This window comes from Phocoena phocoena, chromosome 4, assembly GCF_963924675.1.
Source record: "Phocoena phocoena chromosome 4, mPhoPho1.1, whole genome shotgun sequence".
Lineage (NCBI taxonomy): Eukaryota > Metazoa > Chordata > Mammalia > Artiodactyla > Phocoenidae > Phocoena > Phocoena phocoena.
This window is the reverse complement of record NC_089222.1, coordinates 78,677,752-78,821,930: the sequence shown is the minus strand read 5'-3', so window position 1 is coordinate 78,821,930 and position 144,179 is coordinate 78,677,752. Positions and strand designations below refer to the sequence as shown.

The 144,179-nt window shown below is 37.0% G+C and overlaps 2 protein-coding genes and 1 pseudogene across 3 annotated transcripts; 1 reads left to right on the top strand and 2 right to left on the bottom strand.

Moving 5' to 3' along the window:
• Positions 1 to 30,275: 30,275 nt before the first annotated feature.
• IQCB1 (IQ motif containing B1) lies at positions 30,276 to 75,013 on the bottom strand. Of its 2 annotated transcripts, XM_065876323.1 has the most exons (14): positions 74,932 to 75,013; positions 70,358 to 70,469; positions 69,964 to 70,126; positions 67,729 to 67,858; positions 57,267 to 57,360; positions 52,578 to 52,677; positions 49,426 to 49,604; positions 47,336 to 47,445; positions 46,618 to 46,727; positions 42,835 to 42,977; positions 41,057 to 41,205; positions 33,334 to 33,465; positions 31,698 to 31,854; positions 30,276 to 30,845 (listed from the first exon to the last, which is right to left on the bottom strand). In XM_065876323.1, the coding sequence occupies exons 2-14, from the start codon at positions 70,455 to 70,457 to the stop codon at positions 30,616 to 30,618; spliced, it is 1,797 nt and encodes a 598-aa protein (XP_065732395.1). In that variant the 5' UTR covers positions 70,458 to 70,469; positions 74,932 to 75,013; the 3' UTR covers positions 30,276 to 30,615. The 2 variants fall into 2 exon arrangements, with proteins under 2 accessions (XP_065732395.1, XP_065732396.1); XM_065876324.1 differs by lacking the exons at positions 46,618 to 46,727; positions 47,336 to 47,445; positions 49,426 to 49,604; positions 74,932 to 75,013 and having other exon boundaries at positions 30,616 to 30,845; positions 70,358 to 70,457.
• LOC136122809 (pirin-like) lies at positions 36,622 to 40,726 on the bottom strand (annotated as a pseudogene).
• Positions 75,014 to 75,707: 694 nt separating the features above from the next.
• Positions 75,708 to 139,097, top strand: EAF2 (ELL associated factor 2). Its single transcript, XM_065876546.1, has 6 exons — positions 75,708 to 75,907; positions 90,081 to 90,175; positions 97,466 to 97,602; positions 99,581 to 99,726; positions 123,998 to 124,258; positions 138,657 to 139,097. The coding sequence occupies exons 1-6, from the start codon at positions 75,799 to 75,801 to the stop codon at positions 138,701 to 138,703; spliced, it is 795 nt and encodes a 264-aa protein (XP_065732618.1). The 5' UTR covers positions 75,708 to 75,798; the 3' UTR covers positions 138,704 to 139,097.
• The last annotated feature ends 5,082 nt before the right edge of the window (positions 139,098 to 144,179 follow it).

The following is a 144,179-nucleotide window of genomic DNA, read 5'->3' as shown; positions in this document are numbered from 1 at the left end:
ACAATATACAATTATATGCCAAAAAATTGGATAACCTTGAAGAAATGGATAAATTTCTAGAAACACACAACCTACCAAGACTCATTCATGAAGAAACAGAAAATCTGAAGAGACCAATAACAGTAAGAAACGGTAATCAAAAACCTCTTAACTAAGAAATGTCCAGGACCTGGTGGCTTCACTGGTGAATTCTACCAAATGTTTAAAGAAGAATTAATGCCAATCCTTTTCAAACTCTTCCCAAAAATCAAAGAGGAGGGAACACTTTCAAATTCATCTTACAAGACTAGCGTTACCTGATAATGAATCCATACAAGGACACTACAGGAAGAGAAAATTACAGCCCTATGTCCCTGATGAACATAGATGCAAAAATTCTCAACAAAATACTAACAGATCAAATTCAGCTTCACACTAGCAGGACCATACACCATGATCACGTAGAATTTATTCCTTGGATACAAGGATGGTTCAACATCCACAAATCAATTAATGTGATACACCACATCAACAAAATGATGGATAAATATCATAAAATCATCTGAATAGATGCAGGAAAAGCATTTGACAAAATCCAACACTCTTTCATGATAAAAACTGAACAAATTAGATACAGATGGGATGTACCTCAACATAATAAGTTTATATACGACAAGACCACAGCTAACATCATACTCAATGGTGAAAAGCTGAAAGCTTTTCCTCTAAGATCAGAAACAAGACAAGGATGCCTATTCTCACCACTTCTACTCTGTACAGTACTGGAATTCCTAGGGAGAGTAATTAGGCAATAAAAATAAATAAAAGCCATCCAAATCAGAATGAAAGAAGTAAAATTGTCTCTGCAGAAGACATGATCTTACAAAGAGAAAACTCTAAAGAATCCACGAAAAGGCTGTTAAAACTAATAAATGAACTCAGTAAAGTCAAAGGATACAAAATCAGTATACAAAAGTTATTGTTTTTATACACTAACAATGAGCTAGCCAAAAAAATAATAAATTAAGAAAACAACCCCATGTTTAATAGCACCAAAAATAATAATAAAGTACTTAGGAATAAATTTAACGAAGGAGGTGAAAGATCTGTGCACTGAAAACTATAAAACATTGGTGAAAGAGATTAAAGACACAAATAAATGCAAAGATATCCTGTGTTCATGGATTAGAAGAGTTAATATTGTTAAAATGTACCTACCACTCAAAGCAATGTACGGAGTCAGCACAATCCTTATCAAAACTCCACTGGCTTTTTTCACAGAAATAGAAAAAAAAATCCTAAAATCATATAGAACCACAAAAGACCCTGAAAGGCCAAAGCAAGGAAGATCAATTCATCATCAAAGAAGGTGCCAAGTATAGACAACGAGTAAAGGACAGTCTATTCAATAAATGGTATTGGGAAAACTGTATATCCACATGCAGAAGAATAAAATTGGACCCTTATCTGACACCACATACAAAAATTAACTCCAACTTGGTTAAAAACTTGAACATAAGACCTGAACTGTAAAACTAGTAGAAGAAACACAGAAAAAAGGCTTCTCGACATTCGTGTGGGCAATTATTTCTTGGCTATGCTCCCAAAAGTGCAGACAACAAAAGCAAAAATAGAAAAATGAGATTCCATCAAACTAAAAAGCTTCTGCATAGCAAAGGAAACAATGAAGAGAATGAAGAGACAAACTATGGAATGGAAGAAAATATTTGGAAACCACACACCTGATAAAGGATTAATATCCAAAATATATAAGTAACTCTAACAACTTAATAGCAAGAAAACAAATAACCCAATTTTTTAAATGGGCAAAGGATTTAGATAGACACTTCTCAAAAGAAGACATACAAATGGTCAACAGGTATATGATAAATGCTCAACATCACTAATCATCAAGAGAATGCAAATCAAAATCACAACATCACCTCACACCTGTTAGAAAGGCTATTATCAAAAAGACGAAAGATAAGAAGTGTTGGCCAGGATGTGGAGAAAAAGGCATGCTTGAACTCTGTTGGTGGGAAGGTAAATTGGCATGGCCATTATGAAAAACATATGGAGGTTCTACAAAAAACTAAAAATAGAACTACCATCTGATCCAGCAATTCCACTTCTGGGTATATACCTAAAGGAAATGAAATTAGTATCTTGAGGAGATATCTGCACTCCCATGTTCACTGCAGCATTATTCACAACAGCTAAATTACAGAATCAACCTAAGTGTCCACTGACAGATGAATGGATAAAGAAAATGTATACAGTATATACACACAATGGAATATTATTCAGTCCTAAAAAAATAAGGAAATCCTGCCATTTGTGAAAACATAGATGAACCTAGAGGACATTACGCGGAGTGAAATAAGCCAGGTACAGAAAGACAAGTACTGCATGATCTCATCTATATATGGAATCTAAAAAAGTCAAACTCAAGGAAGCAGAGAGTAGAATAATGATTGCCAGGTAGTAGAGGGTAGGGGAAATGGGGAGATATTTGTTAAAGGGTACAAAATTTCAATTATGCCAGATGAATAATGTCTGGGAATCTAATGTACAGCATGGTGACTACAGGCAGTTTGCTAAGAGAGTAGATTTTAAATATTCTCACCTCCAAAAAAAAATAAAAAGGTAACTACATAAGATGATAAATATATTAATTAGCTTGACTGTGGTAATCATTTAACAATGTATACATATATCAATACATCACTAACACCTTAAATGTATACATTTTTGTCAATTACACCTCAAAGAAGCTTAAAAAAATGACTAATATCTACTTCCAATATTGACACCTACTTAACAAAAATTAACAGGTAAGTATTAATTGCTAAATGAATGTAGAGCACCTAACAGTACAGCAGAGCACAAACAGTAGGTATATGACAGAAATGTATATCATATTTACTTTTACAAAAGAAAAATTAAACTTTGATATTCTTACCATTTTCTATGATGCAAACTTTGGTGAACACACACACACAGGTATATATGTGATTTCTTCATATGAATTAAAACAAATAAATTTATCAATTATCCCCCAACAAAAATAGAAAAACCCAGAAATGAAGCAGAAACACAAGAAATAATTTAAAATTAAAAAAATATTTTGGAAATAAAGATGAAACTAAAGGGAATAAGTATATGAATAATCACAACAAAGTTGCCTTAAAAAAAAAGAAAGTTGAAATGAAGGATAATTTTAAAAATCAAAAAGAAATTCGCCATAAATTAAACACGTAACTACTTTGTGACCCAGTAATTTTACTCCTAGGCATTTATCTCAGAGCAATGAAAACTTAAATTCACCCATAAACCTATACATGAATGTTTTTAGCAGCTTTAGTTTTAAGCACCCCAAACTGGAATCAGCAAGGATGTCCTTCAACAAGTAAACGGTTAAATAAACTATGGTACAGGCATAGCTCGTTTTATTGAGCTTTGCTTTATTGTACTTTGCAGATATTGATTGCATTTTTTACAAATTGAAGGTTTGTGGCAACTCTGTGTTGAGCCAGTCTACTGGTACCATTTTTCCTATAGCACTTGCTCACTTCATATCTCTCTGTGTCACATTTTGTTAACTCTCGCACTATTTCAAGCCTTTTCACTATTCTTATATTTATGGTGGTCTGTGATCTTTGATGTTACTATTGTAATTGTTGTGGGGCACCATGAACCACACCCTTATCAGGTGGTGAACTTAATCAATAAATGCTGTATGTGTCCTAACTGCTCCACCCACCAGCCGTTCCTGCCTCTCCCTCTCCTTGGGCTTCCCTATTCCCCGAGACACAACAGTATGGAAATTAGGCCAATTAATAATCCTACAATGGCCTCTAAGTGTTCAAGTGAAAGGAGGAGTCACACGTCTCTCACTTTCAATCAAAAGCTAGGAGTGATTAAGCTTAGTGAGGAAGGGAGGTCAAAAGCCGAGAGAGGACGAAAGGCCTCTTGCACTAAACAGCCATGTTGTCATTGCAAAGGAAAATTTCTTGAAGGAAATTAAAAGTGCTACTCCAGCGAACTCACAATGATAATAAAGCAAAAGAGCCTTATTGCTGATGTGGAGAAAGTTTCAGTGGTCTAGATAGAAGATCAAATCAGCTACAACATTCCCTTAAGCCAAACCCTAACCCAGAGCAAGGCCCTAACTCCCTTCAATTCTGTGAAGGCTGAGAGAGGTGAGGAATCTGCAGAAGAAAAGTTTGAAGTTAGCAGAGGTTGGTTCATGAGGTTGAAACAAGGTGAAACAGCAAGTGCTGATGTAGAAGCTGTAGCAAGTTATCTAGAAGATCTAGCTAAGATAATTAGTGAAGGTGGCTACACTAAACAACAGATTCTCAGCGTAGACAAAACAGCCTCCTATTGGAAGAAGATGCCATCTAGGATTTTCATAGCTAGCAAGAAGTTAAGGCCTGGCTTCAAAGCTCAAAGGACAGTCTGACTCTTTTGTTAGGGGTTAATGCAGCTGGAGACTAAGTTGAAGCCAATACTCATTTACCATCCCGAAAATCCTAGGGCTCTTAAGAATGATGTTAAATCTACTCTGCCTGTGCTCTATAAATGGAAAAACAAAGCCTGGATAACAGCACGTCTGTTTACAACATGGTTTACTGAATATTTAAGCCCACTGTTGAGACCTACTGCTCAGAAAAAAAGATTCCTTTCAAATTATTGCTGCTCATTAACAATGCACCTGGTTATCCAAGAGCTCTCATGGAAATGTATAATGAGATTAATGTTGTTTTCATGCCTGCTAACAAAACATCCATTCTGCAACCCAAATTCTTTTTGAAATTACCCAGGAGTAATTTCAACTCTCAAGTCTTATTATTTAAGAAATACATTCCCTAAGGCTATAGCTGTCATAGATTCCTCTGATGGATTTGGGCAAAGTAAACTGAAAACCTTCTGGAAAGGACTGACCATTCTAGATTCTGCTAAGAACATTCATGCTTCACTAAAAAAGGTAAAAATATTAACATTAACAGGAGTTTGGGAGAAGTCAAGCCCAACCCTCACTGATTACCTCTGAGAAGTTCAAGACTTTGGTGGAAGAAGTAACTGCAGATGTGGTGGAAACAGCAAGAGAACTAGAATTAAAAGTAGAGGCTGAAGATGTGACTGAATTGCTGCAATCTAAGGATAAATCTTTAAAGGATGAGCAGTTACTCCTTCTAGATGAACAAAGAAAGTGGTTTCTTGAAATGGAATCTACTCCTGGTGAAGATGCTACAAAGACTGTTGAAATGACAGCAAAGCATTTAGAATATTACATAAACTTACTTAACAGAGTAGCAGCAGGTTTGAGAGGATCAACTCCAATTTTCAAAGAAATTCTACTGTGGTAAAATGCTATCAAACAGCACTGCATGTTACAGAGAATTTGTTCATGAAAGGAAGAGTTAATCGATGCAGCAAACTTCAATGTTGTCTTATTTTTAAAAACTGCCACAACCATTCCAACTTTCAGCAACTACCACCCTGATCAGTCAGCAGCCATGAACATCAAGGCAAGATCCTGTATCTACCAGCAAAAAGATTACAACTTGCTGAAGGCTCAGATGGTAGCATTTTTCATGATAAAGCACTTTTTAATTAAGGTATGTATATTTTTTAGACATAATGCTATTTCACATTTAAAAGACTACAATATAGTGTAAATGTAATTTTTATATGCACTGGGAAACCAAAAAATTTGTGTGACTCACTTTATTGTGATATTAGCTTTATTGCAGTGGTCTGGAACTGAACCCACAATATCTCCAAGGTATGCCTGTACATACATACCATGGCATACTACATAGCAATAAACAAGAACAAGCTACTGATATACCTAACAATTTAGATGAATGAATCTCCAGGAAATTATGCTGAATGAAAAAGAAAAAGCCAGTTCCAAAAGGTTACATGCTATATAATTCCACATTTACAGAATATTTTGAAATGACAAAATTTTAGAAATGGAAGACAGATGAATGGTTACCAGTGCTTAGGGAGAAGCTGAAGGTGAGAGGGTAGGAGGTGGTTATAATTATAAAACGGCAACACAAGGTATCCTTCTGGTGTTAGAACTGTTCATTATCTTAATTATGGTGGTGGATACAGGAACCTACACATAGGTGATAAAATTTTATAGAACTTAACATACATGTATACAAATAAAATTGGGGAATGTATTATCAGCATCCTGGTTGTGACATTATACAATAGTTTTCTAAAATGTTACCACTGAAGGAAACTGAACAACGCATACAAGGTTTCTCTCTGTATTATTTATTAGAATTGCATGTGAATCCACAGTTATCTCAATTTAAAAAATAAAAAGATTAAACTAAATGTGATATCTTATGATAATACCGTGGAACAGAAAAAGGACATCAATGGAGAAATGAGTAAAATCCAAAGTATGGAGTTTAGTTAACAGTAATGCATCAGTGTTGATTTCTTAGTTTTGACAAATGCACTTTTCTACTGTAACATGCTAACATTAGAGAATACTGGGTGAGAGATATACTGAATTCTGAACTATCTTTGCATATTTTCTATAGTAAATTTAATATTGTTCCTAATGCTTTGTTTCTCTTAAAAAATTCAAAGAAATAAATAGTAAAGAAGGAATCAAGAGAAAGTGATAAATATTGCAGATAAGCAATGAGGATAATAGGATCCCCGAAAAAGAAAACCAAAGCAAAGGTACAGAACAAACGCAAAAAACAAAAGCCAAGAGCACTTATCTGAAATTTTAAAAGATCTGAAGTTACATATTGAAAGAGGCCACCAGATACCTGAGAATATCAACCCAGAATGACCAACAAGACATTCTAGTAAAATTAATGGACTTAAAAGAATTCTTTGAGGTTTAGGCTGAAATGTGACTTACAAGCAAAAAAAAAAAAGACTATGGTCAGACTTTTCAACAGCAATGTTTTTGCCAGAAAAAAAAATGGAGTTACAGACTTGAGATATTTAAGGAAAGAAAATGTGAGCTAAGGATTTTATTTTCAGAAAATATGACCTTCAGATATAAAGAGCACAGACAGAATGTTACAAACTTGCAAGAAAATTAATGAAAAATTTTCCCAGGAGCCTTTCCTAAGGCATCTATTAGAGAAAAAGCTTGAGATAACCAAAATGAGTAAAGAAACATCATCATAAGGACTGGTGTGAGCACTAAATATGTTACTCATAGTAAGACTGGGATGGGGAGACAGCATAGAATTTAATCATTATATGCTCTGACAACATATAGGGCTCCAATTTTTTAAAAATGGGGAAAATGTAAATAGCATATACAAAAAAAAACTTATAAAAATTTTAACAACCAAAATTGGCAGTGTTCATTATCAGTATTATTATTCCTTGACTATTGTATGTGCCCTGTGGAATTAAATGAGTAATTAAGGGCATAGTAATTCTATCATACAGTCATTATGAAAAAAGGAGATAGACATATAACACAAAAGAAATTAAGAACCCCAAAATAAAAACTAATCTTGAATTTGAATCAAAAGTACCAGTATGAACCTATAAGGTATTTTACCTTAGTATATATATTTTCCTAGCTCTGTGCATTGAAAAAAACTATGACAAACTGAGAAGCAATAAGTATTTCTAGTCTTGAAATACTATTCCCCGTTAAAAAAAAATTTTTTTTAATAGGAGGGCTTCTTAGAGAAATGGCTGATTTCAATTCTGAAGCAGGAAATGGTACAAAATGAGCCTGAAACATTTTTTCATACAAAATAGCAAGGAAGCTATCAAAGACTAACATAGAGTCGTGTCAAAAGAATCCAGGAGACAAACTGAAGAAGTTCCCACAGGCCAAAGGAACAACTGAATTTCTAATAAGATTATGAATTAAATTGCAACAGATATTTAAATCCACCAAAAATGTTTAAATTCACAAGTTCATAATAATAAACTGGTCATCATCTGAACTAAGTATCATGAAAACTAGGTAAGTACAAGGATTTATGTTGTCTTTTCTATTTGGACTTTGCCTTATGACTCCATGACGCAAGAGTGATTTCTATAGCTGTTGACATTAAAGGAATAACATGGAAGTGTAAAAGGATGGGCACCTCAGGCACAGTTAGGGTCTTTAGGTAGCTCAGAGGTTGGGAACCTGAGGGCAAGAGAGCCACTAAGTAGCCATGCTTAAGCTAAACGAAGAAAGATGGATCTCTGCCTCTGAAAGGCTCACTGTAGGATAGAAATGGGCAAATGCACATATAAAAATTAGTAAAGGGGAAAACATATAGTAATAAATTAATGTAAGGAATATCTGTGACTACTGGACAAGCAATGCTCTTGCTGTTGTTTTATAACGCACCAGAATCATGAATAGCAATTTGGGAAAAGAATAAAATAAAGAGCTTCATGCCAAGGTCAGGGTTCAATAAAACATTCAGGCAAATAAAACAATCCCTCAGAGTCAATGCTGGCCACACCTTCTATAAATTCTGCCACAGGATCTCAACACGTCTGTGTTGAGGTGGCATTTAGAATTTCATGAGTCTTATTTTCTCAGTATTCACTGCTAATTATTTTCAAAATATCTACTTGGTGTGGAGCATTATGCTAAGAACCACAAAAATATAAAAAGAAATATAAGGCATGCCCCAACCACAGGGAACCTAGTACAAAATGCATGGGAAAATAAAGTAACTGAAGACAGTGAGCACATGCCTATGACTACATGCATACGCACCACTTGCTTTGGAATTTAAATCACATTTTCCCACAGAAACAACAACACAGAAAATGGTTGTATTTCCATATCAGTCCTCAAACTCACTCAATGCATGTTTAGCTGAGCCTCAGTAGTTTTCCTTAATTCTAAGTGATCCTCAACCAGTTTGAGAAGCTGATAGGAAATGGTGCTATATAGCTGGGAAAAGCATATGCAATACTATGATATAATTTTACAATTAGAAAATGGAAAACTAGTTTTCATAACACAAAAAAACTTGTTTTTATTAAACACATTTAGCAGTAAACGGTAGCTATAACTTATATACACAGTACTATGTACTAAATACTACTCCAATTGCTTTACATATAATAACTTATTTATCCTCATCATTTTACTCATTTTATTTTTAAAACAACTCCAAGGAGGAGTTCTATCAATATCCCTAGTATTAAAGTGTGTAAGGCATAGGGAAGTTAAGTAATCTTCCCAGTCACAGAGCTCGACAAAGCTTCTTTACTGGTAGAGATTCAGAAGATAACCTATTTTCTGAGCAACCTCATCACCCAACATTCTTCACTGGGGCTGAAAATAGTGCTGGAGGCATGAGGGCACTCGTATACTTGTATATACTTACAGTTATATAACCACTAGACTAAAATGAAATGACTCACAGTAGTAGGGCTCTAAAGAATTCCGTATTGTTTATACCATAGATAGGCTCATTCAAGGGAACAAAGGATATTTGCACATGGATATTCACTACAGCAGTGGTTTTTGTTTGTTTGTTTTTAAGAGAGTTTATTTTTACTTTAAAAAATTTTTGGCCTCGCAGCATGCAGGATCTTAGCTCCTGGACCAGGGATCAAACCCGTGCCCCCTGCAGTCGAAGCACAGAGTCTTAACCACTGGACTGCCGGGGAAGTCCCTACAGCAGTGTTTGTGATGACTAATGACTGAAAACAATATCAATGTCCATCAGTAGGGGACAGGCTAAATACATTTTGATATTTCTACAGGGGAATGCTGTACAGCCTTTTAAAAGAATGGGATAGTTTATACTTATGGATATGGAAAAAATACTTTATAGTATAAAGTGGAAAAAAAAAGGTGTAGAATAGCAGGTATATTATGATTCAACTTGTGTGAGAGAGAAAAGGAAAGGGATATATATTATACATGTGCTTGAATATGGTCAGAAATTTTCTTAAGAATAAATAAATTATTTACAGTGCTTACTTCTGGGAAATAGGGAATGGGGAAAAGGATCAGTACATAGAGGAGAAAGAGATTTTTGTTTTTATATTATATCCTTTTGTATTGAATTTACTTTTACCAAAAGCACATACTGCTGATTTTAAATTAGCTTAATTAAAAATGGAGTATTGTAGAGCTTAACATCCTTTCATATAGTGGTTCCTAACAATATACTAGTAGGTAATGATCAGTGATGAGATGTGTCCCAAATAATTTATTTCTAATAGTAGTTAAGCTAGAGAAGTTTATGAATGATTTTTTATAAACAAGAATAAAATCAACATTCTTTTAATTAATCCACTAATGTAACGGGGAAAAAAAGAGAGACTTTAATATTCAAGCAGAGGGAAAAGAGAGTTATATCCTAAAGATGATTATTTTTAGAAGAGGCTGCATCTCAGAGGAATGGAGGTCCTCAATAATAATAATAATAATAAATTAAAATAAAAAGGATTCCCCCAATCTGGAAGTCCTCAGAGATGCAAACACCTTTCTTAAAAAATAAAGAAACATCTTTATGTGATCTCCAGACTGGGGTGGGAGTGTCCCAGAAAACGGGCAAGAATTTGTTTTCATCCTTTTAAATATGTATGTTTTTGTATATTTTATAAGTAATATATTTACAGTGTTATTCATAATTTATAATTAAATATACAGTATTTAGAGGATGGTTGCTCAAAAAAAAGTTTTATTGATAGGGCAAGCAATTAAAACTGTTTGGAAACTACTGATGTAGTCCAACAAATTTAATGCAGTGAAAAGGAAAGCATTAAATGGCCATTCCATGGTCAAAGGATGAAAAGTAAAAGCTGTGAAACAGTCAGTGTACAACGTCTGCAATTTTTTGACCATTCACAATTATTCTGACCATCCAAATTTAATTACTTCATTCTTCTGAAAAGGCCTCCAGCCTTTCTGCGGAGAGTTCTCCACTGCCATCTTGCACAGAACTGTGAGAGTCTTTAAAAGCTCAGAAAGCTTCCAACTACTTCCAAAAGTGAAAGTACTTATCCAGTGATTTTTAAATATCTCTGCCCCACTCTTAAACTGTCCTCTCCGCACCGACCAACTGGAACTCTTTGAGTAAGTCAGACAAATATATTCCTCATTTGTCGAGGGGCTCATCCTCTGCTTCACACTCCTACGCACCACTCCTGTTACGCAGAATAAACATCCTCCACACCACCAAATCAAGTTCTTTTTCCTCCAGAACTCTATTAAGGGTTCCCTTTCCTCTAACTGCCTGACCACCTCTGATTCCTGGGACTTTAGTGTTGATGGGATCGCAAGGATCTTCCCTCTCTCCGAATCTCTCCAGCAACTCATTAGCAGGATCATTCGTCAGGCCCTCGTTTGAGTTACTGTCGCCAATGTTTCTGCGATCTCTGCCCTCAAGACTTTTGGTTTGTCTGGGTCCCGCCTCCCCTTCCCGACACTAAGTTTGTTTAGGGTCTGAGCGCAGGGGCCTGGCAGGTTCTCTCCGACGTCAGCTGTTGCGTACACAGGTTAGCCTGAGGAGGCCGCTCAGGGAACAAGGCCGTCCTGACAGGACCGACCGGAGCGCCTTTCTCCGTCGCTCCCGGAGGAGAAACGTCCTGGGGATGGGGTAAAGAGTGCATATGTGCCTAGAGGCCGCACAGGGCGACCCCGAAGCCATCCGGCGGGGCCAGCTGGCGGGTGGACGATTAGAACTAGGCCTGGTAGGTGAAGGGAGGCGGACTGAACAGCCGGATCCGGGACTGAATCAGGACGGGGAGGGAATCCGAGTGTGGCTGCTTTGGCAGCCCCGCGGGTCCTGTGGCGGGGGTGACCGTTACAAGGCTCAAGGAGGCGAAGAGTTGGGGAGCGTCCCCCACTCACCTGGAAGAGGCTGTCGCCGGAGGCTCCAACTGCCCCCCTCCCAAATTTAAGCCACGTCAGCTCGGGAATCCCGTACGCGACACCTACCGCTGCAGCGCCCCGCCAAGGGACTCAACCACTGGCAGTTGGGACAGAAAAGGGGATTAGGCTATGGACCAATCAGGACTTAGCAGCCGGGCGTTACCAGGGAGACCAGGCACGCCTTGTTTGTAACTAACCCATCAACAATGACAGAGACCAATCAACGTCGGGATGTGCTCCGCTTCCTCAAAGAAACAGCCAATGGACTCTGAAGAGTGGGGGAGGGGCGGAGTCAGACGGGAGCAAGGGTTCCGGAAGAAAATCTAGGGAAGAGCCGGAAATGCCGGGAGGGCGGGCGTTCTGGTAAGGTCAGGTGTTGATGGGACGGCCGATTTCTTCTAATTCTTCCGCGGGACTGGCGGTGCCTGACCCAGCTTAGGGCTTGGGCTTTTTGCTGAGACACTGCACCCCGGGAAACCAGCTGCCGTTAGGATTGTTGAATGAGCTGTGAAGGGAGTGGGGATGTGGGTTTTGCTCGTAGAGACATAAAATATTAGAGCCAGAAGGTAGGTGGTCTAATATGACTTTTTCATTTTACTGATGAAAAATGAGAACCAGTTTAAAGTGACTTGCCCAAAGACAAACAGCAACTTACTGATGGAACTCGGACAAGAACGTGGCGTTTGTATGAAAGGATCAGAGATGTTTCTAAGGACGTGAATGAGAGAGAGAATAGTGAACACTAGGAAATGCGTTTTAGGAAGTGGAGCTTGAACTGGCCCTTAAACAGAGGTTGAGGGTTGAGGGCTTGGGTCCTGGAATGGGAGTCAGTGACTAAGGAAAGGGGGGAAAGTAGCTTACTGTGTACCAGGCACTCAGCCCACTATATGCATCCTCACCCTAGTGCTTACATAACCCATTGAGGTTCGAACATCAGTAAGGCCTTTGCTGGCTACCCATCTAAAACTGTAGTCCCCTGTAATCACCGTGTACTGTTCTTAGACCTGGAGATATAGCTGAGACCAAGAAACAAAAGTTCCTGCCCTTTTGAAAATAATAATTTAGTGAGGAGAGAGAAAATAAACAGTTGGCCCTTGAACCACACAAGTGTGAATTGCACGGGTCCACTTATACACTGATTTTTTTTTCAGTAATAAATACTACACTATCTGGCCTGGTTGAACCCGTGAACAGAACCACCTGTAAGGAAGAAACAGGTACAGGGAGAACCAACTCCCTAATTTATTCTGGGGTTTACGACTACAGAGGGTCAGTGCTCCTAATTCCCATGTTGTTCAAGGGTCAACTGTAATATAGTAGATGGCAAAACGCTTAGGAAAGATGCAAGCAGAGATGGAGTATAGTGGGTGCAGGGGACTGCAATTTTAGAAAAACTGAGACCAGGCATGCTGGCTTTTGCTTCATTCTCTTGTACTTCTTAAAACTTGGAATGTAAAGGGCAGCCCTTCCAGGGCCCAACATGAGCCAGGGCTTGCAGGGCTTATTCTGCAGGCTCTCCAAGAGATTTTATTTGCGGTCAGTGAGCAAGGGACTGTTGCTGTATATCAACTGCAGCTGTTTAGGGTTGAGGCACCCAGCTGACTGCATCAACAGCTGAAATTGCTCCCTGATGATGTGCAGACCTTTCATGTAGCTGGTCTCTGTGAGTTATATTTAAATACAGTCATTAAATAAAATCCTCACTAATCAGGATTCCCTAGTGGTAAAGAAGTCTAAATTATGAGATCTGGATTTTGTATGAAAGTATCTGTGTGTACTTGTCCACAGAGGTCTGGGTCTTTATCTATATTCCCCTAGGTCAGCAAAAATCCCAGAAGGATCCAGAGTGTACCAAATATCCAATACTCAAAGCCTAAGAAAAGACTGTTCTGAAATCCCTAGCCCTCATAAGTAGTAAGTCATGGGTCTCTCCTCTGGAAGTGCAGAGATGCCTGTGCATACTTTGGTGCCCATTTCTTGACTAGGGCCTGCCTACAGAATGCAGCCACAGTAGACGGGACTGGTGTCCCACCTACATTGAGGACAGAGGGACTGCCACTGTGTGAATTGTTTGGGCTTTGTTCTGGTGTCCCAAGGAGGCCAATATGACATGGGGTAGATTTCAGGCCATTTGTCTCCATGTCTCAGTTGGTAGTCATCCTTCATACCAATTAACTCCTAGAAACAGATGCCAGAGGAAGCTCTCTACAGGAATTGGGACTTTTGTTCTCCTGACTTTCCTCCTGGGAATGTCAGCACTCCTGATTAAGCACTAGACCCATGGAGAGACTGAGCTGACTTTAGGAAAACTGAGACCAGGCCTGATGACTTCCAGCTTCCTGCACTCCTTAAAACTTGAAATGTACAGCAGCCCTTGATGTGTTTTTTTCCAGCCCAGCTCCAGTTTTTGCTCTCCATGGGTCCCTGTAGATAGTCTATCTTTGACGATGGAAGAGATTAGGATTTGGGGGCTCTTCTGTCTGTGGAGCTGCAGGTGTCTCCTCGCCTCCTGCTGGATGAACTTTGGGATGGGGACCAAGGATGGCAGGTTGTTTCTTGAGAAGGCTATAAGTGTGGAATGAGTAGATGTCCTGATTCAGCTTCTCAGAGGCATCAGAGATGCCTGAGGGATACAGAAACTTGCTGATTTATGCTCTTATCTTGATATTAAGGCCCTGGTACCTGTCTTTCAGCTCTTGCTGGGCATCCTCAAGCAGCAGCGGTTTTGCCCAAAGGTGGGCAGGGCTAAGCAGGAACCCTGGCACATGGGAGAACAGGAGAGCTGAAGAGGCCAGGCATTCTTGCCTGGAAGATGGCAAGAGTTGTCTCCCAGCTCTTGCTAGGATCTACTCCTCTGACAGCTGAAGAAGAAACCACTGTTAAAACTCCCCCTGTGTCTTCAGGGGCTAGAGATGCTATAACTGTTTGACTCAAAGGCCTGGCATAATCCAGGCTCCAGGAGAATTGATTGAGCCCTCTTCTAACTTCAAGAGTCTTCCCCCACAGAATCAGCAGGCTCTAGATACTTCATGGAACATGTGGAGCCAGGCAGAAAATCTTGGCAGCCCTGGTGGGCAAAGGGTGGGAATGGCTGAAACAAGTGGGATTATTCTCTATAGGGGATGAAGCCACAGTAGTTTGTAGAGGAGAAGCAACATTTATGCCACAAGAACTCAGTTACTATTTCTATATGAATTGTTACTGAGCATTTACAATATATGAGGAAGTCATATGGGGAGCAGTGGTGACTTTCTCATCCTGAGGCACCTAGAGCCAAGGGCATGAGGAACCTGAAATCAAAGAGAAGAAAATTCCTAGGAGATGTAGCCATACAGCTCTTATTCAGCATTGATTCAACAAATACTTACTAAGCACAGACCATGTGTCAGGCACTTAATTTGGCTTATTTTTTATCTGGGATCTAAGAATAAATCTCGGGCCTTTTAAGCAGGCTTTGTGATGGAGACTTGTCTAGCCCATCAATTTGAAGAATGTTCTTATCATGTATCTTAGGGGATGTGGTAGGCCCCTTTTTTGGAGAACTCCCAAGTACTATAAAAGTCCCTCAGGATACAACTATATTTAATGATTAATATATTAGCACAAAGAGGTCACTAGGACTCAAGTTACATATCAAATTGGCATCTCTGATATGCTTCATAGGTACTTTCAAGGACTGTATCACTAAAGCCTACCCTCATCAATATTCCTAGTTTAGAATACCAAAAAGATTAACAAAGTTACCCCACTACTGCTGGTATAACTAATAAATTTGCATGTAGAGCAGATATTGTGAGAAAGTCTGTAGACCTCCTAAACATCTCTAAATTGTCCTAGGTGTGTCCTGCTCAATGAACTCGCCTTGATCTTTATTAGAAGATTTCTTTAACAATTAAGAGATTTTCTGCATTTATTACTTTAGAGTTCTGCACATGCTGTTTAGGAAGGTGTATTCAACCTAAAGTCAAAACTAAGATATTAATAGGTTTTGTATAACCAGCAGTTAACAGTCTCTCTTCTGATCTCTGAAGGAAGTGCAGCCCTAGCCTTTTTCTCCTGCTTCGTTCCTCTCAGCCCTCAAGATTACCAACCTTCTAATTTCCTTGGCTTACACACATTTTAATTAGGCTGACAGGCACAAGAAATACAGGCTGATTAATATGAGTGAAAGATTTGGCTGCATAATATATAGACCCAGTAATAAGACACCTTTTAGGACTCCTGTAGGGACACAGGTGTTGAGTCTCTGCTCCCTTGGAGACTCTTTTCCATTAAGATACATGACTTCTTTATGCCTGTGTAGTGCTGAGGGTTGCACATTCTAGAGACAGCCATCTAGGACCTTGCCTCAACTCGCTCTCTCTTTTTTCTGTAATATTTATTTATTTGGCTACGCCAGGTCTTAGTTGCAGCACACAGGATCTTCGCTGTGGTGTGCGAGATCTTTAGTTGCAGCATGCAGGATCTTTTACTTGTGGCATGAGGGATCTAGTTCCCTGACCAGGAATTGAGCCCGGGCCCCCTGCAATGGAAGGATGGTGTCTTAACCACTGGATCACCAAGAAAGTCCCTCAACTCTCTTGTCTTCTCTATGTCATATGGGCATCCTATGAAGCCAATTTATTCATTCCATATTTATTACTTTAACTTGATCTATTTTTTAATCTTTCTATTCTGCCTATTAGATATTTTTTGAGTGTATTACATGAGAATTCAAAGCACTTAAAATTGCTTGGGTCTCTTAATGGGAAGGCAAGACTGCTTTTCCATGTGTGCTAGCCAAATATTCACGCAACAAATAGTTACCAAGTGCCTTCTTCATAATACATTGGTTGAATAGATAAGCTGTTTTTTCATTCCCTCTTCATGGAACACTCCCCTTCTACTCCTTGAGCTGCCCAATTCATTCTTTTTTTAAATCATAAAATTCTATCCACTTTATGTTTTATTTCCTATATTTAAAAATTTTTTAATTTTATATTGGAGTATAGCCAATTAACAATATTGTGATAGTTTCAGGTACACAGTGAAGCAACTCAGCCATACATATACATGTATACATTCTCCCCCAAACTCCCCTCCCATCCAGGCTGCCACATAACATTGAGCAGAGTTCCCTGTGCTATACAGTAGGTCCTTGTTGGTTATCCATTTTAAATATAGCAGTGTGTACATGTCGATCCCAAACTCCCTAACTATCCCTTCCCCCCACCCTTCCCCCCAGTAACTGTAAGTTGTTCTATAGGTCGGTGAGTCTGTGTCTATTTTCCAAATAAGTTCACTTGTATCATACCTTTTTAGGTTCCACATATAAGGGATATCATATGATATTTCTCTTTCTCTATCTGACTTACTTCACACAGTATGACAGTCTCTAGTTCCATCCATGTTGCTGCAGATGGCATTATTTCATTCTTTTTAATGGCTGATAATATTCCATTGTATATATGTACCACATCCTCTTTATCCATTCCTCTGTCAGTGGACATTTAGGTTGCTTCCATGTCTTGGCTATTGTAAACAGTGCTGCAATGAACATTGGGGTGCATGTATCCTTTTGGACCATGTTTTTCTCTGGATATGTGCCCAGGAGTGGGATTGCAGGGTCATATGGTAGCTCTGTTTCTAGTTTTTTAATGAACTGTTCATACTGTTCTCCAAAGCGGCTGTACCAAGTTACATTCCCACCAGCAGTGTAGGAGGCGTCCCTTCTCTCCAAACCCTCTCCAGCATTTACTGTTTGTGGATTTTTTGATGATAGCCATTTTGACTGGTGTGAGGTGATATTTCATAGTTATTGCATTTCTCTAATAATTAGTGATGTTGAACATCTTTTCATGTGCCTCTTGGCAATCTGTATGTCTTCTTTGGAGAAATGTCTATTTAGGTCTTCTGTCCATTTTTTGATTGGGTTGTTTGTTTTGAGGATATTAAGCCTCATGAACTCTTTGTAAATTTTGGAGTCTAATCCCTTGGCAGTCACATCATTTGCAAGTATTTTCTCCCACTCTGTGGGTTGTCTTGTCGTTTTGTTTATGGTTTCCTTTGCTGTGCAAAAGCTTTTGAGTTTAATTATGTCCCATTTATTTATTTTTGTTTTTATTTCCATTATTCTGGGGGACAAATTGAAAAAAATATTGCTGCGATTTATGTCAGAGAGTGTTCTGCCTATGTTTTCCTCTAGGAGTTTTATAGTGTCTGGTCTCAAATTTAGGTCTTTAATCCATTTTGAGATTATTTTTGTGCATAGTGTTAAAGAATTATCTAATTTCATTTTTTTAGTGTAGCTGTCCAGTTTTCCCAGCTCCATTTGTTGAAGAGACTGTCTTTCCACCATTGTGTAGTCTTGCCTCCATTGTCATAGATTAATTGACCATAGGTGTGTGGGTTTATTTCTGGGCTTTCTATCCTGTTCCATTGATCTATGTTTCTATTTTTGTGCCAGTACCATACTGTTTTGACGACTATAGCTTTGTAGTATAGTCTGAGGCCAGGGAGTCTGGTTCCTCCAGCTCTGTTTTTCTCTCTCCAGGTTGCTTTGGCTATTCAGGGTCTTTTGTGTCTCCATACAAATTTTATGATTTTTTGTTCTACTTCTGTGAAAAATGCCATTGGTAATTTGATAGGAATTGCATTGAATCTGTAGATTGCCTTGGGTAGTATACTCATTTTGATAATATTGATTCTTCCAATCCAAGAACGTGGTATATTTTTCCATCTGTTTGTGTCTTCTTTGATTTCTTTCATCAGTGTCTTATAGTTTTCAGAGTACAGGTCTTTTGTCTCTGTAGGTAGGTTTATTCCTACGTATTTTACTCTTTTCAATGCGATGCTAAATGGGATTGTTTCTTGAATTTCTCTTTCTGATCTTTCATTGTTAGTGTATAGAAATGCAACAGATTTCTGTTTATTAATTTTGTAACCTGCAATGTTACCAAATTCATTGATGAGCTCTAGTAGTTTTCTGGTAGCATCTTTAGGATTTTCTATGTATAGTATCATGTCATCTGCAAACAGTGACAGTTTAACATCCTTTTCCAGTTTGGATTCCTTTTATTTATTTTTCTTCTCTGATTGCCATAGCTAGGACTTCCAAAACTATGTTGAATAAAAGTGGCAATTGGGCTTCCCTGGTGGCGCAGTGGTTGAGAGTCCACCTGCCAATGCAGGGGACACGGATTGGTGCCCTGGTCCGGGAAGATCCCACATGCCACGGAGTAGCTGGGCCCGTGAGCCATGGCCGCTGGGCCTGTGTGTCCGGAGCCTGTGCTCTGCAATGGGAGAGGCCACAACAGTGAGAGGCCTGCATACCACACACACAAAAAAAAAAAGTGGCAAGAATGGGCATTCTTGTCTTCTTCCTGATCTTAGAGGAAATGCTTTCAGCTTTTCACCATTGAGTATGATGTTAGCTGTAGGTTTGTTGTATATGACCTTTATTATGTTTAGGTATATTCCCCTCTATGTCCACTTACTGGAGAGTTTTTATCATAAATTGGTGCTGGATTTTGTCAAAAGCTTTTCTGCATCTGTTGAGATGATCATATGGTTTTTATTCTTCAATTTGTTGATGTGGGGTATCACACTGATTGATTTGTGGATATTGAAAAATCCTTTGATCCCTGGGATAAATCCCACTTGATCATAGTGTATGATTCTTATAATGTATTGTTGGATTCGGTTTGCTAGTATTTTGTTGAGAATTTTTGTGTCTGTGTTCATCAGTGGTATTGGCCTGTAATTTTCTTTTTTTGTGGTATCTTTGTCTGGTTTTGGTTTCAGGGTGATGGTGGCCTCATAGAATGAGTTTGGGAGTGTTTCTCCCTCTGCTATATTTTGGAGGAGTGTGAGAAGGATAGGTGTTAGCTCTTCTCTAAATGTTTGATAGAATTTGCCTCTGAAGCCATCAGGTCCTGGACTTTTGTTTGTTGGGGGTATTTTAATCACAGTTTCAATTTCAGTGCTTGTGATTAGTCTGTTCATATTTTCTATTTTTTCCAGCTTCAGTCTTGGGAGACTGTACATTTCTAAGAATTTGTCCATTTCTTCCAGGTTGTCATTTTATTGGCATATAGTTGCTTGTAGTAGTCTTTTATGATCCTTTGTATTTCTGTGGTGTCAGTTGTAACTTCTCCTTTTTCATTTCTAATTTTATTGATTTGAGTCCTTGCCCTTTTTTCTTGATGATTCTGGCTAAATGTTTATCAATTTTGTTTTTCTTTTCAAAGAACCAGCTTTTAGTTTCATTGATCTTTGCTATTGTTTTCTTTGTCTCTATTTCATTTATTTCTGCTCTGATCTTTATGATTTCTTTCCTTCTACTAACTTTGGGGTTTGTTCTTCTTTCCCTAGTTTCTTTAGGTGTAAGCTTAGGTTGTTTATTTGAGATTTTTCTTGTTTCCTGAGGTAAGATTTTATTGCTATAAACGTCCATCTTAGAACTGCTTTTGCTGCATCCCATAAGTTTTGGATCATTGTGCTTTCATTTTCATTTGTCTCTAGGTATTTTTTAATTTCTTCAGTGATCCATTGGTTGTTTAGTAGCATATTGTTTAGCCTCCATGTGTTTGTGTTTTTTATGGTTTTTTTTCTTGTAGTTTATTTGTAATCTCATAGTGTTGTGATCGGAAGAAATGCTTGATATGATTTCAGCCTTCTTAAATTTAAGGTTTGTCTTGTGGCCCAGCATATGGTCAATCCTGGAGAATGTTCCATGTGCACTTAAGAAGAATATGTATTCTGCTGCTTTGGGATGGAATGTTCTATCAATTAAGTCCATCTGGTCTAATGTGTCACCTAAGGCCTGTGTTGCCTTATTGATTTTCTGTCTGGATGATCTTTCCATTGATAAAAATGGCTTCTTAAAGTGCCCCACTATTATTGTGTTACTGTCAATTTCTCCCTTTATGGCTGTTAGTATCTGCCTTATGTATTGAGGTGCTCCTATGTTGGGTGCATATATATTTATAATTGTTATGTCTTCTTCTTGGATTGATCACTTGATCATTATGTAGTGTCCTTCTTTGTTTTTTATAACAGTCTTTATTTTAAAGTCTATTTTGTCTTATATGAGTATTGCTACTCCAGCTTTCTTTTGATTTCCATTTGTGTGGAATACCTTCTTCCATCCCCTCACTTTCAGCCTGTATGTGTTCCTAGATCTGAGGTGGGTCTGTGTTAGACAGCATATACACGGGTCTTGCTTTCGTATCCACTCAGCCAGTCTGTGTCTTTTGGTTGGTGCATTTAATCCATTTACATTTAAGGTAATTATCGATATATGTATTCCTATGGCCATTTTCTTAATTGTTTTGTGTTTGTTTTTGTAGGTCTTTTTTCTTCCCTTCCTCTTTTGTTCTCTTCTCTTGTAGTCTGATGAACATATGTAGTGTTGTGTTTGGGTTGCCTTGTCTTTTTCATGTGTGTATCTGTTGTAGTTTTTGGGCTTACTGTTCCCATGAGGTTTTGCTATAACAGTGTATATATGTACAAGGTGTTTTTTTAGTTGCTAGTCTCTTTCCCACCTAGAGGAGTTCCTTTAGCATTTGTTGCAAAGCTGGTCTGGTGGTGCTGAATTCTCTTAGCTTTTGCTTGTCTGTAAAGCTTTTGATTTCTCCATCATATCTGAATGAGAGACTTGCTGGGTAGAGTATTCTTGGTTGTAGGTTCTTCTGTTTCATCACTTTAAATATTTCCTTGCCACTCCCTTCTGGCTTGCAGAGTTTCTGCTGAGAAATCAGCTGATAATCTTATGGGGATTCCCTTGTATGTTATTTGTCATATTTCCCTTGTTGCTTTTAATATTTTTTTGTCTTCAATTTTTGTCAATTTTTTTACTATGTGTCTCAGTGTGTTCCTCCTTGGGTTTATCCTGCCTGGGACTCTCTGCCCTTCCTGAACTTGGTTGACTGTTTCCTTTCCCATGCTAGGGAAGTTTTCAGCTATTATCTCTTCAAATATTTTCTCAAGTCCTTTCTCTCTCTCTTCTCCTTCTGGGACCCCTATAATGTGAATGTTGGTTTATTTAATGTTGTCCCAGAGGTCTCTTAGGCTGTCTTCATTTCTTTTCATTCTTTTTTCTTTATTCTATTCCACGGCAGTGATTTCCACTATTCTGTCTTCCAGGTCACATATCCATTTTTCTGCCTTATTTATTCTGCTGTTGATTCCTTATAGTGTATTTTTCATTTCAGTGATTGTATTGTTAATCTCTTTTGTTCGTTAGTTCTTCTAGATCTTTGTTAAACATTTCTTGCATCTTCTCAGTCTTTGCCTCCATTCTTTTTCTGAGACCCTGGATCATCTTCACTATCATTATTCTGAACTCTTTTTCTGGACGGTTGCCTATCTCCACTTCATTTAGTTGTTTTTCTGGGGTTTTATCTTGTTCCTTCATCTGGGACATAATCCTCTGCCATTTCATTTCATCTAACTTTCTGTAATTCACTCAGTTCATTCTTTAGTTCATTTCTTTGAGGGGCTTCTTCTGGTCATCTCCCAGACTAAGTTAATGACTCTCATATACACATCATTTCCTGCAAAATAATAGTCATCACAGTTTAAATCATTTACTTGTTTAATGTTTATCTCTTCTATTGGAACATAAGCTTCATTAGCAGAGACTGTATGTGCCTTCTGCATCTAGCACAGCATCTTTTACATCATAGATGCTTATAGGTATTCATTGAATGAATAGTATCTTAGAGTTTAAAATCTCTGATGTAATAGACACTTTGTCAAACACTGAGAACTCAGTCTTCAACAATTATTATTTGAGCACCTCAAAGTGCATAAATAATAGTTGAGGGACTAAAAAAAATTATAGGGCACCATCCCAGCCCTCAAGAGATGTTCCATAAAGCAGATGGGCCATTTTCACGCAACGAATTAAATACCTACATAAATCTCAAGTACAAAAAGAGTGAGTGAATGAATAGATGATTAATTGAAATGAATAAGTAGTTCATTTTAGAGTTGTATAGACCTGGATTTAAACTTGGGCAAGTTAGTCAATGTCTCACAGCTTCAGTTTTCACATCTATAGAATGAAAATTATAAATGTTCCTATCTTGTAGGGTTCTTGTAAGAAATAAATGAAATAATGATCATAAAATACTTAGTAGAGTCAGGCACTTATCACACAATAAATGTCAGCTATTTATTGCAATAGTTGCAGTTAAACGCAACAGCAGCAGTTGTAGGAGAAAGAGTAGGAGTAGGATTAGGAGTAGGAGTAGTATAGTTAGGTTCCTGAAAAGAGGCAAGGTGGGATGATTTGATGAAGGGTCTATGAATAGCATATCCTTACATTCTCAGATAGACTAGGTAAGGAACAAACTGTTAAAGACTAACGCTGCAAGATTATCTTAGATCAGGAGTTCTTAAACTTTTGGGTTTCAGGACCACCTAATATACTTAAATTAATGATGACTCTGTATTAGCATTCTCTGGAAAAAACAGAACGAATACATCTTTTTATAGATATATAGTTATATATAAGAAGAGATTTAGTATAGAAATTGGCTCACTGGTTAAGGCAGATAAGTCCCACAATCTGCCTTCTGCAAACTGGAGAACCAGGAAAGCCAGTGGTATAATTTAGTCCCAGTACAAAGGCCTGAATACTAGGGGAGTCAGTGGTGTAACTCCCAGTCTCAGGCCAAAGGCTTGAGAACGGAGGGACTGCTGGTATAAGTCCCAGAGTCTGAAGGGCCTGAAAACCAGAAGCTACTATATCTGACATCCTAGCTCAGAAAGAGACAATAAGAATTCACTCTTCTTTCACCATTTTTGTTCTATTTGGGCCCTCAACAGATTGGATGATGCATGCCCCCATTGGTGAGGGCAGATTTTCTTTACTCAGTCTATTGATTCAAATGCTAATCTCTTCCAGAAACACAGACACACCCAGAAATAATGTTTTACCATCTGTCTTGGCATCCCTTAGCCTAGTCAAGTTGACACATAAAATTAACCATCACAGATCCCACTGAACTTTTGTTTAGGTAGATTATATCCAGTGATGTGCTGGTAAATGTTTAACAACTGGGGTAAATGTTTCTTCAAGGGCAAAATTTTAGACATGTACCATTTACTGATTTCTGTGGTATAGGCACACCCACCATGTCTGACTTCAAACTACTAATATATCATCACTGAATGTGCAGAAATGTTGAGAAACACACACACACACACACACGGTATTTCCCATATAGGGATACAGTAGATATAATACTTTCAAATATGATTTATTGAACTGTCAGTTTATGTAATTTTATTATTTTATTTTTTTGTAATTTTATTTTTAATAATACCTTTTAACTAAGTAATATTGGTATGTATTCAAATGTGAGTTCATATTAATATATAAAGTTGAAGTTTAATAAAATTAATTTTTACTCCTTTATCAAGAACATTCTTAAGTGAAGGTCATCTTTTGTTTTCAATACTGTGAATGCCTGGCTATGAAGAATGCAATGGTTACTGCTAACAGTCGGGTGCCTCTGCCTTGATTTGTGCCAGCAGTTTCACCACCATTGCTTTTGTACTATCATTGCAAATATTGACACAGTGTAAAAGGCAAATAACATCTTAGTATTCTGATGAAAATAGTTTTGACTCGTCAGTAAGTGAAGGGGTCTCAGGACAACCCCCTACAGGGATCCATAAGCACACATTGAAAATCATTGTTTTATACTGTAGACTCCTTAAGGGAAAAGGTTGACTTTAATTTTTAAAAAATTATATTGCTTATGTTATATAATTTGAAACTCATTAACCCAACTACAACATGCAGATGTACAACTCTCCGAACATTTTTTAGTCTTACAGACATTAGGTATTTATCAGTTAACGTTTGCCTACAGAACACAAGCTCTTCAGTTCCTCTATTTGCTGACCAAGAAACTGTAGAACCTCTCTTCAAAAAACCCATTGAAGAAGTAAAGTAGAATGTTTAAAATTTTATTGAGAAATAGGGAATATGTTTTTTTGGAAGTATAACTTTTAAGCCCTTTAATTCATATGAGTGTGTTAGAGTGGCTATGTAGATATAGTTTTGTTACCATGAATGTTCTCGACACTTTGGCAAAGAAGAAGTAGGCCTTTGAGAACATCATATTTTCCTCATTTCTTTGAGACATGGACAAACTCAAGTAAATACATTCAAAGTCAGAAATAGACATTTAAAAACAAACTGGCCTAATATTTCCATATGGTTGCTTTTATTTTAAATGTAGATGTGACCTATGAGAGTGAGTCCTATAAATGCTTTTTTTCCCCAGATCTTATTTTAAATGTAGAGCTTTTCTGTCATCCTTTGAGACTTTGCATATCCCCATTACTTATATGAATTATTTCACAACAGTCCTAAATAGGAAATGATTAAGAGTCTATGGAAAAACCACAGCCATGAATCCATGGTATGTTCACTGAATCATCCAAATGGTAGGGTTTCTATTTTCTCAGATGCTGTTGTCTTCAATCAGATGCCTGCCATCACCCAGATTCCTTAATCGAGATATTTATTTCTTCATACCAGCTTTGACTGTCTAATAACCTTTCATTGCACCCTGCAGGACTCTTAAAACATTTCTTGCCAGGCAGGTGTAGTGATAATCAACTTCCTCAGCTTTTATTAATCCGTGAATGTCTTAATTTCTCTCACACTCTTGAAGCACAGGCTCCGGACGCGCAGGCTCAGCAGCCATGGCTCACGTGCCCAGCCACTCCGCGGCATGTGGGATCTTCCTGGACCGGGACACAAACCCATGTCCCCTGCATCGGCAGGCGGACTCTCAACCACTGCGCCACCAGGGAACCCTGGGATTCTTGTTTGACAAGTTTTTTCTCTTAGCACATTGAATATATTGGCCCACTGCTTTCTGGCCTCCAACGTTTCTGATAACAAATCTGATATTTTATTGAGGATCCCTTGTATGTGACAAGTCACTTCTCTTTTGCTGCTTTTGAGATTCTCTTTGACAGTAAATTAACTTCTAAATTGATTAAAAATAAGAAAAAATCTTTTATATTTACTTAGTTTTTACAATTTCCCTCACTTCTTTTCTTTGTGTAGATCTAATTTCTATCTTGTATCCTGTTCCTTCTTTTAAAAAATCTTAGTTTTTCCTTTATGATCAGCTTTGTCTTAATCTTTATTTTGCCTTACTTTTATGAAAGATATTATTGCTGTATATGGAATTCTGGGTTGATAGTTTTTTCTATTAGCATTCTAAAGATGTCATTTTCATTGTCTTCAGGCTTGTATAGTTTCTGATGAGAAGTCTATTGAAACTCATATTTGGTCCTTGGTATAAAATTTTCCTTTTTCTCTGCTCTCATGATTTTCTATTTATCTTTGATTTGAAGCAATGTGACTATGATGTATTTAGGTGTGTTTTTACATTTGTAACATAATTTTTTTAATCCTGCTTGAGGTTCTCTGGGATTCTTGAATCTGTTTCATTAATTTTTCAAAAATCCTTGGCCATTTTTACTTCATCTATTTCTACCTCATTTCTCTTTCTTCTACTTCTGGGACTTCAATTACTTGCATGTCATATTGTTTGATATTGTGTCCTAGCTCTTGGAGGCTCTATTCTCCTTACTTCCCCTCCCCTCATTTTTTTCTTTTCTCTTGGTGTTTCTGTTTGGAAAATTTCTATTGATGTATTGGCAAAGTTACCTATTCTTTATTCAATTCTAGTCTGCTAATGAGCCTGTCAAAGAACTGCTAATAAACTTAACCTCTGATATTGTGCTTTTGCTAGCATTTCCACTAATCTATTTTAAAAGCTTCCATCTCTGTGAAATTCCCCATTTGTTTTTGCACGTTGTTTACTTTTACATTTTGTCTTTTATTAATCACAGTTATTAAGGTATTTTTTTGTGAGTTCCAATATCTGAGTCATCTCTGAATCTGGGTTTATCTCTTGACAAAAGTTTTTTTTTCCCAGCTTTTTAGTGTGTCTCAATTTTTGACTAAATGTCATACATGTATAGAACAGAAAAGACTAAGGTAGATACTGCTTATGCCCAGATATGGGTACATCTCTCTTTATATCAGACAGTTAATGTGGGGTTGTTGTACAGTAAGAATTTGTTCTTTGCCTCGAGTTCCTGGGATGGGGCTTCTAAACCCTTGGAATTTCCTGAGTGATAGGAGTGTCTTTAATCTTTGTGGTGGGCTCAAAGGGATTAGAGTTTTGAGGCTTCGAGCCACATGATATCAGCCTGACCTTCTGACCACTGGAGAGGTGTCAGGGGCTGGAGATTGCTTTCTGTCACATGGCCAGTGGTACAATTAATCATACCTATGTAATGAAACTCCAGTAAAAACTCTGAACGTTAAGGGTCATTTGAACTTCCTGGTTGGTGAGCACATCAGTGTGCCAAGACGGTGATGCATCCTGATTCCATGGGGAGAAGGCATGGAAGCTCCATGTTTGGGATCCTCCAAGACCTTGCCCTAAGTGTTCTTTACTTGGCTAAACCTTATTTGTATCATTACAGCAAAACTAGTCATAAGTATAATGTTTCCTGAGTTCTCTGGTTTATCCTAGAGAATTATCAAACCTGATAGGTTTGCGGGAACCCCCAAATTTGTGGTAAGTTGGTCAGAAGTGTGGGCAGTCTGGGTATATCTAAATTTATGAGGGAATTTTGTTGGGGACTATGACCTCAACTTTGGAGTTTGCATTAACTCCAGTGGATAATATTATATCACACACAGCCAAAAAGTACATGAAAAGGTACTCAGCATCACTAATCATCGGGGAAATGCAAATCAAAACCACTATGAGATATCACCTCACACCTGTTAAGATGTCTTTTATTAAAAAAAAAAACAAGATATAACAAGTGTTGGCAAGAATTGGAGAAAAGGAAACCCTTGTACACTGTTGGTTGGAGTGTAAATTGGTACAGCCATGATGGAAGAGTATAGAGGTTCCTAAAAAAAAAAAAAAAACAAAAACCAAAAATAGAACTACCATGTAATCCAGCAAGCCCCCTTCAGGGTAATGCAGGAAATGAAATCAGTATCTCAGAGACATCATTGCAGCATTATTCACAATCTCCAACATATGAAAACAATCTAAGTGTTAATGGATGAATAGATACAGAAGATGTCAGAAAATGTAAACATATAATACGATTTGGTCATGAGAAGAAAGGAAATCCTGCATTTGTGACAAGGATGAGCCTGGAGGATATTGTGCTAAGTGAAATAAGCCAGACAGAGAAAAACTATATGACATCACTTGTTATGTGGAATCTTAAAAAAAAAAAAAAAAAAAAAAGGTCAAACTCAGAAACATAAGGTAGAATGGTAGTTCCCAGGGGCTAGGTGGGGGAAATGGGGAGATGCTGGTTAAAGGGTACAAACTTTGTTATAAGATGAATAAAGTCTTCAATATTTAATCATTAAAGTTCAGTAGCAATCATTAGCATTAGCAGACATCTGCTTTGTATTGGTGTAGGATTTCGGGGCCCAAAATCATTTCCTGCCTCCCTCCCAGGAGAGAGGGTTTTTATTTCTATCCTGCCCTCAGCAACACTGGATCTCTACTTGTATCTGGGGCTAGACTGTTCGCTACCCCACACGCCCCCCCCCCCCCCCCCGCCCCCACACAGACAGCTAGGTTTTGTTTCTGTTCCTTCCTTAAGCGCAATGGAATTTTCTCTGAGCCTTGGAGGTAAGAGGGCTTGCTGCCCCTGCTCTAGCAGCTTAAGACTTTTAAGAGAAGGGTTTGGGAAAGCAGGTGAGTCTTTGGGCATGTCACCCAATAGCCGCCTATCACTTCATGTTTGCCTGTGCCACTAAAGGCATCTCTGCAGGTCTCCTGCCCTGCTCCCAAACTTTCTTGTTTGTGTTTGGTAAAGGTCTAACTTCTCCTTTGGAAGTCCCTAGATATTCTAAACTGACATGCTACCCACACTTGGCCTTTAAGAATGTTTTTTTGTTTTGCTTTTAAAACATGTATTTATTTGGTTGCACCAGGTCTTAGTTGCGGCAGGCGGGCTCCTTAGTTCTGGCTAGCCAGCTCCTTAGTTGCAGCACGTGGGCTCCTTAGTTGTGGCATGCAAGCTCTTAGTTGCGGCATGCACGTGGGATAAAGTTCCCTGACCAGGGATCGAACCCAGGCCCCCTGCACTGGAATTGCAGCCTTATCCACTGCACCACCTAGGACTCCTAAGAATTTGTTAACATTTTAGTTGATTTCTTCCTATCCAGCCATCTTTGACTCTTGTGCTCTACTAAAGATGAAATGGGGGACTTCCCTGGTGGTGTAGTGGTTAACAATCCGCCTGCCAATGAAAGGGACATGGGTTCGAGCCCTGGTACTGGAAGATCCCACATACGGTGGAGCAACAAAGCCCCTGTGCCACAACTGCTGAGCCCGCATGCCACAACTACTGAAGCCTGCGTGCCTAGAGCCCATGCTCGGCAACAAGAGAAGCCACTGAAATAAGAAGCCCATGCACCGCAACTAACAGTAGCCCCCGCTCGCCGCAACTAGAGAAAGCCCACGTGGAGCAATGAAGACCCAATGCAGTCAAAAAAAAAAAAAAAAAAAAAAGATGAAATGGTTTATTTCACAGATACTGAGTCCCATCAATTTACTTGGTTATCTTGAGGCCTCAACTATCTGATAGGCTCAAGAAAAATGATTTTTATAGATTACCTGGCATTTTTTTTGTTAAGATGGAAGAAACATTCTCATGGAGATTTTTACATTCTAAGTGAAATCAGAACTCTCATCTCCTTATTCTTACAAATGAATTTTATTCATTTTCAATTATGAATAACAATTACATTAGAATCTTGACTAGAATTTTACTAAACTAACTTTGGTGGGATGAACAACATTATAGTATTTGGTCTTCTTATCCAGAAATACTGGTTTTTCTACTCATTTATAGAAAAAGCACACTCCAGGTTCCTTATGACATAGAGTCAATGATTTAATTGATTTTAACTTAAATTCCATATTAGCACAAACATAGAGGTGGCTTCTGGTATTAAAACACAGTTAAAGATAAACAGGAAAATCAGAAATTATTAGATTGGAACCAAATAATCATGTAGGTATTGAGAATCGTAACAGAAAGTAAGCATTGTTTTAGCTCTGAGATTCCTAAGAGACAAATCAAAATGCAAATAGTGTGTTATATAGTTCTCTTAGTTTAATACAAAGAATGCAATTTTATCAGGAGAAATTTTTCTTGCACTGAATCCTAGGAGGACTTTTTAATGCAGTTCCTTTTAGAAATAACAAGATACAAATTGAGTTCAAACACTGTTTGGTCGAAAATAGTCAAATGTCTTTCAAATGACCACTTCTTTTCCTCACCATAATAAATGCCAAGAGCACATTTCCTATATTAATAGAAAAATCAATAAGTGTGAAAAGCTGAAGTAACCCTGACAAGTTTTTCAGAACAGTTGTTGAAAATATTTAGAAAACACCTTTAGTTGGAAAACAGCAGAAACAAAAATAGAAATATCACATTTCATATATGCAATAGAATACAATGCTGAGTTTAGTTCCATAATAAAAGTCATACCAATTTTTATGTGTGGCCAAGGATGGAAGTATGGATAAAGAAAAAGAACTGAAATCAAGGTAAAGATAACTCTGCTTACTGCCTTCAAGTCTTGTTTGGAGAGGAACCTCTGGAAAACCATGAGTTAGGATAATGCTAGTCTACTAGCATGTCAGAGGCAGAACCCTTATAATCTCTAGAAATATAATTTGTCATTCCTCCAGGTAACTCCCTTAAGGGGGTTTGGTTCCACCAATGAATAAAGTTCCTAATTCTATACTAAGTTCATCCTTTGGGACATCAATCTCATCTCTTGCCTCTTCCCCAAGCTTCTTCCACCAGGGTGCTTGTATATGCTTCAGGGTGGTAAGATGGGCCTGCTTGGCCTTGGCTGCCACAGGCCTGGATCTGCTTAGGAAGAGCTCAGGTTCTTTTCCTTCTGCCTCCTTCAGACTTGGTGCTTCTGTAGTAAACAGAAAATAAAAAGGTGAGTGGGAGAGTTCTGTACCAAACAAACAGGAACTTGGAAACTACAGTGTTGGAACTCTGCAATAGCAGGCAAAAACAAGGTTCCAACTCTGAGTCTATTATTATTGTCAGCTGTAGATGGCATGTGACTATTCACAAGTTGTAGCCCATGCTTCTGTGTTTAAAGGGAAAGAATAAAAGAAAGAGGTAGATTTTTTTAGATGGTTTATTTAAAAGAGCAGGAACTTTTAATATAATAGCAGAATCCTTACTGTAGGGATTCTGTACAGAGGCTCAGTTCCAGCCACCTATCCATTCAAAAACACAAAATTTGCAAGTAATGGCACTAAAGAGAGGACCCTGGCCCTTTTTGCTCCACAAATACTAAAAGTGTTTCAGAGGCCATTTGAGACACTGGCTTCATGGATGGGATCTTTCATTAAATGCACCAGTGGTTGTGAGAAGCAGATGAATTAATTTTTGTGAAAACACTTCATTAAAGTGCCACCATAACCACTCTCATCATCTACTTTTAAAATATGTTCAAAAAGCTTTTCATACTATATAACAGAATCTGGCTAGTAGGGCTCAGCATCTTTATAATTAATAACTTTTCTGAGTTGACACATATCAATGATCACAAGGCTGAGGGAAGCAGTCAAGAAGGTTATGGGGTCTGCATCATTTGAAATCATTGTGTGGTGATATGATCTAGAAGGAGAAATTTCTGAGGATAGGAGATGGGTTAATAGACCACTAAATGGTGTTTTCCTTCTGAAGATCTAGATGTCACAAAATCTTACATAGGCTGTTCCTTTTAGGAAGCAAAAATGGAATGAGCACATACTCATCAACTGTTCGATGTTGGTGCTGATCCGAGCCATCAGTGCCTCCCTGTGCTGTTGGGCTCTCTCTTCTAGAGCCCTGCCCATGAAGTAGTGTTGCAGTCGTTCTTGTGCTTGGGAATGGAGCTCCCTGCTGATCACATCTGATACCTCAGAGCCCTGGGAACAAAGGACAAAAAAAGTGTCACATGAAGGACACATATATCAAAGTATGTTTCACTTAACCACTTAGTAGAGGTTCTAGAATGCTTAGCTGTCTCTCATCAATTGAATGTTATGGTTGATATCTACCTTGTACTCTTGAACAAGCATTAAATAGCCTCTTAAAAGCAGCTTTAAATGAAAATGCAGGTGGGCCAGATTCTTTTTGGTATGCTCCTATACCTCACTTCCTCACATAGTATGGTATTCTGGGAGAAGAGATAAGATTGAGAAATCATAGTGAAAATTACAAATGGTTTGGTAAAGATACTGGCCTGGAAGAGGAGTAACAAGACCAATCCTTTTGTTCTAGCCCCACCTGGTAAGACTACCTAACTTCTTGTCCTATCCCCACTCCCAAACTTATCTAAGCCATAATGTTATAATGGCTTCTAATTTCACAGAACAAGGGACAAAATCATTCAAAGGACCATATTCTTTTGGCTAGTCAGCTACTTTAAAAGGAACTTACCTAATTAGTTTGGACAAGGATGAAATAATCTCAACATTGAAGCTGACAGAGCTTCTGACACCCCAGCTTTCTCAAATATTCCAGTTCATGGATCTTGGATACAGCCCTGTTCCAGCTAACACCTTACTTTTCAGCCACAGAGTATCAGGTGTACTAGAGTATGGCTAAAGCAGCACTTCTTTTTTTAACAGGAGAATGCATCACAATCACACACAGTGCATTAAAAAAAAATAGAGATCAAAGACCTAAACATAAGGACTAAAACTATAAAACCCTTAGAAGAAAAGACAGAGGAAAAGCTTCATGATATTAGATTTGGCAATGATTTCTTAAATATGACACTGAAGGCACAGACAACAAAAAACCAGACAAACTGTACTTCATCAAAATGAAAAAGTTTTGTGTATCAAAGGACACTATCAACAGTAAAAAGGCAGCCCACAGAATGGAAAAAAATGTTTGTAAATCATACATCTGATAAGGGATTAATATCCAGAATATACAGAGAACTTCTAAAACTCAACAACACAAAAACAAACGACCTGATTAAAAAATGAGCAAAGGACTTGAATTGAAATTTCTCCAAAAGAGATATACAAATAGCCAATAAACATATGAAAAGATGTTCAAAATCACTAATTATTAGAGAATGCAAATCCAAATCACAATACCATTTCACATTCATTAGGATGTGAAAATAATAAATGTTGGTGAGGATGTGAAGAAGTCTTGCTGATGCAGTACGGAAAACCACTAATTTGAAGTGAAGTCTCCTTTACTATTGACTTTACTTATATGGTCCACGTAATTATAAGAAGACGCCAAATCCATTGACTACGGTAAAGCAACTGCATTACCTTATGCCAAAAATAAATGTACATATACAGCTGAGACACTTATTTGTTGGTGAATATCACCCACTGCAATAATGTAACACTAGTACCATGGCACAAAAGCCTACATACTGGATGTCTTCTGATATAGTCATCCACTTGTTGCTTCAGTTCAACTCTGCGTGCATCAGTGAGTTCTCTGTGTTCTTGCCAAGGAGCAAATAGTTTCTTTTTCTTACGGCACTTTGCTAGGAATTTAAGAGTCTGGGACGAAAAAAAAAGATTTGTGATTTTTTTTCTTCCCTAACAGAACTATTTCCTTCCTACAAAAACATATGATAGTGACAACAGCTGTTAACCCTCTTATGTATGGGGAGAAAGATAGGATTGTGACTGGGGTGACAGAGGACAATAACTTTATCGTTATATTCTTCTGTAGTGTTTTAATATTTTACAAGGATATATTCATGTATTATTTGTACAGAAGGCAATAAAGGAAAAAAAAGGGAAATCAGCTTTGGGTTCTAGTCTTAATTCTAGTCCCTTATAAAACTGTTTGATTTGGGGCAAGTCATTCAATCTCTATAGGATAGGTTCTATGTCTACAGAAAACAGGGATCCCAATTGTACTTAGCCAAAGGATTGTAAAGATCAAGGAGAAGGTATACAAGAAAAAGCTTGGTAAATGAATGTGCTTTCTCCTGTCCTTCAGAATGAATTCCTGGTAAGAAATCTTTTAACAGGCAAGATGTGGAGACACATCTGAAATTATTCTGCCCAATTTTTTTTCACTCTTCTCCCTTCTTTGTAGTTTTTATTTTCATCAAAGTTATATGTTCACATTGCTTAAGGCAATGGTTGGCAAATTATGGCCCACAGGTCAATCCAGCCTGCTGCCTGTTTTTGAACAGCTGAAAAATGGTTTTTTACATTTTATATGATTACAAAGTTCAAAAGGAAAAGAATTAATTCATGACATGTGAAAATTATGTGAAATTCAAAATTCAGTGTCTACAAATGTTTATTGAAACAAGAGTCATGCTCATTTGTTTACATACTATCCACAGCTTCCTTTGGGCTACAACTGTAGAGTCGAATAGTTCCAAGAAACTGTATGACCTGCAAAACCTAAAATATTTTACTATTTGATGCTTTCCAAAAAGTTTGTTGATATAACTATTGTTTAAAGTGTCAGTTTTAGAAGAATTGTTAAAAACCTCTCCCCCAAAGACAGCAACTTTAGTTCTTTCAGGTTTTTCTTCTGATGTTTATCTCCATCTACATTTTTGTGATTTTTTTCAGTGATAGGTATTATCTATTGACTTTCTTGTATGAAAGATAAGGACTTAGCTCTCTTTCACACATACTTTCTATATCTCCAAATATCCAATATTATTAAATCATAATTTTAGTTAATGTTCAGTGTTACATTATTATGACTACATAAAGGCTATTCATTTTTCAACCATGTAGTGATGATTACTTTTTCTTCCTTGCATATTTTTATTTTCACTGGAATTAATAACTATTATTTTCCTGTGCTTATTTTTCTATATATTTATTACTGATTATCACAATTTCTGCCCTAACTGTTCATACATTAAAACACATCAGGCAATCTATCAAATTAATTTCCTTAGATACACATATTCTGGAGCTTTCTGACTTGTTCCAATCTGGATAGATTATTCCCTATGCTTGGTGCATAGCTGCCATCCCGAGATCTCCCATTCCCCATCATCTTGGTGACTCTTTTCATCTTTCCTTTGTGTTTCCTGGATTCCATGTTGTCCTTTCTTGGGTTATTCCTTTGTTTCAGAGACTTTGTGATGCATAAAAATGTCTTTAGTTATCTTTACCTTTAACTGGTGGTTTAGTTGGATGTAGAATTCTAGTTGGAAATCATTTTCCCTCAAACATTTGACAGCCTTACTCCAATATCTTTTAGCTTCCAATAATGCTGTTGAGGAGTACTTTTCACCCCCATGTATTTCACAATAATGTGAAATAGATGTGAGTGTATTTTTGTCATTGTATTGGACATTCAGTCTTTTTAATCTAAACCACATGATATTCAATTCTGAGAAATCTTAAATTATTTGATTTCTTCTCCTCCAGTTTTTTTTTTTTCTTTGTTTCAAATGTTTGACCTCCTAGACTGGTTCTGGTTTCTTTTTGCCCTGCTCTCTAGATTTCCCAAACCTTTTTTTCTAGCCCTTTTATTATGTCTTTTTTTTTTTCTATCAAATTTTATTCCATTTGTTCCCTGTTATCCAGCATCTTGGTTTTTGTTTCATGTATTATTTTCTTTTAGCTCTCGGAGAAAATAATACATTTTAAAAGTTTTCTTATCCCTGCAATATCTCTATTTCCACCAAGTAGTTTTATTCTATTTGTTTTGGCCTTAGCTTCCCGCAGACGTCCAGTGATACTTTCAGCTGATATTTAAGAGTGGGCACTAAAAAGCTGTTTAGAAATGCTGAGCAGATGGGTAGGGTTTATCTATTCTGTACTTCTTTATAGGGCTACTGAACTGGGCTGTTTCATTGGAGTACCTCATTGTGAGTACATGTATAACTATTCCCTTGGGCTGTTCAGATTTCCTAAAGAAAATGTTTTCAACCTACTGTTTACAGGATACAAGCCTGGCTGACAGCACTGAGACCTGAGAAGAAAAAAGGGCTTGGAGGTTTTCACATTCAGTATAAAGATTTCCTTAATACCCTTGTTTTTACTATAGTACTTAAGCCTTCAACTGCGCTTACATTCTCCTATTGAGAGATTTTCTCCTTTTCTTCTATTCTTCCCTTTTCTTGATTTTTCTTCCTTGCTTCTCCTTCTATCTTTCCTCTACTTCCTGCTTTTAGTATGAAGCCAGGCTTATGATGCTACTCTGGCAACTCAGAGTAAAGTTTCCAGAACAGAGGAATTTTTGCCCTTAGATCAGAAAAGTCCACCTTGACATCTCTGTCTCTTTTCCTCATTCTTTGTCATTTTAGAACTCTCTGAAATTGTATTTATCTCCCAATGTTTATTTTTTCAACTGGTTTGTTTCAGTAAGTGCTTTTGTTGTTGGTCTTTAATAGATATGTATATTTGATACTGTTTCGCTATAATCAAGTAGCAAGAATTAGCTATCATTCTGGCTCTAGAGAGCAGATGCCAGCAAACATCACCTTCTTTCTGAGCTGCTGCTGCTGCTTTTTTTTTTTTTTTTTTTTAAGAAGGAACAATTAGGTTTATTTGCTTGTGCCAGGAAATATCTCACATACATTGCTATAAAAACCATGTTTATCACTTTAGTGTGGAATTCTTTAGAAGCATTGGCAAAGTCAGCTTTGGAAACTGGATGCACTGAACTGGTGGATGCCACAAATGGAAAATTCTAGAAGGCAGCCAGACCTGCCCTTGTGCTTGTCACTAGTTTCCAGTCTTTGATTTCCAGGTTTTGGCTCTTTCAAAGCCATTTTTCACATTTCTGAAATCAAGAATGGCCTGAGAAATCTCTTCATTTGTGTGCATCAAAAATGAACCTAGAGTAAAAAGAGACATTCAGAAAGTTCTGGGTGACGAGAATATTTTCTTCTACCACTAAAATGGTGCATATTTCTGTAGTTCTTAATTTGAAACAAACTCAGGCATATCTGAATAGCAAACGGTTATTCTCCCAGCATCAGATCCTCGAGGATGGTAAAACAGGTTTTTAGGATTGTGTATGATTATAAAGACCAAACTTCAGATAAGCATATGCAATTAGACCTCACTCATCCATTGCAGGCTGTCATCAGCAATGGCAATCTCTTTATTAAAAACATTCTTAGGTTTGGTTCTATCGTGACCATTTTTGTAGTTTTAGTTCTTTTTACCTTCTTTATTTTTTTTAATTGAGGTATAATTGACATACAATATTATATTAGTTTCAGGTGTCCAACATAATGATTCGATATTTGTATATATTGGGAAATGATTGTCACAAAAAGTCTAGTTAACATCTGTCACCATACGTAGTTAGAGAATTTTTTTTTTCTTGTGATGAGAACTTTAAGGATTTACTGGGGCTTCCCTGGTGGCGCAGTGGTTGAGAGTCTGCCTGCTGATGCAGGGGACACAGGTTCATGCCCCGGTCTGGGAGGATCCCAAATGCCGTGGAGCGGCTGGGACCTTGAGCCATGGCCGCTGAGCCTGCGCGTCCCACAACGGGAGAGGCCACAACAGTGAGAGGCCCATGTACCGCCAAAAAAAAAAAAAAAAAAAAAAAAGATTTACTGTAGTTGTCAGTTAAATAGCATTGGCTGATGTCAAGAACTGAACTGATCTGATAAAAAAAAATTGGCAAATCTTGTCATAGTTTTGGTGTCTCTGCAGTATATGAGGCTGTGTCCTTACATGAGGGGTCTAAGTCATTTTTGAAAACTAGTAGCACCTCATTGACAATAACAAAAGATTACAAAAATTTCAAGTCAAGAAAGAATCACATTTTGGATTCTTTAGGGGTCAGCACACTTCTCCATGTTGAACTGTTTCTCTCTCTCTTTTAAAATTTATTTATTTAATTAATTTATTTTTGGTTGCGCTGGGTCTTCTTCATTGCTGTGCATGGGCTTTCTCTAGTTGTGCACAGGCTTCTCATTGCAGTGGCTTCTCTTGTTGCAAAGCACGGGCTCTAGACACGCGGGCTTCAGGAGTTGTGGCTCACAGGCTCTACAGCACAGGCTCAGTAGCTGTGGCACAAGGGCTTTGTTGCTGCACGGCATGTGGGATCTTCCCGGACCAAGGATCGAACCCATGTCCCCTGCCTTGGCAGGTGGATTCTTAACCACTCGCTACCAGGGGAGTCCCAACAACTGGTTCTCTTTCTTTCTTTTTCATTTTTTTTTTTTTTTGCGGAACGCAGGCCTCTCACTGTTGTGGCCTCTCCCCTTGCAGAGCAACAGGCTCCAGACGTGCAGGCTCAGCGGCCATGGCTCATGGGTGCAGCCGCTCCACGGCATGTGGGATCTTCCCAGACCAGGGCACGAACCCATGTCCCCTCCATCGGCAGGCAGACTCTCAACCACTGCACCACCAGGGAAGCCCAGCAACTGGTTCTCTTAATGGCTTAATTCCCAGGAATTAGGACAAAGTGGCTTCTCTCAGGATCCTTGTTCTCCACATGGACACTGTCACCTTCCCCCAGCACAGCTGTGTGATGAGGTTCTATCTTTTGTTGAGTGTTAGGTCCAATATGCACGTTTCCAGATATGGTATAAATGAAGCTTGATCACCCTTTAGGAATAGGCTGGGAATGCTTTGCTCCTTGGTCCAATCTTGAGTCCAAATATAAAGTTGGTGTGTAAGTGTAAATCTTGGACTTGATTCCCAGGGCTTCTCCAGAAATGACAGCAACAGTAACACCATCCTTACGGGTTTAGGGATTTTGCTGCTTTTTACTTCCTGGTACCAAGGCTCCACCATCTTCTGTGAGCTCCTCAAATTAACCCACAGCTGTAGGCCATGGACTGACTCCTCCGAGCAAGGCATCTCTGCACAATGCCCCAGCCCATGGTCATCCACTGCAGGTCTCCTGTGTTCAACTGACCAGCATGTCCACAGAAGTCTTCGCTGGCCATGATAACCCCCTTCCAGGAGGTAATACACTGTTTCAAAACCTCAGTGTGGGTGATCAGGAAATCCACCCGGTCTACCGCCTTTAAATTCATCAAACAGTAAAAATGGATCCAGATTTTTAAACTAAGGTCAGCCAATGCTTCTGCGGACCCATGCTCCAACCCCTTCTGACTGCTCCCAGCTAAGCACTGAGGGTAACCTTGCAGGATGCCATATAAAGGCTAAAATGCGAGCACGCTGAGGCTTAGCAGATTGCAGTGCTCTGCAGAAAGAAAAGTCATTTGCCACTTGCACCAAACTGCAGAGGACCATTTAAGCATCCCTGGCCATCTCCCTTGGAGACTCCCCTGGGAGTCTAAAGCTGGCCGGGGAGGGTGGGGTCCTGCTAACTGATTGAAGGCACCGGCCCCGCCTGGCCCCATGGGTACCCGGTACTCCAGTGTGCTTGGGGGCCCCTTCTGAGCTTAAGAGATGAAAAAGCAAGAAAAGAAAATCCTGGAACATTAAAAAGGAAAAGACAGCTAATTCTTCAAATTTAATTCTAATACTATACCACTACATAGAACTCCAACTTGTTTACGTAAGGATGTGTAATTTGAAATTAGCAGGTGTACATAAGGTTTTCTTGATTTTTATCTATCTGAAAAACAATGCCTCTCTTTTACGCAAAGTGAGGGACAGAAGGTAAACAACAGTTCTGGCCTTTGTCTGCCAAGGACACTAATAACCAGTTCCTCCTGAGGGATAAGTTCAATGAAATGATATTCCAACTTCCTTCTGTGAAATTGATAATTATTTCCTTTTCTTTGTTATCAAGGTCATCTGCAGTGCTAATAGAAATATAAAATGAGTCAAATATGTAATTTTTAATTTTCTGGGAGGCAGAATAAAAAGGTAAAAACAGGTGAAATTAATATTTTGCATGTACTGAGTTACATAAGCATAACTCAATATATGTAAAATATTAGCATTTCCAAATGTAATTAAGACTCCGTGCTTCCACTGCACCACTGCAGGGGACACAGATTCCATTCCTGGTGGGGGAACTAAGATCCTGCATGCTGCCATGGAGCCCAGCCAAAAAAAAAAAAGTCAGTAGCCACGAGGTAAAGGTATTAGAAAGGACCCAAGGCACTGATATCCATGGGTCCATGGGTTAATCCTTAGATGGCACTGCTTAGCAGAGGGTAAACAGCAGATGTGGGTGTGATTCAGAGATGGTGCAGGACTGTTTGTTGCACACATGGCCTAAAATCCCCAAAAGAGCCTGAGAAAGATGGAGGCAGCAGACATCTCTTCCTATTTCCCTAGTATTTACTCTGTTTTTTAAGTGGTTTAAAAAAATCTTTGTAAAAGCTTAATCAGAAAAATCAATAAGGAGACTGTTCAAAATCTATCACTGTGAAAAACTGAAATTGACCTAAAGTTTAACAATAAGGGATTTAACAATAGGGATTAACAAACAAACAAAGTTTAACAAAAAGGGATTTAGGTCAATAAATTGACCTAAAGTTTAACAATAACAATAAACAATAAATAAGTTTAACAATAACAATAACAATAAAACTAAATGTTACATGATCTGAAATCCTAATATGAACGTTAACTATGTATAATAACTAGATATTAGGAAAACTGGTCATTAAGTGAAATAGACAGCCTTGTACTATGCTTTTCCAAGGCAATAAAATATTACTATGCTCCAGATAAATCCCAGGAAGATCATCATTTAAGAACACCATTCTATAATTCAAGAATTATAATGATCTAATTATACCTAATATATTATCTGTGCATTAAAAAACATCTAATATGATAAGCTGCTCCTACGCAGGACTTTACAATTGACAAAATACTTTCCCATAAATTAGGTCATCTGATCCACATAACAACTGAGTGAAAAAGATAGGGTAGACATTCATTCATATGTCAAGCACATGCAGGAAGCTGACAATAAATAAGACTTCGTTCCTTACCCTTGAGATTCTCATTGCTCAAGTAAGAAAGAAAAAAATTAACAAATAACACTGCATTTTGGTAAATGATGTACAAGGGTCTATGGAAATACTAAGGACTGAATGTCTAAATCATTTTGGCCAGTGATAAGGATGTTCTCATCTTAAGAAACTAAGGCTCAGAAAAGCTAAGTGACTTGACCAAGACTTTACAGCAGATAAACAGGAAAGTCAGATTTGAACCCATGTCTTTGCCTCCTAATCCAGTACTCTTTTTACTAACTCAGACTCACTGCTCTTTGAAGTGTGACAGCTGCTTTATACTCCACAAGAGATGGCCTCTGTTGGTGAAAATTCTTCCTTTCCCTGTACCCTCTCCAATGTTTCTGGATAATCAATGCTGATTTCTCTTCTATTTCCCGATTATGTTTTTCCACCTGACCTAAAAAGATAACAAACACTATTACAACATACTCACTTCTATGCTTTCTCAAGTTTTAGAATCAGGACAATGAAAGTACCAACAATCTTGCAGTCCTTTTATTTTTTTCAATATTGATTTTCCCAATTCTATTATTTTACAATGGTTATAAGATTTTAGAAACAAAGCGCTCCAAAAGCTTTCTCAGATTATGCATCTTCTTTGGAAAAGACTCATCGTTTTTTTTGTCTCAGAGGAATGAGAAAAGGGCTAAAAATCCAAGATAGCAAGAACATTTAGAATAAAATCCAAGATAGCAAGAACATTTAGAAAAAAGAATCACAAGTAAATAGTTAGAAAGTCATTCAGTACTACCAAAAGGGAAAAGCACATTGTGTATATATGTTACCTACTCTGCGTGGTTCTAAATTTCTCTTTAGTCACTCAGTTCTACAGATGACTTTCTTTTTACTTTCTGGGAGTTAGGCAGCATACAGTCTAGGGTTCACAGTAGCTAAGTGACAGAATAAGGTGGAAGGTAAAAATAAAAAGCGATATATTTGAGAGACAGTACCAAAAATTTATAGGATTTAGTGGTGAACTAGATGTGGAGGGGGGAAAAAATTCTAGGATGTCTCATAGATGGGACACTGAGTAGACTGTTGGTGCAATTACCTGAGAGATGAGGAATACAGGAAGAGGAAATCAGTGAGGGAAGATAATGACTAGTTTTGAGGATGCTTGTGGATATCTAAGTAAAGCTAACCAATAGGCAGCTGGCTACAGGGCCAATGTAGTAGGCACTAGCCACAACTGGTTACATAAATTTAAAGAAAGTAAAATAAAATTTTAGATCCTCAAGTGCACTAGCCACATTTCAAGTCAACAGCTACCTCTAGCCATTGGTACTGTGAAGATATAGAACACTTCATTTTGTAGAAAGTTCTACTGGGCAGGGCTGGTCTAGAGCTTAGGAGAGAGGGTGAGGATGCAGACAAGATTCCAGAGTGCTAAGCACTCAGTTGGTAGTTGAAGCTGCAGTTATGGATGGGATACCTCAGGAAGAGCAACATGAAAATAATGGGGTAAGGATGGAACCCTGGGAAACATCTGTATTTAAGGGAAAGAAAGAGAAATATGAGGCTAGTGAAGGATACTGGGAATGAGTAGTAGAAGGGGGAAGGAGTAGAACTAAAAAGGAATCTTGAAATGACTCAGATCTCCCAGAGTACACTTTAATATTAATTTCAGCTTAGTGTGTCGAAAGTGGCAAGAGGTGTCACAAGGTTTGTACTGAGTTCTGAGGGCAGAATGTAGCAATATTCTAACACCTTACTTAAGTTCAAGGGGGTTCTTTCTTTATGTCAAGGACAGATATCTTTAAGCATAAAATTTTGTTTCACTAATTTATCTGAAAGAAAAGAAAAATTACTGGAGAGATTGCTCATCATAAACCAATAGGCCTTAATCAAAAAAAAATAGTCACTTTTTTTGACTCAAGAGATTTAATAAGATTTATCTGAAAAAGGAGAAACAGGGAAAAGGTCCACATTAAAAAAAATAAATCATCAGGTAGCTGGGAAATTTGGTTTATTAAAAGATATCCTAATCAGTCTTAATTACACTTATAAAATTGATACTGCCACACACCTGGATGAACTATTTCAAGCATACTCAGCCGTAATTCTCGGGAAAGTCTCATGGCTCTCTGCCTTTGAAGTTGCAGTTGTAATCTGCAGTCCTCTTCTTCCTTCTGTCTACTTAGCTTCAGTAACATCTTTGTTCGCTTAGATCTGTGATGGAAACATTAAGTACACACAATTTTCATAATTATATGTCCACCCAAGAAGTATTTATGAAAAACGGCTTAACCTCACTAGTAATCATATAAATACAGACAGCAAAAAAAATTTCAAAGATAATTCCTAGTGTAGTTAGAGTATGATGAAATAAGTTTTCATGTGCTGCTCTACAACCTTTCTGAAGAAATATTTTGGATACATGCATCAAAATATTTCTGAAGAAATACTTAAAATATGTATCAAAAGCCTTAAAAATGTTAACCAATTAATTCCATTTCTAATTATTTTCATAAGGAAAAATCCAATACGTATGTAAAGACTTATGTTAAAGGATGTTCTCCATAGCATTACAACAGTAACAAGTTGAAAACAAACCATATGTCCTACAATAGTGAGTTATATAAATAAATATTGGTTCATTCACTGGACAGAATTCTATAAACTATGAAAAAATAAAAATTTCAAAGAAGCAATCACTGTCCCTAAGGCAGACAAAGAAGAGACAGAGTTATGCCCTTAAGCTCGGTTTCAAGGGGGAAGTTGAAGGGTAGTGGAATATGCCACTCTGGCATAAAGATCGTTTTGAGGTGGAGGCAAATGAGAATCAGGAAACACAGAAAGAAGCCTTCCCAGAGGATCTCTTAACTGACTAAAAGCAGAAACAGCTGAGAAATGAGGACTGCCATAAATTTCCCCTCCCAAGGAAGTTTTATGGCCATAGAGATGGAACTGCACAAATAACCCATATCTTCCATAAGTTCCCCAATATATTTACCTTCCCCAATATACTTACCTTCCCACAGTTTGTTGCCCTCAGAAGCCTAAAATTCTTTTCTTTTCACCTGTCACTTCTCTATAAATTATTCTTTGTTAACATCTATATAGGCCCCAATTTTTTTTAAGGTAAGAAGTGGATTTATTTAGAGAAATACATGTTCCATAGACAAAATGTGGTCTGGCTCAAAAGGCGAGAACGGCCCTGGGAGAAACCCACTCCACAGAGTGTGGGCCATCTCAGAGGGCGAGAGCTATATAAGACCAAATTCTAACTACCCCTTTGAGTTATGCATCATGTCAGGTTTCTTCCATGTGACGTGTGCTACACATGTTAAGAAACTGTTTTTCTCTTGTTAATCTGTTTTTGTTTTTGTCAGTATAATTTTCAGGGCCCCAACCAACGAACCTAAAATGTGTAGAGGTAAAAACTGTTTTCTTCCCCTACAAAGTCAAACAAATAAAATTAAAATACCTAAGTATCAGCACCATGATAGAGGAAGGTAAATTGTGAGCTTTCCTGCTTGTGAGGCAGCTGTTAGCTGCTTCAGTAAACCTTGCTGAGGAAAAGGGTACTTAACAGAAAACAAAGTTTCTGACCATGAAAAGTGATTAAATAAAGAAGAAACCCCCAAGAAAGTGCTTTAGCAAGGGTGTGACTATAAAAGAGTACCTCTTGTTGAATCCGAAGCTCTGATGAATCTAGGTCCATAACTGTGAGTGGTGGGCAGTCCCTCCCCCCAAAAAACATGGGAGGGAAACTACTCTGAGATAATAACCTGACCACAAAGAGACAGAAATAACCTTGGCAGAAAGCCCAGCTACAAAGGAAGTAAAAGAAATTTGTATAAACTGTTGCTGCAACTAATAGAAGAGGAAAGGTGCTGAAGCCTGGAGCAAACTGGAGATTAAAAAACTAAAAACTCATTATAATGTGAGATTTAAATAATTTTGGCTTCATGGCTGATGTCTTATAATGGATATATTTATAACTGGTCTGGTGTTGTTACATAAAGCAATGGAATTTCTGTTTTACAATAGTGGAATCTTAATTAGATTCCACAGATACCCCTCTAAGTGGACAAAATCTTTAATCCTAGGATGCTTTTAAGTAAAGATTTTAATATTGCAAAGAAAAGTAAACTGGCAAATTTGGCAACTACTGTAAGACTAAACATTAAAGGTCTGAATCCATGGCATAGGGGCACCTTTAAATGTAAGATACATAGCTGAGAATGGTAGCAGGAAGATCCGTAAGGGATAACTACTCTGAGTTCACTACAAAGGTAAGGCTATACCAAGAACATCTCAGACTCTTGAATAGAAGAATATACAGTGTGACTCTCAAAATATTCATCATTTCCCAAACTTATTTAACCAAAGAAATAACTTTTTAAATATTTTTAAAGAAATAGCTAGTAGGATAGACAAACTCTGAGCAATGCTGGAATGGATTATACTTGCTTCTCATGAGTACTATTTACTTAACAGATCTGCCTGTCTAACTAGATTTATAAATTTTCAAGGGAAAAAGTGTGCCATGTGCATTTTCCTCTAAGTGCCCAGTAACATGCTAAAAAAACCTTTCTATTATTTTAACCTTGTGAGGTACACAGACAATTATCCCCATCTTATAGATGGGAAATTTGAGGCGAGAGAGGTGGGGCAACTTGTCCAAGATCATTCAGCCCATAAGTTGCTGAGGAGGGATACAAACTCAAGTCTGTTTAACTCTCCCAATACCTAGCACAGCCTCTGGCATATATTAGGCACTTGAAGCACGCTTAAAAAATTAACGATTTTTTGGTTACCAACAAAACTCATGCCCAATGATATTCATAACTTATCTTTTAAGTCTTCTCTGAAGGAAACTTTTATCAATGAAAAGTATGTCCACTAAGGGACACAGCCAGAGTGGCTTCAATACCTTCCACTAACCCATCCAGATTCTTAGAGGCAATGGAAAGAAAACACACAGACACAAATGACTTAGCTCCTAAGGTCATTTATGATAAAGTGGAGCCATCTCGGAGGTGATTTCTCATGCAGCCTAACTTAAAGCTAAATTTTAGTTCACTATTTTAAAACACATTTGTAACTGAGAAACACAGCTGCAGTTATTAAAAGAATAGTTTCAGTTTTCTTAAAAAAAACATTGACTTCTGGAATATGCAAGTTACACTTTAGTGAACTAAAATTTAGCTTTAAATTAGGTTACATGAAATCACCTTTGAGATGGCTCTGATTTATCAACAATGACCTAAGAGCTAACTCATTTGTGTGTGGTGTGTGTGTGCTCTTTTCGTCACCTCTAAGAATCTGGATGGATTAGTCATGTAAAAACTGGGCCGTCTTCAGTATTTCATTTTTAGTTTACTTGAAATAGCAACAAATGACAAACTATGTCATATCTCAATGACCATATGTATCCATGCCATATTTACTGAGGAAAATCAGGTTAACATACTTAAACCTTTTTGTACTCATACACATTTTTACCATAATCACATATGAACAATTATGGCAACTTTTAGTTTTAAGGGTTTAATGAGATAATTGACCATTACTGGCTCCCTCTGTAGGCCTGGCCCACAAGAAAGTCTCATTAAGTGAACAGGATTGTGTATTTGTTACATCACATTCCTGTCTTACATTATGTCTTTTGCTTTTGAAAGTACATCTGGTTAATGAAGTGCTGGTACTCAGAAATGTATGAAGCAAGAATGAAAGAAACGGATTAGAATATTGAAAAAGAAAAAAAAACAACACCCCAAACTCTAAGTTTTCATTCAGCTATACTCTAATAAGATATATCTAGCCCTCTCAGATCATAATTCCTTTCACCCAAATTTTTTACCTGAAACTCCTCTGCAAAGTAATCACAGCAGATGGAAGCTTCTTTAATCTCTTTCTAGTCTGGAAACCCTTCCAATAAGCTTGAATCAAGCAAGCTGCTTGATGCAGTTTCTGAAATTAAAGGCCAGAATTAATTTAGAGACATCTCTAGGAAAGTCTTTTTTAGAAGTTTACTTCTTAAAATATCAGGCCTGGGCAAGTATTAATCTCCATTTTTAATAAGCTGAGCAGGAGGCAACATCTGCATAGGCCCAGGACAGGGAAGGCCTAAGAATATTAAACCTGATCTCCCAAAGGAAGCTCAGTTAGGCATTATCTAGAATGTATTCAAGATACAGTCTAGTTAGCTTCAAATTCTCCCTGATTAATCTCACTTCCATTCCCATTACAAGGATTTCATAGTTTTGCTTATTTAATGTTTTAACTTCTTTGCTTCACTTCCTATGCCTGGCTTCATTTATTCAAAGATTCAAGGGTATGAGGGACTCTTTGTATAGGTTTAAAAAAAAAAAGGCTCTGGTGTTAAAAATTTAGACCATAAACAACTCCTTCTCCCATCAAACTATGGCTGCTCTGGATGTTAGGGGAAAATAAGTAAAGGAAGGGGGAGAGAGAGCAAATAAAAGATTCAAGAGACTACCACTATCCAATATTTTGAAACTAAAATGTTTACTGAAATGTTAGTAAATATCATGCAAATTATTTTTATAATTTAATACCTGCTCTTCTACTTCCTGATAGACCTTAGGGCTTAAAAGACCAATAAGCTGTCTAAGTTCTTGACTAAACTCTGTCCCAGGCTCTTGTTTATTTAGTAGACTTCTGAGTCCTGAAATGCAATAACAAAGGCACAACTATTAATAATAAAATATGATTTTGTTATCTAATCAGAATTAATTTGAGGTTAAAAAGTCTAGTTTAGAAACAAATGAAAACAATAACAAGATTAATCACATGATTTTTCTTTTTCCTTTTCTCAAAAACTTCTAGATTGAGGTCTTTAGGATTTTCCACTGTCCTGGAGTTCTTATGTGCTTACTCGTGAGATCTGATGCAAAATCTGTCTAGTCAACCTCTTTAATTAAAAAAAAAAAGGGAGAATGGAATCACTGCGATAAGTCAAAGGGTAGAGACATATAGTTGTGTTTTTGTTTTGAACATAAATACCTTAAACAAAAACATTTAAAAAAAGATAATGAATACATACTGAGTAAATGCCTATCCTGTGGAAGCACTTAAGCAGGTTATTAGTTACTACTAATTAAATGGAGTTATTATTACATAAAAATATACAGTAATGTATGTAATTTGGGGTAAATCAATAGGTTCCTGAGCATTTATTATAGGAGAAGTGCTATAATATTAAAATACTGCACTTTCATCCCAAATTAAAACTGAGTAGTAATATAAGTTACAAAGTAAGTACTATTTCCAGCGTAAGGAGGAATGATGTATTATAATGTATGTACACAAGATACATCAGCAAGGGAAAATGGCCTTGCAGTGTACAACTGGGGAAGCCACTAGATAGGTCTTTCCATGTCATACTTTCTTCAAGACTCAAGTTCTCAGCAGTATTAATAATTGTAAAATATCTTGAGGAAACTGAATAAGTTCTATTGTTGAGAAAAGAAAGGGAGACAGCTTAAGATAAAATTCCTTTAGAATGAACTGTTGGACATTCACATTTCTATAGAAGAAATCTAATTACAGAAATAAAAAATGTGTATCTGGCACAATATCATCTAGACAGTTTTATTACTGGCACTTCTCTCCCTATTTCTATAATACATAAAATAATTACAATGTTCACAGTAATGACTCATGCAAGATAAGTCACTAAAGTGCCTTCCAAATCATCAAGAATGATTAAAGGCCATTGTAATAGTTTTGGTATTAAATGCATCACATTATATTCTAATTCTTGAAATTTTATATATAATATAACCCTGTATTAGTAAGTATATTTAATCAATTAGAAACCTACTTCTTGACCATACCAAATAAGAAAATATATTGTAATGGATTCATGGCTCTGGCTAGCAAAGAAATAAAACAAAGCTAACATATAACTTTGATTAACAGTTGAAAAAAAAAAAAACTACCTGAGTAATTCTGGGTAAACACCTACATTTTTTCCATGCCTCTGTTTACACTGCTATATAATGAGGATAAGAGTAAACATCTCACAGGATTGTTATGAAGATTAAATATTTTAATACACATAAAGTATGAGGAATAGTCATCTGACACATAGTAAATGCTCAATTAAATGAAAGATTATTCCATGGTAATGGTAAAACACTGAGTCCTTTCCTTCTCAAGTTTTCTGACATTTTATTCACATATATGTTTGATTTTGGAGGTGAGGGAAATTTTTTGTTTGTCTTTGAGGAAAGGCAGTATAGGAGTTGAAGAGTGATTATTAATTGATGTAAAGATCAAAAGGGCTGTCAATCTCTGAAGCACAGCTCTATTTTCTCAGTAAAGTTAGGTAAGATCACTGATCTTTTTTTGGTCATTATTTTACTACACTATATGGTATAATCAATACACAGCCTTTTTGTCAGAGAGGGAGCAAATATTCATTGTAACCTTGTCAATAAGGTATCATATGCCACCTGTTGAGACATGAAGATGGCTGGATTACATAAAGGTTTTTTCCCTGAACTGTTATCTGCTGTGACAGAGTTTATCTGCACATTTCAATTATTGACTTTTTAAAAACACAGGTATTTTGTTTTCCATAAACCATCAATAAAAATGTTCTTTTTGAGACTTTCAAGAACAGAAAGAATATATGTACTACCTTTGTAGCAGGCACTTAGTCTCAGTAAAATCAAAATTTCCTGATGGGATTTAGCCATCAACAGTAGGAGCCTTGTAGCAGTACTTCTTATGACTGGACTAGGAGTTGATAAAAGTTTGAAAACAACTTCATCTAAAATTGAATGCAGGGTTTTCACTTCTATTCTGAGTAAATCACCACTAATAGAACAAAATAAAAAAAAAAAGTACTGTTACTAAACGACACATAAGTATCACAAAAAATTAAACATTACAGGTGCAGCAAGTTAATGCCTATGGCCTGATCCATGAAGATAACCAATAGTTTAAGCAGATAGCTTAGTTCCAAAAATACATCACATTAAATCAATTAATTGAATTCTTACTGTAAGGCACCATGCTAGGTAAAGTAAGGAATACAAAGTTGACAAAGAAACTTGCAATCAAATACTGGAGGAAAGATAAATGTGCAAAATAGTAAATAGATGGTTCAAAAGCTTCAAGGCAATAATAAGAGGAAGATCACAGGACATTAAGTACATGGTTCACTGCTTAATGATGTACGAAGACAAACATGTTATAGGAATTCAATTATCATGTACTTAATATAGAAGGAACTTTTTCTTTTAGTATTCCTTTATTACACTAACAACCTCATGTTGCATTACTGATGTCATGAAAAATTACCTGAAACATCAAAATAGTCAAAAGGGATTACTGGGTGTTCTTTTACTCACCCCACCAAGGAGTATGTGATTTTCTAGGGGTGTGTACCTTTGATTATCCATTTACTACTCATTAGGATATTTTGCAATTCTGTAAAAGTAGATGTTGGCTTGTAGAAAGCAAATAATGGCAATGATTATTATCTGAGAACAATGCAAAGAGATTCTTACTCAACAACAATATAAATGACTTTTATCCAGTAGAAAAAGTAACCGTAAAGGTTATGCCTGATATTCTCTACCATTCAGCTTCTGTGATAAAATGTTCTTCTGATCCTCTTCCATCCTCTACTTACAGATTTTTGACCATTCTTTCTCAGTCTTCTTTGTGGGCTCCCCTTCCCCAATATACCCCTTAAAGGTTACTCCCCAGGATTCCATTTTCAGCCCATTTCTTTTCTCAGTCTATTCATATTTTCCACTGAGCTCATCTTCTCTCATGTTTTTAACTATCATTTTTAGGCTAACTCATAAGTCCACAGTTCTAGTCCAGATCTCTTCCAGAAGTCACATTCACTTGTCAGTGGACATTTAAATTGTCTTGTCTTTGGGTGTTACAGATAAAGCTGCTATAAACATTGGTGTACAAGTCTTTGCATGGACTCTTATTTTTCTGTCTGCTGAAAATATCTACCTATGTTGGACATAACCAATATTGAATTTGTTTTGGCTATACCACTGTCTATTATCCATTATAGAAAACTTGGTGTCATACCTGAATGCATCCTTTATTTTACTCCGTAACAAAATGCTCATGAAGACCTGATGATTTTTTATTTTGACCAGCTTCATTAAAGTATAATTGATATACAACAAACTGCACACATTTAAATGTACAACTTGGTAAGTTCTGACATTTCCTCATCACAATCAAGATAATGAACATACCCATCACCCATCAAAGCTTCCTTTTGTTTCACTGTAATCCCTCCCTTCTTACCTTCCCTGGCACCTTATACCCAGGCAACCACTGATCTGCTTTCTGTCACTATAAATTAATTTACATTTCCTAGAATTTTATACATAGTTATGATAGTAGATCCTATCTGAACATCATCAGTTTGCAGAAATTATTACTTTGTATTACTAAAGGAAGAGGGGAAAAAAAAAAGCAAAGCAGAGATTCTATCATGGCACAAGTTTGATTTTCTCATCCTTTTAAAGTCAAATCAAAGTATGACCATTTCTGCTAAACTTCCTGCCTTTGTATTACTTTACAAATAAAGAAAATTTTAAGATGTAGGCAGTTTCAATAACCAGATGTGGTTAAGTTGCTTGGAAACAATTTGATCCTTTCAGATCTTGCTTTCATTTTGTTTGGATGATCCAGAATGGTGCTCAGTCTAGTGCTATTATCCCTCACTACTAGGATGAAACCATCCTGAGTACTCTCAGTGCTCCATTTTTCACGTAGTTTTCCAGTTTGGCTGCCGGAATCAGTCAGTATTCTTGGCTCCGCGTTTCTGGTACTGCTCCTTTTAATCCTTCTGGATTACTGTTTTCCACGACATTGGATAGTTTCCTCAAATGCATATGCTGATCAGTACTCTACTGAAAACTTGTAGGGAACTCTGCAGATCTCTGGGGTTCTCTCTTTGTGTAGCTCTCTATGGTATCCTGTCTTATAAACTCTAGCCTACTTTTCACCCTCTGCATGTTGTTTCTTACCTGTGTGCACTTGCTTATATTGTTACCTCTGCCTAGAAATACTGTTTTCTCTTCTTCCTCCCTGGTTAATTTCTTATCCGTAAAGTTTCATCTCAGGTGTTAACCTTCTCCAGGAAGTAGCCCCCCCTCAGTTTGGTTTAGGAGCTCCTCTAATACTTGTGTACCCTTAAACATGGTAACTTTTTACACTGTAATATAATTGTCCTTATGTGTTAGTCTCTTCCACTATACTGTAAGCTATTTGAAGACAAGGTTCATATCTTAATCAATTTTGTAAATCCAATGACAGACAAATACTTGGCATGTATAGTAGATGCTTAACAAATCCATATTGAACTGAAAGAATCAATGATTTCAACAGTGTTTACTCTGCCTTTCTATTTTAACCTGGGAAAATTGCCTATTACTTCTTTTATGCCCTTCTATAGCACCTGGCAAATACTACGCTTGCAGTTTGCTAAATAAATATACGATTAAATATTTTTTATTGTGATCCCAATATTTTCCTTCAGATATCACAGTAATTTTTCTTATCTAAGCCTGCGATTTGGATTAAAATCTTCTTAAGCTCTAAGATAAGATACAAATTTGATAACAAATTTCCAGTCTTTTACAGTATTTTACATCCATTTTTTTCTGAAATACAATAGTAATAATAGAGCTTTTTAAATGCCATGTACAAGTCATATGCAATCGAAGATTTTAGGAAAATTGGAATAAAATTGGTAATGCTTCTGATCACAAATAAAAAAATTCTACATATTTTGTAAGGCCAAGTTACCTGTTGATCTGTAGTATGTTCTGTAGCATGGTCATGACCGTAGATCCTACCTGAACATTGTCAGTTTGTAGTAAGTGCAAGAAATGATCACTTCGCAGTACTAAAGGAAGAGAAAATAAGATTAAGATTCTATGATGATACAATTAGTATTTACTTGCCCTTTCAAAACCAAGCCAAAGCATAATCATTTGTTAAACTTCCTGCCTTTATATACTTTGCAGTAAAGATTTTCTAGAATAGTTTCAATAACTATAATAGATAGCTATCCCATTTTTATGGACAATTACAAATAAAGAAATACTAAGCTAAGATGGGACTTCCCTGGTGGCGCAGTGGTTAAGAATGTGCCTGCCAATGTAAGGGACATAGGTTCCATCACTGGTCTGGGAAGATCCCACATGCCACAGAGCAACTAAGCCCATGAGCCACAACTACTGAGCCTGCACTCTAGAGCCCACGAGCCACAACTACTGAGCTCGCGTGCCACAAATACTGAAGCCTATGCACCTAGAGCCCGTGCTCCGCAACAAGAAAGCCACCGCAATGAGAAGCCCATGCACTGCAACGAAGAGTAGTAGCCCCCGCTAGCTGCAATTAGAGAAAGCATGAAGACCCAATGCAGCCAAAAATAAATTAAAAGAAAAATAAAGAAATACTAAGCTAAGAATCTACTGTTATCTCCCCTTAAATTAAAAGTAAAATATAAAATCCTAAAACTGAATCTCCTTTTCTAGCAGTGAGTTCAGTGAAGAAAACCAAATTTTCTGTGAAAAAAAGAGAATGTGAAGGAATAGCAATGGCACAGATGACCGTAATCAGTGGCTCATGTCCTTAAAAATTTAATTGTTATATAATGTATCATGTTTGCTAATATCTTACCTTAAATAATAATAAATCATTAATTACCCAGAAGAGTATTTGTTTGTATTGGTTTATAATTTTTAGGTTCTGAGCAGCCAGTTATGAAGACTTGGCACTGGATGCTTACGCAAGTCGCTTAACCTCTCAGAACATCTATTTCTGCCTCTATAAAGCTAAAAATAACAGCTCTTTCACAGACTACTGTAAAATGTCCTAGAACAGTGTAGGTTCCAAGTAAATGTCAGTTTATAGTCCTTTCTTCACTAACTGATCAGAATTTTTTAAAAAAATAAATTTATTTATTTTTGGCTGTGTTGGGTCTTTGTTGCTGTGCGCGGGCTTTCTCTAGTTGCGGTGAGCGGGGGCTACTCTTCATTGCGGTGTTCAGGCTTCTCATTGCAGTGGCTTCTCTTGTTGTGGAGCATGGGCTCTAGGTGTGCAGGCTTCAGTAGTTGTGGCGCACGGGCTGTAGAGCGCAGGCTCAGTAGTTGTGGCACACAGGTTTAGTTGCTCCGTGGCACGTGGGATATTCTCGGAACAGGGATTGAACCCGTGTCCCCTGCATTGGCAGGTGGATTCTTAACCACTGCGCCACCAGGGAAGCCCCTCAGAATTTTAATTAAAGTGGGATCAGGTATGTTGGCAAGGCAGCTCTGTGAACACTACCCTAGCTTCTACAAAACAACTTTCCTCTTTCAGTTTCCTGAGGGAACATATTTGATTTCTTTCACATACTAACTACTGTTCTTCATTTCTATTTATATAATCCAGTATTTCACCAGATACCATTCTTTTTTAATGTTTAACAACTTCAAAACACAGTACCACTACTATTAAATATTTTTATGGCTTCTAATTTTCTATTCTTTAATAGCAAAATAATTCTCCTCTGTAGCTGGGATAAGTGTATTTTTCCATTTTTGTCTACTTAAAGATGTTTCATTAACAACTCTTTAATTAACTTTGAATTCACTGAAATCATATAGTATCTAGTGTGTATATACCTTTTTTCTATATTGGAAAAATTATGATAATTTATTAAAGTTATTCTACTTTATTTTTTATACTATTTGTCTTATATTATTATATAACTTATTTTTGGAGCCTCTATTATGTTTTTCAAGTGCAGTCAGATAACTATTTGGTCCCCCAAACTAAAACTGATACTTCTGCCCATTTCTTTCTTTAATTAACTTTTTACAATTAAAGTTTCAAACATATGTAAGAGTAGAGAGAACAGTATAATGACCCTGCATGTACCAGTCACTCAACTTTAACAGTGATCAACTCACCAACAATCTTGTTTCACCTATCCCATCTACTTCCTGCCTCCCATTTTATTTGAAAGCAAATCTAAGACATCAAATCATTTTATCCACAAGTATTTCAACACATATTCCCCAAACATATGAATTATTAAAAAATAAAACATAGCCATTATCTAACCTAAATAATCACGATTCCCTGATTTTATCAAATATCCAGTCAGTCCTCCCATTTCCACTTTTTGTGTGAATTTTTTTTTTTTTTGCCGTATGCGGGCCTCTCACTGTTGTGGCCTCTCCTGTTGCGGAGCACAGGCTCCGGACACGCAGGCTCAGTGGCCATGGTTCACAGGCCCAGCCGCTCCGTGGTATGTGGGATCTTCCCAGACCGGGGCACGAACCCATGTCCCCTGCATCGGCAGGCGGACTCTCAACCACTGCGCCACCAGGGAAGCCCTTTGTGTGAATTTTTAAAAGTTTATTTGAATCAAGATCCAATTAAGAGTCACACATTGGAACTGGTTATCTTTCAAATTTCTTTTAACCTATGGGTTTCTACTTTACCTTTTTTCCCCCTTGCAATTTATTTATTGACGAAACTATGTCAATTGTCCTATGAGTTTCCCACAGTCTAGCTTTGCTAACTGCATTCCTGGGGTATAATTTAATGTTTCTCTGACCTTCTACAAATTGGTAGTTGGAGCTCCAGGATCAAAATGATTCATGTTTGAATTTCTGGCATATCCATGTCATATGTGAGGTTATGATGAGGCACTTATTATCTGGTTGTCTCTCCTTTTGAGGTGTTGACAGTGATGGATAATTCACTAAAGGTTGCAAAATGGCACTATTCTATCATACCCTTTTCACTTATTAGTTGGGATATGTTTATAAAGAAAAGTTTCTCCTCATCAATATGTAAGAAAAGGCAGTATAAATGCCGGACTCTCCATTTACCAGTTTTCAAAATGAACTGGTCCCCTAGCAGACTTTAATGGTAACTTTTATTAATAATGGTATGGGAATATATAAAAGAAAGATTAGCAAAATGTTGATAATTGTTGAGGCTCAGTGATGAGTACATAGGGGTTCATTATACTATTCTACTTTCCATAATAAAAGGTTAAAGTTAATAATCTCACTATATTTGACGAGTTTTAATCCACTGTAGTTATTACCATTATTACTGTTCAAATTTCCCATTTTTAGCTAGTAGAAGCCTCCTTATGTTGGCTCCTGAGTCCTTTTCACAGAATCCTAACAGACTTTGATTGCCTCCTTCTTATCTAGCTATTCAAGATACTTCTGGCTTATCTTGCATATTTTCTAACTCATACCTATATATAGTCAGCCATTTCTCCAAGGAGGTGGTTCTTTTGAGAGAAAAGGTTACTGGACATCCTAATTTTGTATCCAATTGTTTAACTTAGTTTTAATACCTACTTTATTGGTGTTTTAAATCTACAGATTGATCTGAGGAGTACTGTCACTTTGTTATAATTTTTGAAAAGGAATATGGCATATTTAAAAATTTTTCAAGTATTCTCTCTCTCACTGTCTCTCATTAACTAGGTCTTTAATATCTCACTATAGTGTGGCTAAGTACTTTATATTTTTGATAAAATAGTTCTTTAAGTTGGGAAGTTTATACTAATATTTGTTCTATAATGGGAAATGAATAGATAATGCTTATTTTTAAAAGAAGTATTCAAGCATGTTACTTAGCTCTACGTGGATATAACTACCAAAAGTATTAGTTATACTAATCAAAAGTAGTTGCCTTTAGAAAATGGGAACTGGAGTGAGGTGTGAGGGCCAGGGATTGTGTGTATTTTTTAAACAATTCTTACGGAACCATCCGACTCTTTAAATTATGCACATACATAATTCTGAGAGTAAAAAATAAAATATTAATATTCAGTTCAATTTTAATGTTCTTACATTATTCCTATATAATTACATTTTTCTTAGATTCAATCTTTCAAGAAGGTAAGAATGTTGTCATGATTATTATTAGTTTACTTTCTTAGTCTTAAGGAAACATAATATAAAACTAACATGTATTTGTATTGCTCAATATAAGTACAGAAATCCTATATAGTAACTTTCAAGTTTAGTAAAATATCACTATATAAAAGCTTACTCTTACATTAATAGTTAGGCTGTGAGTTAAATTATATCTATACTCTGTACATAGGGATGTCTATCATACTAAGTCTAAAATATAACTGTAATCTTTGGGGGAAAAAAAAAGATTTTCCCTAGACTAAACTGTTAAGATCATTAATCCTTATCTTAGATTTGCTAAATAGAAAAAACTAAGGAGAAAGTTATATTTTAGCAATTTTCCACTTAATGTAATATCCACATTGTTGATGTTGTCTATTTAAAGCTGGAACATCCAAATGTGCTTTTACTTTTTGTGTGTGGGGTTATTTCAGTGTGGTTTCATTTAACTGTGGTTATCTGTAGTTAATGAGGTATTTATTTTTAGAAAAAAAACAATCAGACTGTTAGCAGGTGACTCTACAATGACTATCAATTAAAAAATCTTTTTTCTTACCATTCTGGATGAGTTGAACATGTCCTCCCAATAGCCAGAAGAGAGAATCAGTCACAATTTCAAAAAAGTGTAGTAATGCATCTTTTTCTTCACCCTTAACACACACACAAAAAACCAATTGACTTTTCTGTAATTGTTTTAATTAATAAAAGAATAGACTTCTCTCTGAAGAGTCACAGGACCTGGTTTCTGCATCTATCTCAGCTATTTATGAGGTACATGATCTTGTAGCTTTTAGTTTCTTAATTTATAAAACTGTGGTAACAGGCTAGTAATACCTACTCTACTTAACAGAAATGGTTGCTATCCAGAGGTCAAATGGGACAATATACGTAGTATAAGAACTACAAGTTGATACACTAGGATTTTTCCATACCAGCTATACATAAGAATCATCTGTGGAGTTTTAAAAAATATCCCTGTGCACAGGCTTTAGTCCAAACATACTGAAATCTGAATCTCCAAAGTTAAAGGCTGGACCTCTGACTCTTTACAAGGTTAGGTGTGTGATTTGTTTATGTAGCCAGGGTTGAAAATCACTGCAATATGCAAATGTAGGTGTCAACATAAAAAGCATTATTATTAGTGCATTTCAGTTGCAGCTTCTACTCTATGACTCCATGAAGGCAGAGACCATGTTATTTAGCTCTCCACTATACACCCAGTGTCTAAAACAGTTCTGACACACAGTGAATGTTCAATCAATATTTATCCAATAAATAAATGACAATTTTTTCTGCTTCTTTCCTTCTGGAAAGTACGGTGAGAAATTATTCTACATTAGAGTATGTGTCACAATGGGAAATAAGAAACAGATTACATTCACAATTCTGTCTTACTGGCCACATAATTTTAGTGGAAAGTTGTATAAAGGCCATTTATCTTATCCATGTCATGAATGTACTGTGGCCTAAAAGTAATGACAACAGCAAAAACATGGCTGCTACGGTTACTCTTCATAAAAATGAAAGTATTTTCTTCCTCAGGGTTAGATAGGTGCTTAAATAGATGTATACTAACAAATATACCAACAATCAAAAAAGAAAGAAGTGTCACATTAGATCAAGAATCCCTTTAGTCCAATAAACTGCCTTAGCCAGTTTCACTGAAATAAAGGGCACAGTAATCTTCATTGCTGCCAAACTCGAGGTATAGTGCTGGGCTCCTATACTTACTACTTTCCTTTAAAAACCCATTAGATAATGTCACCCACAAATTCATGGCCTCTGAGACTGGTTAACAAAATTTACCCTTAAGTCACTACAAAATTCTGGCAGTTATTTTCCTATTCTTACATATAAAATACATATATTGGGTTGGCCAAAAAGTTCATTCGGGTTTTTCTGTAACATGTTATGAAAAACCCAAATGAACTTTCTGGCCAACCTAATATATATGCGTGTGTGTGTGTGTGTGTGTGTGTGTGTGTGTATGATGCACGTATATATGTATATGTGTATGCATATTTTAACGAGTTTGCAGTTTAGGCCATAATACCCTGTGTATGTCCCACCATGTGCTCTACTACCTACCTGCTAACTAATTAAAAAATATATATATAATTGGGAAACAACTAGGTAGATAGAACTAATAGATAAATGGACATATATACACTACCAAATGTAAAACAGATAGCTAGTGGGAAACAGCTGCATAGCACAGGGAGATCAGCTAGGTGGTTTGTGACCACCTAGAGCAGTGGGATAGGGAGGGTGGGAGGGAGGGAGACACAAGAGGGAAGAGATATGGGAACATATGTATATGTGTAACTGATTCACTTTGTTATAAAGCAGAAACTAACACACCATTGTAAAGCAATTATACTCCAATAAAGATGTTAAAAATAATAATAATTCTGAAAAAAAATTCAGTTTTCTTTTTCTTTTTTTAACAGTAGAAACAGAATTTTAATTAATTTTAAACCAAAGTCCAAATTGTTCCATTTTAGTCTGTGCTGATAATTAACTTTTTCTGTGCTTCCCACTGCCATGATAACCCATCAACAAACAAGTGCAGGGACCTTCAAGATAGTGGAGGAGTAAGACGGGGAGATCACCTTCCTCCCCACAAATACATCAAAAATACATCTACATGTGGAACAATGACTACAGAACACCTACTGAACGCTGGCAGAAGACCTCAGACCTCCCAAAAGGCAAGAAAATCCCCACGTACCTGGGTAGGGCAAAAGAAAAAAGAAAAAACAGAGACAAAAGAATAGGGACAGGACCTGCACCTCTGGGAGGGAGATGTGAAGGAGGAAAAGTTTCCACACACTAGGAAGCCCCTTCACTGTCGGGGACAGGGGGTGACCAGGGGGGAAGCTTCAGAGCCACGAAGGAGAGTGCAGCGACGGGTGCGGAGGGCAAAGCGGAGAGATTCCTGCACAGAGGATCGGTGCCAACCAGCACTTACCAGCCTGAGAGGCTTGTCTGCTCACCCGCCAAGGCGGGTGGGGGCTGCAAGGTAAGGCTCAGGCTTCGGAGGTCAGATGCCAGGGAGAGGACTGGGGTTGGCTGCGTGAAGTCAGCCTGAAGGGGGCTAGTGCCCCATAGCTAGCCAGGAGGGAGTCTGGGAAAGAGTCTGAACCTGCCTAAGAGGCAAGAGACCATTGTTTCGGGGTGCGCAAGGAGAGGGGATTCCTGCTCCGTGTGCCCAGAGACAGCAGAGCACTGCCTAAGCGAGCTCCAGAGATGGGCATGAGCCACGACTGTCAGCTTGGACCCCAGAGATGGGCATGTACCGCTAACACTGCCGCTGCTGTCACCAAGAATCCTACGTGCAAGGGCAGGTCACTACTCACACCCTCCCTGGGAGGCTGTGTAGCATGCCACTGCCAGGGTCCCATGATCCAGGGAAAACTTCCCTGGGAGAACACACAGCACACCTGAGGCTGTTGCAATGTCACACTGGCCTCTCCCGCATTCCAATTATGACTACTGTACCCCTCCCTCTCCCTGGCCTGAGTGAGCAAGAAAGCCCTAATCAGCTGCTGCTTTAACCCCCTCCTGTCTGGGCGGGGAACAGATGCTTGAGAGGCACTTACACACAGAGGTGGGGCCAAAACCAAAGCTGAACCCCAGGAGCTGTACAAACAAAGAAGAGAAAGGGAAATTTCTCTGTGCAGCCTCAGAAGCAGTGGATTAAATCCCCACAATCAACATGATAAACCTGCATGTTTGGAATACAGGAATAGACAATGAATGTTCCCAAAATTGAGGCGGTGGACTTCGGAGCAACTGTAGACATGGGGTTTGCTTTCTGCGTCTGATTTGTTTTTGGGTTTAGGTTTATCTTAGTTTTTAGTGCTTGTTATCATTGGTGGATTTGTTTATTAGTTTGGTTACTCTCTTCCTTTTTATTTTATTTTTATTTAAAAAAATTTTTTTTCCTTTTTTCTCTTTTTGTGAGTGTGTGTATATATGTTACTTTCTGTGATTATTGTCGGTTTAGGTTTGCTTTTACCATTTGTCCAAGGGTTCTGTCTGTTCGTTTTTGTTGTTGTTTGTTTTTGTTTGTTTTCTTTTTATCAGTGTGTGTGTGTGTTTCTTTTTGTGATTTTGTCTGTATAGTTTTGCTTTTACCATTTGATTTGGGGTTCTATCTGTTCATTTTTTTCTGTTGTTTTTTATCCTTCCTTTTCTTCTGAGCCATGCGGCTGGCAGGGTCTTGGTGCTCTGGCCAGGTGTTAGGCCTGAGCCTCCGAGGTGGGAGAGCCAAGTCCAGGACACTGGACCACCAGAGACGTCCAGGCTCCACATGACACCAATCAGTAAGAGCTCTCAGAGATCTCCATCTCAACACTAAGACCCAGCTCCATACAACAGCCAGCAAGCTCCAGTGCTGGATGCCCCATGCCAAACAACTAGCAAGACAGGAACACAACCCCACTCATTAGCAGAGAGGCTGTCTAAAGTCATAATAAGTTCACAGACACCCCAAAAAACACCACTAGACATGGCCCTGCCCACCAGAAGGACAAGATCCAGCCTCACCCAGCAGAACAGGCACCAGACCCCTCCACCAGGGAGCCTACACAGCCACTGAACCAACCTCACCCACTGGGGGCAGACACCATAAATAACGGGAACTACGAACCTGCAGCCTGTGAAAAGGAGACCACAAACACCATAAGTTAAACAAAATGAGAAGACAGAGAAATATGTAGCAGATGAAGGAGCAAGGTAAAACCCCACCAGACCAAACAAATTAAGAGGAAATAGGCAGTCTACCTGATAAAGAATTCAGAGTAATGACAGTAAAGATGATCCAAAATCTCAGAAATAGAATGGAGAAAACAGAAGAAACGTTCAATAAGGACATAGAAGAACTAAAGAGCAAACAAACAATGATGAACAACACAATAAATGAAATTAAAAATACTCTAGAAGGAATCAATAACAGAATAACTGAGGCAGAAGAACAGATAAGTGACCTGGAAGATAGAATAGTGGAAATAACTGCCGCAGAGCAGAATAAAGAAAAAAGAATGAAAAGAACTCAGGAGAGTCTCAGAGAACTCTGGGACAACATTAAACACACCAACATTTGAATTATAGGGGTCCCAGAAGAAGAAGAGAAAAAGAAAGGGTCTGAGAAAATATTTGAAGAGATTATAGTTGAAAACTTCCATAACATGGGAAAGGAAATAGTCAATCAAGTCCAGGAAGCACAGAGTCCCATACAGGATAAATCAAAGGAAAAACATGCCAAGACACATATTAATCAAACTACCAAAAATTAAATACAAAGAAAAAATATTAAAAGCAGCAAGGGAAAAGCAACAAAAAACATACAAGGGAATCCCCATAAGGTTAACAGCTGATCTTTCAGCAGAAACTCTGCAAGCCAGAAGGGAAAGACAAGACATATTTAAAGTGATGATAAGGAAAAACATACAACCAAGATTACTCTACCCAGCAAGGATCTCATTCAGATTTGATGAAGAAGTTAAAAACTTTGCAGACAAGCAAAAGTTAAGAGAATTCAGCACCACCAAACCAGCTTTACAACAAATGCTAAAGGAATTTCTCTAGGCAGGAAACACAAGAGAAGGAAAAGACTTACAAAAAACACATGCAAAACAATTAAGAAAATGGTAATAGGAACATACATGTCGATAATTACCTTAAAAGTAAATGGATTAAATGCTCCAACCAAAAGACACAGACTGGCTCAATGGATACAAAAACAAAACCCATATATATTCTGCCTACAAGAGACTCACTTCAGACCTAGGGACACATACAGACTGAAAGTTAGGGGATGGAAAAAGATGTTCCATGCAAATGGAAATCAAAAGAAAGCTGGAATAGCAATACTCATATCAGACAAAACAGACTTTAAAATAAAGACTATTACAAGAGACAAAGAAGGACACTACATAATGATCAAGGAAACAATCCAGGAAAAAGATATAACAATTGTAAATATTTATGCACCCAACATAGGAGCACCTCAACACATAAGGCAAATGCTAACAGCCATAAAAGGGGAAATCAACAGTAAAACAATAATAGTAGGGGACTTTAACACCCCACTTTCACCAATGGACAGATCATCCAAAATGAAATAAATAAGGAAACACAAGCTTTAAATGACATATTAGACCAGATGGACTTAATTGATATTTATAGGACATTCCATCCAGAAACAACAGAATACACTTTCTTCTCAAGTGCACATGGAACATTCTCCAGGACAGATCATACCTCAGGTCGCAAATCAAGACTCAGTAAATTTAAGAAAATTGAAATCATATCAAGTATCTTTTCCGACCACAATGCTATGAGACTAAATATCAATTACAGTAAAAAAAAATTGTAAAAAATACAAACACATGGAGGCTAAACAATATGCTACTAAATAACCAAGAGATCACTGAAGAAATCAAAGAGGAAATCAAAAAAATACCTAGAAACAAATGACAATGAAAAGACGATGACCCAAAACCTATGGGATGCAGCAAAAGCAGTTCTAAGAAAGAAGTTTATAGCAACACAATCATACCTCAAGAAACAAGAAAAATCTCAAACAACCTAACCTTTCTGCATCTCAATAGATGCAGAAAAAGCTTTCGAAAAAATTCAACACCGATTTATGATAAAAACTCTCCAGAAAGTGGGCATAGAGGGAACCTACCTCAACGTAATAAAGGCCATATATGACAAATCCACAGCCAACATCATTCTCAATGGTGAAAAACTGAAACCATTTCCTCTAAGATCAGGAAAAAGACAAGGTTGCCCACTCTCACTACTATTATTCAACATAGTTTCAGAAGTTTTAGCCACAGCAATCAAAGAAAAAGAAATAAAGGAATCCAAATAGTAAAAGAAGAAGTAAAGCTGTCACTGTTTGCAGATGACATGATACTACACATAGAGAATCCTAAAGATGCTACCAGAAAACTACTAGAGCTAATCAATGAATTTGGTAAAGTAGCAGGATACAAAATTAATGCACAGAAATCTCTTGCATTCCTATACACTAATGATGAAAAATCTGAAAGAGAAATTATGGAAACACTCCCATTTACAACTGCAACAAAAAAAATAAAATATCTAGGAATAAACCTACCTAAGGAGACAAAAGAACTGTATGCAGAAAACTATAAGACATTGATGAAAGCAATCAAAGATGACACAATCAGATGGAGAGATAGACCATGTTCTTGAATTGGAAGAATCAATATTGTGAAAATGACTATACTACCAAAGCAATCTACAGACTCAATGCAGTCCCTATCAAACTACCAATGTCATTTTTCACAGAACTAGAACAAAAAATTTTACAATTGTGTGGAAACACAAAAGACCCTGAATAGCCAAAGCAATCTTGAGAAAGGAAAAAGGAGCTGGAGGAATCAGGTTCCCTGACTTCAGGCTATAGCACAAAGCTACAGTAATCAAGACAGTATGGTATTGGCACAAAAACAGAAATATAGATCAATGGAACAGGAATAGAAAGCCCAGAGATAAGCCCACACATATATGGCCAATTTATCTTTGAAAAAGGAGGCAAGAATATACAATGGAGAAAAGACAGCCTCTTCAATAAGTGGTGCTGGGAAAACTGAACAGCTACATGTAAAAGAATGAAACTAGAACACTTCCTGACACCATACACAGAAATAAACTCTAAATGGATTAAAAACTTCAATGTAAGGCCAAACTCTTTGAGGAAAATATAGGCAGAACACTCTATGACATAAATCACAGCAAGATCCTTTCTGACCCACCTCCTAGAGTAATGGAAATAAAAACAAAAATAAACAAATGGGACCTAATGAAACTTAAAAGTTTTTGCACAGCAAAGGAATCCATAAACAAGTCAAAAGACAACCCTCAGAATGGGAGAAAATATTTGCAAATGAAGCAACTGACAAAGGATTAATCTCCAAATTTTACAAGCAGCTCATGCAGCTCAATATCAAAAAAAGAAACAACCCAATCCAAAAATGAGTAGAAGACCTAAATAGGCATTTCTCCAAAGAAGATATACAGATTGCCAACAAACATATGAAAGGATGCTCAACATCACTAATCATTAGAGAAATGCAAATCAAAACCACAATGAGGTATCACCTCATATTGGTCAGAATGGCCATCATCAAAAAATCTACAAACAGTAAATGCTGGAGAGGGTGTGGAGAAGAGGGAGCCCTCTTGCTTGTTGGTGGGACTGTAAACTGATACAGCCACTATGAAGAACAGTATGGAGGTTCCTTAAAAAACTAAAAATAGAATAACCATATGATCCAGCAATCCCACTACTGGGCATATACCCTGAGAAAACCATAATTCAAAAAGAGACATGTATCACAATGTTCATTGCAGCACTATTTACAATACCCAGGACGTGGAAGCAACCTAAGTGTCATCGACAGATGAATGGCTAAAGAAGATGTGGCACATATATACAATGGAATGTTACTCAGCCATAAAAAGAAATGAAACTGAGTTATTTGTACTGAAGTGGATGGACCTAGAGTCTGTCATACAGAGTGAAGTCAGAAAGAAAAATAAATACCGTATGCTAACACATATATGGAATGTAAAAAAAATGGTTTTGATGAACCTAGGGATACGACAGGAGTAAAGGCACAGATGTAGAGAATGGACTTGAGGACACAGGGAGGGGAAGGGTAAGCTGGGACGAAGTGAGAGAGTAGCACTGACATATATACACAACCAAATGTAAAATAGATAGCTAGTGGGAAGCAGCTGCATGGCACAGGGAGATCAGCTTGGTACTTTGTGACCACCTAGAGAGGTGGGATAGGGAGGGTGGGAGGGAGATGCAAGAGGGAGGGGATATGGGGATATATGTATACATATAGCTGATTCAGTTTTTTATACAGCAGAAACTAACACAGCATTGTAAAGCAATTATACTCCAATAAAGATGTTAAAAAAAACTAGTGTGACAGGAAGAACTGGATGGGCTCAGTGGCAGAGGCTGGGCTTTCAGACCAAGGAGAGCTGGTCCTCCTGCCCTACCAGCCTGTCTACCATACCAGTACCTGCTCCACTGGAACCTGAGTCATGGACTCAGACAGCAACTTCCTGCCTGGATTCTGGACACTTCTGTGTCCTCCTGGCCCTGTGCACTGAATCCTGTCTCTCGTCATTTTCTTTTTATTCACCATTTTAATTTGTTCTGTGGTCAAGTGGCCCTCTTTTTTTTGTAGCTGATTTACTCCCTTTGATGTATATACTAATTGTTTTTTATCTCTATACAAATACCATGACTAAGAATAAGAAAGTATTATGAAAAGTATTGAAGGACTATATAAATGAAAAGAATATAATTATTATTGCTTTTAAGTGGGGAATATTAAATAAAAGTGCTTTGAAGAAAACATAAAGCTTTCATAATGGTCTGAGCTATTCATGAGATGGAAATTCATTTTACAAAGGAGGAAGTTGAGGTGGAGTGAAATCAAGTGATTTGTCCAAGAACCGAGAGTTAGTTTGTGGCACAGCCAGAAAAGAAATCAAGTTCAACACAATTTCTATAGTTCATGTTGCTTTAACTGAACTGAATTATATCTAGCAAATATGCAAAGATTTATTTACTGCTAGCATCCCTCAAAATGTCAATGGAGATGGTAGAAGTGGCATCTGTGCCCCATATACTCTACCACTAAGTTAAATTCTCTGCCAACAATACTTCTCATACTCAAACCACTTTTTTGTCCACTGTTGTATATCTTGCTCAATTTCACTCTTAAACTTTTTAAACTTATTTTTTTGAAATAAAAATATACCTGTCTTATGTTTTCTATAAGAAATACCTAGAGGTTTTATCTACTTTATTAGCCTGAGAGTTGTTTAAAGGCAAAACTATGTGTATTCCTTATATACCCAAAGCATCTCAAATCGAACTTAACATCCTATAGTGACTTACATTATTTCCCTTCATAATTCACAAAAGTTTTGAATCTGCTCTATCTCTGATGTGGCAGTAGGCCCAAATGTACATATAGCCAAGAACTCTTCCAACGTGGAATTTCAGCCTTGTGGACTTATCACTCCTTATATATTCTATATCCAAACTGATCTAATTGACATTTACAGAACATTACACACTACAACTGAGGAGTTCACATTCAGGTATACAGGGAGTCTTTGCTTTTGCATGGTACCATGTTAAATGAAATCTGTATATATCAAAAGCTTTACATGTCCCTGATATCCATGAATTTCAGTTAAGACAGCACTGTGCAAAGCAAGGACAGCTTGTGATGGAACATTCACCACTATAAAACATATGGAGTGCCACAAAACAAGTCTGAAAATACTTCAAAGGACTGAAATGACACAGAGTATGTTATCTGACATGACAGAATTAAATTAGAAACTGATAACAATAAAACAGCAAGAAAACCCTCAAATATTTCGAAACTAAGCAACAAACTTCTAAATGATCCATAGGTTAAAAAAAAAAAAAAAAAGTACATATAGCATCCAGCATAATTCACCCAAGAAATACTTGTTGGATTGAAATGAACCCAAATGTTGAGGTTGAAACATTTTGACTAGAGAGGATCTGAAGGAGCATATAGAAAGTGCACCTTTATTCTTCTTCACCATTGGAGCTACTGAGAAAAGCCTTGGGCCTAAAGAACAATACTTTCTTCCACTACTGATTAAAGTAGAAAGTATGTTTTAGGAAAATGTTATGGAAATAAATGTCTATGGGTGATGCTCAAAACTGAGTAGTAAAACAGATCCTTCAAAAAGCATATTGCCATACAATATGCTTCAGTCGGCACTTTAAAATTTTCAAATGTAGAGATTTTCTTTTTTTTGGTCGTAGCTTTCAAAATGTTTGAATCCATTACTCTAATTGTACTTTCAGCCAAATATTGCACACTTGAAAAAACAATGTGGAACATCGTCTCAAGAATTAACTTGTTTTGGCTACAAAACAAAAAAACCTAAATAAATACATATACCTTAGCTGCGTTGATGAAACATGTTTGCAATTGCCTCCCCAAAACCAGAAAATTTTCTACAGCTGATGGAAGTAATTCATTGTAAAATTCCTCTGCATCTTCTCCTGGTTCCAAGCCCACACAGCAATGGCTGAAATAAGAGCACAAGTTTGTGATTCAGTTTGTGCTAATTATAAATTTTAGATGAATGCTAAAGCTTCTATAGACACCATGCCTTAATGAGAATTTTTAGTATCTTTCTTTTGTTGCCAAGCCAATAAAGAACTTTTACAGGAAAATTGGTGTAACAACTTTCTTAACAAGTAACAAGTAAACAGTGGTGTGGATTTTGCCTGTACTTAGAGCTAGGCCTTACCTGTCCTAAAAACTTACTTGTCAATCCTTCAGGAAACAAAATACACTTGGCTCACAATAAAGAGAAAGAGGCAAGTTTTCAGTGAAGGGACTACACACACTCTAAAAGCAACAGAATACCATTCAAGAGTAACATATGTGTTAACTGATACATTTTACACATCAGATAGCTGAAAAACAGCTAGGGTAGCATTAGTCTACAAGGGACAGATTATCAATTTTTTCCAACAGATCTACTTTCCTAAAATCTGAAAAATATCTGACTGTACATTCCCTACATCAGAAGAGGAGACAGCAAAAAGTCTAGTAGGAACAGTTTACAATATACATTGAAAGAGAGAAGGTTATTTAGAGAAATGGGTCCTCTTGAAACCACACATAAAGTCACCCCCTGGATACGAAACGAGTATATTCAAAAGCCTCAACGGTAAGAATTATTTGTGCAGACTAATACCAAAAAAAGCCCCCAATCCAAGAATGGTCTCTTTGTGTGTACTCTAATATGTAAGTATCGATGTTAGAGGCTTGTGCAGACACTGATAAGCAACAGTGACTACATACTGAGTACACTAAAAACTGACTAATGCTCAGTGTCTTTTTTTTTTTTTGCATATCAGTTCCTAAGGTCAACAGACTTACACTCACATGTACCAGTTTCTCTTTTCCCTTTGGTTTCTAAAGTTAATTAAGAGTACTATTTTCACTGAAAATGTTAATAAATGAAATACATTTTTTGTACGTTCACAAACATGGGGATTTCTTAAGACTTGGAGTCCACTTCTGAGAGCCTAGCTCCATCAATATTTCCATGAGCTAACATATCTAACAACACAAAGACATAAGGCTTTATTTACTTAAGGAAATAATTAATCTTGAAAATTAAGGTATTAAAAAAATATTACATGTGTTAACTGTTTTTCCTAACTGTATACCTTGAATCTGGCCTTTATCTATCTATGTTTAATTATAGGCAGTTTCAAAAGCTAAGATCCAACTAGTACTGCACATTTTCAGTTACTTAATTAGGAAGTGGCTTAGACACTGAGAACACCTGATTTATTTTATTGCCTCCTATATGAAAAAAGATTTTGATCTTTTCTCATAATTTCTAGCATGGCTGACCTAGCATCTACTGATCAGTAAATGCTGCTTCTAAATTTATTGACATGATTTGGGTTACTTAATGAAATATACAGTTGAGACAGCTATACCAATACACTGTGAAATGAAGTTTCTGTATCTTTTCTTCTGCAGTCTTTTGCTTATGCCTTTCATTTCAGCACCTATTTCATTCTGCCTTGTATGATAAATCCACATGACTGTCATCCCATGTCTACTGTAAGTTTTTCCAGTATAAAGCCAGTGCCTTAATCTCTTTATTTCTTCAATATTCTTTAGTCTTTAGTCTGTTAGGCCCTTGGGATTCAGTGGTGAGCACAAGATCACCATCTTCGTAGAGCTTATGGAGTGAAATTGACAGTGAAATATTCACAAATACAGTTAGGAATAATAATATATAGTATGAAGGAAAAGTACATCCATAACATACCATGGGAGGTTGCCAATGCTTGTTAGCCAGATGAAGAAAAGAAAGCAAATGTTGAAATTAAGAATCTACTCGGGCTTCCCTGGTGGCGCAGTGGTTGAGAGTCTGTCTGCCGAAGCAGGCGACACGGGTTCATGCCCCGGTCCGGGAAGATCCCACATGCCACGGAGCAGCTGGGCCCGTGAGCCATGGCCGCTAAGCCTGCGCGTCCAGAGCCTGTGCTCCGCAATGGGAGAGGCCACAACAGTGAGAGGCCCGCGTACCGCAAAAAAAAAAAAAAAAAAGAATCTACTACTATATCCCTCAACAAGAAGCTGATTTATTGTTCATTTTACCTTAATATCTGTGTAAGCTGGGAAATTGTAGTCCAACCACCCTGGATTCGAGAACAATCTTGACTGAGGACCAAGAGGCAATACTGAATGAGATCATAACAATATATATCTTGTTTGACTTTCTTCAACTCTGAGCTTCCAAAAGGTGTGTTGTTTATTATTTCTAAGGCAAAAGGAAATAAGATATACTTATTTTTGCTCAATAAATCCAAGAGTTATCCATATTTTTATAGGTTGAATAATGACTAAAAATACATTAAAAAGGAAAAAGAAATCACTGCTTTATCACAGTGTTAAGATTTCACTGAACAAATTAAAAACAAATGCTAAAATTGTACCCATGATGGAATTTGTTTTGTTAAAGTGTCAGCCGATCACAAAAAGATTTTCTTACCTTTTAACTTCAACAGTATAACAGGGACATTCTGCTCAGGACTTACTGCAACTTCAGCAGCTAGAGATAAGATCCTTGGGTCTCTACCCATTGGCTTCATTTCTCATACCACCTATATTTGACAGAATCAGAAAAATAAAGGTCAACAGCCTAAAACATTCACCCCCTAAATAATGTTTGAAATATAAATGACAACAGCTTTGCTTGGTTCAAGAAGTGAAGGGTAGAGTTTTCTCATTTCTTCCTTATAGGGAGAAATTGGTTTTTCCAACTAGTGTACCTCTAAAAGAGCTAAAGACCCTTATAACATACTGTAACAGCTACACTAGGTACTGTTTATTGTGTACTCTCTGAGAGTCAGAAACTGTGCTGGGTGCTTCACATTCACTCTCCCTAATCTGCACAACAACCCTAGGTTAGGAGTTAATTTTCTTTCATCATAAAAGAGAAACTGAGTGTGCAGAAATGAGCTAATACAGGCCTAAGACTGATATCTTTTTTAAAGGTCTCCTTACAAGGTTGGCCTTTGCCTGATGTCTAGGAACTTGGATTTCAGGAGGGTTTCCACCAATTTCCTAGTACGACTGGCTCACTGGGCCTAAACTGTTTGTAAAAACAATGTGGTTTATGTTGAACACCTGCTTTCCTTCCTGAAGTCTGGAATTCTGATATGTGGTAGCAGAGGATGCCTACATGACCATCTCCAATAAAGACTCTTGTCACTGAGTCTCTAGTGAGCATCCCTGGTAAACAACACTTCAACATGTTACTATAACTCACTGAAGGAGGAATTAAGCATGTCCTATGTGACTCCGATGGGAGAGGACTCTTGGAAGTTTGCACCTGTTCTCCTCTGAATTTCACCTCATCTGCCTTCTCCCTTTGACGATTTTCCTTTGTATCCTTTTAGTGTAATAAATCATAGCTATGATTATGATTATATCCTGAGAACTATGAGCCCTCCTAGCAAATTACTAAACCTGGAGTTGGTCCTGGGGATTCCCAACACACAATTCAGAAATGTTATTATAAGATAACCAAAGCTTGTTTATAAATAGCGTAGTGAATAAATCAATTATCTTAAAAAAAAATCCACATCCCAATTCAATTTGTTGCTAAAACTTTTCTTTAAAAAATTTAAAGAAAATTAAATTCTTTTAATTAAGGCATTCAAAGCTCAAAGATACCATTTTAAAAAAAGTATAATCTTAACTTATTTATAATAAATACTAACATATATTAAGTGCTTACTATGAATTAAGCACTGTGCTAAGTGCTTTCATATGCATTATCTCATTTAATCCTCACAACAGGACTATGAGGTAGAGCCTTTAATCACCTACATTTTACAGATTAAAAAAAAGTAAAGTTTGAAGAAGTTAAGAAACTTGTCATGGTTCCACAAGCATGTGGTGGAGTCAGTATTCAAATCCAGATCAGTATGAATCCAATTTCCATTACAATGTTCCTTATATTCCTTCCCACATAAAAGAGTAAAGAAACACAAAACATATTCCCAAATAACCTACTTCTCACTTTTTAAGTTATTATTCTTCATAACTGGCACCACAGTTCACCCTTTAAAGAGTTGGGGACTTCCCTGGTGGTCCAGTGGTAAAGAATCCACCTTCCAATGCAGGGCATGCAGGTTCGATCCCTGGTTGGGGAACTAAGATCCCACAAGCCGTGGGGCAACTAAGCCCACACGCCTCAACTAGACAGCCCGCGTGCCGCAAACTACAGAGGCCACATGCTCTGCAGCCCACGCCACAACGAGAGAGAAAATGTGCAGGCCATGACTAGAGAGAAGCCCGCATGCCGGCACGAAGAGCTTCCGTACCGCAACGAAAGATCCCACATGTTGCAACTAAGACTCGATGCAGCCAAAAATAAGGTAAATAAAATATTAAAAAAAAGAGTTGGCCATAATACAGGATCCAAAAATCATTCCTTTTTAGGTAAAATACAGATCATTAAAAAACAAGTTTTCTGGAAACATTTTTAAAGAAAGCCCAGCACAACTCTTGGCACATAAACTTTCTAGGAGAGTGGATATAGTTATCTCATTCTTTCCAATGGCTACAATATGCTATGTTTCCTTTGTAAGAGAGTATCAAAATATATTTAAACATCTCCTCTACTGGAAGTCATTCAGAGTGTATGCTAGTACAAGCAATGCTGCAATGAATATCGAAGTATATGTCTTAGGTACTCATGATAGTACTCTGTGGGATGAATTTTTCCCTTGCAGTCAGATGGCTGGGTGGCAGGACACATATTTTAAAATTTTTGATTAGATACCAAATTTTTCTCCAAAATGGGTGTTCCAATTTATACTTCCACCAACAATGTATGAGGGTGCTCACTTTACTATGCCTTCAATAGTACCTAATGTTATATTTTACATTTTTGTCAATCCGCTAGGTGAAAAATGGTATCATCTTGTTCTGGTTTTTTTTTTTATTTTGCGGTACGCAGGCCTCTCACTGTCATGGCCTCTCTCGTTGCGGAGCACAGGCTCCGGACGCACGGGCTCAGCGGCCATGGCTCACAGGCCCAGCCGCTCCGCGGCATGTGGGATCTTCCTGGACTGGGGCACAAACCCGCGTCCCCTGCACCAGCAGGCGGACCCTCAACCACTGCGCCACCAGGGAAGCCCAATCATCTTGTTTTAATTTCTATTTCTTTGATTATTAGGGAGGTTCAGCACATTGCATGTTCACTGGCCATTTATTCTTTTATATATTTTCTCTTCACATCCCTCAACAATTTTTCTATTGGCTTATCTTACTCTTTTGTAGAAGCTTTAAGTTTTTCATACATGGATATACACCCTTTATCTTTTTTATTGGCTATAAACACTTTATCCTCATCTGTTGTTTATTTATTAAAGCTTGATTATGGTTTTACCGTAGTTTTACAATTTTTATGTAGTCAAGTATAACAATCTTCCCTCTATGACTTTGCCTTTGGTGTCATGCTTAGAAAGGTCCTCCCTACCCTAAGAGCTAAAATATAATCTCCTAATTTTTTCTACTGTTTTTATTATTTTGTTTTACTTATATCTTCATAAACATACTTTATTTATATCTTCAATACAAATGTAAGTTATTTTTGTGAGTGGTTTAAGATAGGAAGCTATAACGTCAGATGAGGTTACAGATTGGTGTAAAAAGAACAAATGCACACAGCTATCATAAATTTCGGAGATAATTTATCATGAATGGATACAAGAGAAGCAATCTGAAATGTCACTTGGGTATATTTTTAGATTTTATTTAGTCCATTAGTCTATTTGTTTCTTCCTGGGCTAGTACAACATATTTCATTTAGATGTATGTTTAGAGAAAATTCACATTAGAAGGTAAGCTTCACAAGAGCAAAACTCATACCATTCTTGGTGGCTGCCTTCTTACCTCTTTGGTTCACTGTTATATTCCCAGAGGCTAAACTAGCACTTGGCACGTGGTAGGTACTTAGTATTTATATATGTTGAAACAATGAATAAATGCACAAACTTTGGGTATTCCAAAACCTCAATTTCTTGATGCTCTGCTTTTCTCCTGGTTATAAATGGAAACCTCAGACTTCCGGTTGAAATACTTTTTAAAGTAAAGTAGATTCACAACACTGTTCTTCCCCTCTGGCTAATATAATAAAACATCACTAAAACATCATCACCACCACCAAACATGCGTAGGGCTCTATGATAGACCCAAGGTTCACAAAGATTTTATATAGGACAGATTTCCTGCTCACCTTCTGGTTAGGAAAGAAAAGTATACACACAGACCTATATACACACATATGTAAAATAAAATAATTATGTAAAATACATTACAGGCCAAATAGGTGACACAGATGATAAGAATAAAGACCACAGAGTCAGAGGACAGGGTATACATGAACAAGCTTTCTTACCTGTAAACAAAATAATAATTCCTACCTCCTAGAGTAATTCAAGGTTTAGAAAAGAAGGCAACCACCAAAGATGGCCCTAAAATGTTGCATGACAGTAAAGTCTCAAAAATAATAACCATTCAGAGAGCTTTTACTTTATCCCATGAATTGTTTTCAATGCTTTCTTGTACTAATTTAATCCTCTCAACAACTGTAAGGTATAATAAGTACTATTATTTTTTCCTCCCATTTTAATGATCAGCATCCTTAACTTTGGTTTGCACAAAGTCATACTGTACAGAGTATGAAGCTGGGGTTCAAACCCAAAGATTCTGGCTTTAGAACCCGAGCGCTTAACTACCACAGGGACCAGTCTTAGTCCGCCTTAAAAGAGTAGAATTTGGACAAGCGGATAGGCTGCAAGAGACACATTCATCTACCTGCCTGGAACAATAAATTACAAACCTGGCGAAGGTAGCAGTTAAGTAAGAAAGTTTTCGGATTACGTAATTACACTGAAAAACCACCACTGTTATGGCAACCATTTGTGAACCTTCTCTTGGATGCTTCTCTTCTAATACAGCACTTCTCTCATCTTTACCCTTAAACTCACGAACTTCTGACAGAAAAAATGAAAAGAAAGACAATGATTTTTCAATTATTAATGCTATTACCCTGCTGCCAGAGCACAAGGTCTGGCCTTGATCTTTTGGGAATTCGGTCTTCAGGGCCGTGCCGTTACCGCCGCCACAGATCACTGTGAAGAAGATAAAGAAGGTAACCCAATGGATTCCAGCTGCAAGTAATCCTAAATGTCTGCAGTTCCAAACTCTGAAACTTTTTTACCCGCCCCACTTCACCCTCCTCCCTCTATCCCAGTCCTTATACCACCAGGAACTTCCTCTGGAACATAAGGTCAAAAAACGATTGCTGAGGCAACGGTGTCGCCTTCAGTCAGGTCCACCGACCGCGTCTCTGAGGCCACGGGCGTCTCTACTCCGGATTCTAGAGCCGGCTTTCGTGCTATCTGGCCTTGGACAAGACATCAGGCCTAGTGCCCAGGCTCCGCCCCTCCCCCGCCTCAGTTTCCACACCAGATCTCCACAGAAAAGGCGTGGAGCAGGCCGATTCTCCCTTTAAGAGCTCCTACAAGACGGGTCGCTTGGTCCAGAAGCCTGCGGTCCGGGCCTCCCGGTATGCCGGGGCGCCCTCCTTCCCCAGCCGCCCAGTCAGGTCGGCTACCTCAGTCCTGCTTCGCGCTGCTCCGCCGAATAACCCCGCCCCCACCGCGGGGTCTGCGTGCGTCGCAACGTGGGAAATGGAGCCTGGCTGCAGGACCAGGAGCCTCGGGGCCAAGGGGCGGGGCGCCAATCTCCAGGAGGCCAATCAGCACGCGAGAGGCCCGGTGGGACCGCGCTTGTCGGCCGCGGGGCGGAGGCTATAGTGGCTACGCCCGCGGCGGCCGAGCGCCTGTTCTTCAGGCTGAGTTGGCAGAGGGTAGCGAGCGTCGGTGGCCGAGGCAGAGTTGGAGCCGGAGGAGAATGATGAATGGAATCGCGGGAACTTCGCATATTGACAGTCGCGAGCGGGTTCTCAAGTTAGGGGAGAGTTTTGAGAAGCAGCCGCGCTGCGCCTTCCACACTGTGCGCTGTGAGTGAGGACGACCCCCGGGGAAACCGGGGGGAGCTCTGGGTATGGGGGTGCGGAAGCACAACTCTCTCCAAGTCGTGTTCGAACAGAGGCCCCCACCCCTTATTTTATGGGAGAATGCGGTGCCCAGCGCGACCCGCTGCCCTGTCCGGAGTGCTAGGGGGCCGATGGAAGCAGCCTGATCGAGCAGGTGTGGGTAATTCTGAGCAGAGAGATTTAGGTAAGACCAGCAGGTAGAAAGGGACGCTTTGTGGAGGAGGTCTACAGGGGTGACTATGGGTGGAGGCAGACGTGACTGGCGGATCATGCAGAGGTGGTAAGGAAAGTATACAGTTGACCCTTGAACAACGCAGGGGTTAGGGACGTCGACCCCGCACAGTGGAAAATCCACGGACTGCTATCTCTGCCTCAAAAACGAAGGAATCGATACATGACTCACCCAAGATCCCGAAGCTGAAGCCGTTTGGGTAGAATCAGGACTCAAACTCTGTAGTTTTTTTCATTACACGTATTGTGCTCTCTAATGGAACACAGACTTTTCCCCACACTTCGTTAATTTAAAGATCTGTAAGATGAAAATACAGATACTCTATTTATTGGAAAAAATCTTCATGTAAGTGGACCCGTGCGGTGCAGACCCGTGCGTGTTATTCAAGGAACAGCTGTAATAAGGTGACAAATGGAAGGGGGCAAAGGGAAATGGGAAGGGAAAATGCCTTTAGGTTGGTAGGGAAACATTCTCTCCCTTTTTAACTTTTGGTGTCTGGCTGATGAAAATGCCTTTAGGCTGGTAGGAAAACATTCTCTCCTTTCTTCACTTTTGGTGTCTGACTGATGAGGGTTCTTATTTACTGTGTTCCTGGAGAAATATTCTGGACGATTCTAATAATCTGTATCTCTTTTGGACCCCTGATTTCATTCAGTCACTTATCAAATACTGATTATCACTGTACTGAAGAGTGTGTTATGAATTTATTAGAAAGATATTTACCCCCTGTGATTTCTCCTTTTGGTTTCCCTTTGTTCTCTGGAACTAGTTTTGATACATTTTTCTCTTTTATGTTATTGAGGCCACCTCAGTCCTGCTTCAATAGTTGGATGCTTTAATAGTTGGATGGTGTAGATTCCAGGAAGGAAAATATAGTATATTATGATTTGGTATGTAAAACATTCATTTTTTGCATAATAGCCCTCATAGAATTATAGAGTGGGAAGGAAACTTTGAGATCATTGAATCATAACCTCTTATTTTTCTGTGGCCAAATTGTAAAGTAGGTATTTTTTCACTTCCTCTTTCTAGCCCTGCCCTTCCTTAGTGTCTCATCATTCCACCCTTCTCAGTCATTCTGTCCTTAGACTGACTGTTCAGAGATCTTTATGGTTTTTACTCTGAAGTGTTCCACGTTTCAATTAAAACTCACATTCTCCAAAAGTTTACTTAAGTTGTACACAATCTAATTACAGTAACTCAGAGTAAAGGTATGAAGAACCAATAAGTTTAACTCTCCAAGGATATATTTATATTTTATGAAAGGATTTTATTAAGCAAAATTAATATCCGGTTGATAGAATAAATGGGGGCGATATTTGCAAACAGATCTTCAACACTGTCCCTTCTTTACCATACTTTGTGGTCCAAGACCATGAAACAGCTAGTGCTGGCTGTGCAGTTTCTCTCCTTCTTCAGCCCCATTTTCCAGAAGTATGATATAGTTCTTACCTGGTTTCTCCATGCCTTTCTCTCAAGTAATAACTTCCCTCTCCTTTCCTCTTCTTTCTCAGGTATGCAGTAATCTTAGTATCAGTTTTTTTAATGATAAGGTTTGAGATTACACAAATTTGCTCAAGAATCTATTTTCGTGTAATTTGGGTATATAGTCTCTTTTTAAGGGCATAAGCCTCAAATTAAGTGAATAAGAAGTAGCCTTCGAAAAGCACTTTGCAGGTGCTTCAAAGCCTTTTATTTATAAAAGTTCTCAAAATGCTGGAATCATGTCTTCAGAATCAGAGTATTGGGTGGTCCTGTTACAAGAATGAAAATAAACAAAACAACAATAATAATAACCACAAAAAACCCAAATGTTTGAATACACCTTTAGTCCTGTAGAAGACATCAGAAAGGTTTTCAGCCCTTAGTTTTATTCTTGTTGAAGCAGACAGAACCTTTCTAGATTTATTAAAAGAAAACCAATCATTATCCTTGAGGATAGGTTCATTTCCCATATGATTCTCATCCTTAAAGACTCAGAGTGAGGGATGGAAACTATAGACTTTCATACAGGCAGGTGGATATGATTTATTTATTTTTTTAAAAAATTGCACATTTTTCTTTCTGAAAACCAAAAATGTTTAGTATTTTTAATTATCACTACTACATGTAAAGATATGTTTTTTCCTCGGGGAACTGAAGAAGAACTTTGTTTCTATTTTCAGAAAAATATACTCATGTTTAAGCTCTGTAATAAAGTAGAACAGAAATACACACAGATAATACATTAATTTCAACTTTTTATTAACTATGTAAAATAGACAATTCACTTTAAGTTGCTGAGCTCATCTTATCTATAGAATGAAGCAATAAATTCAGCCATTCTATCATTTTTTATTAAAATTATGAACTGCCCTTAAATTGATAGATATGTGAAAAATACAATATTTTCAATATGTTTTACATAATGCTTGAAGCTTTCGTTCATTCACTAAATGTAAATATCTTTCTAAATCTAAGTTTTTTTTAACAGGTAAGGCTGTAAAGATATATATTGAAAGTATCATGATAATTTGTAAGGATGGTTCAAATGCATTTTAGCATGACATTTATTTAAAATTTTTTTTATTGAAACATAGTTGGCATACAATATTATGTGAGTTTCAGGTTTCCTACATAATGATTTGACATTTGCATACATTATGAAATGATCACCAAGATAAGTCTAGTAACCATCTGTCCCCATACAAAGTTATTACAATATTATTGACCATGTTCCTTATGCTGTATATTATATCCCCATGACTTGTTTCTTATGTAACTGGAGGCTTGTACTTCTTAATCCCCTTCAGGGTGGACCTAATTTATAACAAATCAATGTTACCTGGGAGAAAGTAGTATTCTATCTTTATGTACTTGGGTAATGATGCCTGTTCAATACACTGAGGTTTTGGAAAAACCTGGATGTGAATTCTGACCTCCACCACCTATATATGTAATTTAACTTTGGTAATATTCTCGAAGCTTTCAGTCACAGTTTTCTTAAATGTAAAATGGAAATTGTAATATCTACATTTCAGAGTTTCAGGATTAAGTAAGATAGTATAAACAACTTAGCACAGTTTTTGGTGCATGGTAGAGAATAAATAGTAGTCACCATTATTATTGAAGGGTTATATTCATGTGTGTATGCAGAGTGCCAATAAATGTACTTTACCTAGACTTTCAAAAAGTATTTATCGGGCTTCCCTGGTGGTGCAGTGGTTGAGAGTCCGCCTGCCGATGCAGGGGACGCGGGTTCGTGCCCCGGTCTGGGAAGATCCCACATGCCGCGGAGCGGCTGGGCCCGTGCGTCCGGAGCGTGTGCTCCGCAACAGGAGAGGCCACAACAGTGAGAGGCCCGCGTACTGCAAAAAAAAAAAAAAAAGAAAAAGAAAAAAAAAAAAGCATTTATCAGGGCTTGGCAGTAAAACCTATCAAAAACAGTCTGGCATGTGGTAGGGAAGACATGGGATGTTCTGTAAATGATAAACTTAATGCTTAACAGCAGATGCTTCACTGGGTAGAAGAGTTTGAGCAATAGGACCCATTAGAATAAATTTTGGATTTGAGCTAGTACTAGTTTTACAATTTATAACCAGATAAGGGAATAAAGATTGAAATTCCTAAGTTTGTAAATGACACCATTTTTTCCTGTCATGAAATGATGAGCTCATGGACAGTGACTACAGGAATATTGTCTGAGGCACCAAGTAGAGCCACTCCCAAAAAACTGGTTGTTAAGCTTTGGTATGGGCACACATTAGAAAGTACACTAATGAAAAATAGGATTGAAATTACATTTACAATTAATGTTCTCTGATTAGTGTGGTATACTGGAAAGGGTATGGGTTTTGGAGTTAGCTGAATTAGTTCAGATCCCAGGAAATAAATTTATGTTACTAATTGTGGACTCTTTTGTGAAGATATTGACATTGTGTGATGCTACAGCCAAAATAGTCAGAGAAGTGATCAACAATGATAGGGAAAGTGTTGAGAATAAGGCAGGAAATGTTTTTCCACTCTTTATGTAATATAACTAATTGTATTGTAAATCTGAAGAAAATAACATAAATGAAGGAAATCCAGAGAAAATAAACGATAAAATTAGTGGTGAGGCTTCCAAACCAAGAAGAACCAAAAGAAATAAACTATTTAGTCTGGAATCATTCCAACTTAGAAGAGAATACATTTGACATTAGAAAACATATGGAAAGCATGAACATCAGATTATTCAACAAATTCTGTAGTTCTAGAGCTATATTTAACCCCTTGAATCTCAAAATTTGTATACTTAAAAAGAAATTTCTTGTGTGAAGGTAAATAAAAGACAACATTACTTAATATAACAAGTAATAAAATGTGGAATTTATTCTAACAATAATAATTAGAAATATAAATAGGTTCAGAATAGTTTTGATGGACTTACTGGTTATAAATTCCAGCTCATTAAGCAAACCTACAGATATTTTGAGTACATTTCTGTCTGTTATTGGTATCACATATACTATAGGCATTTATGCATAGGCTTCAAGGGCTTGTGAATCCTTTGAAATTATATAGTATTTGATATGTATGTTCATATATGCATATTTTAAGCATGTATTACTTTTTAAAAAGTTAATTAATTTTTTTATTTTTGGCTGCATTGGGTCTTTGTTGCTGCATGCGGGCTTTTCTCTAGTTGCATCGAGTGGGGGCTACTCTTCATTGCAGTGCGCGGGCTTCTCATTGCGGTGGCTTCGCTTCCCTTGTTGTGGAGTATGGGCTCTAGGTGCACGGGCTTCAGTAGTTGTGCACACGGGCTCAATAGTTGTGGCTCGTGGGCTGTAGAGTGCAGGCTCAGTAGTTGTGGCGCATGGGCTTAGTTGCTCTGCGGCATGTGGAATCTTCCTGGACCAGGGCTCGAACCCGTGTCCCCTGCATTAGGCAGGCGGATTCTTAACCACTGTGCCACCAGGGAAGTCCCCATATATGCATTTTTATGCAGAGAGGATCTGTAGCTGGTCTATAATTTTCATCAGATTCCGATAGGGACTTATGACTATCCCTCATCTCCTAACACCACCCCTCCAGACACATGCATATACACAGAAGTTTGGAACTGTGGATCTAAGGCAAAGAGGCTATATAATATGGGCTGGGTAGAGTGTGTGGCTTGAGTTGCTCGCTTATCTTTTACTGGCTTCATTACTTTAGAGGAGTTCACCATCAGTAAAATATGGGTGAGAATATTCAAGTCAGAGAGTTGTGAAGATCAAAAGTAATGATATAAAGAAAAAAAATCTGTTTTTAAACACTAAAACAGAGGTTATAGATTTATAGCCTATCAGCTGATTTTGACTTTAGAGATGCTTTTTTTGACCCACACAGTTGTTGTTTTAACATGATTTGGTTGTAAATACCTAAAAATCAAGATCTTTTATACAAAAATCTGGATTACCAGCCTCTATTTAAAAGAAACCAGAAGATAACCTGGCAACAGCAAAGAAACCAGAAGATAACCTGGCAACAGCAAAGGAATTCTGTATCAGAATTATTTTCAGTCATTGATGTATATATATATATATATATTTTGAATTTTATTTTATTTATTTATTTATTTATTTATTTTTTATTTTTTAAAACATCTTTATTGGGGTATAATTGCTTTACAATGGTGTGTTAGTTTCTGATTTATAACAAAGTGAATCAGCTATACATATACATGTGCTCCCATGTGTCTTCCCTCTTGCGTCTCCCTCCCTCCCACTCTCCCCCTCCCACCCCTCCAGGCTGTCCCAAAGCCCCGAGCTAATATCCCTGTGCCTTGCGGCTGCTTCCCCCTAGCTATCTACCTTACTACGTTTGTTAGTGTGTATATGTCCATGACTCTCTCTCGCCCTGTCAAAACTCACCCTTCCCCCTCCCCATATCCTCAAGTCCGTTCTCCAGTAGGTCTGCGGCTCTATTCCTGTCTTATCCCTAGGTACTTCATGACATTTTTTTCCCTTAAATTCCATATATATGTGTTAGCATACGGCATTTGTCTTTGTCTTTCTGACTTACTTCACTCTGTATGACAGACTCTAGGTCTATCCATCTCATTACAAATAACTCAATTTCATTTCTTTTTAAGGCTGAGTAATATTCCATTGTGTATATGTGCCACATCTTCTTTATCCATTCGTCCGATGATGGGCGCTTAGGTTCTTTCCATCTCCGGGCTATTGTAAATAGAGCTGCAATGAACATTTTGGTACATGACTCTTTTTGAATTTTGGTTTTCTCAGGGTATATGCCCAGTAGTGGGATTGCTGGGTCATATGGTAATTCTATTTGTAGTTTTTTAAGGAACCTCCATACTGTTCTCCATAGTGGCTGAACCAATTCACATTCCCACCAGCAGTGCAAGAGTGTCCCCTTTTCTACACACCCTCTCCAGCATTTATTGTTTCTAGATTTTTTGATGATGGTCATTCTGACTGGTGTGAGATGATATCTCATTGTAGTTTTGATTTGCATTTCTCTAATGATTAATGATGTTGAGCATTCTTTCATGTGTTTGTTGGCATTCTGTATATCTTCTTTGGAGAAATGTCTATTTAGGTCTTCTGTCCATTTTTGGATGGGGTTGTTTGTTTTTTTGTTATTGAGCTGCATGAGCTGCTTGTAAATTTTGGAGATTAATCCTTTGTCAGTTGCTTCATTTGCAAATATTTTCTCCCATTCTGAGGGTTGTCTTTTGGTCTTGGTTATGGTTTCCTTTGCTGTGCAAAAGCTTTGAAGTTTCATTAGGTCCCATTTGTTTATTTTTGTTTTTATTTCCATTACTCTAGGAGGTGGGTCAGAAATGATCTTGCTGTGATTTATGTCATAGAATGTTCTTCCTATGTTTTCCTCTAAGAGTTTGATAGTTTCTGGCCTTACATTTAGGTCTTTAATCCATTTTGAGCTTATTTTTGTGTATGGTGTTAGGGAGTGATCTAATCTCATACTTTTACATGGACCTGTCCAGTTTTCCCAGCACCATTTATTGAAGAGGCTGTCCTTTCTCCACTGTACATTCCTGCCTCCTTTATCAAAGATAAGGTGTCCATATGTGCGTGGGTTTATCCCTGGGCTTTCTATCCTGTTCCACTGATCTATCTTTCTGTTTTTGTGCCAGTACCATACTGTCTTGATTACTGTTGCTTTGTAATATAGTCTGAAGTCAGGGAGCCTGATTCCTCCAGCTCCCTTTTTCGTTCTCAAGATTGCTTTGGCTATTCGGGGTCTTTTGTGTTTCCATACAAATTGCGAAATTTTTTGTTCTAGTTCTGTGAAAAATGCCAGTGGTAGTTTGATAGGGATTGCATTGAATCTGTAGATTGCTTTGGGTAGTAGAGTCATTTTCACAATGTTGATTCTTCCCATCCAAGAACATGGTATATCTCTCCATCTCTTTGTATCATCTTTAATTTCTTTCATCAGTGTCTTATAATTTTCTGCATACAGGTCTTTCGTCTCCTTAGGTAGGTTTATTCCTAGATATTTTATTCTTTTTGTTGCAATGGTAAATGGGAGTGCTTTCTTGATTTCACTTTCAGATTTTTCATCATTAGTATATAGGAATGCCAGAGATTTCTGTGCATTAATTTTGTATCCTGCTACTTTACCAAATTCATTGATTAGCTCTAGTAGTTTTCTGGTAGCATCTTTAGGATTCTCTATGTATAGTATCATGTCATCTGCAAACAGTGACAGCTTTACTTCTTCTTTTCCGATTTGGATTCCTTTTATTTCCTTTTCTTTTCTGATTGCTGTGGCTAAAACCTCCAAAACTATGTTGAATAAGAGTGGTGAGAGTGGGCAACCTTGTCTTGTTCCTGATCTTAGTGGAAATGCTTTCAGTTTTTCACCATTGAGGATGATGTTTGCTGTGGGCTTGTCATATATGGCTTTTATTATGTTTAGGAAAGTTCCCTCTATGCCTACTTTCTGGAGGGTTTTTATCATAAATGGGTGTTGAATTTTGTCGAAAGCTTTCTCTGCATCTATTGAGATGATCATATGGTTTTTCTCCTTCAATTTGTTAATATGGTTTATCACATTGATAGATTTGCGTATATTGAAGAATCCTTGCATTCCTGGAATAAACGCCACTTGATCATGGTGTATGATCCTTTTAATGTGCTGTTGGATTCTGTTTGCTAGTATTTTGTTGAGGATTTTTGCATCTATGTTCATCAGTGATATTGGCCTGTAGTTTTCTTTCTTTGTGATATCCTTGTCTGGTTTTGGTATCAAGGTGATGGTGGCCTCGTAGAAGGAATTTGGGAGTGTTCCTCCCTCTGCTATATTTTGGAAGAGTTCGAGAAGGATAGGTGTTAGCTCTTCTCTAAACGTTTGATAGAATTCACCTGTGAAGCCATCTGGTCCTGGGCTTTTGTTTGTTGGAAGATTTTTAATCACAGTTTCAATTTCAGTGCTTGTGATTGGTCTGTTCATATTTTCTATTTCTTCCTGATTCATTCTTGGCAGGTTGTGCATTTCTAAGAATTTGTCCATTTCTTCCAGATTGTCCATTTTATTGGCATAGAGTTGCTTGTAGTAATCTCTCATGATTTTTTTTATTTCTGCAGTGTCAGTTGTTACTTCTCCTTTTTCATTTCTAAGTCTATTGATTTGAGTCTTCTCCCTTTTTTTCTTGATGAGTCTGGCTAGTGGTTTATCTATTTTGTTTATCTTCTCAAAGAACCAGCTTTTAGTTTTATTGATCTTTGCTATTGTTTCCTTCATTTCTTTTTCATTTATTTCTGATCTGATTTTTATGATTTCTTTCCTTCTGCTAGCTTTGGGGTTTTTTTGTTCTTCTTTCTCTAATTGCTTGAGGTGCACGGTTAGGTTGTTTATTCGAGATGTTTCCTGTTTCTTAAGGTGGGCTTGTATTGCGGTAAACTTCCCCCTTAGAACTGCTTTTGCTGCATCCCATAGGTTTTGGGTCGTTGTGTCTCCATTGTCATTTGTTTCTAGGTATTTTTTTATTTCCTCTTTGATTTCTTCAGTGATCACTTCATTATTAAGTAGTGTATTGTTTAGCCTCCATGTGTTTGTATTTTTTACAGATCTTTTCCTGTAATTGATATCTAGTCTCATGGCGTTGTGGTCAGAAAAGATACTTGATACAATTTCAGTTTTCTCAAATTTACCAAGGCTTGATTTGTGACCCAAGATATGATCTATCCTGGAGACTGTTCCATGAGCACTTGAGAAAAATGTGTATTCTGTTGTTTTTGGATGGAGTGTCCTATAAATATCAATTAAGTCCATCTTGTTTAATGTATCATTTAAAGCTTGTGTTTCCTTATTTATTTTCATTTTGGATGATCTGTCCATGGGTGAAAGTGGGGTGTTAAAGTCCCCTACTATGAATGTGTTACTGTCGATTTCCCCTTTTATGGCTGTTAGTATTTGCCTTATGTATTGAGGTGCTCCTATGTTGGGTGCATAAATATGTACAATTGTTATATCTTCCTCTTGGATCGATCCCTTGATCATTATGTAGTGTCCTTCTTTGTCTCTTCTAATAGTCCTTATTTTAAAGTCTATTTTGTCTGATATGAGAATTGCTACTCCAGCTTTCTTTTGATTTCCATTTGCATGGAATATCTTTTTCCATCCCCTTACTTTCAGTCTGTATGTGTCTCTAGGTCTGAAGTGGTCTCTTGTAGACAGCATATATAAGGGTCTTGTTTTTGTATCCATTCAGCCAATCTGTGTCTTTTGGTGGGAGCATTTAGTCCATTTACATTTAAGGTAATTATCGATATGTATGTTCCTATTCCCATTTTCTACATTGTTTTGGGTTTGTTACTATAGGTCGTTTCCTTCTCTTGTGTTTCTTGTCTAGAGAAGTTCCTTTAGCATTTGTTGTAAAGCTGGTTCAGTGGTGCTGAACCCTCTCAGCTTTTGCTTGTCTGTACAGGTTTTAATTTCTCCATCAAATCTGAATGAGATCCTTGCTGGGTAGAGTAGTCTTGGTTGCAGGTTTTTCTCCTTCATCACTTTCAGTATGTCCTGCCACTCCCTTCTGGCTTGTAGGGTTTCTGCTGAGAGATCAGCTGTTAACCTTATAGGGATTCCCTTGTGTGTTATTTGTTGTTTTTCCCTTGCTGCTTTTAATATGCTTTCTTTGTATTTAATTTTTGACAGTTTGATTAATATGTGTCTTGGTGTATTTCTCCTTGGGTTTATCCTGTATGGGACTCTCTGTGCTTCCTGGACTTGATTAACTATTTCCTTTCCCATATTAGGGAAGTTTTCAACTATAATCTCTTCAAATATTTTCTCAGTCCCTTTCTTTCTTTCTTCTTCTTTTGGAACCCCTATAATTCGAATGTTTGTGCGTTTCATGTTGTCCCAGAGGTCTCTGAGACTGTCCTCAGTTCTTTTCATTCTTTTTTCTTTATTCTGCTCTGCAGTAGTTATTTCCACTATTTTATCTTCCAGGTCACTTATCCGTTCTTCTGCCTCAGTTATTCTGCTATTGATCCTATCTAGAGTACTTTTAATTTCATTTATTGCATTGTTCATCGTTGCTTGTTTCATCTTCAGTTCTTGTAGGTCCTTGTTACCTGTTTCTTGCATTTTGTCCATTCTACTTCCAAGATTTCGGATCATCCTTACTATCATTATTCTGAATTCTTTTTCAGGTAGACTGCCTATTTCCTCTTCATTTGTTAGGTCTGGTGGGTTTTTATCTTGCTCCTTCATCTGCTGTGTGTTTTTCTGTCTTCTCATTTTGCTTATCTTACTGTGTTTGGGGTCTCCTTTTTGCAGGCTGCACGTTCGTAGTTCCCGTTGTTTTTGATGTGTGTCTCCAGTGGCTAAGGTTGTTTCAGTGGGTTGTGTAGGCTTCCTGGTGGAGGGTACTAGTGCCTGTGTTGTGCTGGATGAGGCTAGATCTTGTCTCTCTAGTGGGCAGGTTCACGTCTGGTGGTGTGTTTTGGGGTGTCTGTGGCCTTATTATGATTTTAGGCAGCCTCTCTTCTAATGGGTGGGGTTGTCTTCCTGTCTTGCTAGTTGTTTGGCATAGGTTGTCCAGTACTGTGCCTTGCTGGTCGTTGAGTGAAGCTGGGTGCTGGTGTTAAGATGGAGGTCTCTGGGAGATTTCCACCGTTTAATATTATGTGGAGCTGGGAGGTCTCTTGTTGACCAGTGTCCTGAAGTTGGCTCTTCTACCTCAGAGGCAGAGCCCTGACTCCTGGCTGGAGCACCAAGAGCCTTTCATCCACACGGCTCAGAATAAAAGGGAGAAAAAGTAGAGAGAATTGGTAGAAGTATGAGGAAAGAAAGAGGGAAAGGAGGAAAGGAAGGAAGGAAGAAAGAAGCAAAGAAGGAAAGAAAGGAGGGAGGGAGGGAGGAAGGAAGGAAGGAGGGAAAGAAGGAAAAAAGACTGAAAGAAAGAAGATACAGTAAAAATAAAATAAAGTATAATATAGTTATTGAATTAAAAAAATATTTAGAAAAAAAAATGGGACGATAGAACCTTAGGACAAATGTTGGAAGCAAAGCTATACAGACAAAATCTTACACAGAAGCATACACATACACCTTCACAAAAAGAGGTAAAGGGGGAAAAATCATAAATCTTGCTCTCAGAGACCACCTCCTCAATTTGGGGTGATTCGTTGTCTAAAGGAGGGAAGGAAGGAAGGAAAGAAAGAAAGAATGAAGGTAAAGTATAATAAATTTATTACAGTTAAAATTATTAAGAAAAAAAATTTTTTTAAAAAACCATGGACGGATAGAGCCCTATGACAAATGGTGGAAGCAAGAGTATACAGACAAGATCTCACACAGAAACATACACGTACACATTCACAAAAAGAGGAAAAGGGAAAATAATCATAGATCTTGCTCCTAAATTCCCCCTCTTCAATTTGGGATCATTCCTTGTCTATTCAGGTATTCCACAGATGCAGGGTATATCAAGTTGATTGTGGAGCTTTAATCCACTGCTTCTGTGGCTGCTGGGAGAGATTTCCCTTTCTCTTCTTTGTTCTCACAGCTCACAGGAGCTCAGCTTTGGATTTGGCCCTGCCTCTGCGTGTAGGTTGCTGGAGGGCGTCTGTTTTTTGCTCAGACAGGACGGGGTTAAAGGAGCCGCTGATTCGGGGGCTCCGGCTCACTCAGGCCGGGGGTTGGGGGATGGGGGAAGGAGGGGCACTGCGTGCGGGGCGGGCCTGCGGCGGCAGAGGCGGCATGACGTTGCGGCAGAGGCCGGCGTGACGCTGCACCAGCCTGAGGCCCGCCGTGCGTTGTCCCGGGGAAGTTGTCCTTGGATCCCGGGAACCTGGCAGTGGCGGGCTGCACAGGCTCCGCGGAAGAGGGGTGTGGAGAGTGACCTGTACTCGCACACAGGCCCCTTGGTGGCGGCAGCAGCAGCCTTAGCGTCTCCCGCCCGTCTCTGGGGTCCGCGCTTTTAGCCGCGGCTCGCGCCCGTCTCTGGAGATCCTTTAAGCAGCGCTCTTAAACCCCTCTCCTCGCGCACCAGGAAACAAAGAGGGAAGAAAAAGTCTCTTGCCTCTTCGGCAGGTGCAGGCTTTTCCCCGAACTCCCTCCCGGCTAGTCGTGGTGCACTAACCCCTTCAGGCTATGTTCAAGCCGCCAACCCCAGTCCTCTCCCTGAGCTCCGTCCAAAACCGAAACCCGAGCCTCAGCTCGCAGCCCCGCCCGCCCCGGCGGGTGAGCAGACAAGCCTCTTGGCTTGGTGAGTGCCGGTCGGCACCGATATTCTGTGCAGGAATCTCCCCGCTTTGCCCTCCGCACCCGTCGCTGTGCACTACTCCGCAGTCCCGAAACTCCCCCCTCTGCCTCCCACAGTCTCCACCCGCGGAGGGGCTTCCTAGTGTGTGGAAACTTTTCCTCCCTCACAGCTCCCTCCGACTGGTGCAGGTGCCGTCCTTATTCTTTTGTCTCTGTTTTTTCTTTTTTTCTTTTGCCCTACCCAGGTACGTGGGGAGTTTCTTGCCTTTTGGGAGGTCTGAGGTCTTCTGCCAGCCTTCAGTAGGTGTTCTGTAGGAGCTGTTCCACGTGTAGATGTATTTCTGGTGTATCCATGGGGAGGAAGGCGATCTCCGCGTCTTACTCTTCCGCCATATTCAAGGTCCCCCCACTATTTTATTTATTTTTTATACAGCAGGTTCTTATTAGTCATTGATGTATATTGATGTGAATTATTTTTAAGTGACTTTCATATCTTAGAGGTTTTTAAGCTTGCTCAGTATGTGAAATATCTTAGCACCCTGTGTTCCCTCTAGGTGATATATTTTAATGACATCAGTTGAATTATCTAATTCAAAATGAAAACTTATTTTAATTTCTTCTGAAGTGGCAGATTTGGTTAAATTTACACATCTTTTAGTGGTGTATGTATCCATGAAAAACTCAGGCTGTTAAACTGAATAAGTTTTCTTTAAATTTTCCCCATGAATGTGTGTTTGCTGTGTTTTCATTCATTTTGTATTCTGCTAGGACAGCAGACAAGTGGTAGTAGGAGCCCAAGGTGGTTTAAGAAAAATTTAGGGGAGAAAAAAACCTGAAAATTGAAGATGTTCTACTGATATTGGTTTTTAGAAAATTGTCAAGATACTGACATTATTTCATTTTTAGCAGTGGAACATCGTAGTCTAGTTCATCTTGATCTAAACAGGATCCCAAGGGATCATGAAGTGAGGAATACTGTTTTAGAGTGTAGCTATTTCTTTTTTTCTCAGAATTATACATACACAAATAATCTGGATTGTATTTTGTTTGTTTGCAATATTAAGACTCTTCTAAGCCTTTTTAATTACTGGCTATTGAAAAATGATTTATCACTCTGAAACATGCTCATATTTTTGATACCCAGGTATTCAGGTATTCTTCCATCTTATAAAAACCAGTATCTATATCTATTTTTAGATGACTTCAAACCTGCTTCTATTGACACTTCTTGTGAAGGAGAGCTTGAAGTCGGCAAAGGTGAACAGGTGACAATTACTCTACCAAATATAGAAGTGAGTATTTCCATATATTTAAACTAAATAGATGTTTTTACAGGATTTCCACTAAATTTAAATGAAAATAATTGTACAATTCATGTAGTGGTAGTCAGTTAAAAATTAATAAATATAGCAAAGCAAAAAAATCATATTTTAAACTATCAAGTAAAACAATCTTAAACTCTTAAAATTTACTTTGTAAGTTTCAAGAACTATCATATTAAATGATTTGAAACAATTGGAGGTCTAAACAGATATTTATTAAATCACTATTATGAGCCAGATTTTGTTCTCCAAACTAGGAATAATAACATATGCCCTGCCATGTAGTCCTAATCTGTTACAGCAGACAGACATATAAACATCTATCTAGTGCTATAGATTAGAACAGAGACAAAATTCTGTTTAAGCACATAAATGGAATCAGATACTCTGCTTGGTGGAATCTTTTTTTTTTTTTTTCCCCTTCGACACGCGGGCCTCTTACTGCCGCGGCCCTTCCCGCCGCGGAGCACAGGCCCCGGATGCGCAGGCTCAGCGGCCACGGCTCATGGGCCCAGCCGCTCCGCGGCACCTGGGATCCTCGCGGACCGGGGCACGAACCCGCGTTCCCTGCATCAGCAGGCGGACTCCCAACCACTGTGCCACCAGGGAAGCCCTGCCTGGTGGAATCTTGAAAGGCTTCATAAAGCATATGCTATGTGGGCTGAGACTTAAAGGACAAGTGGAATTTCATCCGTTATAAGAGGAGTAGAATATTCTAGGCAAAAGGAACAGTATGTGAAAGGCTCCAAATGGAGAAAGGACAAGTGGAATAAATGAATGAATGTAGTAAATTACAGAATAATGAAAAATGATTGATAGGAGTAGAGACTGGAAAGGTAGGTTGGGACCAGATTATAAAGAATCTTTTATGTTGTAATGTAGAATTTTGAGATTATGTCATAGGTATTAGAGAACCATTAGAGGTTTTTAAGCAGAGAGCTAACATGATTAAATTTGTGCTTTGGGAGTGATTTTAACAATGACTTAGGGAATGGACTGGAAAAGAAAGAGACTAGGTCAGGTAGGCCTTTACCAAAATTTTGCCCATTTCAAAAATTTTCAGATATATCAAAGTAATGCTAATGTTTACATAAATATGCAAGTTCTTTGTTGTATGCTCTAGTTTTCTCAGTCCTTGAGTTAGAAATTTCTTAGCATTCAACCTAAGTTTCTTTTTCCTTTTATACTGACTTGATCTATTCTCAAAGAAAACCAAGACTAACTTTATACTTTAACATAGAAAACACTGGACTTTCTGAGATTTTTTTACATTGTTTTAACTTTTGTAATAGGAATGGTTTTGTGCTAGTTCATCCACATTCTCTTGTATACATATATGAGATGGCTTGTCATGGTTAGAGGTATAGCAAGCAAGCTCTCTATCCTCTATCTAGCCTTCCATCTGTTTCCTTTTGTCTGTCAACACTATATATTGAGACCCCACCTATATGTCAGACTGTATGAGTTGCTGCCTCTGAAGGTTTCCCTAATGTTAATGAAATTTGTGGGTGCATTTTATTGTATATTTCTCATTTGCTCCCTTAGAAATTGAAGAAAATGAAAAATCAACTCAGTCTGAGACATTGTAGATTAGTAAGCCTTTGTATTACTCTGTTATTAAAAAGTGTTCAGATTCTGGTGTCTCTAAAGTAGTTTGGATATTAAGTACCCAATAATCTAAGGCTTTTTTTGCTTTATGAGGTTTATTAAAGAAAAGCCCAAATCATTCACTTAATCTTAAAAGTTATTGAAAAGCCTCAGGTGGATAACAGGCACCACCTGTTATCCTGGTCTCAGATTATAGGATTATTGATCAGTGATGATTGGTTTGCAGAACTTTAGATGAGTTCTTCTTTGCCACGTAGCATATTATTTTCTCAAATTGCAATCCTCCCATCCTCATCCCTTGCATTGTCTTTCTACTCCAAGCAGATGGGGATTCTTACATTTATTAATAAACCTTTTTCATTCACACACAATCCTGCTTTAATCAAGAGTTACCATCTACCATGTGTTCGATTTTGGTCTCAATTGAAAATACTTCTTGAAGGAATGACAACTATAGGAGGAAAATTTCAAGCTTCAAATTGTAAATTTATGAAATAGCAGAGAAATCATTTGGGAAAAAGTAGTTCCCTCCCCACCTCAGCCCACCAGAGATATGTCCAAAATGACTATGCCTCAATATTTTTGTGTGTATATGTGTGCATGAGAAAGGGAGACGGTTGGACAGACAGTCCATATATGCATATACTTTCTGTGTGGTAAGTCCTTTGCTAGGTAGCTGTTAAGAATACAGAGGTAGGGACTTCCCTGGCGGTCCAGTGGTTAAGACACCACACTTCCACTACAGGGGACACGGGTTCGATCCCTGTTGGGGGAACTAAGATCCAGCATGCCATGTGGCATGACCAAAAATAAAAATAAGAAAAGAAGACAGAGGTAGACTGGACGTGGTAGGTGTCCTAAAAAATATTATCATTTAATGAGGAAGATAAGAGATAATTGATTAAAATTTAGTAATGTAAGGACTATCATAAAGGTATACACAGAATATTGTGGGAGTACAGAAGAGCGGCGATTCAGCCTGGGGAGGGAGAGGAGACATCAGGATATGCTGTCTTGAAGATGAGTTGAAATTACCCAGGTGAAGGAAAGAGGGAAGGACCTCTTAGAGAAAAGAAAGATGTGGGCTAAGACAAAGCAACAAAAGAGTCTATTACATTTGAAGAACTATATATAAGCCACTATGGCTAGGTAAGAAAGGGTGCATATGGGGACACAGTTGGAGATGGTATTTAGGAATCAGATAAAGAAGGGCCTAATGTGTAATGCAAAAGAATTTGAATTTTATCCTGTGAATCTTTCAGATAGCTGGAATGCAAGAGAATTGTTAAAATTACCACTTGCTAAGAGCAAATTTTTTTTCTGCTGGGCCTACAATCCTTGAACAATTGTGAATAAGAATAGAAATTATATTCTCAAATTTTCTGCAGTTTTCCCCCTTCATTAAAGAACTTCTTCAAATAAGTAGGAGGTTTACATTTCTTCACAGTTCTTAATTTTGTGGAAATGTAATGATTATTAGTTTGAGGCATTTATATTCTCCTATTTTCTTTATCAACTGCTTTCATCGTCTTGGTGAAAATGCCTAGAAGCTTGGAGGCATTCCATAAAATAGAATTTTTATTATTATACTTTTAAGAGTACCTTCAGGTTCTGGTGGTTCTTCGATAGGGTAGATTTTCTAATTCTCATTCCTCTAGATTTTCTTTGGTAGTATCAAATAGAAGAAACGAATAAAAATGAAGACTGTTAAGGGGGTTAATATTGGGCATTTACAAATCTCTCTTTTTTGTAAACAATTCTCTATGGTTGACTGCTATAAAATTTCAAAATGTTGAATATTGAAAGGAAAAGATTTACTTGACTGTTATGATTTGTTGTTGGTGTTGTCCAGTTTGGCATATTTTTAGTGCTATCTTGTGAGGTACTTTTGTGGGCTTTGATTAAATAGCCCACAGGAAACTTCCTGCTACACTTCCTATTATGCAATGAGTGCATCTCTAGTGGTTGCTCAACAACTTTTGCCCACAAACCCTGGACTTGTGAGAGTTCCATATGTCTGATGGCTACTATGCCACCCTAGATGACCCTGTTGGTCAAAGTCCCTTCCAAGATGAGCCTAGTCTGATTCTTTCCATTGAGTTTACTTTACTAAGCTTACATGGGAAAATAGCCTACCACGTTCTTGGGACTTCAGCTTATTTTAGGACTTGACTCCTATTTTAACGTCCTATTACAGTTATACTTCTAAATGAATTATATTTTTATCATTGTATAATAAACATTTTTTACCCTGTTTCTGTGACTTGAAGGTTAAATACCACCTTGTTTAATATTAATATTGCCACCTCTGCTTTCTTTTTGTTTGCATGTTCATGGAATCTAAGTGTCTCTTACTTTTATTTAGTTTACATTTTAAGTATATCTTTTGTTAACAGAATATTCTGTTTCATTTTTAAACCCATTTTGACACTTTCTATTTTTATTAGAATTCTATCCACATTTAGTTCAAAGTTTTTATACTTGATTTTTATTTCTATCATCTTATAGTATGTGTATTGGTTATTTTAATTTGTTTTCTTTTTTCTGTTCTTTATTTTGTCAAGCGTCTCTTCTTTCTTTTCTTTTTCTTTGTTTTCCCTCATGTTACTTTGGGAGTACTATTGTACTCTTCCATTCCATTACTGATTACTTTCCTTTCCTGGTATTCATAATCAGGCATGATCAGATTTGCCTGTTAGCAGATGGGAAATAAAACTAGAAGGAGAGTAGGGAGGAGGATAACAGTAATCTAGGTGACCTGATGATTGGGTTCTGAAGTTGGGTTATAGCAGTAAACATGGAGGTGGTAGGATGTGTTCCATAGTTATTCAGAGGCAAAGAGAGTTCATATGCTTTGGAGTTTCCTGGTACCTTAATAGTTTAATACCCCTTTCTTGGAATATGAAATAAGAGGGCAGAAATTGAAATTTAAAATAAGAATGGTGCTCAATTTAATGAGGAAAAAAGTTTAATTTAAAAAAACTTGTTCAAAGTATAGAAGGCAGGTACAGGGATTGTGAAAGGCTTACTTAACTTGTTATTTATGGTAAAAATGTTCATATTGTTCACATTCAACATTCATTGAGTACCTGTGAAGAGCTTGGTACTTCAGGTGCTAGGAGCAATAAAAAATTTCTAATCCAGTCCTCCTCCTTCAGAAACTCAGAGTACAATAATGTATTTTAAAATGTTTTCTAAGTAAGAATACAAGTATTTTTTAAGAAGAATATATTACATGACTCTCTTAAATGTAATTTGGAGCCCTTGGGTTGCTATTCTGGGGTATCTTACTCACTTGTTTTTAGTCAAGACGTTTGAAAAATATACTTATCAGCCAAGTAGGCCCAACTTAGTTTTGTCATGATCATGCTTCTGGCTCTCTACCTTACAGGGCTTCAGCTAAGTGCTCTGCATCTCACTCTTCTAGGGCCACTCCAGATATGTCCTTATCTATGTGCTATGCATGCTTGACTTCCTGTAGATCATTTTTGTTTTAGAAAAACTTGTTCCTTACTTTTGGTTTCATAATTTTCTCTCCCAGCCTCTCAGAGGTCTCTAACCTACCCCTTTTTTATGGCATCCTCAATTGCCAAATTTATCTCATACTCCTCTGGTAATGTGTTAAGCCTCTAATGATTGTTAACTTTTAAAATATGATATCCCCTGGGACTTTCCCGGTGGTCCAATGGTTAAGACTCTGTGCTGCCGATGTAGGGGGCCTGGGTTCGATCCCTGGTCAGGGAACTAGATCCCGCATGCCACAACTAACAGCCTGCATGCCTCAACTAAAAGATCCCGCATGCCGCAAAGAAGATCCCACATGTGGCAACGAAGATCCCACGTGCCACAACTAAGACCTGGTGCAGCTAAATAAATAAATATTTTTTAAAAAAATGATAGGCCCTTTAGTCTTTTTTAGAAGTCATCTTTTTCTAACATGATCTAACATTACTATTGTATTTGGCAAAATTGTTATAATCAGTGCTTTAAAAATTTAATGTACTTTTATAAAGTTCAAAACCAAGCAATTATAACAATATATTATTTAGGGGTACATATATGTGGGATAAAATAAGAGAATGAGAAACATAAAATTCCTTCAGGGTTGAGGGAGGCAGGGACAAAGGATAGAAGAGGAGCATAGGTAGATGTAGGTTATTAGTAATGACCAGGATTCTTTAACCTTCTATTATGGAAAATAGAATAGTATAATGAACTCCTATGTACTTACTGAGCTTCAACAATTATCAACAGGCTCCGGACGTGCAGGCTTAGCGGCCATGGCTCATGGGCCCAGCCGCTCCGCGGCATGTGGGATCCTCCCGGACCGGGGCACGAACCCATGTCCCCTGCATCGGCAGGCGGACTCTCAACCACTGCGCCACCCGCTAATCTTTTTTTAATAGAGCTTCCTACTTTTTTCCTGGCATATTTTAAAGCAATCGCAGACATTCACAAATGCTATGTATGCATCTCTAACTGATAAGGATATTTTAATTTTCACCTAAGTACCATGGTAACCCTGCTATTATCACACATAGTAGAATTAAGTGTAATACTTGGTCCATATTCATGTTTTCATGATGGTTTCAAAAATGTCTTTTTTCAGTTTTTCTCCCTAGAAATCCATATAAAATCCCTATATTGTATTTTTATTTATTTATTTTTACTGAGGTTAATTTACAGTTCTGTTAGTTTCAAGTGTATAGCAAAGTGATTCAGTTATACATATATATTCTTTTTCAGATTCTTTTCCATTATAGATTATTATAAGATATTGAGTATAGTTCCCTGTGCTATATAGTAGTTCCTTGTTGTTTACCTATTTTATATTCCTATATTGTATTCTGATGTTTCTTATCTCTTTTATTCTGTAAAAGTCCCTCCCCCCTTTTATGCCACTGGTTTGTTGGAGAAATCAGGTTAATTGTCCTAGAGAATATACCCACATTCTGGATTTCAAATTACTTCTGTCTGGGATTATGTAACTTGTTTCTCCTTCCTCATATTTCCTATAAACTGGTAGTTATTTCTAAAGCCTTGGTGACAGTTAGATTCTTTGTGGGTTTTTTTTCAGGCAAGAACACTTTATAGGTGATGCATACTTTCTTTTATATCACATCATGAAGCACATAATGTCTGGTTGTCCCACTTTTAAGAACGCTAAAATTGATCAGTGAGTTTAATGTAACATATGTTCCCTGATACATTCATTTTCCTTAATCTGCATAGGGAAGCCCCCCTTTAATAAAATGCCAGATTTGAAAAATTAAATTTAGGAAGGAAGAAGAGGAAGAGTAGGAAATATAATTCAGGACTTTTGTTCCCTTATTGTAAAGTATATTGGTTGTATTAGAATTGAATCCCAATTTCCTATTGTAGACCACGTCTACAAAGATTTGTGAAACAAATCTTTACTGGCTCAGGGCAGCTGCTTCCTCTGTTCCCTTTCCTCAAGACAACAATTTTGAGATCTCAGCCTCTCTTCATCTGTCTTTTTTACTATACTCCTTATTGCCAGAGTAGTAAATTTAGGCAGTTAGGTGACTTGAAGTACAGTATATCAATAGATTGAGAAAGAAGATCTCAAAGGCCCTCTCAACTGAATTTCTATGATAAATTTCAAGTAATAATAATTAATTTTTTAAACAGGGTTCAACTACACCAGTAACTGTTTTCAAAGGTTCAAAGAAACCTTACTTAAAAGAATGCATTTTGATTATTAACCATGATACTGGGGAATGTCGACTAGAAAAACTCAGCAGCAACATCACTGTAAAAAGGACAAGGTATGTGGTTAATGAAATAAATTATTTAATCAACACATAAATTGCTAAGAGAATGTCAGTGAAAAAAGTTATTGGATTAAGTCACACTATTACGTAAGGGTTATTTCTGTCTGGTACCAAAAAATTTTTTTTTCTTTTTGCGTTAAATGGGCCTCTCACTGTTGTGGCCTCTCCCGTTGGGGAGCACAGGCTCCGGACGCGCAGGCTCAGCGGCCATGGCTCACGGGCCCAGCTGCTCCGCAGCATGTGGGATTCCCGGACCGGGGCATGAACCCGTGTCCCCTGCATTGGCAGGCAGACTCTCAACCACTGCGCCACCAGGGAAGCCCTACAAAAATGTTTTGATCTTTTTCCAAGTTTAAATTTGGTGAAGATCCTTTAGCCAGAAGCTTTTACCATTTCTCCCTATGATATTTAAAAGCTTGTTTTGTTTCTATATGTTTTCTTACATGTAGGTACGTCTTTTATTCTACTGTAGATACTTTTGTAGAACTGGACTAAAAGGAGCCATTACACATTCTCCAAAATAATTTCATTATCAGTAGTAAAATTTTATCAAGCACTTAGAAAATGTGAGGCAAGAAAAAGGAGAACTTCCTATACAAATACTAACCTCAGAACTTCCACATTTTAATTGGATTAGCAGATAATTCTATTTAGAATGTCAATAAGAGAACATAGCCATCTCAAATTGTTTTTTGGGGGGAATAGGCAGTGCATTAATTAACATGTTTTTTGGGGGGAAATAGGCAGTGCATTAACAAGCCATACAAATAGTATAGATAAAAATTGTTCTAGGAATTAAAGGAAGGAAGACATGGTTCATCGGAGCATTCAGGGAGCCCTTACTGATGTACCTTAAGAGGAGGTTAAGATTTAGGGCTTTTTTTTCCCCCCAAACATATTTCATGATAAGGATTGCCTTTGGGTGCTTGTTAAACAAATGAGTTCCCAAATTCAACTACAGATCAGGGAAGGAGCCCAGGAAACTTTTTTTTGTTTTTTAATTATCCTCTCTTCCCAGGTGATTTTTTATTTGTAGGAAAGTTTGGAAAATACTGATTTAATTGATCAGAGAGAACATGAGGATGTAAACAAGACAGGAATATATCTGACTTATTTGGAACCTATGAATAAGACTTGCTTGAATAGAGCAGAGATTTGTTTCTTTCCCTGTATACAAGTATAGAAAGTGGGGTATGAGGTTGAAAGTAGACTAGAGGTAAGATTATAAAGGTAGGTTCAATATTAACTATGAAATTAGGACATTGTCTTATTGACGGTGGTTGCATATTAAAGTTTTTTTAACCAGGGATCGACATGCTTACATTCTTGTTTTGAAATGTAAATCCACCAAACAAATTGATTTAAACGAAACAATGTGGGAAAGAGAAAAAAGGAAACCACGATGTTTTAGAGTAGGAATGAAGAGAAAAGTGAAGTTCTAAATACTTTGTGAAGGAAGGACTAACAGGATTTGGTGACTGGAAATGGGAGAGGCAAAGTCAAGCATAGTTGTGTTATATACTTTTTTTTTTTAAGTATTGAAGGGAAAATATACGAACCTCCTTTAATAACATGTCTTAACCTTATGAATGAGAAATGTGGGAGTGATTTAATTTTAACAGAAATGGTAATTTCAGAATTTAGGGAATATAATGTGTCTGCTATACTCATGTATAATTTCATTTTATTTTAGTCATTTGTGTATGTCTTATCTCTTCAGTTTTGAGCAGTGGCTTTTTTTAAATTCACATTTGTATCCCTCAGTGGATCTGTGTGTATGCCATGCCTATAGCAGGGCTCAATAAAGGTTTGTTAAATAATGAATTAAATTAATGCTTTAATCCTTGAACATCGTTTTAAAGATCTCTAGGAAAAAGAATAAGTGGTCAATTTTAGTAGCTTTGTAAGTTGAAATTGTTGTTATATTGCAATCATCATACCTGTTTTGACCTTTTGATGTTCTTAATTGCAGAGTTGAAGGAAGCAGTAAAATTCAGTATCGTATAGAGCAGCAGCAGCAACAAATGCGGAATTCAACTAGGACTCCCAATCTTGTAAAACATTCTCCATCAGAAGACAAGATGTCCCCAGCATCTCCAATGGATGATATTGAAAGAGGTAAAATCTATGAGTATGTAATGGCCCTTTAAAATAAATTATTAATAAATGTTAAGTGAAATTTTTCATTTTAATTGACAAGGGAACTAACTGTAAAATTCTAAAAACAATGTTTTTTGTTATGGTTCTAGGGGAGAAGTGTAGTTTATGATTTAGAGTATTATGTACATAAGCCTGTGTCTATATAACAGAATTTATATTTTTTATTATTATTTATTATTGTTTAGATATGTGTAACTGGAGTTTTCTTCTTTTTGACAGTTGTGATGATTCCAATTTAGTCCTTCACAGCGTCTTCTTGTTGAAGTTTTTTTATGTGTAGCCAGACTATAGATGTCTAAGATGTAGCCAAACCAGTAGTGGAGTGAGGAGATGTAGTAAGCCAAAGCAGCAGGCAAGTTCTTCTGAACTGCTGCTCACTTCTCAGCAGGAAGGTGCTTCTAGAGAGCCACAGTCTTTTTGAAAGTAAGGAAACTTAAATCTCCATTTTTTTTCTAGCTGCAGTTTGGGTGTTTATGTTATAGTAATTGTGGTAGGAGTAAGACCCTGGTCACCAAAGTTTATTTGTTTCTATGCTTTGCCTTCATAACTTGCATATAGCTCTCCGTTTCCACTTGCCCCCTTCTAGGCCCGGTATAGTATTAGTTCCCTAATATATTAGTGTTCCCTTTTCAAACAATAAGGAAAATATAAGCTCAGAACCCTTGTTGCTACAAGGGATCTTGAATTTTATTTTATTGTTATATCTGCTTCCAAAATGGATTTGAATCATTACATCATTTTATATATGTGTACAATAAAAATCTGGAACAGAAAATTAAGATATTGGAGGGAAGAGGAAGCAAATTTGCTAATTATTAAGACATTAAATTTGTATCTGAGCTTCCTATCCACTAATACAAAACTGAAAACTTTAGTATATTTTGTATTATCTAAGAGGTTCCAAAGATTTGGACTCTTCCCTGCTACTAAATTCTAAAAGGAATTCATCGTATGGAATCTGTTCTTTGGAGAATTAAACTATATAGTATCTTCAACTATAATTTTACAATACAAAAAGAAGTTCCTCTATGTGGCAGGTTTTTAGCAGAGACCTTAGTAAAAACATTGTATTGTAGAATATAAGTTAAGGTAATCCAAGCATAAGATCTAACTTTGTATAAGAATTTACGGTTTGCAGAGCATGTTCCTTAGACTATCTTCTTTTAAATATTTTCTTAATATTTGACCCTACTATGGCAATGCCTACTGCTATGGTTGAAACATTTTTTTTAAGTTTATGATTAGATGTCTGTCAGCTTTACTAGTGTTTCTCTGGTTTAATTTTTACATGTACCTGTTTGGGCTATCTGGAATTCTAGTCTAAGAAATAAGAATCTAAACTTCCTTCCTCCCCAACAGTGTAATTACATAGATATTGATAGAGAATCAACAAATATAGTATTGAAAAAGAGTATCAATATCCATTTTTTGAATAAGCCAGTATTTCTTCTGCTGATATGAAAAGCCATTTTTTAAATTCAGTTTTTATTTTATATTGGAGTGTAGTTGCTTTACAATGTTGTGTTAGTTTCAGGTGTACAGAAAAGTGATTCAGTCATACATATACATGTACCTATGCTTTTTCAAATTCTTTTCCCATTTAGGTTATTACAGAGTATTGAGCATAGTTCCCTGTACTATGCAGTAGGTCCTTGTTGACTATCTATTTTATATATAGTAGTGTATATGTGTTAATCCCAAACTCCTAATTTATCCCTCCCACCTTTCCCCTTTGGTGACCATAAGTTTGTTTTCAAAGTCTGTGAGTCTGTTTTGTTTTGTAAATAAGTTCATTTGTATCATCTTTTTATATTTCACATATAAGTGATATCATATGATATCTGTCTTTCTGTGTCTGACTTATTTCACTTAGTATGATAATCTCTAGGTCCATCCATGTTGCTGTAAATGGCATTATATCATTCTTTTTTATTGCTGAGTAATATTCCATTGTGTATATATACCACAACTTCTTTATCCATTCATCTGTTGTTGGACATTTAGGTTGATTCCATGTCTTGGCTATTGTAAATAATGCTGCATTGAACATTGGGGTGCACGTGTCTTTTCAAATTATGGTTTTTCTCCGTATATGCCCAGGAGTGGGATTGCTGGATCATGTGGTAGCTCTATTATTACTCTTTTAAGGAGCCTCCTTACCTTTCTCCATAGTGGTTGTACCAATTTACATTCCCACCAACAGTGTAGGAGGGTTCCCTTTTCTCCACACCCTCGCCAGCATTTATTGTTTGTAGACTTTTTGATGATGGCCATCCTGACTGGTGTGAGATGATGCCTCACTGTAGTTTTGACTTACATTTCTCTAATGATTAGCGATGTGGAACATTTTCTCTTGTGCCTTTTGGCCATCTGTATGTCTTCTTTGGAGAAATGTCTGTTTAGATCTTCTGCCCACTTTTTGATTAGGTTGTTTATTTTTTTTTGATATAGAGCTGCATGAGCTGTTTGTCTGTTTTAGAGATTAGTCCCTTGTCGGTCGCTTCATTTGCAAATGTTTTTTTCCATTCTGTGGGTTGTGTTTTTGTTTTGTTTATGGTTTCTCTTTGTACTGCAAAAGCTTTTAAGTTTAATTTTAGGTCCCATTTTATTTTAAGGTCTCATTTGTTTATTTTTTATTTTATTTTCATTACTCTAGGAGGTGGATCCAAAAAGATATTGCTGCAATTTATGTCAGAGTGTTCTGCCTATGTTTTCCTCTAAGAGTTTTGTAGTAGCTGGTCATACATTTAGGTCTTTAATCCATTTTGAGTTTATTTTTGTGTATGGTGTTAGAGAATGTTCTAATTTCATTCTTTTACATGTAGCTGTCCAGTTTTCCCAGCACCACTTATTGAAGAGACTGTCTTTTCTCCATTGAATATTCTTGCTTCTGTCATAGATTAATTGACCATACGTGTGTAAGTTTATTTCTGAGCTTTCTATCCTGTTCCATTGAGCTATATTTCTGTCTTTGTGCCCGTACCATTCTGTTTTGATTACTGTAGCTTGGTAGTATAGTTTGAAGTAAGGGAGCCTGATTCCTCCAGCTCCATCTTTCCTTTCAGGATTGCTTTGGCTATTTAGAGTCTTTTGTGTTTCCATACAAGTTCTGAAATTTTTTGTTCTAGTTCTGTGAAGAATGCCATTGGTAATTTGATAGGGATTGCATTGAATCTGTAGATTGCCTTGGGTAGTATATTCATTTTGACAACATTGATTCTTTCAATCCAAGAACATGGTCTGTCTTTCCATCTGTTTGTGTCATCTTTGATTTCCTTCATCAGTGTCTTACAGTTTTCAGAGTACAGGTCTTTTGCCTCCTTAGGTAGGTTTTTTCCCTCGGTATTTTATTCTTTTTGATGTGATGGTAAATGGGATTGTTTCCTTAATTTCTCTTTCAGATTTTCATTGTTAGTGTATAGAAATGCAAGATATTTCTGTGTATTAATTTTTTATCTTGCAACCTTACTGAGTTCCTTGATAAGCTCTAGTAGTTTTCTGGTAGCATCTTTAGGATTTTCTATGTATAGTATCATGTCATCTGCAAAAAGTGACAGTTTTACTTCTTCTTTTCCAATTTGGATTCCTTTCATTTCTTCTGCTTCTCTGATTCCTATGGCTAGGACTTCCAAAACTATGTTGAATAAAAGTGGCGAGAGTGGACATTCTTGTCTTCTTCCTGATCTTGGAGGAAATGCTTTCAGCTTTTCACCACTGAGTATGATGTTAGCTGTGTGTTTGTCATATAAGGCCTTTATTAGGTTGAGGTATGTTCCCTCCATGCCCACTTTCTAGAGAGTTTTTATCATAAATGGGTGGTGCTGGATTTTGTCAAAAGCTTTTTCTGCATCTATTGAGATGATCATATGGTTTTTACTCTTCAGTTTGTTAATGTGGTGTATCACACTGATTGATTTGCGGATACTGAATAATCCCGGCATCCCTGGGATAAATCCCACTTGATCATGGTGTATGATCCTTTTAATGTATTGTTAAATTCGATTTGCTAGTATTTTGTTGAGGATTTTTGCATCTATGTTCATCAGTGATTCTGACTTTTAATTTTCTTTTTTTGTCTGATTTTGGTATCAGGGTGATGGTGGCCTCATAGCATGAGTCTGGGAGTGTCACTTCCTTTGCAATTTTTTGGAATAGTTTCAGATGTATAGGTGTTAACTGGTCTCTAAATGTTTGATAGAATTCACCTGCCATGCCATCTGGCCTGGGCTTTTGTTTGTTGCAAGTTTTTAAATCACAGTTTCAATTTCAGTACTTGTGATTAGTCTGTTCATATTTTTTGCTTCTTCCTGGTTCAGTCTTAGAAGTTATACCTTTCTAAGAATTTGTTTATTTCTTTTAGATTGTCCATTTTCTTGGCATATAACTGCTTATAGCAGTCTCTTGTGATCTTTTATATATCTATGTTGTCAGTTGTAACTTCTCCTTTTTCATTTCTAATTTTATTGATTTGAGCCCTTTCCTTTTTTTCTTAATGAGTCTCGCTAACGGTTTATCAATTTTGTTTATCTTTTCAAAGAACCAGCTTTTCGTTTCATTGATCTTTTCTACTGTTTTCTTCATCTCTATTTCATTTATTTCTTTTGTGATCTTTATGATTTCTTTCCTTCTACTAACTTTGGGGTTTGTTCTTCTTTCTCTAGTTTCTTTAGTTATAAGGTTAGGTTTTTTATTTGAGATTTTTTCTGTTTCGCAAGGTAAGATTGTATTGCTATAAACTTCCCTCTTAGAACTGCTTAAGGTAATTATTGATATGTATTTCTGCTTGTCATTTTGTTCATTGTTTAGGATTTGTTTTTGTAGGTGTTCTTTCTTCCCTTCCTCTTTTGTTCTTTTCTCTTTTGATTTGATGACTGTCTTTAGTGTTGTTTGGATTGTATTTTCTTTTTTTCTCTGTATCTATTGTAGATTTTTGGTTTGCAGTTACCATGATGTTTTGATATAGCAGCCTATATATATATATATATATATATATATATATATATATATATATATATATATATATAGTTGTTTTAACACATTTTTTACCAGAGACGTATTACAGCCACAGGTGTTAGTTTCTGCAAAAAACCCCCGGTCAATAATGTGTTAAGTTGCTGTTCTCTTAATTTCAAATGTATTTCCAATATCCTGCATTTGTACTCTCCTCTTCTCATGATTGCTGGTTTTGATATATTTGTGTATGGATGATATCCTAGCTTTACTGTATGTTTCTCTTTACCTGTTAGCTTCTCTTGTTTCTAGTTACAGGCTTTTCTTTTCCACTTAGAGGAGTTTCTTTAGCATTTGTTGTAAAGCTGCTTTGGTGGTGCTGAATTCTCTTAACATTTTCGTGTCTGTAAAGTTTTTGATTTCTCTGTTGTATCTGAATGAGAACCTTGCTGGGTAGGCTATTCTTAGTTGTAGGTTTTTCCCTTTCATCACTTTAAATATATTGTTCCACTCCTTTCTGGTCCACAGAGTTTCTGCTGAAAAATCAGCTGATAAACTTATGGGAATCCCCTTGTATGTTATTTGTTGATTTTCTCTTGTTGCTTTTACTATCTTCTCTTTGTCTTTAATTTTTGTCAATTTGAATAATATGTGTCTCAGCATGTTCCTCCTTGGGTTTGTCCTGTATGTGACTTTATGCACTTCCTGAACTTGAGTGAGTGTTTCCTTTCTCATGTTAGGGAAGTTTTCAGCTATTGTCTCTTCAAATATTTTCTCAGGCCCTTTCTCTCTCTCTCTTCTCCTTCTGGGACCCCTATAATACAAATGTTGGTCAGTTTCATGTTGTTCCAGAGACGTCTTAAACTGTCCTCATTTCTTTTCATTCTTTTTTCTTTATTCTATTCTGCAGCAGTGATTTCTACCATTCTGTCTTCCAGCTAACTTATTTGTTCTTCTGCCTCTCATTTATTCTGCTATTGATTCTTTCTAGTGTATTTTTCATTTCAGTTATTGTATTTTTCATCTGTTTGTTCCTTAAATCTTCTAGCTCCGAAAAGCCATTTTTGTCACATGCAGAATTTCTTTCTGGACTTAAGTCTATCTCACAACATAAGATGTACAGTGGCCAATACATGTATGAAAAGTGGATCAGATTCACTAATGCTTTCAAAGTTCAAATTTTAAGATTAAAAGATATTTTTTTATAAAATTTAATAGTTTTATTCTTGCAATGTCTGACACTGTGCAGGGGTTACAAGAGTATGCCTAGAAATGAATAAGCTAAAAGTTTAACATAATTTCAGGGAAAAATGGATAGATTCACTTCATAGTGGGAGATTTTTAGTATATCCCCTCTCAGTAATTGATAGATTCAGGCAAACCCCAGATTAATAAGATTTGCAAAACACCATTAAGAAACTTGAACTAAGTAGACATACATAGCACTTCCACTGTTTGAGATATACAGGTTTTTCAAGTCCGTGTGAAATTAAAAAACAAAACAAAAGAAAACTGACCATGTGCTACATAGCAAAGCATCTCAACAAAAAAAGACATTTTGGGACTTCCCTGGTGGCACAGTGGTTGAGAATCTGCCTGCCAATGCAAGGGACACAGGTTTGATCCCTGGTCTGGGAAGATCCCACGTGCCGTGGAGCAAGTAAGCCCGTGCATCACAGCTACTGAGACTGCACTCTAGAGCCCTTGAGCCACAACTACTGAGCCCGTGCACCACAATTACTGAAGTCCAAGTACCTAAAGCCCATGCTCCACAACAAGAGAAGCCACCACAATGAGAAGCCCACACACCGCAAGAAAGAATAGACCCCGCTCGCCACAACTAGAGAAAGCCTGCACATAGCAACAAAGACCCAACGCAGCCAAAAAAAGATATTTTTCTTTTTTAATTGAAGTATAGTTGATTTACAATATTATTTTAGTTTCAGGTGTAAAACATAGTGATTCAATATTTTTATAGATTATAATCCACTTAAAGTTATTATAAAATAATGGCTATATTTCCCTGTACTGTACAATATATCCTTTTTAAATTTTATTTTATACATATTAGTTTGTATCTTTTAATCCCATACCCCTATCTTACCCCCACTCTCTCCATGGGTAACCACTAGTTTGTTCTCTGTATATGTGAGTCTGTTTCTGTTTTGTTATACATATGTTTTGTTTTATCTTTTAGATTTTATATTACACATATAAGGGATAAGATACAGTATTTGTCTTATTCTCTCTGACTTATTTCACTAAGCATAATACCCTCTAGGTCCATCCATGTTGTTGCAAATGGCAAAATTTTGTTCTTTTTATGGCTGAGTAATATTTCATTGTGTATATATATATGTGTGTGTGTGTGTATAAATACCACATCTTCTTTATTCATTTATCTGTTGATGGACACTTAGGTTACTTCCATATCTTGGCTATTGTAAATAATGCTGCTTTGAACTTTGGGGTGCATGCATCTTTTCAATTTAGTGTTTTTGTTCTCTTTGGGTATATACCCTGGAATGGGATTGCTGGATCATATGGTAATTCTATTTTTAGTTTTTTTAAGGAAGCTTGGCTGCACCAATCCACATTCCCACAAACAGTGTACTATGGTTCCCTTTTCTCCACATCCTTGCCAACATTTGTTATTTGTAGACTTTTTGATGATAGCCATTTTGACAGGTGTGAGGTGATATTTCATTGTGGTTTTGATTTGCATTTCTCTGATGATTAACGATGTTAAACATTTTTTCATGCACCAGTTGGCCATCTGTATATCTTCTTTGGCAAGGGTCTATTCCAGTCTTCTGCCCATTTTTAACCAGGTTATTTAGGTATTTTTGGATATTGAGTTTTATGAGCTGTTTATATAGTTTGAATATTAACCCCTTATTAGTCATATCGTTTGCAAATATTTTCTCCCAATCAGGAGGTTGTCTTTTCATTTTGTCGTTAGTTTCCTTTGCTGTGCAAAGCTTTTAAGTTTAATTAGGTCCCATTTATTTTTGCTTTTGCTTCTTTTTTCTTAGGAGACAGATCCAAAAAATATTACTACAATTTATGTCAAAGAGTGTTCTGCCTATGATCTCCTCTTGGAGTTTTATGGTTTCAGGTCTTACATTTCTGTCTTTAATCCATTTCGGGTTTATTTTTGTATGTGGTATTAGGAAATGTTCTAATCTCATTCATTTACACATAGCTGTCCAGTTTTCCCAGCCCCACTTATCGAAGAGTCTATCTTTTCTCTATTATGTATTCTTGCCTCCTTTGTCATAATTGACCATAAGTGCATGGGTTTATTTCTGTCTCTTTATTCTTTTCTACTGATCTATGTGCCTGTTTTCGTGCCAGTATCATGGTGTTTTGTTTTTATAAATTTATTTTATTTATTTATTTTTGGCTGTGCTGGGTCTCTGCCGCTGCACGCGGGCTCTCTGGCTGCAGCGAGCGGGGGCCACTCTTTGCTGTGGTGCGTGGGCTTCTCATTGCGGTGGCTTCTCTTTGTTGCGGAGCATGGGCTCCAGGCATGCGGGCTTCAGTAGCTGTGGCGCGTGGGCTCTAGAGCGCAGGCTCAGCAGTTGTGGCACACACGGGCCCAGTTGCTCCACGGCATGTGGGATCCTCCCATTCCAGGGCTCAAACCCGCATCCCTGCACTGGCAGGCAGACTCCCAACCACTGCGCCACCAGGGAAGCCCTATCATGGTGTTTTGATTACTGTACCTTTGTAGCATAATCTGAAGTCAGGGAATGTGAAACCTCCAGCTTTGTTCTCTTTTCTCAAGACTACTTTGGCAATTTCGGGTCTTTGTGGTTCCATGTGAATTTGAGGGTTATTTGTTCTAGTTCTGTGAAAAATGTCATGAGTATTTTGATAGGGAAAGAGATATTTTTTCATTTATCTGCTTGGTAGTAGCTAAAATAATTGTCAACATCCAGTACTGGTGAGGATATAAAGGGAAACAAATGTGTGCATACATTTTTGAAGAAACATAAATTGACATATGTTTTTGTAGAGGAATTTTTCCTGCAAAACACTTAGAACAGGGTCTAGCACAAAGAAACTACTATATAAGGTTTTGCTCTCATTATCATCCTTATTTGCTAATGACTGTTAAATTAAAAGTGTGCCTATTCCTTACCTAGAAAGTCTAAAATTTCTCTTATTGTGAAACTTGTACAGATAGATACGTAATTACATAGGTATACCTATATCAGTCACATAAGACTGCTCAATGTGGCGTTTTTTATACTAAGGAAAAAACGGAAAAATCCTAGGTGCACATAAAGAAGGGATTACAATACTATACATCCCTATTAAAAAAGAGCTAGTGCACATTTTAGTAACAAAGAATGATATCCAAATATATTATTAAGTAAAAATGTTTTTACTTATTATACAATGTGTGTGAGTGTGTATGAACCATTTCTGAAAACAAAATGTATATAGTTGCAGATGCATAGACGAACTTGGAAGAATTATACTAAAATGTAAGCATTATCTTTGGGAGTTTGGATTATAGGAACCTTTCACTTTCTGTGGTGCAAATTGTTATTTGAATTTTTACAATGAATTTGTTATTTTTCAGATAATGATTATTTATTGAGAAGACAATATAATGTAAAAACAATGTTAATATGAAACCACTCATAATCTCACCACCCTAATGCAACTATGTTAATTTCTGCGTATATTATATATATTTTTAATATTTATGTATCTATTTAGTTACACTGGGTCTTAGTTGTGGCAGGCAGGCTCCTTAGTTGCGGCTCACCAGCTCCTTAGTTGCAGCACATGGGCTCCTTAGTTGTGACAGGAGGGCTCCTTAGTTGTGGCTCCAGGTCTCCTTACTTGCAACTTGCTGGCTCCTTAGTTGTGGTACATGGGCTCCTTAGTTGCAGCAGGTGGGCTCCTTAATTGCAGCTTACCACTTTGGTTTCAGTTTTTTAAAAAATTACAGACATTTCTTTCCTTTCCAACACATTCTCTTCCTTTTCCTGTCTATCTATGCACATGTCTGAATGTACTCTAGAGGACTTATATACTTTGCTATTCCTTGAAACAGTTTGTATGTGGTAGATTTTTCTAAATTTCTTTAATAACGATAGGTTTGTTCAGTTTCTATTTCGTCATTCAGTTTTGGTAATTCATATTTGTCTTTTTCTTCATTCAGTTTTGGTAATTCATATTTGTCTTGAAAATTATTAGTTTAATTCACATTTTCAAAATACTAGCATAATTTGTCCATATAAATCTCTACAATGTCTGTAGTTATGGCACATTTTTATTCCTAACACTGATTATTCATGCCCTTTCTCTCTTTTTCTTAACCAATATTTCTAGAATTTGATACATTTCATTAGGCTTCAGTGAACCAGCTTTTGGTCTTGGTGAGACATAATAAATGTGGTGACTAAGAATGACATCTTCAGAGTCAGACTACTCTCATTCAAATCCCAGCTCCATCACTTACCAGCTGGGTGGCCTAGGGAAATTTACTTAACCTCTTATTCTCTCTGTGTATGTTTTCTCATTTTTAAAATAGAGATAATAATTAGGATTATTGAGAGGATTAAATGCAATAAATATATATAAAGTACCTAAAGCAATTCCTGACACTAGGAAGTATTCAAATATTAGCTATTATTTTAATTTTTATTGTTATTTTCTTTTTCCTTTTTTTACTCTTTCATTAATGTATGCTCTTTAAAAAAATATTTCCTTCTTTGACTTGCTTTGAGTTTGCTGTGTTGTTCTTATAATTGGATGCTTAGTTCATCTATATCGAATTTATCTTTTGTATGCATTTAAGAGTATAAATAGCTTTCTAGGTATCACTGCATCTAGTAAATGACTAACACTTCCATGGTAGTTAAATTCTAAAAATTTTTGTAATTTCAGTTCTTAGACAATAAGTCATTTATAAGAATGTTTTGTGCGTTTTCGGTCGGAGCGCAGGGAGAGGACTGGGGTTGGCAGCTTGAACATAGCCTGAAGGGGTTAGTGAACCACGGCTAGCCGGGAGGGAGTGTGGGGAAAAGTCTGCACCTGCCGTAGAGGCAAGAGACTTTTTCTTGCCTCTTTGTTTCCTGGTGCGCGAGGAGAGGGGTTTAAGAGCGCTGCTTAAAGGAACTCCAGAGACGGGCGCAAGCCGCGGCTAAAAGCGTGAACCCCAGAGACGGGCGTGACCGCGGCTAAAAGCGCGGACCCCAGAGACGGGCGCGAGCCGCGGCTAAAACCACGGACCCCAGGGACGGGGGGGAGACGCTAAGGCTGCTGCTGCCGCCGCCAAGGGCCCTGTGTGCGAGCACAGGTCACTATCTACACCCCTCTTCCGCGAAGCCTGTGCAGCCCGCCGCTGGCAGGTTCCTGGGATCCAGGGACAACTCCCCCGGAAGAACGCAGGGCGCGCCTCAGGCTGGTGCAACGTCACGTCAGCCTCTGCCGCTGCAGGCCTGCCCCGCACGCAGTCCCCCTCCCTCCCCGCCGGCCTGAGTGTGCCAGAGCCCCCGAATCAGCGGGTCCTTTAACCCCGTCCTGTCTGAGCAAAAAACAGACGCCCTCCAGCGACCTACACGCAGAGGCAGGGCCAAATCCAAAGCTGAGCCCCTGTGAGCTGTGAGAACAAAGAAGAGAAAGGGAAATCTCTCCCAGCAGCCTCAGAAACAGCGGATTAAAGCTCCACAATCAACTTGATGTACCATGCATCTGTGGAATACATGAATAGAAAACGAGTCATCCCCAATTGAGGAGGTGGGCTTCGAGAGCAAGATCTATGATTTTTTCCCCTTTTCCTCTTTTTGTGAATGTGTATGTGTATGCTTCTGTGTGAGATCTTGTCTGTATAGTTTTGCTTACACCATTTGTCCTAGGGCTCTATCCGTCCATGGTTTTTTTAAAAAAATTTTTTCTTAATAATTAATTTTAATAACTTTATTAAACTTTACCTTCTTTCTTTCTTTCTTTCTTTCTTTCCTTCCTTCCTTCCTTCCTTCCTTCCTTCCTTCCTTCCTTCCTTCCCTCCTTTAGACAACGAATCATTCCAAATTGAGGACGTGGTCTCTGAGAGCAAGATTTATGATTTTTTCCCCTTTACCTCTTTTTGTGAGGGTGTATGTATTTGCTTCTGTGTAAGATTTTATCTGTATAGCTTTGCTTCCAACATTTGTCCTAAGGTTCTATCCGTCCTTTTTTTTTTTCTTTTTCTAAATAAGTATTTTTTAATTCAATAACTTTATTATACTTTATTTTATTTTACTGTATCTTCTTTCTGTCTTTTTTCCTTCTTTCCCTCCTTCCTTCCTTCTTGCCTTCTTTCCTTCTTTGCTTCTTTCTTTCTTTCTTCCTTCCTTCCTTCCTTCCCTCCTTTCTTTCTTTCTTTCTTTCTTCATACTTCTACTAATTCTCTCTACTTTTTCTCCCTTTTATTCTGAGCCTGTGGATGAAAGGCTCTTGGTACTCCAGCCAAGAGTCAGGGCTCTGCCTCTGAGGTAGGAGAGCCAACTTCAGGACACTGGTCAACAAGAGACCTCCCAGCTCCACATAATATCAAATGGTGAAAATCTCCCAGAGACCTCCATCTTAACACCAGCACCCAGCTTCACTCAACGACCAGCAACCTACAGTGCTGGATAACCTATGCCAAACAACTAGCAAAACAGGAACAAAAACCCACCTATTAGCAGAGAGGCTGCCTAAAAGCATAATAAGGCCACAGACACCCCACAACACACCACCAGATGTGAACCTGCCCACTAGAGAGACAAGATCCAGCCTCATCCACCACAACACAGGCACTAGTCCCCTCCACAAGGAAGCCTACACAACCCACTGATCCAACCTTAGTCACTGGAGACAGACATCAAAAACAGCGGGAACTACGAACCTGCAGCCTGCAAAAAGGAGACCCCAAACACAGTAAGATAACCAAAATGAGAAGACAGAAAAACACACAGCAGATAAAGGAGCAAGATAAAAACCCACCAGACCTAACAAATGAAGAGGAAATAGGCAGTCTACCTGAAAAAGAATTTAGAATAATGATAGTAAGGATGATCCGAAATCTTGGAAGTAGAATGGACAAAATGCAAGAAACAGTTAACAAGGACCTAGAAGAAATAAAGATGAAACAAGCAACGATGAACAACACAATAAATGAAATTAAAAGTACTCTAGATGGGATCAATAGCAGAATAACTGAGGCAGAAGAATGGATAAGTGACCTGGAAGATAAAATAGTGGAAATAACTACTGCAGAGCAGAATAAAGAAAAAAGAATGAAAAGAACTGAGGACAGACTCAGAGACCTCTGGGACAACATTAAATGCACCAACATTCGAATTATAGGGGTTCCAGGAGAAGAAGAGAAAAAGAAAGGGACTGAGAAAATATTTGAAGAGATTATAGTTGAAAACTTCCCTAATATGGGAAAGGAAATAGTTAATCAAGTCCAGGAAGCACAGAGAGTCCCATACAGGATAAATCCAAGGAGAAATACACCAAGACACATATTAATCAAACTGTCAAAAATTAAATACAAAGAAAGCATATTAAAAGCAGCAAGGGAAAAACAACAAATAACACACAAGGGAATCCCTATAAGGTTAACAGCTGATCTCTCAGCAGAAACCCTACAAGCCAGAAGGGAGTGGCAGGACATACTGAAAGTGATGAAGGAGAAAAACCTGCAACCAAGACTACTCTACCCAGCAAGGATCTCATTCAGATTTGATGGAGAAATTAAAACCTGTACAGACAAGCAAAAGCTGAGAGAGTTCAGCACCACTGAACCAGCTTTACAACAAATGCTAAAGGAACTTCTCTAGACAAGAAACACAAGAGAAGGAAACGACCTATAGTAACAAACCCAAAACAATGTAGAAAATGGGAATAGGAACATACATATCGATAATTACCTTAAATGTAAATGGGCTAAATGCTCCCACCAAAAGACACAGATTGGCTGAATGGATACAAAAACAAGACCCTTATATATGCTGTCTACAAGAGACCACTTCAGACCTAGAGACACATACAGACTGAAAGTAAGGGGATGGAAAAAGATATTCCATGCAAATGGAAATCAAAAGAAAGCTGGAGTAGCAATTCTCATATCAGACAAAATAGACTTTAAAATAAGGACTATTAGAAGAGACAAAGAAGGACACTACATAATGATCAAGGGATCGATCCAAGAGGAAGATATAACAATTGTACATATTTATGCACCCAACATAGGAGCACCTCAACACATAAGGCAAATACTAACAGCCATAAAAGGGGAAATCGACAGTAACACATTCATAGTAGGGGACTTTAACACCCCACTTTCACCCATGGACAGATCATCCAAAATGAAAATAAATAAGGAAACACAAGCTTTAAATGATACATTAAAGAAGATGGACTTAATTGATATTTATAGGACACTCCATTCAAAAACAACAGAATACACATTTTTCTCAAGTGCTCATGGAACATTCTCCAGGATAGATCATATCTTGGGTCACAAATCAAGCCTTGGTAAATTTAAGAAAATTGAAATTGTATCAAGTATCTTTTCCGACCACAATGCCATGAGACTAGATATCAATTACAGGAAAAGATCTGTAAAAAATACAAACACATGGAGGCTAAACAATACACTACTTAATAATGAAGTGACCCCTGAAGAAATCAAAGAGGAAATCAAAAAATACCTAGAAACAAATGACAATGGAGACACAACGACCCAAAACCTATGGGATGCAGCAGTTCTAAGGGGGAAGTTTATAGCAATACAAGCCCAAATTAAGAAACAGGAAACATCTCGAATAAACAACCTAACCGTGCACCTCAAGCAATTAGAGAAAGAAGAACAAAAAAACCCCAAAGCTAGCAGAAGGAAAGAAATCATAAAAATCAGATCAGAAATAAATGAAAAAGAAATGAAGGAAACAATAGCAAAGATCAATAAAACGAAAAGCTGGTTCTTTGAGAAGATAAACAAAATAGATAAACCGCTAGCCAGACTCATCAAGAAAAAAGGGAGAAGACTCAAATCAATAGAATTAGAAACGAAAAAGGAGAATTGAAACTGTGATTAAAAATCTTCCAACAAACAAAAGCCCAGGACCAGATGGCTTCACAGGCGAATTCTATCAAACATTTAGAGAAGAGCTAACACCTATCCTTCTGAAACTCTTCCAAAGTATAGCAGAGGGAGGAACACTCCCAAATTCCTTCTACGAGGCCACCATCACCTTGATACCAAAACCAGACAAGGATGTCACAAAGAAAGAAAAGAAAACTACAGGCCAATATCACTGATGAACGTAGATGCAAAATACTAGCAAACAGAATCCAACAGCACATTAAAAGGATCATACACCATGATCAAGTGGGGTTTATTCCAGGAATGCAAGGATTCTTCAATATATGCAAATCTATCAATATGATAAACCATATTAACAAATTGAAGGAGAAAAACCATATGATCATCTCAATAGATGCAGAGAAAGCTTTTGACAAAATTCAACACCCATTTATGATAAAAACCCTCCAGAAAGTAGGCATAATAAAGGCCATATATGACAAGCCCACAGCAAACATCATCCTCAATGGTGAAAAACTGAAAGCATTTCCACTAAGATCAGGAATAAGACAAGGTTGCCCACTCTCACCACTCTTATTCAACATAGTTTTGGAAGTTTTAGCCACAGCAATCAGAAAAGAAAAGGAAATAAAAGGAATCCAAATCGGAAAAGAAGAAGTAAAGCTGTCACTGTTTACAGATGACATGATACTATACACAGAGGATCCTAAAGATGCTACCAGAAAACTACTAGAGCTAATCAATGAATTTGGTAAAGTAGCAGGATACAAAATTAATGCACAGAAATCTCTGGCATTCCTATATACTAATGATGAAAAATCTGAAAGTGAAATCAAGAAAGCACTCCCATTTACCATTGCAACAAAAAGAATAAAATATCTAGGAATAAACCTACCTAAGGAGACGAAAGACCTGTATGCAGAAAATTATAAGACACTGATGAAAGAAATTAAAGATGATACAAATAGATGAAGAGATATACCATGTTCTTGGATGGGAAGAATCAACATTGTGAAAATGACTCTACTACCCAAAGCAATCTACAGATTCAATGCAATCCCCATCACACTACCACTGGCATTTTTCACAGAACTAGAACAAAAAATTTCGCAATTTGTATGGAAACACAAAAGACCCCGAATAGCCAAAGCAATCTTGAGAACGAAAAAAGGAGCTGGAGGAATCAGGCTTCCTGACTTCAGACTATACTACAAAGCTACAGTAATCAAGACAGTATGGTACTGGCACAAAAACAGAAAGAAAGATCAATGGAACAGGATAGAAAGCCCAGAGATAAACCCATGCACATATGGTCACCTTATCTTTGATAAAGGTGGCAGGAATGTACAGTGGAGAAAGGACAGCCTCTTTGATAAGTGGTGCTGGGAAAACTGGACAGATACATGTAAAAGTATGAGATTAGATCACTCCCTAACACCATACACAAAAATAAACTCAAAATGGATTAAAGACCTAAATGTAAGGCCAGAAACTATCAAATTCTTAGAGGAAAACATAGGTAGAACACTCTATGACATAAATCACAGCAAGATCCTTTCTGACCCACCTCCTAGAGTAATGGAAATAAAAACAAAAATAAACAAATGGGACCTAATGAAACTTCAAAGCTTTTGCACAGTAAAGGAAACCACAAACAAGACCAAAAGACAACCCTCAGAATGGGAGAAAATATTTGCAAACGAAGCAACTGACAAAGGATTAGTCTCCAGAATTTACAAGCAGCTCATGCAGCTCAATAACAAAAAAACAAACAACCCAATCCATAAATGGGCCGAAGACCTAAATAGACATTTCTCCAAAGAAGATATACAGACTGCCAACGAACACATGAAAGAATGCTCAACATCATTAATCATTAGAGAAATGCAAATCAAAACTACAATGAGATATCATCTCACACCAGTCAGAATGGCCATCATCAGAAAATCCAGAAACAATAAATGCTGGAGAGGGTGTGGAGAAAAGGGGACACTCTTGCACTGCTGGTGGGAATGTGAATTGGTTCAGCCACTATGGAGAACAGTATGGAGGTTCCTTATAAAACTACAAATAGAACTACCATATGACCCAGCAATCCCACTACTGGGCATATACCCTGAGAAAACCAAAATCCAAAAAGAGTCATGTACCAAAATGTTCATTGCAGCTCTATTTACAATAGCCTGGAGATGGAAACAACCTAAGTGCCCATCATCGGATGAATGGTTAAAGACGATGTGGCACATATATACAATGGAATATTACTCAGTCATAAAAAGAAACAAAATTGAGCTATTTGTAATGAGGTGGATAGACCTAGAGTCTGTCATACAGAGTTAAGTAAGTCAAAAAGAAAAAGACAAATACCATATGCTAACACATATATATGGAATTTAAGAAAAAAAAGAAAATGTCATGAAGAACCCTTATAAAGGGAATAGACAGGAATAAAGACACAGACCTACTGGAGAACGGACTTGAGGATATGGGGAGGGGTAAGGGTGAGCTGTGACAGGGCGAGAGAGAGTCATGGACATATACACAGTAACAAACATAAGGTAGATAGCTAGTGGGAAGCAGCCACATGGCACAGGGATATCGGCTCAGTGCTTTGTGACCGCGTGGAGGGGTGGGATAGGGATGGTGGGAGGGAGGAAGACGCAAGAGGGAAGAGATATGGGAACATATGTATATGTATAACTGATTCACTTTGTTATAAAGCAGAAACTAACACACCATTGTAAAGCAATTATACCCCAATAAAGATGTTTAAAATATATATGTATAAAAAAACGGAAGACTTGTCTTTAGCTTATTTTCCCTGCTTGCTTGCACTTTAATAAGTTGATAAATGACATTTAAACTCAATAATTATGATTAATTCTGTCCCACAATTTTTAACAGCACTGGTGATTGTGTGCACCTGCATGTGTGCACCTTTACAACCAGGAAAATAAAGTTCTTGATCAAAAAAAAAAAAAGAATGTTTTGTGGTTTCCAAATATTTGGAATTTAAGGAAAATCTTGGGCAGGCTTAAAACAATGACAACATATTTTCTGCTCATAAATCTCCAATTTGTGTAGGGCTCAGTAGGGATAGTTCATAGCTGTTCTAGGAACAGCTGGTGTCAGCTGGACTGACTTGGGGTCTAGCAGCTGGAATCATTTGAAGACTCACTTATTCACACCTGCCAGTTGTTGCTGGCTTTGGGCTGAGACTTCGGGGGTTGTCAGCTGGAAAAGCTACACATTTCCTTTCCAGGTGGCCTGGGCTTCCTCACAACATAGTGGCTGGGTTCCAAGAATAAGTGTCGAGAAAGGGAGAGTGGAAGGGAGAAAGGATACAGAGGAGTGAGGTCAAAACTTTATCTTTTTAATTACACAGGCTCAGAAATCATGTAGGATCACTTGTGCGGGTGTGTTTCTATGTGTATGTGACACTAAATTTTCATGTGTTTAAAGTAAAGTTTGCTAGGTTTTGACGTATGTGTACATCCTAAAATTACAACCACAACCACAATCAGGGTAATGAACATATTTATCACTCTAAAAAGTTTCCTCCTCCTCCTTTGTAATCCCTCTCCCACTCCTTCCCACCCTATCCATTCCCAGGTAACTACTGATCTGCTTTATGTCATTATCATTAGTTTGCTTTTTCTAGAAATTTGTATCAGTGGAATCATATAGTATGTCCTCTTTTTTGCATAGATTTTTGCACTAAACATAATTATTGTGAGAATCATCTATTATTGAAGGTTGTATCAATAGCTCATTCCTTTTTATTGCTGAGCAGTAATCTACTTTATGGATATACAGGAATTTGTTTATCTGCTCAACCTGAAGATGGACATTTGGGTTGTTTCCAGTTTTTGGCTTTTACAAATAAAGCTGCTATGAACATAACATACAAGTCTTTGAAAAGACAAATGTTTTCTTTTCTCCATAGTAAATATGTAGGAGTGAAATAGCTGGATTGTATGATAGGTATGTATTTAACTTTTTAAGCAACTGCCAAAATGTTTTCCAAAGTGGTTGTACTATTTTACATTCCTACCAGCAGTGTACATCTATATCAGTGCTTGTATCAGTTTTAATGGGGTGTATAGTGGTATCTTATTGTGGCTTAATTTTTTTTAAAAAATAAATTTTTTAAAATTTATTCTATTGAAGTATAGTTGATTTACAATGTTGTTTTAGTTTCTGGTATACAGCAAAGCGATTCAGCAGAAAAACCTGAGTGAACTTTTTGGCCAACCCAATGTGTATACTAGTTTGCATCTGGTAATCCCGAACTCCCAACCCATCCCTCTCCACCACCTCTCCCCCTTGGCAACCACAAGTCTGTTCTCTGTGTATATGAGTCTGTTTTTGTTTCATAGATAAGTTCATTTGTGTCATGTTTTAGATTCCACATATAAGTAATACCATATGGTATTTGTCTTTCTCTTTCTGACTTACCTCACTTACTATGATAATCTCTAGGTCCATCCATGTTGCTGCAAATGGCATTATTTCATTCTTTTTCATAGCTGAGTAGTATTCCATTGTGTGTATATGTGTGTGTGTGTGTATACACACCACATCTTTTTTACCCATTCATCTATCAATAGACATATAGGTGTTTCCATGCCTTGGCTATTGTAAATAGTGCTGCTGTGAACATAGGGGTGCTCGTATCTTTTTGAATTATGGTTTTGTCCAGATATATGCCCAGGAGTGGGATTGTTGGATCATATTCATTGTCACTTTAGTTTGCATTTCCTTAATGACTAATGATGTTGAGTATCTTTTCATGTCCTTATTTGCCATCATTATATTTTCTTCAGGTACAATGTCATTAAAATCTTTTTACCCATTTAAAAAATTGGATTATTTATTTTCTTATTAGACTTTTAGGAATTCTTTATATATTTTGAATACAAGTTCTTCATCATATACATGCCTTGCAAATATTTTCTCCCAGTCTGTGGATTGTATTTTTTCATTCTCTTAACAATGTAATTTGAAGAGCCAAAGATTTTAATTTTGAATACATGCATTTTATCCATTTTTTTCTGGATTCTCCTTTTGGTGTCATATTGAAATTTTTTGCCTAAACCAAGATCATAGTAACAAAGGTTTTCTTTCATATTTTCTTTTAGAAGTTTTATAGTTTTACATTTAGGCCCATGCTTCATTTTGAGTCAATTTTTGTATATGGTACATGGTATGTATCAAAGGTTTTTTTTTTTTGCATGTGGATATTGAATTATTCCAGCACGATTTGTTGAAAAGACTGTCTTTCCTCATATATTTGCACCTTTGTAAAAAAAAAAATCAGTTGTCCATATTGTGTGTGTCTATTTCTGGACTCTTTATTCTGATATGTTGATCTATTTGTTTATCTTTATGGCAACACCATATTGTCTTGATAATTGTAGCTTTATAATAAGTCTTGAAACCAGGAAATTTTAGTCCTACAACTTTGTTCTTCTCTTACAAAGTTGTTTTACGTATTCTAGGACTCTTCCATTTTCACGTGAATTTTAGAATTAGCTTCTCAATTTCTGTAATTATTATTGGGATTGCACTGAATCCATAGATCAATTTGGGTAAAATTGGCATCTTAACAATATTGAGTCTTCTCAATATTGAGACCCATGAACACAGTATCTCTCTCCATTTATTTAGATCTTTAATTTCTCTCAGAAATGCTTTATGGTTTTCAACATATAGGTCCTTCAAATATTTTGTCAGAATTATCTATAATTATTTAATTTTTTAATAATTATTTAATTTTCGGAAGCTATTATAAATGCTCTTGTTTATATGATTTTAACTTTTAATTGCTCATTGCTAGTACATAGAAATAAAACCGATTTTTGTATATTGTCCCTGTGTATTTAACCTTGCTAAACTCACTATTCTAGAGCTTTTTTGTAGATACCATCAGCTTTTCTACATAGACAATCACGTTATCTGTAAATAATGACAATTTCACCTCTTCCTTTCCAATCTGGATGGCTTTTATTTCTTTTTCATGACTTACTGCACCAATTAGAACCTTCAATACAACATTGACTAGAGGTGGTCAAAGTGGAAAACCTCTTGTTTCTGATGCTGGAGGGAAAATATTCAGTCCCTTACAATTATGTATGATTTCAGCTGTAAGCTTTTCCTAGATGTCCTTCATAAGGTTAACTTATATTTCTATTTTGCTGAGTTTTTATCAAGAATCACTGCTGAAATTTCTGCTGTTTTGAGATGGCTTTTATTTTTCAGTTTTTAATATAGTGAATTATATGGATTGATTTTTGAAAGTTTGTATTCCTTGGAAAACCCCACTTAATCATGATGTATTGTCCTTTTAATATAGGACATTTCTTAACCTCAGCAATAGTGGCACTTGGAGTTGGATGGTTCTTTGTCAGGGGCTGTCTTATGCATTGTAGGATGTTTAGCAGCATCTCTAGCTTCTACCCACTAGATGCTAGTATCACCATTCCCCAACAGTTGTGGCAACCAAAAATGTCTCCAGATTGCCAGATGTCTCCCTGGGTGACAAAATCATAGCTGGTTGAAAACCACTGTTATATATTATTAAATTTGATTTGGTAAAATTTTCTTTAGAAATTTTGTGTCTGTTCATAAGGGATATTTTTTTTTCTGGTAATGTCTTTGTTGGATTTTGTATCAGTAATTCTGGCCCTAAGGAATGAATTGGAAAGTATTTCTTCCTTTTTAATTATACAGAAGCATTTGTATCAAACTGACATTATTTCTTCCTTAAATAACTGGTAGAATTCACTAGTGAAGTCATCTGTCACTAGAGATCTGTGTGTAGGGTGTGGGGAGGGTTTTAACTACAACTCTTTTTTTTTAGAAGATTTATGGATATTCTGGTTATCTGTTTCTTCTTGAGTGAAATTTAGTAGTTTGTGCCTTTCAAGGAATTGATCCATTTCATCTAATTTATTGAGTTTGTGGACATAAAGTAGTTCACAGTGTTCCTTTCTATTCATTTAATGCTGTAAGGTCTGTAGTGCTGTCACCTCTTTCACTCTGGATATTAGTAATTTATATCTAGTATCTTTTTTTCTTGATAAACCTGGTTGAGTTTGATCAACATTATTTATCTCAAGCAGTCAATTTATGTTTCATTTATTTTCACTTTTTTTCTGTTGTCTTTCTTGTTTTGTGCTTTTGCTATTTTTTTCCTTCTGCTTACTTTAGTTTTAATTTGCTCTTCTTTCTCTAACTTCTTAAGGTACAGCTTAGTTCATTTAATTGAGACCTCCTTTTTCCCCCCAGTATAATCATTTAATGTTTCAAATTTCTCTCCAAGCTGTGCTTTAGTTGTATTCCACAGATTTTGATAAGTTGTGTTTTTATTTTCATTCAATTAGACGTATTTTCTGAAATCTTTTTGATTTCGTATTTGACCCATGGGTTTCTTAGAAGTGTGTTTAGTTCTCAACTACTTGAATATTATCTAGGTTCCATTTATAAATTTTAAATTATTTTTTTTTGATAGAGAACATATTCTGTGTAAGATCAGTCTCTTAAAATGTATTGTGGAACAAAACAAGATGACATAGACTTATCTATTTCTGCTTCTCCCCACTAAGTAAAACTATAAACCCTGGAAATAATGCAAAAGACAATCAAAGGAGAAATCTGAAAGATGGAAAGAGGAAGGTAATCTGGTTAGGGGCCCAAGGAAGCACTAGAAGAACAGCATATTCAGGGCATCTTGTAACCTCCTCCTTCAGAAGATGACAATTCAGGCCCAGCATGTCCTGACTCCAGCTTAGTTACAGAAGGCGTCTCAGATAGCTTATTCTTCTCCCAGATTGAAAGGGCTATCCAACAACAGCAGGCTAGTCAAGACAAGTGTTTCTCCCACAGTACACAAACACACACACACAAAATGGCAACTATGTGAGATTATGTGTTAATTAACTTGATTATGGTAATCATTTCACAATGTATATGTATATCAAAGCATCATGTTGTACACTTTTTATATGTGCAAGTTTTTTGCCAATTATACCTCATAAAGCTGAAAAAATTCACCTCTATGTATTGTGTTGCATTACATGTATTGGGGGAATAAGAAAAGAATTGGAGGACGGTTTCTAACAAAACAGATTTCAATTTTTACAATTTAAAACGTTCACATTCTTTTTTGTATTTTATTTGAGTTACATGGGTAATTAAGTATAGTGGCATAAGTAAATATAGTATTTAAGTTTAGATATTGCCTATGTCTTTTATTTTTCATAATCCCAACATTGAATATAGCTCAGCTTGATAGCAGAGGAGCTTTTTATTTTACTTTTTGGGGTGTCTGAGAACTATATGTATATGTTGTCCAGACATAGGACAGGGAGAAAGAAAGACTACCAGAGAAGAGCTGGGAAAGAAAGGTTTGGGTTCGGGGATGCAATTTTTGCTAGAAAAGTTGACTTTTAAAAAAGATTAATTAATTAATTTATTTATTTTGGCTGCATTGAGTCTTTGCTGCTCCACGCAAGCTTTCTCTAGTTGGGGCGGGCAGGGGCTACTCTTCATTGCAGTGCACAGGCTGCTCATTGCGGTGACTTCTCTTGTTGTGGTGCACAGACTTCAGTAGTTGTGGCACGCGGGCTCAGTAGTTGTGACTTGCAGCATCTAGAGAGCAGGCTTAGTAGTTGGGGCGCACGGGCTTAGTTGCTCCACGGCATGTGGGTTCTTCCTGGACCAGGGCTTGAACCCGTGTCCCCTGCATTGGCAGGCGGATTCTAACCATTGCACCACCAGGGAAGACCTGACATTTTTTTTTAAACTCTTGGTTGGTTAGTAACAAAGACCACACTCGAGCTCTAACAGTAAGTGAGTTGGTGTCAAAATCTAAAATGCCAGTTTCCAAGCAGAATTTTAAAACATATTTGGTCACAAGAAAGTGTTAGGAGTGATTTTTCCTGGAGAGTAGGATTAAAGGAACTTGAAGAGGGGGTAAGAAGAGGGATTTTACTTTTCATTTTCTACTAGTAGAGGAGCTTTTTAAATAAAATGCTTTAAATCTGTAAATGTACGTTTAGTCTTATTTATTCCCCATCAAGTTTGTTAGAAACTGATACATTCAAATTTTATTATATTTATTTAATATTTATAGTTAATATTTATTTACACTATTAACTTCTGTTTTATTTTCAGAACTGAAGGCAGAAGCTAGTCTAATGGACCAGATGAGTAGTTGTGATAGTTCATCAGATTCCAAAAGTTCATCATCTTCAAGCAGTAAGGATAGTTCTAGTGATTCAGAAGATGAAGAGTGCAGATCCTCTCCTTCTGATCCAGGGAATTATGTCTCAGAACATCCTACCATGTCTACCATGCCACAGTGCAGGATTCCTGAGATAGTGGCTGGTCATAATAAACATCATGACAGCAATGGCCTCCTGATGAATACTTTAAGTAAGTATACATAAGCATGTGTAATTGGAAAAGTAAGAATTTACAGTGGAGCCATACTGATTATGGTCTAAAATTTGCATACAGAGAAAGACTTCTTTTTTATTCATTTGACAGTATTACCCATTACCTTCTTTTTTTAATTTAATTTTTATACAGTAGGTTCTTATTACTTATCTGTTTTTTACATATCTGTATATATGTCAATCCCAATCTCCCAATTCATCCCACCAGCACCACCCCACCCCACTTCCTCCCCTCGGTGTCCATGTTTGTTCTCTAAATCTGTGTCTATTTCTGCCTTGCAAACCGGTTCATCTGTACCATTTTTCTAGATTCCACATATATGCATTAATATACGATATTTGTTTTTCTCTTTCTGACTTACTGCACTCTGTATGACAATCTCTAGTTCCATCCACGTCTCTACAAATGACCCAATTTCGTTCCTTTTTATGACTGAGTAATATTCTATTGTATATATGTACCACATCTTCTTTATCCATTCATCTGTCAGTGGGCATTTAGGTTGCTTCCATGACCTGGCTATTGTAAATAGTACTGCAATGAACATTGGGGTACATACGTCTTTTTGAATTATGGTTTTCTCTGGGTATATGCCCAGTAGTGGGATTGCTGGATCATATGGTTATTCTATTTTTAGTTTTTTAAGGAACCTCCATACTGTTCTCCGTAGTGGCTGTATCAATTTACATTCCCACCAACAGTGCAAGAGGGTTCCCTTTTCTCCACACCCTCTCCAGCATTTGCTGTTTGTAGATTTTCTGATGATGCCCATTCTAACCGGTGTGAGGTGATATCTCATTGTAGTTTTGATTTGCATTTCTCTGATAGTTAGTGATGTTGAGCAGCTTTTCATGTGCCTCTTGGCCATCTGTATGTCTTCTTTGGAGAAATGTCTATTTAGGTCTTCTGCACATTTTTTTTTATTGGATTGTTTGTTTTTTTAATATTGAGCTGCATGAGCTGTTTATGTATTTTGGAGATTAATCCTTTGTCCGTTGATTCGTTTGCAAATATTTTCTCCCATTCTGAGGGTTGTCTTTTCGTTTTGTTTATAGTTTCCTTTGCTGTGCAAAAGCTTTTAAGTTTCATTAGGTCCCATGTATTTATTTTTCTTTTTATTTCCATTACTTTAGGAGGTGGGTCAAAAAAGGTCTTGCTGTGATTTATATCAAAGAGTGTTCTGCCTGTGTTTTCCTCTAAGAGTTTTAGAGTGTCCAGTCTTACATTTAGGTCTTTAATCCATTTTGAGTTTATTTTTGTGTATAGTATTAGGGAGTGTTCTAATTTCATTCTTTTACATGCAGTTGCCCAGTTTTCCCAGCACCACTTATTGAAGAGACTGTCTTTTCTCTATTGTATAACCTTGCCTCCTTTGTCATAGATTAGTTGACCATAGGTGCATGGGTTTATCTCTGGGCTTTCTATCCTGTTCCATTGATCTATATTCCTGTTTTTGTGCCAGTACCATGTTGTCTTGATTACTGTAGTATAGTCTGAAGTCAGGGAGTCTGATTCCTCCAGCTCTGTTTTTTTCCCTCAAGACTGCTTTGGCTATTTGGGGTCTTTTGTGTCTCCATACAGATTTTAAGATTTTTTGTTCTAGTTCTGTAAAGAATGCCACTGGTAATTTGATAGGGATTGCACTGAATCTGTAGATTGCTTTGGGTAGTATAGTCATTTTCATAATATTGATTCTTCTAATCCAAGAATATGGTATATCTCTCCATCTGCTTGTGTCATCTTTGATTGCTTTCATCAGTGTCTTATAGTTTTCTGCGTACAGGTCTTTTACCCCCTTAGGTAGGTTTATTCCTATGTATTTTATTCTTTTTGATGCAGTGGTAAATGGGAGTGTTTCCTTAATTTCTCTTTCAGCTTTTTCATCATTAGTGTATAGGAATGCCAGAGATTTCTGTGCATTAATTTTGTATCCTGCAACTTTACCAAATTCATTGATTAGTTCTAGTAGTTTTCTGGTGGCATCTTTAAGATTCTCTATGTATAGTATCATGTCATCTGCAAACAGTGACAGTTTTACTTCTTCTTTTCCAGTTTGTGTTCCTTTTATTTCTTTTCCTTCTCTGATTGCAGTGGGTAGGACTTCCAAAACTATGTTGAATAATAGTGGTGAGAGTGAACATCCTTGTCTTGTTCCTATCTGAGAGGAAATGCTTTCAGTTTTTTCACCATTGAGAATGATGTTTGCTGTGGGTTTGTTGTCTGCGGCCTTTATTATGTTGAGGTACGTTCCCTCTATGCCCACTTTCTGGAGAGTTTTTATCATAAATGGGTGTTGAATTTTGTCAAAAGCTTTTTCTGCATCTACTGAGATGATCATATGGTTTTTATTATTCAATTTGTTAATATGGTGTATCACATTGATTGATTTGCATATATTGAAGAATCCTTGCATCCCTGGGATAAACCACACTTGATCATGGTGTATGATCCTTTTAATGTGTTGTTGGATTCTGTTTGCTAGTATTTTGTTGAGGATTATTGCGTCTATATTCATCAGTGATATTGGTCTGTAATTTTCTTTTTTTGTAGTATCTTTGCCTGTTTTTGGTGTCAGGGTGATGGTGGCCTCGTAGAATGAATTTGGGAGTGTTCCTTCCTCTGCAAATTTTTTGGAAGTTTGAGAAGGATGGGTGTTAGCTCTTCTCTAAATGTTTGATAGAATTCACCTGTGAAACCATCTGGTCCTGGACTTTTGTCTGTTGGAAGATTTTTAATCACAGTTTCAATTTCATTACTTGTGATTGGTCTGTTCATAGTTTCTGTTTCTTCCTAGTTCAGTCTAGGAAGGTTATACCTTTCTAGGAAGTTGTCCATTTCTTCCAGGTTGTCCATTTTATTGGCATAGAGTTGCTTGTAGTAGTCTCTTATGATGCTTTGTATTTCTGTGGTGTCCATTGTAACTTCTCCTTTTTTATTTCTAATTATATTGATTTGAGTCCTCTCCCTCTTTTTCTTGATGAGTCTGGCTAAAGGTTTATCAGTTTTGTTTATCTTTTCAAAAACCAGCTTTTAGTTTCATTGATCTTTGCTATTGTTTTCTTTGTTTCTATTTCATTTATTTCTGCTCTGATCTTTATGGTATATTTCCTTCTACTAACTTTGGGTTTTGTTTGTTCTTCTTTCTCTAGTTCCTTTAAGTGTAAGGTTAGATTGTTTATTTGAGGTTTTTCTTGTTTCTTGAGGTAGGATTGTATTGCTATAAACTTCCCTCTTAGAACTGCTTTTGCTGCATCCCATAGGTTTTGGATCATCGTGTTTTCATTGTTATTTGTCTCTAGATATGTTTTGATTTCCTCTTTTTTTTTTTTTTTTCTTTTTTGCGGGATGCGGGCCTCTCACTGCTGTGGCCTCCTCCGCCACAGAGCACAGGCTCCGGATGTGCAGGCCCAGTGGCCATGTCCCACGGGCCCAGCCGCCCCACAGCATGCGGGGTCCTCCCGGACCGGGGCACGAACCCGCGTCCCCCGCATCGGCAGGCAGACTCTCAACCGTTGCGCCACCAGGGAAGCCCTCCTCTTTGATTTCTTCAGTGATCTGTTGGTTATTTAGTAACGTATTGTTTAGCCTCCATGAGTTTGTGTTTTTTACATTTTTTTCCCTGTGATTGATTTCTAATCTCATAGCATTGTGGTCAGAAAAGGTGCTTTGTTATCATTTCAATTTTCTTAAATTTACTGAGGCTTGACTTTTGACCCAAGATGTGATCTATCCTGGAGAATGTTCCATGTGCACTTGAGAAGAAAGTATAATCTGCTGTTTTTGGATGGAATGTCCTATAAATATCAATTAAATCTATCTGGTCTATTGTGTCATAAAGCTTGTGTTTCCTTATTAATTTTCTGTCTGGAGTATCTGTCCATTGGTGTAAGTGAGGTGTTAAAGTCTCCCACTATTATTGTGTTATTGTTGATTTCCTCTTTTATAGCCGTTAGCAGTTGCCATATGTATTGAGGTGCTCCTATGTTGGGTGTATATATATTTATAATTGTTATATCTTCTTCTTGGATTAATCCCTTGATCATTATGTAGTGTCCTTCCTTGTCTCTTGTAACATTGTTTATTTTAAAGTCTATTTTATCTGATATGAGTATTGCTACTACACCTTTCTTTTGATTTCCATTTGCGTGGAATATCTTTTTCCGTCCCCTCACTTTCAGTCTGTATGTGTCCCTAGGTCTGAAGTGTGTCTCTTGTAGACAGTATATATACAGGTCTTGTTTTCATATCCATTCAGCAAGCCTGTGTCTTTTGGTTGGAGCATTTAATCCATTCACGTTAAAGGTAATTATCGATATGTATGTTCCTATTACCATTTTCTTCATGGTTATGGGCTTGTTTTTGTACATCCTTTTCTTGTGTTTCCCACTTAGAAAAATTCCTTTAGCATTTGTTGTAGAGCTGGTTTGGTGGTGCTGAATTCTGTTAGTGTTTGCTTGTCTATAAACCTTTTGATTTCTGTGGCGAATCTGAATGAGATCCTTGCCTGGTAAAGTAATCTTGGTTGTAGGTTCTTTCCTTTCATCACTTTAAATATATCATGCCACTCCCTTCTAGCTAGTAGAGTTTCTGCTGAGAAGTCACTTGTTAACCTTATGGGAGTTCCCTTGTATGTTATTGTAGTTTTTCCCTTGTTGCTTTCAATAATTTTTCTTTGTCTTTAATTTTTGTCATTTTTATTACTCTGTGTCTCGGTGTGTTTCTCCTTGGATTTATCCTGCCTGGGACTCTCTGCACTTCCTGGACTTGGGTTGCTATTTCCTTTCCCATGTTAGGGAATTTTTCAACTATAATCTCTTGAGATATTTTCTTGAGTTCCTTCTCTCTCTTGTCTCCTTCTGGGACCCCTATAATGTGAATGTTGTTGCATTTAATGTTGTCCCAGAAGTCTCTTAGGCTGTATTCATTTCTTTTCATTCTTTTTTCTTTATTTTGTTCCACAGCTGTGAATTCCACCATTTTGTCTTCCAGGTCACTTATCCATTCTTCTGCCTCAGTTATTCTGCTATTGATTCCTTCTAGTGGATTTTTCATTTCAGTTATAGTATTGTTCATCTCTGTTTATTTGTTCTTTAATTTTTCTAGGTGCTTGTTCTTTAATTCTTCTAGGTCTTTGTTAAACATTTCTTGCATCTTCTTGATCTTTGCCTCCATTCTTTTTCCAAGATTCTAGATCATCTTCAGTATCATTATTCTGAATTCTTTTTCTGGAAGGTTACCTATCTCCATTTCATTTAGTTGTTTTTCTGGGGTTTTATCTTGTTCCTTTATCTGGTACATAGTCCTCTTCGTTTTCATTTTGTCTATCTTTCTGTGAATGTGGTTTTCGTTCCACAGGCTGCAGAATTGTAGTTCTTCTTGCTTCTCCTCTCTGCCATCTCAACCATTACCTTCTTATTGAATTATTCATTTCCTTTTGACTCTGTAACATAATGTCCTATTGGCTTTTCTCCTACCTTTGTAGATACTTTTCTGACTCTTCTTTGCTAGTTTATAATCTTTTACTCAGTCATTAGGGCTGGGGTTCTGCAAGGCTGAATTCTAGGTCCTTTTTTTGTTTTATTCTATATTCTTTCCACAGATAATCTCCATATTTCTGTTGCAGTCAATACTTATATATAGATAACTTGTAAATTTGCATCTCTGACCCACACCTCTGAGCTCTAGACACATAAGTCCAACACATCTCGTATTAAAAGGCATTTCAAATTCACCTTGTCCAAAACCAATTTATAATCTTTCACTATGTTTCTTCCTAGTGAAAGGCAGGAGTCATCTAATTATGCAAACCAGAAGTGATTGTATTCTAGGGTTGAGTTTCTCTCCCTCTTTACAGTATAGTCAATCCTTCACCTTCACCAAGTCCTGTTTATATTACCTCCTTAATCTCAAATTCATCTACTTTTCTGCATCTCCACCACTGTCACTCTAGTTAAACTTACCATTATTTCTTGCTTTAACAATGCAATGACTTCCTAACTGGTTCACCACTTATCTACTCAAACCCATTTTTGATCTACTAAGTACATTGCGGCCATATTGATCTTTTCATAATTCAAGTATTATTTGTCTCTCCTACTTTAACTTTACAATAGCTTATAATTTCTTTTAGGATAGAGACAAAACATTTTAACATAAGAGTCTTGCCCTTTCTGTTCTAGCAACATTTTCCTTCTTTTTGTCACCATACTCAAATACTTTTGCCTACCTCAGGGACTCTACCCATACTGTCCATTCAGTTAGAAATAGTTCTTTCTTTTCATGTAGTTAACTTTTTCTCCTTTAGATGGTAGTTTTATATATACTTTATCAAGAAAGCCTTTCTTGACCTTTCTGAAAAGATCAAATCCCCCTTGTTATAGACCTTCAGAGCAATATCTTCTTTATATCAATTATCATTTATAAATTTATATTTCTTTCATTTGTTCTCTTCTAAAGTATAAGCTCCAGGAGAGCAGTGATCTTGCTTATTTTGCTTATCACTGAATACTAGCACCTGACACGGTTCCTGATACATAGTAGATGCTCAGTAAATTCTTTTTAATAAAGGCACACAGGTTGATACCCTCTGGGGGAGAATGGGACTTTCTGTATATTTAAAACTAATCTCACTGTATTAATTTTAATGGTAAAGTAAATATCTAGGAAAGACCGACTTGCTCTAACTTAAAAACAAGTAAATAAGGGAGGAGCCAAGCATGGGTGGTAGAGTAAAACTGTGGTTATGGTTATGATAGTGTAAAACTATGTGTTAATTAGGGACTAGGAAAGGTCTTTTGAACTTCCAGTTATTTATATATTTAGTGCTATTATTTATAACTTGAGAGGTGAAATTATAGCATCTGATTTCTTGAATGGCCAAATAATGACAAATACTAGGAGGATAAACAGTAATGAATTTGTATGCCCATAATAATATACCTTCATAATGTATGTAACTACATATTAAAAAATGTAGTTACATATGTGTATTTGTGTATATAAAACAAAAATTGACAGAAGTAGGGGAAATTGATAAGTCTATTGTAATGGTAGATTTAATGTATCTGTACTCAAGGATACAGAATTTAGTAAGGGTATAAAATCTTTGAACAACACAATTAACATTTTTTAAATATAATAAATTCTTTTTTAAATATAATAAATTCTATCTTTTTTTTTTTTGGTCCACAGCACAGTGTCATTTATGTAAATTAAAATTGGTCATAGGAAGCAGTTTATTTTTTGCAAGAGCGCAAACAAATGGAAGGAACCACACTGTGATATTTTTCTTGGGATGCTAAGAAATATCACAAACTAGGTGATTTAAAACAACAGAAATGTATTCTCTCACAGTTCTGGAGTCCAGGAGTTAAAATGAAAGTGTCAGCAGGGTTGATTTCTTCTGGAGGATCTGAAAAAGAATCTGTTTTGTGACTCTCCTAGCTTCTGGTGGTTGCTGGCAATCCTTGGTTTTCCTTGGCTTGTAGACACAGTGCTCCAAACTTGGCCTCTGTCTTCCTTCTCTGTGTGTCTGTGTCCATATTTATTTTTTCTTTTTTATACCTTTTATAAATTTATTTTTATTGCAGTATAGTTGAATTACAATGTGTTAATTACTGCTATACAGCAAAGTGACTCAGTTATATATATATATTTATTTATATTTATATACATTCTTTTTCATATTCTTTTCCATTATCACAGGACATTGAATATAGTTCCCTGTCCCATACAGTAGGACCTTGTTGGTTACCCATTCTATATACACCAGTTTCCATCTGCTAATCCCAAACTCCCAATCCAACCCTCTTCTACCACCCTCCCCCTTGGCAGCCACCAGTATATCTCTGTACCTGATTCTGTTTCTGTTTCATAGATAGGTTCATTTGTGTCATCTTTTAGATTCCACATATAAGTGATATCATATGGTATTTGTCTTTCTCTTTCTGACTTACTTCACTTAGTATGATAATCTCTAGTTGCTTCCATGTTGCCGCAAATGGCCTTATTTCATTCTTTTCTATGGCTGAGTAGTATTCCATTGTATATATGTATATATGTACCACATCTTCTTTATCCATTCATCTATAGATGGGCATTTAGGTTGTTTCCATGTCTTGGCTATTGTGAATAGTATTGCTATGAACATAAGGGTGCATGCATCTTTTTGAATTATAGTTTTGTCTGGGCATATGCCCAGGAGTGGGGTTGCTGGATCATATGGTAATTATATTTTTAGTTTTCTGAGGAACTTCCATACTGTTTTCCACAGTAGCTATACCAACTTACATTCCCACCAACAGTATAGAAGGGTTCCCTTTTCTCCATACCCTCTCCAGCAATTTTTTTTTGCGGTACGCGGGCCTCTCACTGTTGTGGCCTCTCCCGTCGTGGAGCACAGGCTCCGGACGCACAGGCTCAGCGGCCATGGCTTACGGGCCCAGCCGCTCTGCGGCATGTGGGATCTTCCCGGACCGGGGCACGAACCCGTGTCCCCTGCATCAGCAGGCGGACTCTCAACCACTGCGCCACCAGGGAAGCCCCACTCCCATTTGTTTTTGTTTTTATTTCTATTGCCTTGGGAGGCTGAACATGCCCATTCTAGCAGTAAATATGTAGAATCTTACAATCTAAAAATGAGAAGCAGGCATTCTTTTAATAATATAAACCATTTATGGAAATTACTTTCTACTAGGACAAATGAAATAACACATTTAAAAGAATTCATATTTTATTGATCATATCACATGGCTACAAAACAATGAGAATATAAATAAATAACAAAAATAGTTTAAAATACATGCTTAGAAACTTTGGAGCACATACCTAGTGACTTACACGTTAAAAGGAGATTACAGAGCTTCCCTGGTGGCGCAGTGGTTGAGAGTCTGCCTGCCGATGCAGGGGACACGGGTTCGTGCCCCAGTCCGGGAAGATCCCACATGCCGCAGAGTGGCTGGGCCCGTGAGCCATGGCTGCTGAACCTGCGCGTCTGGAGCCTGTGCTCCACAACGGGAGAGGCCACAGCAGTGAGAGGCCCACGTACCACACACACACACAAAAAAATGGAAATTACACTGAAATTATAAAATATTTATAATTAAGCAATATCAGAAATATCTCAACAGTTTTGGGGTGCAACCAAAATGATAGAGGGAAATTTGTAGCCTCAAAATGTTCTTTTTTAAAAAAAATTGAAAATAAATGCGTGAAAGTTTCACCTTTAGGAACTAGAGGAACAATAAGACCTTAAAACAGGGAAAGAAAGTATTATAGATTAGAATTGACATTAGTATAATAGATAGCAAAGAAACATTAGAGGATCAACAAGACTAAAAGTTATTTCTTTGAAAACTTATAAGAAGACCAACCTGTAACTAGGGCTGATGAAGAAAAAAAGAGTAAAACACAGTGTTAGGAATGAAAAAGTGGTTAAAATTATAGTATGTTTTTATTTTTTTCATTATGAAAACTTTACAAATATTTTATCCCAGTACATTTGGCATAAAAATGGATGATTTTCTAGGAAAAAAGTATAATTTACCAAATCTGACTCAAAAAGAAGTGGAAAGTCTGAAGAAACCATTAACAATTAACGTCTCTTCTTCCTTCATCCTATCTCCATATCCCCAAGATGCTAGAAAATTGAAGATAATTTTACAGATGAATTTTAGCAGATCTTCAAGGAACAAACAATTCTTATCTTCTACAAACTGTTTCAGAGAATAGAAGAGTAGGGGAAGCGACCCAATTCGTTTATAATTCTAGGGTAATCTCAATATCAAAACTGAACAGGAACAAGACAAAAAGCATTATAGACCAATTTCACTTAAGAACATGGATGTAAAATTACCAAATAAGATATTAGCAAATTGAATAACCATCGTACTTAAAACAAGCAAGCTAAATCATGACCAAGTAAAGCTCATCACAGAAGTGTAGGAAATGTTCAACATCTGGAATTATATCAATATAATTTACCACATTAACAGATTATAGGAATAAAGCCATATGATCATTTCAACAAATTTGAATTTGACAACAGTCAGTATTTATTAATTTTAAAACTTTTACTGAAGATTGAATATAAGGGAATTTCCTTACATTATAAAAATTAATCACGAAGAACAAAACTACTGCCAACATTATACTAATAGAGACTCCAGAAGCATTTCCGTTAAAGTCAGGAAGAAGACAAGGAGGACTAATATCATGATTTCTATTCAACATTGTACTGAAGGTTCTAGAAAATGTGGTTAAACAAGTAAAAGAAATGAAAATAAGAATTGGAAACAGGAAATAAAATGATCCTTATTTGTAGGCAATGTAATTGTCTACATAGAAAATCCAAAGGAATCCACAAACTATAGAAATAGTAAAAGAATTTAGAAATATTTTGGATGTAACAATGATATGGAAAAATCAGCAGCAATCTTGTTATACAAGTAGTAACCACTTGGAATTTCTTTTAAAAAAATAGTGAATTTCTTTGCTTGATATATTTTATCCAAACTTTAAGTTTCCTAAGAGGAAATAAACCCTTTTTTATTGTTACTGCAGTCATCCCATTTTCAACCTTAGCAAACTCAACACCCTCTTTTATAACATATATTTAAGTCCCCTTTACTATTCTGAAATGAATTTCATAGCTTAATATCATCTAGGCACATATATCTTTGAAAATAATTAATGTAATATTAAGACAAAATAAAAATAGTTTATAGTAAAGTAATAGATATTCTACTTTGTAAATGTTCAGGCCTGGTGAGATAACATAACAAAGTGCCATATGCTTGCACTTACTTTTAATGAATATATTTGGAATTAAGGGAAGCAAGGCAATATTCAACTCATATGTCAATATTTTTTCTTTTTATTTATCTTGTTAAAATAAGGACTGGAAAGGTATATACATACATATTCATAGAATTGCGTACACAGATAAGTTTTGAGGTGCTGTATTGCTGACCCAAAGCCAATGAGCAACATAGATATCACTGTGTTTTCAGAAACAATTTTAAAAAGTCTTTGTGGGCTTCCCTGGTGGCACAGTGGTTGAGAGTCCGCCTGCCGATGCAGGGGACGCGGGTTCGTGCCCCGGTCCGGGAAGATCCCACATGCCGCGGAGCGGCTAGGCCCGTGAGCCATGGCCGCTGAGCCTGCGCGTCCGGAGCCTGTGCTCCGCAAAGAGAGAGGCCACAACAATGAGAGGCCCGCGTACCGCCAAAAAAAAAAAAAAAAAAAAAAAAGTCTTTGTAAAGGTCTCAGAAGAAAAGTAAAGTCTTCTTTCAGTTTACATGATAGTTGCATCCTTGTAAATTTCAGAGAATTTTATGTCTGTGCAAAAGGATACTTTTAGTTTATAAAAATGCAATTAGTTCTGGCCTTAAAATTATAAACAGACCTCTCAGGTACATGAGTATCCCACTGGACTTTCAAAAGTTTTACAGAATGTAGAAGGGTTCTTTATTGTTCACGATTGGTCCTTGCATTACAAGACATTTAAGATTCCTAAGTTCCCTGTTCACTAAATGCCACTAGCAATCTTCAAATCACTGGGACAAGAGACCCCTCACGTACATTTCTGTAACATCTCCTAGAGGGCAGTATTGCTCTCATTGAGAAACATTGGTTTAGGTATCTGAATGCATTTGCTATGGGTATACTCTTTTTTCCAAGTCATAATTACCATTTTGATTGAAAACATATTTCCTTTACTAAGCATCTCATATTCAAAGGCTAATCTCATATCTTCAAAACTGAACATTTCAACCAACAGCACGGTAATGCTGTGCTTATAACCTCCGTAGTATGAAGTCTATTAAGAAAAACGGAACTCAGGACATTTGGGTTTGTGTCACTTGAGAAACTCATTTTATAGGCATCACATCAGGATAAACATTCTTATGCCATAATAAGTAGAAACTGAAGCCTTGAAAATAAGAAAATGGTCATGTGAACCAGATGCACAAATGAAGCTTTAGCAGGTTTCTTTATCAAGTGATGTAATTAGTTCTGGAGTTCATGCAGTGGACTGAGGTATCTTACAACAGTTTATATATGGCCTAAAAAGTACTCACCTTAAATTGGATATTAACTTCAAAATATGCCAGCTTTTGTTGATTGTGGAGTAGTTTAAAAATACAAGAGTTTGTTAACCATTGTAATTTACCACCCAAAAGATTTATCCAATCCTATAGCTTCAAATAAACCCCCTGTAATCAATGACTCCCAAATCTTTTGCAGCTGTAGCCTCTACCCTGAGCTTCAGACTTGTATATCCAATTGCCTATACCATATATACTTGAATCTTTACTAGGTATTTCAAATGTACCTTGTTAAAAATTGAACTTGTGATTTTTTTTTTACACAATCTTGTTCCTCTGGTTTTTCTCATCTCAGTAAATGATACAACCATTTATCCAGTTGTTTAGACCAGAAATCTTGGGGGTCATCCTTCACTTTTCTCTTTCTCTCATGTACTAAGTCCAGTACTGTTGATAGTCCTGTAAGCTCCATATTCAAAGCAAATTATAAATCTGACCACTTAGCACCACCTTCACCTGAACCACCTGAGTCTAAGCCAGTATTACTTCTTTTTTCCCCAGTTTTATTGAGATATAATTAACATACAGCACTGTATAATCTTAAAGTGTACAACTGTTTAACTACATACATCCTGAAATGATTACCACTATAGATTTACCGACTATCCATCATCTCATATACATAAAACATTAAAGAAATAGGAAAAAAAAATTTTCCCTGAAACAAGAACTCTTAGGATTTACTCTCTTAACAACTTCCATATATAACATACAGCAGTGTTAATTATTTTTATCATGTTATACATTACATCCCTAGTATTTATCTTATAGCTGGAAGTTTGTACCTTTTGACTGCCTTTTATCTAATTTCCCCTCCCCCCAACCCCCCACTCATGGTAGCCACAGATCTGATCTTTTTCTCTGAGTTTGTTTGTTTTTGAAGTATAATTGACCTACAACACTATGTTAGTTCTTGGTACACAGCATAGTGATTTGATATTTCTGTACATTTCAAAGCAATTACCATAGTCTAGTTGCCATCTGTCACCATACAAAGGTACTACATAGTTACTGACTATACTCCCCATAATGTACATTTCATACTTATCACTGTTTTATAACTGAAAGTTTGTACCTCACCTATTTCTCTCCTCACCCTACCCACCTCCCCTCTGGCACCTGTTTGTTCCCTGTATTTGTCACTCTGTTCCTTTTTATATGTTCATTTGTTTTGTTTTTTAGATTCCACATATAAGTGAAGTCATACAGTATTTGTCTTTCTTAAAGCTGATATTATATCTTACATGAGAAACTGCATAGACTCATAACTGTTTTCCCTGATTCCATGTTTCCTCCACACCATTATAGTCTATTCACTGATATACAATAGTGTTCAAGTCAGTTGCCTGTTTAAAATTTTCCAGTGAATTAAATTCCCATTACATTTCAAACAAAATCTAAAGTTTTTTCCATGATCTACACACCATGGTCTTCTGGATATCTTTCTGACCTATTTCCCTGCATTCTCTTCCTCATTCATTCCACTCCAGCCACAGGGGTGTTCTTGCTGTCAGAGAACATAAGAAGCATGCTTCTGCCTTGGGGCATTTGTATTTGCTTTTACCTGAGCCTGGACATTTTCCCCCACCTCTGTATTTTCATTACTCTCTCTCTACATTTGGATCTCTGTTCTAATGTCCCACCGTGAGGAGGCATTCCTAACTACCCTATTTAAAATAGCATCTCTCACCACTCTCCCCAGACCCATCTAAATAGTGTAATATTTATCCCTACTTAGGATAAATATTACATTATATGTTTGTTTATTGTCTGTCTCCCCCACTGGAATGTAAGTTCCGTGACTGTAAGAACATGGAGGAATTACAAAAGAATCAATGATGAGGTACTCTTAACATACACTACTTAATGACTTTGACTGAGTTTGTAGTAAAAAATTATACATTTTTTCACTCTTCAAAATAGTCTGATCTTCTGAACCACATTTTCTCATTTCCTGATGTAATTAAATCAGCGGTATAAAAGAAGGGTGATGTTGGTATGTGAAAGAAGACTAAAATATCCATAGATGCCAAGTGATACTAACACTATGCTGAAGATTGGTGGTTTATTTTTTCTTTACAGGTAATATTAATTCTTTGAGTTGCTACTGATGTGACTAATAATCAGATTGCTTATCCTATAATTTAAAGACATAATGTTGGCTAAACAGGATCACCTTGGGGTTATATTTTGTAAAACATCTATGTTATCCAAAAATATTAAATATTAAATATTCAATTACTACAGTTTTCCTTTTTTTATTTTAGGAAATGATTTGCAGCTGAGTGAATCAGGAAGTGACAGTGATGACTGAAGAAATATTCAGCTATAAGTATAAAGTTTATAAGACATGTGATAATTTATTTTATATTAAGAATAAAAATTCCTAAGGCTGAGGAAAATGTATCTTAACTTTGATGATAAGAGAAATTTAATCTGATTCAGAATTTTCAGTTGATGTTACATTTTTTACCTTTTATGGGTACTGGTATTTTCATGTGTTTTCATTTAATCTTAACAAAACTCCTAGGAAGTTTTACAGATGAGAAAACAAACTTCAGGGGTTAGGTTACTTGCCCACATATTGTTAACAAGTGGCAGATCAGGTGTTCTGAAGTTCAGGTTCAGTGTTCTGTTTTACCACACTGCTGTTTTCAATTGTGAATGGCAAAACTGTTGATTTATAATAAATGTCCAGGTTTTAATTACATCTCTGAGTCTTTCTATCTGATATTCCTTAAATTTTGGTTGAAAATTAAGCTAAAGTTTAGGGTAAAGGTGAAGCTAAGTAATTGTTTTAATGAAACAATTGTCCTCTTATCTCTCACACATTTTATCATGTTCTCTTATCTCTTTGATACTTTTTAATCATTTTCTTATTTTGCTTTTGAGAGTAAAAATAAGCATTTATGTTAATGAGATAAATAATTAATATTTATACCTATAACATTTTTGAATTGGGGGAAAATGATAAATATCATAGTTGAGAGTCACTAACCAGCAGCAAGTTCTTTTTTTTTTAATTAATAAACTTTATTTTTAAGAGCAGTTTTAGTTTCACAGCAAAATTGAGCAGAAAGTACAGAGAATTCTCATATACTCCTTGTTCCCACACATGCACAACCTCCCCAAGTCTGAACATCCTGCCCCAGAGTGGTACCTTTTTTTTTTTTGTATAATTGATGAACCTACATTCACACACCATCACCCAAAGTCCATAGTTTACATTAGAGTTCACTCTTTGTGTTGTACGTTCTATGGGTATTAACAAATGTACGATGACATTTATCCACCACTGTAGTATCATACAGGATGGTTTCACTGCCTTAAAAATCCTGTGCTCTGCCAATTCATTCCTCCACACCCCAACCCCTGGTAATCAGTGATCTTTTTACTGTCTGCTTAGTTTTGCCTTTTCCAGAATATCTTATAATTGAAATCATACATTATGCATCCTTTTCAGATTGGCTTCTTTCACCTAGTAATATGCACTTGTTTCCTCCATGTCTTTTGCATGCCTTAATAGTTCATTTCTTTTTAGCACTGAATAATATTATTACATTGTTTGGATGTACCATAGTTTATTTATCCACTAACTGATGATAATATAAGCATGAAAGTAAGTTGGCTACAAAGGAACAAAAATCAGTGGGCTTTGAACTATTCCGTAACACTACACTAAAACTCTAAAGTTAGTAAAGCTGTGTCAGCACAAGGTATAAGTGTGACCTATGAATTATGTATTCATCAAATATCATCTACAGTTTGGCAAGAAGGCATTCTTAGACATGTCAGAATTCAGGAATTGTATCATTCACATATCATTCATGTAATAATTACTTTAGTAATTTCCAATTTATTAAGAGATGAATCAAAATTACCAACTCAAGAATGGGAAAAATATTATAAAAATATGTTCTAAAAAGGTTGAAACCTTCTTCAAAGGGACTGACTCAATTCGTAGGAGTAGTATAATATATAATATATATTATTATATTGGGTTGGCTAAAAAATTCATTTGGGTTTTTCCATAAGATGGTATGGAAAAACCTGAACGAACTTTTTGGCCAACCCAATATTTATTATAAATAAATATTTATTACAAATATATATAATCTTACCTGGGTGGTGGTTGTGTGAGTTACACATATGTAAAAAATAGTGGAGTTTTATACTTAAGATTTGTGCCTTTTAAGTTACATTTAATTTTAAAAGTCCACAAACAAAATCAGTAGATCTTACAAACTTACAAGAAGGGGACAAACAACTCAATAGAAAAAAGGGAATGAATCTTCAGTTTTGAAAATTATAAAAACATTTTTGTCACAGCAATCTCACTTCTAGAAATTCATTCTACAGATACATTTGACTTATTTGCAAGGTTATTATTACAGTATTATTTATAATTGCAAAAAACTTTAAAAATCTGAATGTGAACCTTTTTTTATTGATTTTTGAAGTGATTTATATACTCTGGACACAAATCCTTTGACAATATATGTAATATGAGTATTTTCTCCCACTTTGTGAGTTGTCTTTTTGCTCTTAATGGTATCTTTTGGTGAATAAAAAAGTTATTGATTTTTTTTTTTTTTTTTTTGGTACGCGGGCCCCTCACTGTTGTGACCTCTCCCGTTGCGGAGCACAGGCTCCGGACGCGCAGGCTCAGCGGCCATGGCTCACGGGCCCAGCCGCTGCACGGCATGTGGGATCTTCCCGGACCGGGGGACGAACCCGTGTCGCCTGCATCGGCAGGCGGACTCTCAACCACTATGCCACCAGGGAAGCCCAAAAAAGTTATTGATTTTAATACTGTCCCGTATATCAATTCTTTTTCTTTTATGGTTACCATATTTTATGTCTTATTTAAGAAATCTTGGCTTATCCACAGCCATGAAGATGCTCTCTTACGTTTTCCTCTAAAAGCTTTAATTTTTTAAACTTTGACAGTTAGATCTGTAATCTATATTGAATTGGTTTTTATGCATGGTGTAAGATATATTTACACCATGCATAAAAACATGGGTAAACATATTTTTTTCCATATGAGTATCTAGATGGTGTGTTTTTTATTTTATTTTGTTTTTTTGTTTGTTTGTTTTCTTGCGGTACACGGGCCTCTCACTGTTGTGGCCTCTCCCGTTGCGGAGCACAGGCTCAGCGGCCATGGCTCACGGGCCCAGCCGCCCCGCGGCATGTGGGATCTTCCTGGACCGGGGCACGAACCCGTGTCGCCTGCATCGGCAGGCGGACTCTCAACCACTGCGCCACCAGGGAAGCCCTAGATGGTGTTTTTTAGTTAAAAACACCGTCATTTCCCCCACTGCACTGCGGTGTCACGTTTGTCATAACTGATGCCTCAGTATATGTGTGGGTCTTTTTCTGCACTCTGTTCTGTTGCATTGGTTGCCTTATCTATCTTTGTGTCTGTTCCACTCTGTTATAATTACTATAGCTTTATAATAGGTCTCCTACTGGTTAGTGCAAATCCTCCACTATTGTTCTTCAAGATTGCCTTTGCTATTCTTCACTTTTTGTATCTCTATATGAATTTTAAAAATCAACTTGTCATTTTCTACACTCACAAAACCTGTTGGATTTTGTGTTGCAATTACAGATTGATTTGGGGATTACTGACATTTTTGCTGAGGCTTCCAAATCATGAGCATGGTATGTCTCTCCATTTATTTAGATCTTTAATTTCTTTCAATAATGTTTTAAGAGTGGTTAGTGTTGATGTCTTAGACATCTTTCAATAGATTTATTCCTAGGTATTTTTTATGCTTTTAGAGCTGGTATAATGTTTTAAATTCCCTTTTCTATTTGTTTTTGCTGATATTTAAATACAATTTATTTCTATGTGATGATTTTGTATTCATACACCTTGCTAAACACATGTTCTCTTTTAATTTCATATTTGCCTCTTCTCTCTGACTATATTAGTATCTGTCATTTTCAGCCTCCTTTTTGTACATGATTGTAAAATGTCACTCTCTTCTGTCATAATCATTGAGGTCACATATATTTTTTACTCTTATCACTGATATTTTAGATTCTTTCACTCTGTTATTTTTTTTTATCTTTCAAGAGTTTGTACTCATTTCTATTCAGGAATTGCTTTTCTCTTTGATCTTTTCCCTTTTATCCTTCTATCTGATTTCAACTTAGCAAAAATGATGGTGTACAAGAGGCATCTTGATAAGATAGAAAAGGCTCTAGAATAGGTCTTGGAGGCTGGGAGGCTCTTCTGTAATATTCTTCAGGCTAGACTAGGAAAAGGATTAAAAACCAGTGTTCATCAAATCCCTATTATAAGAATTACCAGAGATGCTTATTAAAAATACAAGTTCTTAGATACCTACTTAGATCTATTCAATAAGACTTTTCAAAGCAAAGGCCTGTAAATTGTGTGTGGTGTGTGTGTGAATTGCTGTGAAAATTTGTAGTTATAAGTATATATACAAATATAAATATATATGTAAATATATATATCCCTAAGTGATTTTTAGCATCAGGGAAGTTTAGTTTATGTAGGACAAGATTAAGATTCCTTCCATCTCTGATACTATTCGATTTTATAAATGCTAGCATGGTATTGCCATAATCAAAAGAAGAATTTCACCTAAACAAACGAGTATCAGAGAACCAATGCCAGTACTCTAAAGTCTGGTATTTAGGGCACCTATAAGCACAAATGAATTGGTGCCTTGCCTACCGGTGCTATTCCATCTGCTCTGAGAGATCAAATGCTATTCCAGAGGTACAAGGCCAGAGCAGGGGGAGCCGGTGATATAATTAGATCTTAAAAGCATCTGTGCCTCTAGTGGTTAATTTGACTAGTAAGTTTTGACTGTTCATTTGTTTTGTATCCAGAGTCATTAACCAAACTAGGTCAGAAAGTGCAGTAGTTCCTGAAAGAATAACTGTAGCTTAATCATTAATGTCACAAACAGAAATGAAGTGGACCCTTCTTTGGGTAAAGGTTGATGGGAGAGAAGCAGGAGGAGGAGTGAGTAGAAGCTGGGGAAACATGGTCAAAGTCTAAGATGGAGTTTAGGGAGGAAAGGGTAGAGTTTCTCCTGGTCTTACTTGTCAATAACTCAAATAGGTAATGTAAGAATTTTATGAGGGAGAGAGTCATAGGTTATCATATTCTAAATAAAATAATTCATTCTCCTGTTTCCTGACTTCTTTTTTGGTTTAGTCCTCATTTTTCTTATTGCTCTCTAGCCATTCTTTTCCTTTTTCTTTTGATTGACATCTAGATGGGCACCGTACTCTCTTGTTCTTTTACCTCTTTGACTTAGCAAAAATAATACTGTCTAAAATGTATCTATCATTGTCATCTCTGTTCTTGTTCCTCCTCTGATAAGAACTAAATATTATATTCTGGAGTCATTTGGGAGTCCATTCACTGAAAATTAATAAATATGATGCTTATAATGGTTCCTAGAAAATAACTGGCTCATAATTTTTACACAAATTAAATTTTATTTACTAATTAAATGATGGATTCATCTTGAAGTGAGAAAATGAAAACACAGGGAATGAATTTAGCAAAGGAGAAGAATGATTCCTAAATGTACATCACCAACCCTTTCCTTTTGTTTTCTTCAGCTCCACCTCTTTAATTGCTTATAAGACATTTCTAGTTGAACTTTATTATGCTGAAAACCAAAAATCAACATTTTTTGTATCTCTCCAAATTCTGTTTGGAGATAACTTTCCCTCTTCGATGCATTTCATTTCCCCTACATTGCTATGTTTTTATTTCCATAGTTTCCATTCCT

Bases quoted from the DNA above. Each gene is read 5' to 3' on its own strand.
- EAF2 (XM_065876546.1), top strand. From the start codon at position 75,799: ATGATGAATGGAATCGCGGGAACTTCGCATATTGACAGTCGCGAGCGG. The intron at 75,908-90,080 runs GTGAGTGAGGAC...ATCTATTTTTAG, and splicing joins CGCCTTCCACACTGTGCGCT to ATGACTTCAAACCTGCTTCT. The intron at 97,603-99,580 runs GTATGTGGTTAA...TCTTAATTGCAG, and splicing joins ATCACTGTAAAAAGGACAAG to AGTTGAAGGAAGCAGTAAAA.
- IQCB1 (XM_065876323.1), bottom strand. From the start codon at position 70,457: ATGAAGCCAATGGGTAGAGACCCAAGGATCTTATCTCTAGCTGCTGAA. The intron at 67,859-69,963 runs GTAAAATGAACA...CTCTTATTTCAG, and splicing joins CAGCTTACACAGATATTAAG to CCATTGCTGTGTGGGCTTGG. The intron at 49,605-52,577 runs GTAACTTGGCCT...TTGTTCTATTAG, and splicing joins AACATACTACAGATCAACAG to TGGTGATTTACTCAGAATAG.